This window comes from Poecile atricapillus, chromosome 1 (assembly GCF_030490865.1).
Source record: "Poecile atricapillus isolate bPoeAtr1 chromosome 1, bPoeAtr1.hap1, whole genome shotgun sequence".
NCBI lineage: Eukaryota > Metazoa > Chordata > Aves > Passeriformes > Paridae > Poecile > Poecile atricapillus.
In genome coordinates, this window is record NC_081249.1 from 73,914,679 (window position 1) to 74,044,442 (window position 129,764).

The 129,764-nt window shown below is 40.6% G+C and overlaps 2 protein-coding genes across 10 annotated transcripts; one reads left to right on the forward strand and one right to left on the reverse strand.

Annotated features, from left to right (window-relative positions):
* Nucleotides 1–16,149: 16,149 nt before the first annotated feature.
* ELMOD1 (ELMO domain containing 1) lies at nt 16,150–59,086 on the reverse strand. 5 transcript variants are annotated; one of them, XM_058846253.1, is made up of 13 exons: nt 58,954–58,972; nt 43,604–43,698; nt 43,197–43,409; nt 33,909–34,054; nt 33,731–33,759; nt 32,493–32,590; nt 26,841–26,970; nt 23,635–23,768; nt 22,357–22,425; nt 22,044–22,067; nt 19,988–20,038; nt 18,371–18,504; nt 16,150–17,515 (listed from the first exon to the last, which is right to left on the reverse strand). In XM_058846253.1, exons 3-13 carry the CDS (start codon nt 43,232–43,234, stop codon nt 17,343–17,345), a joined length of 1,026 nt encoding a protein of 341 aa, XP_058702236.1. In that variant the 5' UTR covers nt 43,235–43,409; nt 43,604–43,698; nt 58,954–58,972; the 3' UTR covers nt 16,150–17,342. The 5 variants fall into 5 exon arrangements, with proteins under 5 accessions (XP_058702236.1, XP_058702244.1, XP_058702253.1 ...); XM_058846261.1 differs by lacking the exon at nt 43,197–43,409 and having other exon boundaries at nt 58,954–59,086; XM_058846270.1 differs by lacking the exons at nt 43,197–43,409; nt 58,954–58,972 and adding an exon at nt 58,732–58,945.
* A 10,305-nt stretch (nt 59,087–69,391) lies between these two features.
* ALKBH8 (alkB homolog 8, tRNA methyltransferase) lies at nt 69,392–116,523 on the forward strand. 5 transcript variants are annotated; one of them, XM_058829325.1, is made up of 13 exons: nt 69,415–69,442; nt 73,256–73,414; nt 74,000–74,140; nt 76,010–76,250; nt 77,310–77,441; nt 78,670–78,765; nt 80,117–80,221; nt 83,200–83,270; nt 100,670–100,776; nt 105,423–105,577; nt 106,407–106,672; nt 114,476–114,625; nt 115,812–116,523. In XM_058829325.1, the coding sequence occupies exons 3-13, from the start codon at nt 74,009–74,011 to the stop codon at nt 116,376–116,378; spliced, it is 2,022 nt and encodes a 673-aa protein (XP_058685308.1). In that variant the 5' UTR covers nt 69,415–69,442; nt 73,256–73,414; nt 74,000–74,008; the 3' UTR covers nt 116,379–116,523. The 5 variants fall into 5 exon arrangements, with proteins under 5 accessions (XP_058685310.1, XP_058685308.1, XP_058685307.1 ...); XM_058829324.1 differs by lacking the exon at nt 69,415–69,442 and adding an exon at nt 70,185–70,333; XM_058829327.1 differs by lacking the exon at nt 73,256–73,414 and having other exon boundaries at nt 69,392–69,442.
* The last annotated feature ends 13,241 nt before the right edge of the window (nt 116,524–129,764 follow it).

Sequence of the window (129,764 nt, forward strand, 5' to 3'; positions counted from 1 at the left end):
ATTCCCTCTGCCATCCCACCTCCTCCATTAAAGGCACTCTGTGCAGCAGGAGCTACCCATGACAAGCTAAACAGTGGTTGCTCAGGACTGACCTGGCCCAAACAAGGTAATTTTCACTCTGACACCTAGGCACAGATGAATTAGCCCCACACAGAACCAGAAATCCAGCAGCAGTCTCTCTGTTCACTTTGCTGGGCTTTGGATCAGACCATAGCTGCCTGATTCTAGACATTCAGATTTCAGAAGCCTGACTCAAGGCCTGATAACTTGGAATTTCTAGTCCCTTAGCACCTCACTCCAGAGAAGCTAAAGACATAGGATGTTCAGCATGCTTTTGGGAAAAATCAGACTGCTAGTTTATGTGCCTAGATAGCAACCTAGAAAAAATTAAGGGACCCAAGACTTGAAACTTTGTCTAACCATTAGAAAATTTTTCAATGGGGTTTACCAGAATGCTCCTATCAATCCAGTGTGTTTTAAGTTGAAACCACTTTCTCTCTTTTTTTTTCAAGAAAATTGTTTTTATCAAGAAAAAATAAAATTTGCCAAAAGCATATGTCATGTATGAAAACCAGTTGTGTCCATTTTGCTTTTGAATGATGTGTCAAGGCTGCTGTAGGCTGTGTGACCCATGCCCCTTTCTCCTTTATTTCCCAGGCTCCAGGCCAGGCAGGTTCCCTATGCCATATGGCATTACCGACCATTCTCATGTGGTACCTCCAAGTCACAAGGTAGGAAACTGTCATACAGAGAGAGAGAGGTAAGTATGGGAAAAAGAAGTGGTTGACATCCAGGAACTGCACGTGCTGCATTCCTAAGTGGATTGATTACAAACATTTTCTTAGTGACATTTTTTAGTTTGCAAAGATTCACTCAAAATTCAATTTTCCATGGGAAAAAAAAAAGGCACACTGTGTAATCTCTGTGTTCAGCAGATGGAAATATATGAAATATGGATGGAAGTAACAGGAAACGTGTAAGTTCTGTGTATGTGTTCAGCAGATGACAAAGAAAAAGAAGAAGAAAACTCAAAACCCGGGATTCTCAGCCTTATCAAGGCAGCATTCCTGTGTATGCACAGAATCTTTCTCTGGGTCATGCAAAAAAAAAAAAAAAAAAAAGTGAAGCATAAATAACTTCCTCGCTATGTAGCAAGTCCAGCACAGTTCTATTTATACAACTGCATTTGGAAGCGTGCCAGAGGCAATAGATGCCCTTGCAATTCAAGAAGAACTTGGCACAATCATAATCTATATTTTGCTGGTGCAGTGAGCTAGAAGGGATCAAGCAGACTGACAGGTGCTGACTCCCTGGGTTGCCATTGCGGGGGCTCCTAAATCACTCTTCACCTGCACAGCTGAGCTGGTTTTCCCCTGTGTGCTGGGTTTACCCATGGATTGGAGTCTCATAGGTCTGAGCTGGAAAAGCCTTTGGCACGTTTCTCAGGGCCACATACAGCTGCTGCTCAAGCCAGCCAGCTCTGACCTCCCAGCTTAACAGTTCAGCTGTCAGCTTCTGCAGAGGGATGACAGCATTTTCAAGCAGGCTCTGCTATGCTTATCAGCTAATGCCGATCTCTGCTCACACTGGGCTGATCTGTGAGGGAGTGCAAAGAAGCATAAATTAGTATATGGAACAAACAGGGGTGTTCATCTTGTCCCACCCTTTGTGCTGTACTCCTCTTGTACTTGCCAGTTCTTGGCTGTAGTGGGTGGATGGGAGAGATGAGTAATAATTCGGTTTTGGCAGCAGTTATTAGGCAAATGTAGACTCATGCTTCCTTCTACTACAGCTTGTATGGCAGGGCCCAGGAAGGTTTTTACATGTGCCTGGATGTGCCTTAAACTTTTGGCTTTGCATTTATGCCTCTTGGTGTACCCAGAAGAGCAGCCAGAGCTGTCTCTCTTCCAAATGACTGCTTTCTTTGTGTTTCAGCTCTGCCCTCTTGGGAAGCAGGCAGTGGGTTTTGTCTCAGCCTCATGGCCAGAGATGTATGCAGTCTACCAGAATAATGTCATGCCCTGTTCATGTCTGCTCCAGCCTGCTGTCCCTGCCACATGTATGAAGGCCTTACTGGAGTAAGTGTGGCTCAGGTGACCTGAAGATCCAATTGATGGGGCCAGGATATTCATGGTGATCCAGGTGTCTGAGTTGCTTAGGAGGGACTTAATCCTTCATGGATATGTGCCTTGGGAGGAGGGCTCCTGGAGAAGATCCTACCTTGTGCTCATAGAAATTTGCATATTTCTACGTGCACACAGCGTGTATGTGGCTTGCACATCACTGTGACAGCCTGGCCCAGACACATCAGCCAAAATATCTGGTGGGAGTGACCCAATTCCTTAATCAAAACCATGGGACACATTGAGTAATAAATAATCTGGAATGGATTTTGCATGTACCTCTTCTCCCTGCTGTATTCAACCCTTTTGCTGTTCTGTTCAGCTTGTTGTTCACAGACATCTCTTGGCATAGCTAAAAGCAGGGACATAATTTTTTAATACTTGCAGCAGAGTTTCACTGGTGTCTGCCAGTTCCAGTAGGACTGACCTGAGTCTTGTTACCATGTTAGGCAGGATCTGCTTCTGCTTGCTGCAAGCCATTTCCCCAGTGTGCTCCAGTGGAGCTGGGCCTGGTTGTATCACGCAAGGATCCGCCCCTCTGTGTCTCCCTGGTTCTGGTCTGCCCTCCACAAAGTTCTGTTGTAGCATCATCTGGAAGAGATATGCCAGAAGTAGCTTTAGATCTTTCACTTCAACACACTTTTTGATAAAAGAATTTCACTATAAGCAATATTAATTAACACTTTAATGAAGCTATGATTTGGAAACAGTAAGCCTCATGCTTTAAATCTACACCTGTATTTCAAACTATGCTTTTGTTCTAAAATTCATTTGGCTTGGAACAAAATAAGTAATAACAATTAACTGAGTTTAATAGATTTCTTTTGCAACAAATTCATTTTTACAACCCCAGTAGAATTTTAAATCAAGTCTCTTTTTTTTAGTGATTTAAATCTAAGTGAAGACATAAAATAATAAACATTGAAAACACTAAGCCTTGCTTGTTCTTTTCTTTTTTCAGTCTAGGATACTTCCCTACTTAATGATACCTTTGGATACTTCAGGTGCATTTTCACTTGTGTATCAAGAAAACAGTTAAACTGAAACTGTGTCATCAGATACAGTCAATTCCATGCCATAATCAGACTAAATAGAATCTCCTGTAAGATTAATAAGTGGGAACTTACACCCATTGTCCCAGAGTCTCACTCACTTTGCAGACTTGGCTGTGAGTTTTGGCTCCTCCCTTCTGAGGCTGCACTCACCTGAGCACTGAAATTACTGAGAACTCCCTTTCAGGCTTGGGGAAAGCTCATCCGCATAAACAGCCAGCTACAAACGTGTAGTGCTCAGCTTCTAGATTTAAAATAATTCCATACTGCATCCCCTGATATAGAACAGAGTGAAAGTCAACAAAATTCAGATGGGAGGGAAAAAAACCCAGGAACTTCAACAAAAAAAGGCCCATTTAGCCAGAAACAGAAAAAGACCAAAGTTAGGCATATTGGTGGTGTTGTGAGTTTCGGTTTTTTTGTTTGCTTTTTATTTGTTTGTTTGGTGTGGTTGTGTTGTTGTTGTTGTTGTTGTTGTTGTTGTTTTCCTCTGGAAATATTACTAATTAAAAAATGAAGTTGGGTGATGTGGGAAATTTGTTTGCTAGCGAGAACTGGCCTATGAGAGAGGTGGGAACTGGGAGACAACCATAGGACGTGGTGTTAACTCAAATATCAGAGAGACAAAGATGACAACAGCAGTAAATAAGGTGCAGCACACATTAAAGAAATCTCTATCAAAATAAACTCTCTGTTAATAAAATACAATAACTTTCTATCCTGACATTTCAAAAATAGGAAAAGTGCAATTAGGACTAAAGTGTCAACCAGAATAAGACACCAGGGAGGCTGTAAGGCAGAAAGCATGGTGACCATAGGAAACTCCAGCTTCACACCGCCTCCACAAAGTGGGAAAATGTCAAACTGGACTATAATTCCTGCTACCTTTTTCAGCAACAGTCAGACATCATGGAAGGAGAAGCCATGCAGCCATTAACAGAACACAAGATCAGGATCAAATGTTACCTTTGTAAAATGATGATGTGACAGTGACCACCATGTGCATGAGGGAAACCTCCTTATGGGACTAGGAAGGCTGAAAGAAGAATCAGCAAAGTACAGGGAGGAGTTATGAATAAAATACTACTGCTCAAAACACAGAAAATGTATCTAAATTGACAAAACTGAAAAGAGCTCAGAAAAGTTAAATAAAAGGTTGTAAGGAGGGCAAGAAAACTGTTATGGCAGATGCATTAAAAGCTAAAAATAAAATACATCAGAAGCAGGCAACCTGCCAGGAGACTGCAGGGTTTGCAGATGATAGATACAGAGCAGGAGTGCTCAGAAAATGTTTGGTATAAGAAAGGTATATTAATTACCTGCAGCAGTGCTCCCTGTGGAAGGGATTAGGAGAGTTTCCATGCTAGAAATTTTATCTGCAGGCGATGAGTAATGGTCTCAACAGATGGGCCAGAAGCCAATAGCATGGACGGTGATATATCAGCAGGACCAGATGATGTTCACGTGGTGATTTTAAAGGAGCTTGGATATGTAATTTCTTGCCAAGTTACTGTGGAGTGTAACTTATTGCTCACATCAGACTGGTACCAGAGAAACGGGAGGTGGCAAATGAAATATAAGTTTTTAAAAGGACTGCAGAGGACAGCTGAGCAGTCACAGACCAGGAAGCTCCATTTCCATATTCAAAAAAACAACCCAGACCACAGAAAAGTTACAGACAGAATTCAAAGGCACATAATTGCCTTGGGTGCAAGCACTGGGTCAGGCTGCCCAGGCAAGTGGTGGAATCAACACCTCTGGAGGTATTTAAAGGACCTGTAGATGTGGCACCCAGGGACATGGCTTAGCGGTGGACTTGGCAGTGCTGGGTTAATGGCTGGTGCAGATGATTTTAAAGGCCTTTTCCAACCAAAACCATTCCGCAGTTCAATGAATCTAAGCGGAAAAGTCAGCAAAGCTTCTGCAAAGGGAAATCCTGCTCTTAGTATCTATTACAATTCTGAAACAGTGAAAGTGAACCAATCAATACGTTTTAAAAACCACAAACTGTGATGGGAGAGAAAGGGGAGTTCTCTCTTTAACTGTGTGAAAGATGGAAAGAGAGTGGCAGTGAACAGTGAAATTGCATAATAAAAGGAGGTCCACAAGAGACTGCATTGCTTAACATATTTACAGGAAAAACAGGATTGCAAAATTTTCTGGTGGTATAAATGTCATAGATGAGGGGTTGCAGAAAGTCATCTGAATGCCAAATCATAAGTGATAAAATGGTAGATAATGTTAAAAGTTGACAAATGTGAAGGAGGATACACAGGGAGAAAAAACATTCCAACACAAAAAATAATGAGCTCAGCAGACACTGGCATACAGCAAAAATCTAGGAATTACTGCAGATAGTTCCCTGAACACATCAGCTCCATGGTCAGTGTTGGAAAAATTGCAGAGGGCAATAAAATAATAAAAACCATTGTAACAGTTTCAACTTGAGAAGAAATTAAGTAGACATAGATCCCTTTACCTTGGGGGAAAAAAAAAGATAACTGAAGAAAAGACGTGAGTAATAGCAAATAAGGAAAAAAAGACTGGCTATTTGAAGTCTCTCAGTCCATCAAATAAATAGCCAACATAATAGCGACATATAAAATGAAGAAAGGCATTTCACAAAGCAGAACTGAAATGTAAAACTGAGATGTACAAGATGTTTTGAAAGAAAACAGAACAGATATGTTTAAAAATGTTTGGACAAATCTGCAGAAGGAGAAGAAAAAAGACATTGAGTCCTGATAAATATGAGGATAGACTTGCTGGTTCCATAGGAAGCTTACCTCACAGACTGCTAAATCTCAGCAGGTATTTTGAAGAATTATTGCACCTTGTTTCACCTATCATCAGGGCACCAATGTGACCGGCCCCAGCAGCAGACACCAGGCACCTCACTGGGAAAGAGGATGGGCCAAATAAGACAAAAGAAGATTGTTAACAGCCTTAAAATATATACAACATAACTGCAAAGAAGAAAGCAGAGAACTCTTTTCCTTGCACATGAAGTAACGGGTTTGGATGTTAGCAACAGAGATTTCAGAGCAGTTTTCTTAGTCTAACTAATGGGTGGTATAGTTGATTACTATGCTACGGTGTTCAGAGATGTGGGGCTACCAATGTCAAGAGATGCTGCCACTGGTTCCAGGGAATGGGTTCAAAAATCCATCAGAAATACCTTATAAAAAGTGTTCTAGCATGCAGAGAGCTACTACCTCTTGAGGAGTACTATGAAAGCAAATATCAAAAGCTTCTTTCAGGGTTTAAGAGACCTCAGCCTTCCCAGCCTGACTCAGTGAAGAGGAGGACATTTTAAAATGGAGAGAAATGCTAATAGAAAGTCGCCGTAATTTTCTTACAGGAACAAACAAGGAGCATGTGATTGGGCCTATCTGTGCTTGCCTTGATGGAATTTAGGAAGTGTTTAGGTGACTCAGAGCAGTATTTCACAGCATGGAAAATGCTTGCATCAGGGAAGACAAATGTTGTGCTGATTTTATTTCCTCCAGGCTACTCCTGTCTCCTTGGGATCTCTCAGGTCTGAAGTGCAGGATCCTTGGCAGACTATCTCCAAGGTGAGGCAATTCACAACAGCCAACTCCTATTCGGGAAACTCTTGATAGAATAGAATAATAAATTATCTCAAGTAGGAAGGCAACCCATCAGGATCATGGAGTCCAACACCCTGCTCCTCGCAGCAATATGTAAAACTAAACCACATGGCCAAGAGCATTGTCCAGCCACTCCATGAACTCTGACAGGCAAACTGAGCGAAAAATCACCCAGTACATATCCAAAGCCCTGAAGGGCATGGCCTCAACACAACTGCCAAGCTCTGAATTACGTCAGAAACTCAACTATAAATTATCTAATTTGATTAACAGGGCTTTCTTGAGATGGTTACCAGGCATCCCCACTGCTATTGTTCCAGCAGTCAGTGGCAGCCAAGGGCTGCAACACGGGAATTACCGGGAGCTGGAGGAGGGGGTTATTATTTTTGCCTCGGAGGCTCAGTGCACGGTCAGCAGCCCCGGGAGCTGTGCCGGCCCGGGCGCTGTCCAGGGTGCTGAAGCGGCGGCGCTTCACCCTCCGCGGCTGCCGGGGTTGGGAGGGACCCTGGCACAGGAGAAGGGGATTGCCCACAACCTCTGGCTGCTTTTTAGAGCAAGAAGAGAAATGTCGTGTTTTTACCCCAGAACGGTCCTTGGTTATAATGCAGAGGTGTCAACTGGAAGGCAATTAATAATAGAATCACCTGAGTTAGAAGGGATCCATCCACAAAGGTCACCAAAGTCCAACTTCTGGCCCTGCACAGGATGACCCCAAGAATCACACCATGCGCCTCAGAGCGTTTTACAAGTTCTTCTTAAACTTTGTCAGGCTTGGTGCAGTGACCTGGGGAGCTGTTCCAGTGCCCAAACACCCTCAGGAGAAGAAGTATTTTCCCAATACCCAACCTAAACCTCCCCTGACACAACCTGAGGCCATTCCCTCAGGTCCTGTCACCACAGAGAAGAGATCAGTGCCTGCCCCTCCTCTTCCCCTCACAAGGAAGCTGCAGACTGCAATGAGGTCTCTCCTGTCTCCTCCAGGCTGAACACATCAAGCGACCCCTATGGATCTTCATACAGCTTCCTCTTTAGAACTTTCATCATCACAATGGCCTTTCACTCATCATATTGTGAGGCTGTTCATAGAAATGTTGGTGCTTATGGCTTTGAAGTGGTCGTTTGTGGTTTCGTTTTTGTTTTTTCTCTTAGTATTTCAAATTCACTGTATAGTCAGACATCAGTGGTGAAGACTTAAGTTGTGGGGGCCTTGCAAGAAGAAAAGTTTTGAAGGGGGAGTGAGACTTTGGTTTTGAGGAGGTAAGAATGCAGGTGAAAAAGTAGGCAAGGAGGCAAAACCCAAAGGTGTCAATGGTATGATTGTTAACTAGTTAGAAAATAGAAAAAGTGCCAGGCATTAAGCAGAGGAAGCTTCCCCCTCTGCCAGGGTTATCTGACTTTCTACATTTAGGTGGTGGTGTGGTTTAGCCCCAGATGGCAACTCAGCTCCCCCAGCCACTCCTTCACTCCCCCCAACAGTGGGATGGAGGAGAGAATCAGAAAGGAAGCAAGAGAAGTCATGGGCTGAGATAAAGATAGTGTAATATGAAAAGCAAAAGTCTCTCATTCAAATTAAACAAAATAAGGAATTAATTCATCACTTTCCATGGACAAGTGGGTGTTGAGCCATCTCCAGGGAAGGGTTACATCAAATTTAATAGTTATTTGGGAAGTCAAACACCATTACTCTAAGTATCCCCATTTCCTTCTTCTCCCAGCTTTATATGCTGATTATTATTCCATATGATCTGGAATATCTTGTTGGTTCCAACTTTGTCCCCTTCCAACTTCTTGTGCATCCCCAGCCTACTCACTGCTGCCTTGGTGTAAGCTCTTCTCAGCAATAGCAAAAGTATCTCTGTATTATCAACACTGTTTCCATCACAGACCCAAAACACATCCCTGTAGAATCTACTATGAAGAAAATTAACTGTATCTCAGCCAAAATTGGCACAGACGTTGCTTAAATGCCAGATTTCAAATGTTGCAGGATGATAATAATGATGATGTGATAGCTTTAAGCAAGATGAGACACAGTGTTCCATGCTCAGTGTATATACATATAAGGAAAACCACAAAATTCAGGAATGTCAGAGAAGTGGCTGCTACAGCAGCTGAGAAAAAACAATGACGTCATACCCAAAATTTGTATTCACCAACTTTAAACCATGATATTTCATTCTCAGAGGGTTGTCTTGAAACCTACATTACTCTGCATTGCACCTCCTTTTATTCAAATGTGACAAGTAGGTGTTATTCATCCAGGTAATAGGGACTTTGTGAAACTGAATTCCTTATGATGGGTGAAGCATTACTTGCCCTTGTTGGAGCATGATTACTGGGACTCAATCACACAACAGCAGTTTGCTGAGACACACTGATATAATGTGGGCTTGTTAACAAAAAATGGTTTTCTCTAAACCAAAATACTTTCCCCATTGCAGTATTTGTTACAGACAATTTAATGTGAAGAAAATAAAAATATTGCAACTGCTTCAATCCCAAGAGCAGCAGTGAGCTAAGGTGTCCTGAAATTAAATCCTGGCACAGTGCAAGACTGATATAGAAGTCCCACTGCTAGTGCAGGTAATTAATTCATCACTCTGCAGTCCCCAGCTGCAAAGGGTATTTCAGGATTACATTTTTCCTAGATAGGTACATGGTCTTATGAATGTTTTCACTTGTGCTAATATCCCTCTCTGAATTTTAGGCACTTGCCATTAGGGTTATATTGATTAAATTTTCAGTAGCATCACAGTCGACCTAACCCAAATGACATAGGTAGCATTGCCTCCCATGGTGATCTACCCCAAAGGCAATTCTCTCTCTTTAGGGAAGAGAGTTACTAATTCTCATCACTCAGACGTCTAGGAGCTGTCATTGCTGTGCCTAAAAATAATGGAATAGAATGGTGACATAGAAGTTAATCAGTATTGCGTATAAGACTCATAGGAAGAGATTATAGACATCCATAACAAATCGAAGAGGATCACAAAAGGTACTGTTTCTAGACAATGATGTTTAATATTTCATGCTCTATTCTTAACTTGCACCTATACATGCAAAAGGAAGTGCTAGTATCTCTCTGATTTGCAGTTCACACAGCTCCAAAATGCAGGTTCCCACCATCTCTCTGTATCTTTAGGATCTCTACTGGAATTAGAAATTAGCTTAGCTCTCCAAAAGCACTGGTATTTCACACAAGGAGAAGGTCACTGGCAAGCTTTTTAAATAGTCTGTAAGGATATGAATGCCTAGTCTACCCATTAATACAAGGGCACTCACACCAGTGATCAAGGAAGGCTTTCTGACCCACTCTCTGTGTTGCCAGATGAAAAATCATCTACACCTGGAGAGCTAACACAATGCTTGTTTTTCAAAACCCACTGGCCTGTGGAACTGCACAGTGCCCATTGTGTAAGAAGGAGAACTGAAAACAATCAGCCCCAGCTCTGCCAACTTTTACTTATTCACAGATCATTCAGGTGTGACTTTGTGTGACCAGGGATCACCAAAGAGATCCCCCAGCACAGAAGAACACATGTTAAAGGGGAGGGAAAATATGTCAATGATTTTGGGGAAATGACTATCATGTATGTATGCTTATTCTAGGACAGTCAGTGAATATGTATGTAAAATACGGTATATAAACAGGAGCTTTCCTGTACTCAGCATGCACGGTATTTTGGAGGAGATATTCCCTCATACCTCCAGACAAATAAAGAAAGTTTGAGTCTTAGTATTACATTGGTGTTAAGGAGTTTATTTATTGTTATTGGTGCTTGGTTGCAGCTAGATAATTGAAGTCCACATCTCCCTCAGACTTGTCTTTTTATCCAGCAAATGAAGGAGAGTACTGTGCTGGGATTATAGCTTCTTGCCAGGGCTCAGGATCCCCTGTTCTTTGCTGTTGCTGGATTCATTTCTTCCAGTCAGATTTGGAACACGTGTAAATTTGCTGAGTTTCACAGCAGACAGGCATGACTTACATTAACTGAGGCCAGTCTCAGGCATGGACAAAAAAACCCCTCCTGAAAACCCTGGTTCTGTTCTGCAAGATGGAAGAAGCTGATTCTTCCAGGAGAGAGCCTGGTGGAAGGTTGAGGGTGCTTGAGGGGCAGAACAACCCCATGCACTGTCAGCAGCTGAGCTAGAGAAGCCCTGGGTTGTCCATGCAGCCACATGCTCACGTCCCTTTCCCACAGCTCTCAAGAAAGGCACAATGCAGTTGGAGACAGTAGCCTGGAGATAGCCAAGCTTGGAGCAGTTTCCTGACCCTGGTGTCACAGTGGCCTCCTGCAAGCTGGGCCAGGCCATGGCAGGATGAGGAGGTTCAGGTCAGGATATTTCAGAGCAGCCTGCTCAGACCTCTGCTCCCACTGTTCTTTTTCTGCTCTTTTTTGGCCACAGAGCTATGGAGAAATGACACTCACACCCTCTGCAAAATGGCTTGCTGACAAATGTGTGAGAAGGGCCAGTGGGGCAGAGGCATGGGAACTGGAGGTGAAGTGTGTGCCAGTTGGCTTGAATTCAAACCAACCAGCCAATGTGAATGGAAAACAGAGAGAGTGAAGAGGCAAATGATAGCTAATCATAACAGCTTAAAGGAGCACGTGAGACCATCGAGAGCCAAGTCAGCATTACAAATTCCCCTATCTAAGGGAGGTGGCAAACTGCATCCTTGGGTCCTCTGCATCCTGCCCTTTTGGTGTTCTCCCATCCAGCACATCAAGCAGTGGCAGATTCTCAGGGATAAGCAGGTAAATTTCATAGGCTGATATGCCAAGAAACACTTTCTAGCTTTGGAGAACAAGCCTATCTGGTCTCGGGACCGTGATCAAGAGCCCTGCTTTATATCTAGGCTATGTTTACATCTTATTGATACTTCTTGACTAGTCTCTTCTGAGAATCACAGACTTTCTTATCTGTGTGGTTGGCACTGGGGATCACAGAATAATAAAATGGCCTGGACTGGAAGGGACTCTAAATCTCATCCGGTGCTAATCACCTCCCATGGGCAGAGACACCTTTCGTTAGACCAGGTTGCTCAGAGCCGCATCCAACCTGTCGTTGGACACCTCCAGGGATGGGGTATCCACAACTTCTCTGGGCAACCTGCTCCAGTGCCTCATTATTCTCACAGTAAAGAATTTCTTCCTAATATTTAATCTAAACCTTCCCTCTTTTAGCTGGAAGCCATTCCCCCTTGTCCCGTCCCTACATGCTCTTTTCAATAGCCTCTCAGTCCTGTAGAGCCCTTCAGGTACTGAACATCTGTAATTAGGTCACCCCAAGGCTACACTTTTCCAGGCTGAACAATCCCAATTCTCTCAGCCTTTCTTCATAGGAGAGGAGCTCCATCCCTTTAATCAATCATCCTGGTGTCCCTCCTATGGACTCGCTCCAACAGGTCTGTATCCTCCCTGTGCTGAGCACCCCAGAGCTCGATGCAGTGCCCAAGCTGGGGTCTCCTATGTCTGTCCTCATTTCCAGTGTCACAGTGCCATGCTCTGCTGTCCATGGGTTAGGTTTTTCACACTCACCTGCACGTGTCTTCCTTGGTAATCTTTTCAATTGGGTGATACTGCCTGTAAACCTACAGCAGGCGACCTCATGTCTCTTTTCCAGCTCCTCTTGTGCTGCTCTGCTTTGCTGAGCTGCCAGATGTGCTGGTGTGTGTTGGCCTCGTGCTTCCCTATCCTGCTACCCTCCTTCATTCCAAGCTGTAAGCTCTTTGGGGAATACACCACTTACAGTTTTGACAGTCCTTCAGCACAGTGGAGCCCAGGCCCAGAAACCAGCCCTCTGCCCTTCCTCTGAGTTCCTTTGGAATTAAGTTGCTGTACCCAGTTCTTGCTTGGAGGTTTTAGAGCTAAATCTCTTTTCTAATTATAGTTCTATATAGAGTAGAACAGTTTCTTTTAGTGGAGTAAGTAATGACCTGATTTCTATGTGCACTGCTCACAGGGGAAAGCACAAATCCTGTCCTGCTATATTTCTATAGGATCTGGTAGAAAGAGTCCTGTCTAATCTTGGCAAGTCTTACAGAAAACCTGCACTGCTGCAAACTAAGGAAAACTATGAATAATTCATTTCCTTATCTGTTTCAGGATTTTTTCCTGCAAAACAGCTATTTTAATAATTTATGTGATTTTTAGCTGCACCATGCTGCAGATGCAAGAGTACAGAGAGGAACCCTACTGTTTGTCTCAGTGCTGCCTAGAGGATTCATTAGTGCAAAGTTTGAGCTCCCATTGGACCAGGTTCCAAGTGAGGAGTGAAAGGTGGAAATTAGGGTAGTTAACTAAATTCAGAGTAGAACAATTCTGTGAAAATCACAGTTCCAGAGGAGTCTTCCTGTGATGCTCAAATGGTCATATGTTGATGATGTCAAGCTCGTTAAGAGCCAGCTGGGGGACAGAAGGAAGTATAATCAGAGCTCTCATATTTCCCAGTGTGTATACAGAGTTTCTGTATTTCCCCAACAGCACTTGCCAAAGGCATGAACTTAGCAGTTATAGAATTGCACTCCAGTTACTATTTCAGGCTGTAACTGATTCCTTCCTCAGTCAGACCCATCCAAGTGGTGGAGCCGCAGGTTGAGGCTTCCTCTAGAACTCGGGCAGGAATGACTACAATCTGTAATACCCCACTAAGGGACAATGCTGGTCACTCCAGTGGAAGGGTCAAAAATCCCTGGTCACATTCCAGCAAAAAGGGACAGGTCAGCAAACGACACGTTAAAAGCTGACCGCAATCCATGAAGGGAAGGATTAGGAAAGAATTGGTGATCCCTCATAATGGAAGCCAATGTATTATGATGCTACCAGTGATTCTTTGGGCCAGAGGAGGATCTGTGTTCATTAACCTGAGCATCAGCACTCTATTCACATACATCCTGTTCCCCTAACAGCACTTAATTCAGCTGGGGACATGCTGAAAACGCCCTGCTTGCAGCAAAGTGCTTCAGCCTGCTAAGTCATCACCAGCTGTCTGTGCCCCACAGGGCACATAGTGGGCACAGGTGCTTTTAAAGATTGCTCTTTCATTAAAAAAGACAATAAATTAATCTCCTTTACCCTCTACATGACAGTAAATTTTTCAATCGAGCTTCAGTGCTGCTCCAGGAAACAGTCAGGAGATACAATTGTCTAAGACAAATCATATAGATAAGGTAGACCTTGTTTACTTTTAAGAATAGTACATAGAAATACCACCAGCATCAGCATTTGAAAAACTACCTTCCGAAAAAGCCAATTACAAGTGCAGCAAAAATATTTCTCCTTCCCTCAAAGGAAAAAAAAGCTACAAGCCAAAAAGTGTCAGGAAGCTAAAGCAGCACTTGCTCCCCTCCTCCTGGCTGTAATCAATCCCCCAGGCACAGATCCTGCTGGCCCTCACAGCCCCAGCTCCACAGATGCTGGCTGAGCACCAAGGTTACTGAAGACAAGTCAGCGTCCACCTGTGTTGTTGAAGGAGCCCTGGTAACAATTGAAATACACATTAGCTGGGATAAGAAAATGCTGTGCTATGGAAAGTGCCTGAATCTGTAACAGGAAGGAATACAGACACCATTATAAAAGGATGCATGCAGAATTAAAGAACTCCAATACTACACAGCCCCTTTTTCCCCACCCTGGCTTTAAACAGATCAAAGTAAATATTTCTGCATTGTAACACATTCAGTCTCCTAATATTATACATTAATCAGTTATATTTTCACCTGCCAACCCAAAGCAATACATATTCTAAGCAAGGCATATTCTGCATAGCTTCAGCACACTGTCTTGAATGTTATGTAATAAAGTAGAAGCTTAGACTTACAACAGGGCTGTGCCTTTTTAAAATTACACTTGCTGCATGGCATTGCCAATGTAAATTATTTGCCTGAGAAAAATTACCTGTTAAGAAAGAAGGTGATCATTTACAGCCTGGGCAGGAAGCACTTGCTGCCAGAGATGCACATGGCCAGGCATGAGCCTGAGAGAAAGATGACTGGTGAAATGCAACAATCATGAAGCTGCAGAAAGGTTCTGGAAGCATCCAACCTAAATCTTCTCTATACTTAATTAAACCAAATTCTATACCCTGCAGTGACTATAAATATTGATTCTTCTTTATTGAAACAACTTTTTACTACTTTTTTCCCCCCATTTCTTATGTTTTCTCCTCCCTAGGGAAAGCAGCACCCAGTTGCTCGCAGGTCAGTTTGGATCTGTGCTAGATAGCGTAAATTCTAATTAAAAAAAACCCCAAAAAACCCCCTTAGGTTTGCATCATGGTAAGAGGTCATTCCTGGGGAGGAAGGAAGACAGTGTCCAACAGGCATCCTCCCTCAGCAGTGCCCAGCCAGTTTTAGGCACCCACCAGGGATATTCTCTGCCCCAGGTTTGACACAGAGTTTGGGAACAAGCATGTCACAGGACAAAGCTGAAGCACAAATGGGCAGGATGATAAGGTTTGATGGCACCAGCATGCAAGCGCTCCACAGGAGAAGGGATTTCACACTTAGCTTCATTAAATCTATCTTCCTGCAAGATAGGAAAAGTAATCACCCAAACCAGTTAGATTATAGTGATACAATCTGACACAGAGCCAGATGACATCTTCTGATTTTGTTTGAAGTTGACACCTTGAGACAAGGCATAACTGAGAGGATCAGAGCAGTAAGAAGGTAGCAGGAACCTTCCCTCCTGCCCCCACAACTCCATGAAATCCATTGCAGAGTATTAAAAATAAACCAGTGTAACCTAATAAATTGAAGAAGATATTTAAGTCAGAGTGGGACAAGGAAAGAAAGAGAGAGCCTAAAATGTGAAACAATAAAAACTGTTACTAGAAATCTATTTCAAGAGTCACACAAAAAGTCCTTGAGACCTAATGGCTAAAAATAACCACTTTCCAAAATCAATGGTATTAAGTTAAACATGCACAGTTTTTATTCCTTGTATTCTCATGCAAAATATCCAAATGTTAATATTTCTGTACTTCCAAATTCATTGGAGAAGACTAATTATTGCAACACCCATAAAATTCTGCTGATTAACTCCATGAGTGCAAGTTTCCAGCCATGTAGAGAAGTCCTGACCCCCAGCTTACATTTTAGCAAAGAAATGAGATGGCTTAAACCCAAGGGGTTTCTTAGGAAGTTGAAGTACTCCCATTGCTTTATTTTTATTTTTGTTAAATAAAGTGATGGCCCAAGCAGTAACTAAAATGATATAAAGCACCTTATCTGAAGAAGCTGCAATTACACTTCAGCCTCGGGAATACCACAGAGCTGCTACAACCCATTTTACCTGATCCATTAATTAAAACATTTTTCCTCTGTATTACTGCATATCTCAACAATAAAACCCACAGTGCTTCAGTTTAGAATGATGTATAATTTATTCATATAATTCACAAGTAGTTGGACACTACTCAATTTAATCTCCATATGCAAGTGATTTACACAAACATATAATACTAAAACTGATTGCTTAGAAGGTAAAAAATACCATGGGTATGAAATGCCATGGTAGATGCTGTTCAGTATACTACACAATCTTAGTGTCAAACACTTCTATTTATTTATGGTTTTAGAAAAAAAGGCAGTTTGCCATTTTAAATTTTTTTATAAGTAGTCTGGGAAACATAAGCAGTTTTGTTCTAAACTTTCTAATAAATTATTTCTCCCAGCTATTAGGAATTGAATTAACAACCAAAGCAACATTTTCAGTAGTTCAAAGAAAAGACACATATTTTTGTTCCTCCCCTGAATTCACCAAGCACCACGTGACCAAATCATGTTGCCTTCCAACATGACACAAAACACTAGCCTCTGTATATCCAAAGGAATGTGCAGGAATCTAGACCATACTTTAGCATGGTGGTGTTGGTGACAACAGCCTGATGTTATAACTTTTGGCCCCTGCCAGTATCTGTTAGCTGTGAATGTGTTCACAGTTCACGTGTTAGCATTACCAGACCATTTGGTATTCATGCATTTGATTGCAATTCTGCATAAACTCTTCTCACTGAAACTTGTATCTCATAAGCCTCATTAATTTTGCATTAAGCATATAATGGTTGCATGGAGAAAACTGGACTTTAATGTGTTTGTCTGCATTAGATTAAATTACATTATCTTCTAGATGAGGTCCAAACATATATTTTGCTTGAAATGCCAGTAGTTATCTTAAAACATACCAAGAAGTTAAAAAGCTTTCACAATACAAGATCCAGCTACTTATTCCACATATACAAAAACACCGCTAGAGAAATACAATTCAATTGTCAATGCTGAATTATGAGGAAAAGTCTAAAAAAATAGAAAAACTCTGATATCTGGACATCAATTCAGAAGGTAACACTGCATAATGAGGCAATATGAGCACCCATTTAAAATGAAAAATCCCCAACAAGAGAAGTATGAGGGGATCATGTGACAAAAATAGATGAACACTGCGCCAAAAACATGCACACGATTGCCATGGTCATTCAGTATGCTAGTGATGGTCTAACAGTGATCTAAATCAAGAGTGAGACAGTGCTTCCAAATAAAATCAACTGAGTAACTACATATTGATTAAACTTTCTGTTGCAGCAAAATGAGGACACAGAGCCATCTCTGGGTTCTGGAGCTGTCTCAAGATGCGCTTGTAAAATTTCTCTCTGACGCGATTGAATTCCATTATGTCCAGTGGATCCTCATCAATCCAGAATTTGTGGAATTCATGCATTAAGTAGCCTACAAAATAATAAGAAGGAAGAAGAGATAAATACAGAATGTAAAGATGACATACAAAATTAGAAAGTAGCCTGGAATTAATAGTTATGATCTGCACAGAGAATCCTGGTCACTGAGATCTGACACCTCATGACACTGGGCAGGAACAAGACTAAACCTATTCTGGACAATGCCAAAATTGGATAGATGTTACACACACTGGCAGAATTACTCACAATAAACACAAAAAGTCACTAGTCATCTTGATATATGGATCTACAAACTGAAACATAAAACCAGGGAGTATAAAAGCAGGGAAAGATGATGCAGGTGCTCATTATCAGTTCTTTGACTATGCATTGAAAAATATTAGAAGTGTTACTCCCACTAAGCAAAGATGAACAGCAGGCCTCTGCTGTAGAAGGGATGCTTAAATGCAGGGGAAAGAGCTGTCAAAGCACTATTTTGGTGGTGGAGCTGCAACTCTGCTGAAGAGTGGGCAGTAACACTAGAATATAGATGCAAGTATCATCTGACAGCTGCATTTAAGGGGAAGCAATATTCAGACACTCCTTAAATCACATTTTCTTTCTTCTCATTATTTAAAAAACAGGAAGGTCACTTCTTAAGGAACTTAGTGCATTTTTTTGTTTATGGGTGTTTGTTTTACACCTTGGTTTGGTAGTGGCCTCTGTGAGAGCTAAGAGATGAATCCAAGCATCCTAAAAACAGGAGAGCAAGACTAGCATTACAGTCTCTGTGCTGTGTCAGCAGAGTTTATTTCTTTTTTTTAAACTATGGGCAGAACAAGAAGTGTTAGCAGAGTACCAATTATACATTTCCAACCCTTGTCCTGTGCTCTCACCCAGTACTTACAGAACGTCTGCTGAAAGTGAGTGAGTGTTGGTGCTTCTGGAGCAACATTGTAGAAATGGGTCTTCAGAGCCCCACTCACCAGCAGGTTGTACGCAAGGTCTGTTATGTTAATGCCCACGATAGCAAAAGAGTAGCTGTAAGGAAAAGCAGCAACCTTTGTTGAGAGTTCACCTTCTTTCAGCACATTTTATGAAACACTGATGACCCTGACATTGCAGATTTTGTGCGCTACTGGGATGTATTAATTCTCTCCTTTGTGAGTTTCCAAGGTGTGTGTGGGGTGGAAAGCAAGAAAAACATTTATCCTGTATGTTTTGTACAGCATTTCATTTGGGAAATACATGGTCACTGTAAAACCAGGAGTTTCATCACTGCGCCAGCCTTTTCAGTGGAACAGTACTGATTAATTCCTACAAAATGAGAACAAGCACAGACGTCCCCATGCTCCTGCATTCACCTCTGAAACAGGGCAAGGACTCCACATGGTGGCTACGGCTGCAGGGTGACCCATCATTTGTTATTTTTAACTTCCCGAGTTCCCATTGGAACTCATTACCCATAGTTAGAAACATCAGGTTTCAACAACCTGTCCTATAAAGACATTCATATGGCTAAAAAGCTTGTGAAAAAGATCCAGTCAAGTCACCACTAATTTCTTCCTAAAAGACAACTAGAGACAAAGGCCAGAAAATGGGCAAAAGCCTAAATCAGAGCATGCTGGAAACTGAAACAAGAAAATGAGACTCATTAAGCAAACTCTGTCCTGCTAAGAGATATCTACAGGTGAAGTATATTTAAACACAACAAAACTCAGAAACTGGAAGTTAATTGTGAGGCTGCTGCATAAAGAACTTGATGCTTCCAGCAGTGACTATTTCCCAAGAAAGCACATAAAGACTCACATGGTGATAAAAGCAAACGTGTTTGGATATTCAGTGATTGGATTTTTTTCTCAGCTAAAGACAGCTGTCTTCTCTAGACTATCTTGGGTATTTTTTCAACTACCTCTATCAAGCAAACGGAAATATTTTCTTTTCCTTTAACCTTTCTTTTGCGTTTCAGGAGGAAAAAAACCAAACCAGAAGTCCAGAAGTAAACTTCAGCATGAGGCCTAATGTCTAATGCAAGTTTCACAGAAAAATTAAATATGGACAGTAAAATCTTGTATTACAGATTTTTAGATACATTCAGAAGGAACATCCTGTTCCATACTCATGAATAATGCAGTTATACCAAACCCACTGTTAAAGAAGAAAAAACCCTCAGTACTATTTCTTCTCTGTTATGTTTTCCTAAATGCAGTTCTGAATCTGGCTTTGATGAAACTTGATCATGTCATCTGCTAAAAAGAATTAAACAGGTATTAATCACCACACCATATATAGCACACAGAGAAAGTTTCTCCTTGCTACAAAATTTTATTTTTTTTCTGAACGTAACTTGAACTGTTTCTCCTGTCACCTTTGATCAAAACCAAGGTATGGTCAAGACAGCAGATGTACATATGCTCACAGGTACTTAAAAAAGTACCCAGGAAACACCTTTTCTCCCCCAAATACACAGCATCATTGTTACCTGCTCTGTTTGTAGCAAATTTAAAAAGGTCTTTAAACTTACCCAATTGCCTTATCAAACTTTTTCTTCTCCCATTCAGCTTTGCTCAGTTGGCTGCGGAGGAAAAAATAATTAAAATCCAGTTATTGCCAAGCATAACTAACAGACAACTATTTTCTTTCAACCTCTCTGATGTTATAACATTGACTGAACATGGTTATTTTACCTTCTTTTACATGGCTAATCCCATTTAACACTGCTTGTGAATGATTGGATTGATATAAACAGACTTGCAATGGGTAACTGGTTCAGAGCATTGCCAACAAACTCATCTCACCACTACAAAGTGCACCTATGTCAATGCTCTCAGCAAAAGCCCATTGTTTTCTAAATTGACCACAAAGGCGATCCACTTCAGTTAAGCTTGAGCTGTACAAGAAGATGAAATTATATTTAACTAACCAAAAGTGGTTTTAGCTTCTTTCTGTTTTCAGAGATGTATGTGATACTCAGCACTGGAGGCATGATTCACCTGAGGCAGCAAACATGAAAATACTCTGACAGTAAGTTTTTATGGCCAGCCAAATTAGAAATTACTCAACAGCTGAATATAAGGAACAGTGTTTCCTATTATTTGGCACAATAATGCAGTGCTTTTCAAGGACACAGAAGACGCCTCCCTTAAAATAAAATTAGTTAGGGAACAGATTGATTTTAAACTAAGTTTCAGCTCTTCAATGATTTAAAAGAGCTGTGTGATCCAACCAGTCATTCCACTAACCAGGTTTGAGTCTACTGAAATGAGCAAGTTTAGCAGAAATCATTGCCTGCATTTATAACCAGATAAAACAGGGGCCTACAACGTTGACATGGCTGTGGGAGTTTTGCCTTAGTAAGGCAAATCAGTTTGCAAGCTTTAGGTCCCAAATTATAGACAGCTACATGTGAAAGCATTGTTCTTAGACTACCCTTGAACTTCAGTAAGTATATATGACATTAAAAACAATTCCCTGAGCTTCATGTAAATATAGTATATTAAAATTGTTGTCATTAAGTACTTAAGATTCTAATAGAATCATACCCATTGTGACCTGAGGGTTACTGGGCGGCATGCATGAGGACAAAACTTCAGCTCCTAAATAGCTTTGCATACAGGAATACACCATTCTTTGCTCATCCTCTAAAATCTGAACCATCTTTGTAGGCTGCAGCATAACACCAGTTAGAATAACCCAGGTAAAGACTGGATAATAAAAGTGGCACACATAGGATGTGGGAAAGTGAAACAGTTCAACTGAGACAGAAAATCCAGTGATCATGATCCCATCAGAAAACAGCACAGCTGCTAAGCAACTGCATCAGGAAGATCACCGTGGGCACCACCTGCAGCATCTGTCTTCTACTGAATGCACTGCAAAGGCGTGGAAATTGCACATGCTCACACAGCACTCCAAGACTTGGTAATCAAGCATGCAAATGAAGAACACTAACATATTCCAAGAGCTTTTTGTCACACAATTACCATTAGGAACTCAACAACCAAAAAAAAATCCCAAAAAAATCCCTGAGATCAAAAGCTCCAGGATTTAGGTGTGAACCAGCTTTATGGGTACTTAACATTGATGGCAGAAGAAAAATATCTTTTAAGGCAACTGATTTCTATGTAACTGGCTAGAAGGCCTCTACCCCCCAATAATTATGGAGTCTCTTACTGACAAATTACCTACAACACAGCTTGTGACACTTGAAGGTACCTGATCTCTCAGCAGTCAGGACAATGGAGTAACCAGATTGGAACCATCATTAGTCAAAGTAGACAGAGTATGTGACTATAAATAAAGGGGCTCTTCAGCTCTGCTAACAAATATTTGGCCTACACTACTTATGATTGTCAGTCACTTTAACCACATCAAGCAAGGTGGATTAATTTTTGATATGTAAGCATGTTCATATATACCTAGTGTTCCACCCCCGAGTTTGGGTCAACTCTAAAGAAAAGAATATGGATCTCTTGGTGTTGCAACAAAGGCTATAAGTTTATAACACACCAAATTATAGAGTGATCTTTATTTACATAGACGTAGTGTCTTAGAAAACTTAGGAAAAAAAAAAAAAGTACCTTAGTTCCTTCTTAGTGACTTCCCTTTATTATGAAAAAACACAAAACAAATTAAAAGAAAGGTAAATAAAAATACAAAAATCACTTGAAATCAGAAGTGAAAACATTTAACACTAAATTTAACTATTTCCCGGTTTCAGAATACAAATTTGCCTCTTGCACCTGATTAACTTTCAGGATCAGTATTTTAAAACAGACAGCATGTGGAAAAACCCAAGGATATGCCCAACAAAGAGAAAAAGCCCAGCCCTCTTCCTCAAAGAGAGCCAGCAGAGTGCCCTTTCAAGTTACTGTTTCTGGTCTCAAGCATTACCTGTATTTAGGGTGAAGAGAATCAGTGAGAACTTGCTGAGCTATCTCAGTGTCCCATTCAGCAAAATACCTGCAGACATACATGTTTAGGATGAATTGTTAAAAAAGAAACAACAAAGAAAACATCTGAAGTCATACTAAGCTGTCTATACACACCTTTTTAAAGGTCAGGGCATCTGTTACACAGTATGAGTAACATCTGATGTGTTAAACTGATTAAACTGCCACTCAGACCCCCAGACTGAAAGATTAAAGCAGCCTCCAACTACAAGTGCACTCCCATATGAGTTTAGTGAATGTGCATTACCAGAGTCTCCTTTCTAGCCACCCTACAGAAAATCAGTTGTTTATGACTAGAGCATGTTGGGTGCTGAGCTGAAGAGAAAGCAGTTCAGGCTTCTTGATCTGGCAGATTCATTAAGCAAGATAAGAGTCAGCACAGACGACTAAGAAATTAAATACATGGTAGGGATTAATTTCAAATGGAAGTTCAAAGCCAGAGCCAAGAGTCCAGATCCTCGACTGAGATTTACTAGGGAACAACAGAAGGACAGAGGATGATTTATGTCCTTCAATCTGTAAAAGCAGAAAATACTTATTTTTTTCCTCATAAGGAGAAGTTATTTTACCAAATGTTTCTAAGTTATGTAACTGCATGCAGAAAATACAAGAGCTGGAGAAAATAACCGGCATTAGTCAATTCCCAAATTAAAAAGCACAGCTATGGCATTAACACCTGGTGTGCATGAGTTGGAAGGAAAAAGTGATGTGAACTCACTGCTTAATTTTGAGTATTGACAGAAATTTTAGTAATACTCAATCTACCTAAGTCTGCCATTGGCAACTGTGTATCAAGTGTTTTGCTTAAGAATTCAGCATGAAATTCCCAAAGAAAGCAGCTGAGCAGCAACACAGCCTTCCCACCTACATACTTCCAGGGCATTTTGTTTAAGGAGATCTAGAGACTGGTGAAAATATACTTGTACATTTTCTTTCTGGAGGAAAGAGAGTGCTAATTTACTGTGCCACAGAGAAACTAAAAAAAGGGCTTAGCAGGTGGTATTACAAGGTTGAATTAGGAATACTGAAAGAAAGAAAACTCCTTTGAGAAGAGAAACACTCCAAAAATTAGGCTAGCAAATAAATTATTTCATTTGCTTAATATGAAGTCCCTAGAACTTTTATAAATTATTCCCACAGATTTGCTAAAATCTGCAAGCAATGCTGCTTTTAATGACTTCAGACACACGTAAATCTATCTGTAGAGGGACATACTTACACCAAGTTATATAAGCCCAGGAGACCCATTCCTCTAAAGTCTGTTTTAGGATCGTCACCTTGGAAACCAATTTCACACCATTGCTTCGAAATCCGAGCTTTCAGTGGTGAATTCGGCTTCAAGCATTTCCACAACTAGGAGGATTACAGGTAAAACATAATGAAGTTTCCACATAGTACAGTTTTTCTTTTTTTTTTTTTCTCTTTTTAAACCAAGCTGAGTTCTGATCACTGAACAGATGACTGCAGTAACATCACTGCATTGCTATCCCAGCAACCCAAACACAAAAGCAAATGAAGTTCCTCTGGATGTGTGTCTGTGGGGGCAAATCCCAAACCGCTCTGAAGTACTGCAGACATTTCAGTCCTAAAAGACCCTTCTGACCTTATCACAGCTGCTCTAACATATCACACAAAGACTTGTTTTGCTCATGCTTTGTACATCGAGGTGGTGTCTGCCTCCATAAGCACAGAGACAGGAATGGGCTGGAATTTGGTTGTAAATCACTGACAGAGCAGCAGAGTAGCTTTGAGTCCCTGAGGGTCTGCAGCAATCTTTTCTCTGGCATCTTTTGCAAGTCTCTGGAAAGGTTATAAATCAAGAGAGCTAACTTGGCTACCATAGTGTTGAAAAGCAAATTGGAGAACATTAAAAAAAAAGAAAAAAAAAATCCATACAAGGACAGCATGTGCACCATCATAATTAACTAAGGGAAGAATCATTCATTTATCTCATATAAAGAAATGTCCAAAGTGATTTAACAAGCCAGGTCATCAGCTGGAATAAATCCATTTAACTGCACTGGTCCAGCAACTTTAGTGCCTAAATATCATATTGCTATGCATCTGAAAGCAGCCTAAATTGACATGAAAAATACATACCTTTATGCACACCTTGTGTGCCACATGACAAACCTGCCTTTTCTGAAGTGTACTGAGAAATCAGAATTTAGAATTAAGGAAGTGTGTTAATCACCAACAATGAGTTGGTGATTACACCCTCAAGGAAATCACTTAGACAAAGCCTACTCAAGGGAAAGAGCTGTATGCATGCATACAGCATGTTACATTTCCCAAATAAAAACAGAAATTGCTTTAATTTTAGCAATTCTTACTGTATTTAAAATTAAGTGCCCTGGGAAGGTTAAAACTTTAATGATTTGAATTTATAATGACTGCATAAAGCATCATTGTTTAAACCAATGTTATCCATCAACAATAAATACAGTATTAATCATTAGTCCAATCACATTAAGTTGATCTTTCGTTCATAAAGTGCTCTCCTGGTAAACATGAATAAATGATAGCCATTAGGAATCTGAATTACCCATTGCAAAGATCACTTAGCAGAGTATCTAGAAGGAATGAAAACCAACCAGCCTATTCTTCCACAGTAAGGACTGGAAAATGAATTAAAGCCTTGGACATATTTCCATTTAACATTTGCAAAAGTAGAACATCTGCTGTAAACAAGTGCTAATACTTAGGTGAACCTGATACTTTTTTCAACATTATGAGTTTGGATAATGTTGCATAAACTGCACTGTTTATTCTCTCCGCAGACAAATTATCGGTTTCATTCTGCATTTATGCTCATGCAATTATGTTTTTAAAGCACTTACATGACTACAAATCATTGCTGACATGATTCTCAGGACCTTGCCCTCACAGGCTGGATGGCAGGGAGAGACTACAGCCAGCTCCTTGATCCTTCTCACCTATGATCCCATCCCCAGACCCTACTTGCTCTCTGGGCAATGTAGATGCCCAGGGTATTTAGGGACACTTTCCTGGAGTCAAGGGCCCTCTTTAATTTGCAATGACGTGCCTGGTATTTTCAGGGACCAACACGGTTGGTTGCCACCTGGATTTCTCACCTGCAAGACACAGGCTTCCTCAATGGGTAAATCTGCGTTCCTTTAGCTAAAACTCACTCTACTCCTATAAATTTGTGCATTTGGCTGCACAGGGACAAGATTTGAACAGGAGAAGTCCATCTGCCCAAGTCTACCTGATGGTTAGATCATTCCTTCAGGGAACCTCTGGATTTGGACCATTCCTTGGTGAGACTCCCACCTCCCAGCAGCAGGCAAACCTTAAAGGCAGCTTTCCAGACACCAACAGCGACCCAGACCATCTAAGGCATTTTTAGAAGTAGTTACTTGCATCTTACAGTGCTTGTATAATATGCCTACTGGGATTTTTGGAAGACCAAGTAACTGTGGTAAAATTTCCAGAAGCTCTCACTGTAAATTGTGTAAAGCCTTGCACTGCAAGCTACATCATCATCATCTGTTAAAGTTTTCTGTATTGTTGTCTTAAATTGAAAAAGAAAAACCCCCACAACCAAACAGGTAGTATGTTTTTATAGAAAAATTTTCTAAGAAGACATTTTGCTTTTAGCCAATAAACTCACTATTACTTATTTTAACACTCTATGTTTATTGGCATTCTCTGAAGCATCTTGCAATACCTATGGTTACAACCAGGATCAGGGCCAGAGCTTGCTATTAGACTGTTTTCCAGGATCTTTATTCTTTCCTCAATTTCTTTCTAATATAATAATTCTCTAGCTCTTCCTCTGCTTATGGCTTCAAGATAGAAAAAATGCTTTTATTATCTACTCCAAGGCTTTCTTGAAAGCATGAAGGAAGTAAAACCCAACTGGTACAGTTATCATGACTCTGCATGTATTATCTAAAGAATAGTTTCATTTGGTTTTCACTTGAAAATATATTTGGTAACTATGAAATCATCAGCTCCCACTCTTCCATTCCACACAATTAAAAATAGATGTTTTCTATTGGTATACATAGACATTGCCCTCAAAAATATAAGAAATTGTAGAAATGAATTTGGTTAATAGAGAAAAATACCCTTCTCGTGTTGGAGAAAGATGCACTGAAGTAGGACATAAAGTTATGTTATGTTATTTTCCAGAGCTCACTGCAGATAACAGTTCTGTGCTCTAAGACCTGCATCATCCAGTGTCTAGATATAGTCCAGCCAAGGAAAATGCATTTATCAACCAGGGACTGAGCTGCTTGCTTGGCAGGTGTTACACCCAGACCAGATAATAATGCTGTGTCGTCTTATCTTAAAAGAGGTACATGATGGAGGAAGGTGATGTTTCAAAGAGGTTTATGAAGCAGGCTTGGGAGCTGACATGAATAAAGGATGCCCTCTAAGTACCTCTTCAGCCCCTACCTTCAGCAGCATTTCCTCGTGTTGCGGATTCTCTGAATCGTACGGCTCTCGGCGCAGCTTCTCGACCTCTGCAATGAGATTCCTGTACCCCACAATCTGCAGCAGGCATGCCTGAAGAGATACTCCCAACCTGAGGGTGGGGGGAGCAACATACTCCAGCTCAATCATGTATCGCCATGAAACAGCACTACCACGTACACACACAACTAATACACACGACTAGTGTTACATCCATGAATTGATAGTCTAACACTTCAGTTGCAACAGGATCATTTCCAAGAGATCAATATTACATTAAACAAGGCATTGTGAAAGGCATAATCTCATTTAGTGCCTTCCTTAGATGATAATATTTGGGATTTTTTAAAAACCGTGAACAGTGATTTTTCACATTGAAATCCCATTATAACTATACACAGCAGCATTGAATGCCTATAACAAGCACATTACTGAATCTTTTTCCTTGTTCCAATGACAGCTTCTCAAACAATTCCCTGGGATCAGAGATGTAAACTTGAAAAAGGCTGAGGGGAGGGGGAAGAAAACTCAGCAAAAGCTAAAAATAATCGTTTTGCTTCTGTGCCGCAAAAGCTAGCATAAAGAAGCCAAAACCCTGAAGTAATATAGATTCAAAGATCTGCCTCCAGGCAGATTTGGCTTTTGTCTCATGTTAAGAATAATCATAATGGTTCTTTTTTCATTATAATTCAGATTTTTGTGTTTCCTTTTCACATTTTCTGATGCATCATGAAAAAACCCAAACCAAACACATATGAAATAACTACCCTCAAAAAACCCTAAACCAAACTTAAAAAAAAACCACCAGAAAACTCTGTACCAAACAATAGCTTTACATTAAGATTTTATAATACAAAATGCAAGTCATGCAGTATGCAACTGCCATGCTCATAGAAATATTTGCTTATATACAGGAATAAGCCCTTTAATATTTAACAGTGTCTAAAATGATTTGAACACCTGGTATGAATTCAGAGGGCAAGCTAAGTGTGCACCCTTATTCCTCTATAGAACACAGGCTGCACTGATATTAAGCTGCACAGTTTCTGTGTCTGTGTGTTTGGTACACAGAAACATTTTGTTTATTCTGTAGTACTCTTAATTTTTCTGAACAGAAGGATTGTCACTGCTTATCTTTTGAGGCAGGTCCTGCTTGTCTAAAATGATCTCCCCTCTATGGCAAGGTGACCTGCCCAGGATGAGGAAAAGGATGTAGATGTTTTCTACTCAAACTTTAGTAAAGCCTTTGAAACTGTTTCCATCAACATTCTAGAGAATCTGGCTGCTCATGGCTTACATGGGTGCACTGTTCACTGGGTAAAAAACTGTCTGGATGGCCAAACTCAGAGAGTGGTAGGGAATGGAGTTACATCCAGCTGGGGACTGGTCACTAGTGATGTTCACCAGGGATCAGTTCAGGACCAGTTCTGTTTAATATCTTTATAGATGATCTGGATGAGGAGACCAAGAGCCCCCTCAGTCAGTTTGCAGCTGATACCAGGCTGAATGAGAGTATTCATCTGCTGGAGGGCAGGAAGGCTCTACAGAGGAATCTGGGCTGGCTGGATCCATGGACCAAGGCCAATTGCATGAGATTCAGCAAGGCAAAGCACTGGGCCCCTCAGTGCAAGAAAGACATTGAGGGGCTGGAGTGTGTCCAGAGAAGGGCAGCGGAGCTGGGGAAGGGTCTGGGGCACAAGTGCTGTGAGGAGCAGCTGAGGGAGCTGGGGGTGTTTAGCCTGGAGAAAAGGAGCCTCAGGGGGGACCTCATCACTCTCTGGAACCGCCTGAAAGGAGGGTGCAGCCAGGTGGGTCAGGCTCTTCTCCCAGGGAACAAGTGATAGGACAAGAGAAAATGGCCCCAAGTTGCCCCAGAAAAAGTTTAAATTGGGTATTAGGGAGAATTTCCTTCACCAAAAGTGTTGTCAAGACCTGAAACAGGCTGCAGGAAAGTAGTAGCGTCACCATCCCTGGAGGTATCTAAAAGACATACAGATGTGGCACTTAGGGAAATGGATTAATGGTAGATTTGGCAATGCTGGGTTAACTGCTGGAGTTCAGAATTTTCAACCTTTTCTAATCTAAATGATTCCATGGTTAATCTACAGAATCAGAGATGTCAGTTGTAGTTTTATCCCATTTGAGGCTATAACCCTTTCAGACAGAAAAACTTCCACAGTATTCTCCATTCTTTGCTGGTTTTTTTATTACTATTACTTTTATTTTTTTTAACATGCTTCACTAGCTATAGCTTTCAATTTTACAGAAAGGCTACATTTCAAAGAAAGCTGAAAAGCCTGGCAGACTGTGAATTGCTGTAGAGTATCACTAAATCACAGCCACAATGTTTTTAACTTCTTTATAGCCTCAGAATAGTTTAGAGCAGCAGAACACAGGCTGTGGCAAAGCAGAGCAATTTTATATTAAAAAAATACATGTGTTTAAGATCCAAGGTGCACAACATATTCAAAGTAAACCATTTTTGCACTTTATATAAAAGCAGTCAAAAGCTCCATGCAATGTTATTTGGGTGAGGGGACGGGGGTCAAAATAGATTCCCCCCCTTCCTCTTCATTAATGCTTTGTTTTCTTGCCAAACACAAGATGTTGGGTGCACAGGGTGAGGTGCTGATGTTCCACACTTCCTCCTTGTCACCCTGGTGTTGGCTGTGACTGTTCTGAGAGCACAGGAGCAATGTACCTGGGCTTGGACTCCCACTGTATTCAGCTCCAGGTGCTCTACCAGATGGAGGCAAGTCCAAAACTGGAGCAGGGGAACTAGATTGTTAAGTTCCCTCCCAACCCAAGCCTTTCTTGATCTATGTCTGCTTCCATAGTTACTGTAGCCTGCACATGTCACCACCAGGTTATTCAACCTACTTGCTCCTACTGCTAAATACACAGACTTATCTGAGAGACATTGATAAAGGAAAACTACCATGGGATGCCCTCTCCTCTTTAGATCATAGCAGCCCACAGCCCTCAAGAACAGCCAGTGCAAGCACCCCTGGGATGCTCGTTCAGCTCTGCAAAGATGCCACATTAACAAAAATGACTGCATACAGATTTGCAGAAACACATACAGTATGACACATGTCCCCTTGTCCTTACCCCAGGAGATTTCAAGTCTCTGCTACTTAACACAAGGCCAGAGCTTCTAAACAAGACAGTTTGGATACAGGTTTTATGTTCCAGAGAAGGCAAGGCATTAGTTTTTCCTTAATCGTGTCCAAAGAAAGAGATGACCTGCTTTCGCTCAAATTTCTCCTGAAAATGTCAGTATAAAATAAATGGCTACATGTAAAACTTCAGTGCAGATGTCTAAAGTTCAGCAGAAATATGATTAATTTAATATAAGGACAAATTTAGTGCCAGACCATGTATCTACGTATGTGACATCATCTTGCACAATTCAGGCCCCCATTCCTCACTGTTTTAAGAAGATATTTTACCAAATGGGAGGGAAGTGTCATGGTGAAAGGGGATGAGAGACACAACTGCAGTAAAATATTGAATGCAAGCGTTCTAGTCTGAAAACAATTAAGCATTTGTCCTGTGCTAAGCATATGAACACCAATTGGATCAAAACAAGATAGATAATTCAGGTGATTTTTTGTTTGGGTTGTTTGGGCTCTTTTTTTTCCCCTTTGTGTGGTATTTTTTAAAAAATATTATCATAGAATCACAGAATGGTTTGGGTTGGAAGGGACCTTAAAGTTTTTCTAGTCCTAATCCCACTGCCATGAACAGGGACACGTTCCACTAGATCAGATTGTTCAGAGCCCCACTTAACCTGGCCCTGAACACTTCCAAGGAGGGGTCATCCACAACTTCTCTGGGCCACCTGTTCCAGTGCCTCACCACCCTCACTGTAAACATAAACCTAACATACCTCACTGTAAACTAACATCTAATCTAAACCTACTCTCTTTCAGTTTGAATCCATCCCCTCTTGTCCTGTCACTACATGCTCTCCAGCTCTCTTGTAGGGTCTTTTCATGTGCTAGAAAGACCAGATCACCAAAAATGTAACCAAATGTTCAGGGTCCTGATTGCAAGCCAGGGGAAGTCATTTGCACGTCTGCTCTCTATCTCTTCTGAAGGACAACATTTCTTCAGAGGCCAAAGACATGCCATGAGGGGAATCAGAGGGTGATCTCTGGTGTTAAACAGAAGAAAAATTCATTTCTTGTTTTCTCCTGAAATCATTCCATCCAGTTACCCAAGGGTCCAACACTGAGAAGGAAAGTACTTGGATCACCCTGACTGCTAAACATTGCAGTTACTGATGTCTACAGACCAGGCTCTGAGCTGTGCACATTTACATCTTGCAGTTTTTCCTCATGTGTCACCTTCACTAATTTTGCCATTGCTGGGGGCTTTTTTCCTGAGTTTCAGCAATCAGCACCCTGCGCAACACGAGAGTACCAGTGCTGTGATGCCCTCCTCAGATGGCAGCCTCTCAGAAAGGCCTCACTTTCACTTGAAGCAGTCGGTCTTTCATCACTCTCCCTTTGAAGAGCATGTGGGTAGGGCCAAGAGACACACCTGGAAAAGCTCTGTGCTCATTTCCAGAAAAAAAATCGCAGGACTTCTCAGCTATGAGAATGAGGGGTTCTCTTTATTTTGTTTCTCTTATTTTCTTCCTTTCTTTAACAGTTGGGTCACCAATTTTTCAATTCAAAACAATCACAAGAGTTGTCTCTCAAGTTAGAGAGATGCAGTGTATTCTATTTCCTTCATGATCAGTGAAGCCTCATTTTAAGACTACCCAGTTATTGGCCTTTTTACTGGGGGGTGGGCTGGGAGGGAGATTCCTGTAATGAGAAAAAAAATATATAATTTTCCAACTTAGCTTTTGGGTTTTGTTGTTGCAGCAAGACCTTGGGACAACCTTACCTGTTGATGCTGCTGACCAATCAAAGAAAAACAGCGATCAATTTATGGATGCCCATTTTTAATTAAGTGTACCAACTTCAAGCTTGGGAAGAAGAGTGAACCTCAGACTGATCACCTGGATAATATAGCTCTCAACTTTCTTCCTACTTATTCCTGATCTAGACATCTTGTGCCTTAAAATAGGAACTGAAAGATACAGCAACCACAAAAGTGTTATCATCACCCATTCTTAAAATACACATTTGTAAATCTAATGTTTGGTTGTCAATCTCTTCTTACAATAATAAATATCAGTTATATCATTAAAACTTGTGTTTGGATAATTAAAGGCAGTTTTAAAATGCAAACCAGTATATGTCTGTATCAGGTAATCTGGGATGATTTCTTCCCTATTCAAAAGGCCACATACAGCCTTTCTAAAAAGCCATCCCTGTCCCTGCCAGGACCCCTGGTTTGGGGGTATTTTATCCCTGGGAAAGTGACCCCCATAAATCCATGCATCGACGATATACTAAGACAGATAAAAGACTCAGGATTTACCTCTTAAATCACCATAAAAGATCATTCATTTTCACATCAGTTTTTTGACAGCCAAGTTAAAATTAGAATTTTGTGTTGAAAGACAGAAAATCTTCAAATAAGCCAAAATGACTATGGAGAAGCAGTTCTCCATGGACCCAGGAACTGAGGAAATCAGTAATTCCCACTTGTTCTTTAAGGAAAATGTGAACTTACTGTGGATTTCTATCTGGATTAATCCTTTTCAGCTCCATGATGTCATCTATCGTTTTTTCAATAGCATCAGGGTGAACATTTACTGATGTTTGCAGCCGCTACAAAGAGGTTTCAAACACAGATTAATTCCTATAGAAGCTATTACTCAACAGAAGTTAACAGTGATAAATTTTATATCCCAAAGCTTCTGCATTAAGAGCCCAGAAGACCCAACTCAACACATGTACATATCTTTCCAAACTTCAGCCTTACTGACTCATTTCAGAGCACTTGCCCTGTAAGAACTCGAGTCCCTTGGCCCTTGTAGTCAGTTTATTGCATTTCTGTGGCAGCTGTCAGTGAAGATGATCAAAGGCCTCAGTGCAGATCAAGAAGCAGCTTCAGACCATCCACCTAATTACACGTTATTTCTAGCCTTCATTTGACATTCCCTCACACAACATGTTGCACTAACACAGCAAAATAGTCTTTCCTTTCTTTCGCACATAATTGCTATTTGTAGAAATGCCCCTGACAGTTCAGTACTCAAAAACCAACATGCCATCTGAAAACTTAAGAGGCTGAAATTTCTTGTGCTTTGTCTGAAGACTGCACAAATATGCAAGCTTTTAAATAAGATGGTGACTTTCTGTTTGTGCTAGAAATACATTTGGAAGTACTATGCTGAACTAAGAGCTACATGACATCGCTTTAGCTAATGCTGAGGGGCAAGGTTTTCAACATCACTGACTCTTGTGACAGAAAATTTAAAGGCTGAAGGATGTTATTTAACATACCCACAACCACTGGTACAGTAAAAGGATGAAGTGAAAGAGGCATTTCTCAATCAATGTATTTAAAAGTAGAAGTGGGAACAAAGTTGGGAAAGTTGCTTTCGAGACAAAACCCTGACTTTTCTAAATTTGCAAGCAACTGACTTCAGATTACAGATATTCTAAGACAGTATGAGGAATCAAGCCAAGAACTCCCAAATTACAACACTTCACTCTCAGGAACTCCACCATAGCAAATTGTTCCTTTGATTCCATCACTGCCACCGTGGGCCTGTCCTTGGAACCCAGGACGCTGCCCAACTTCGCAAGATCAATGGCAATTGCAGACATAAGACCCTCTTCAGTGGAAAATGTAAAGTCATATCAAACCTTAAAGTGATTTTTTGGGGTGAGCAAACAGCAGACTGAACAAACCAACAACACAGGACATAAGAGAAAAGGTGAATAATGACATCTTTCACTCACCTTACTTTTTGAACCTTTCAGGGATGCCTCTGTAAGGGAAGTGTTTGAAAGTATCATGTCAGACAAGCATGTTAACATTGGATCAATTTAATAACTTATTTCTAATAACAATATCATACTATTTTTAACACATGCAGAAAGTTACAAAGGCATGCAGAACTAAGTATTTTGCAGTTACCTATTTTCATAGTTCTGGCAGCTCCAGGTTTGGTATTGTAACAGATCCTTTGCAATTCACATTGACCTGTTAGTTTCCTGACCACGAATTTCAGGCAGCGCCACAAACATTTGCAGTAGAAGTATAGGCATACCTGGACAAACATCCTGGCAAAAGAAGAAGTCTGCAAATAAGAGTCTGGAACAGAGTTTGTTTCAATATGTTCACCACCCAAACAGACAGTACTTCCTCACCCCAAATTCCCATTGCCTAAGGGCACCTTCAGTGCAAAAGCAGCAATCACACTACAAACATTTATGCCAGTAAATGTTAAATCACGCTTTTTAGTATTAGCCAAAAAAACAACCCACACACAAAGCACCACAACTAGAAGCACAGAATAAGTAAACTCCAGAGTTTTAAAAGAGTACTTGTGGAAAACTCTTTGTCCTCTTAAGAGAAAAGGCTGTATAGTTCCTACCAATGCTTTGGGGAAACAGGACTACATGAGAAGGGAGTACAGCCCACCCTGATACAGTGGATGCTGAGAATCCAGGATGTTACATCCTGGCTTAGTTTTGTCTCAGCAACCATCTGCTCCAAGCAGAGTGCTTGGTTATCCTGACAAACTTAACATCCTGACAGCATTCATGTCATGTCCCTAAGAAGGAAAATTAAGGTGATCAAAGCTTCTTGCCTTTCAGAAGAAAAGGTGTCCAAGAACCTGTCCTGAGGATTGCCAGTTCTTCCCAAGAGTAGCTGTTACACAGCACTGATGCTGCACAAATTCTCAAAGTACAGAACTGACAGTAAGCCAAAAAAGCCCTTATGTAGCTACTGAAAATAGTTTTGAGCCCCAGCAACAGAAGACAGACTTTGACAAACTGGATGTATTTCAGTGAAGATGGTAGGGTTGGACCACAAGCCCTGTGAAGAGAGGCTGGGAGACCTGGGCTTGTTCCCCTGAAGTAAAGATTCAGGGGGATCTAACAGCAGCACTCAGTGCTTGTGGGAAGATCTTGAAGGAAACAGAGCTGGGCTCTTCATGGTCCTGCAGACTGTGCCAGTAGACTAGGGACAACGGCCCTAAGCTGAAACACAAGACAGTCAGTCTTGCAAGGAGAAGCTTTTTCCCCTCGAGGACAGTCAGGTAGTGGCACAGGTTGTGCAGAGGCTGTGCAGTCTCCTTCCTCAGTTTTTGAATCCTTGACTGGAAGAAGCCCTGAGCAGCCCAGTCTGGCCTTGGTACCAACCCTGCTGTGAGAGGGCAGTTGAACTGGAGACCTGCTATAGTCCCTCCCAGGCTCAGCTGGGATCCTACAAAAGCCTGAAAAAGGCTGCATACATGAGAAGCACTCTATTTTAAATTTGGTTCACATTACGGTAAGAAACAACTTATTTGGAAATAATTTATCTTTCTTGCTTCTATGGCTATGGTGGCACAGATCCTGCCACACTATCCAATTATCTGTCAACCTCTTGGGGTACAGATGGATCCATACACAGTCCCTGGGTTCAGAAACACATCTCATAAAAGACAAATTGCAAAGGACTAGCAGTAAGAACTTTGCAATTTGGCCATGGTCCTAAGCTACAGGTGGTTCTGCTAGAACAGGGGGATAGACTAGATGATGTCTACAATCTTCCAATCTCAACCTCTCTGTGATGATATTCTGTGATTATATTATTTGAAAACATCAATACAACTTTGACATGCTAGTTTGCCAGTAACTATTCACAAATAATTTGGTCCATTATGTTCTGCGTGTATGCATATTCACCATTGGCCCATTATTTTCTGCTTTTGATGCTTACAAAGGACAGCTATTTCTTAGGAGACTCTATTATCCTTTTCAATAGACTGCAGTGATTATTTCAAAACACTGAATTCCAGATACTCAAATCAGTTATAAATATGCATATGTATGTATGTTAAGTGTGAAGAGCTCCATCACTTAGTAAAAACTTCCTGAAGGGCATGGTGTAGAAGGATGTTCAAGGAAGGGAAGATGAATTAACGCATGTTAATGTCCACACAGGAGTTTAATCTGCTTTATGTTGGCTTCAGCTTAATCATCTTTGAAGGGGGATTAAGCTATGGGAACTAAAGACATTTTATGTCTAAATGGAAAGCATCCCCACAAGTATTTAAAATGCTTTAAAAGCATACACTTTATCTTCAGACTTTTAGTTAATTCACTTAGTACTCCCAAATGCCTGCATGCAGGCAAACCTCCTTAGTTTTATTCAACAGGAAGCCTCTATTTTAGCTACAAATTGACACCTAAAGAATGAGGAATTAGTCCCATGACAGAACTAAGTTTTAGACAAGAAAGAAGTTTCTGGTGTGACGTCAAAATTTTTGGGTACTCCCTTATCCCTGCCCCAAGACATGCCAGAACACACTACTGTGAGGAGTTCATTTGCTCCTGCCCCAAGACATGCCAGAACACACTACTGTGAGGAGTTCATTTGCTCCTCACAGCAGGGTATCACCTTCAGTATTAAGAACAACACCAGGTATCAGGGGGCAAGACCATCATCAGGCAAGCAGCCATTCTTTCAGTTTCCAACTGTTAGAAGTAGAATAATAGAATCAACACAGAATGATTTGGGCTGGAAGGGGCTTTAAAGATCATGTTCCAAACCTCCCTGTCATAGGCAGGGACACTTTCCACTAGAGCAAGAAGAATTAAAATATAACCTATGGCTATCCCTTAGTTTCATCAGCATGACTCAGCTCTGTAGTCAGGCTAAAAGCATAGGAAAACATCAAACTGGAAGGTGGAGTATGGTAAAACAAGTCCTGAATTTTCATCGTATATTTGTAGTAGAAATTAAGAGTTGCTTTCTTTTGGTGTGCTTTGTTTCCAACCGTTAGGTTTCTTTTAAAGCAAAAAAATACCAAGATATGGAAGATGAAAGACTCCCTTAACTTCATGTTAACAGTCCATGTAAGATTTCCTTCTAATGGGCAATATAGCTCCTGTAAAAATCACATGTCCTTTAAGAAAGTTCATGCCTATAGTTAGTTGCCTCCAATGCTGAAACATGACAATCCATTTCATTAAAAAACGTTTTGTACTGTATTGTGGGTAATTGAATACTGTGTTGTAGATAAGCTTGGGGGACTTAGAGGAGGGAAGGTATCAGCTGCATTTGAATTACATATTTTTGCCTTAGGCTCAACGACAGATCTGCAAATTGAAGGAAAAACTCCAAATGGGATGGAGCTGTCACCACATAATTGCAACCACTTTCTCCAATAAAGTTTTGCTTAGGCTGTGTAATCTTTGCACAAAGATTAATAAAAATGCACCTACTGAAAACAGGACACTACAGCACACAAACACTACCTCTGTGATTCACTAAAATATGCTTAGCAGCTATTACTAATAAAACAAACACACGCTAATTTTGACTAGGTAGCTTATAGAAGAAAGTTAGCCTTTGTGGGTACCTTCAGTTTTCTACCACTCATCCATCTCAAGCTTACAATAGTTGAAACCTTCCATTTGTAACATGAAAAACAGAAAAAGTATCACAAGCTGTTAACAAAAGGGAATTCTTGCTTGCAGAAATCCTGTAATAAAAGCACACTGGTGATTATGCAAGGCAAGTTTTATGTTAGCTCCTATGCACTGTAGAACAAAACAGAGTGTATCATGAACAGGAAACCCCCAAAAGCACAGCCAAATGCTTTGACTGTAGTACAGTGGCATTAATTTCTGGCTTGTTTTGGAGTTAAACTCTAAACCTCCTCTCCACTCAATGTCTTCTGTGGGTTTTATTATTTTTCTTCGGTTTGTTATTCTTCTTTGTTTGTTTTGCACGGTTTTTCCCCACCTGCTTGCCCTTGCAGGTTTCTCAGCACAAAAAATAGTTTATATGGTCATGTACAGCATTATTTCAGATCCTGAGGTGAGATCTAAGAACAGAAGTGTTACAGAAACAAAGGTGTTCCTCACACTCTACTCTTTTCTATTTCAATCCAAGTTTCCCCTCCTGTATTCCAAACAGCTGTATGGACCTGTATATTTGAGTTTATATATGCATTAACACAGTTCATATGAACATTTATTCAAGTAAAACAAAGAAAAAAACCTGCATAATAAGACGTCAAATCAACATTCAGTTCCCTTGCCAAGGATGCTGCATGACAAAATCAATCAAGCAAACAATCTCTATCAGCAATAATGGGGCTCAGAAGAGATTATGGAGAGCTCTCTTCCATGACAAAGAAGACAAAGAAAGAGGTTTCTACAATTGCTCAGATCCTTGCAAGACAAGGAGAAATTTAGAGCCAAAGCCAGAACAAAGTTAGAGTACTGCTGCAGCAGAGACAGTGCTTCTATTTTCCACAGCATGTGCTGCTCTGCCTGGGGAAAGAAGGCACATGGCAGCAACCAGCAGAGAGTATGGAGCATGTTGTTTCGTACCCCAACACTGAAAAGGGAAGGATGTAAGTGATTTTTCAACAAGGAGTTTCCAGGTTTGCCCTGGACTAGCCCAGCTGGGACAGTGTGATTAAAATGGCAAATGCAATGGCTATTAGAATTTATATCTCTCTCCAACAGCAGTTTGACATCACATTTTCATGAAATCTGGCTTTTTATTTAAAGGTGACTGGCTCTAGGAGATAAGCACAGCCTTCTCCATGATAAACTATCAGACGCAAAATTATGTGAAACTTTCCGAAGTTGCCTCATATTTCTGTGAAGCTCCTTCCTGTGTAGTCTGTTCACCTAGATAGCAAGATGTGTGTCTAATGCAACATGAAGTGCTTCCTGAAGGGAAGTAGAAATTAATTACTGTGGAATATTTCTGAAACGAATAAAATAAAAGGTGCTTATTCCTTCCCTCAGTAATTTCAGAACCTTAGTATTTTCAGAGCTAGTAACAAACATAGGTACTCTGGGTAAAATGAAAAGTTCATCTAGATACTCAATGCTAGTTATTGGACTTAAAACTGGGGGGAAAGCAAGCAAACCCCAGAAAAAAAAAACCAAAAACAAACCAATGAAAAACAAGCCAAAATGCCCAGTCCTACCAGAAAAACCCCAACACAAAGCAAACACAAAAACCCAAACCTAAACAAAAACAAAAAACCTCACCCCCTGTCAACACCCCCCCACAAGCCCACTAGTTTAAAAGAATGAAATAGAAGTCACTGAACATACTTACACATAATTTTCTTTCCTGTGTGTCCTCTTTTAGGTCCTATGGATACTGAAGATATTTACACAACTATTTTTCCTGAAGAACATATCTCAGAAAAGAGTGCATTACACATCACTATTTCCTTTCTGAGAATTCTAATTACGGCTTGAGAAATCAAGGACACACTAGTCATGGCTGATAAGCTGTTCAAATGGATGAGTAAGCAAGTGATACAACCCTGTCAGGAGCTCAATAACTTGACTATCTTTGTTTTATGTGCATAATTTACAGTGCATATACAAGGTCAACCAAGAAGTCAGATACCAATCACCATTTCTGCCATAGGCAGACCTGCTACTATCTCCTTTAAAACACAAGAAATTGCTTAATTCTGTGCCTTTGCAGACTTGACAACTGAAATACACCTTATCTCCCCATTTAGACATGGGAGCAACTCACTGTGGCAACTAGGGAAGACATGAGAATAGCTTTTAACAGCAGCTTTCTACACATTCACTGCTCTTGCTGTTTGCTGATTTGATTTTCATTTTATCTGGTGACTCCAGAACACTTAAAATCTGCTAGAGCTTACAGATTGCTTTGCAGTAGAGCAAGAGAAGATGTCAGATTTCTAGGATTTACTGAAAAAAATGTGTCTACTACAGCTGGTTCTCCAAGCTGTTATTATTTCAGATGTTTAAGATAACTTACAGTCTAAGTAGAAGTGCTGCTGACTGACTTCTCAGAACCCCTTTATAACAAAAAGAGAAAGCCCTGAAAGATTAAGTATTTAACCAAGAAACAGTTTTATTTTTTCATTAGTAATATTTCAGATGTCAGAAATAATTCATATCAGAGCAAGCTGAAAAAGAAAAGACCAACTATTTTCATTTGGACATCGCCTTGAATTGGAAATATGAGCATGAGTCTAAATTTAGGGATTTAGGGTTACTCCAGCTACTGGACTTTTTAATAGACAGACTATTTCTCCAACCTAGTTGTGTGGGAGTGATGATCTACCAGAGGTGGGAAAGCCCTGCAGAGGGATCTGGACATGCTGGATCAAAGGACCAGGGCCAATTGTATGAGGTTCAACAAGGCCAAGTGCTGGGTTCTGCTCTTCGGTACAACAGCTCCAGACAGCACCACAGACCAGGGGCAGTGACTGGAAAGCTGCCTGGTGGAAAAGGACCTGGGGGTGCTGGTGACAGCAGCTGAACATGATCCAGCAGTGCCCAGGTGGCCAAGAAGGCCGATGGCATCCTGGCCTGGATCAGCAGTGGTGTGGCCAGCAGGAGCAGGGCAGGGACCGTCCCCCTGGACTCGGCACTGCTGAGGCCACACCTCAAATGCTGTGCTCAGTTCTGGGCCCCTCAGTGCAAGAAAGACATTGAGGGGCTGGAGCGTGTCCAGAGAAGGGCAGCGGAGCTGGTGATGGGTCTGGGGCACAAGTGCTGTGAGGAGCAGCTGAGGGAGCTGGGGGTGTTTAGCCTGGAGAAAAGGAGCCTCAGGGGGAAATCCATCACTCCCTACAGCTGCCTGAAAGGAGGATGCAGCAAGGTTGGGATCATTGTCTTCTCCCAGCACAAGAGAAAACAGCTTCATTTTGTGCCAGGAAAGGTTTAGATTGGAAATAATTAAAAATTTCTTCATGAAAATAATTTTCAAGCATTGGAACGGGCTGCCCAGGGAGGTGGTGAAGTCGCTTTCCCTGGAGATATTCAAAGGAAACACAGGTATGGCATTCAGGTGACATGGTTTAGTGGTACACTTGGCTATGCTGAATTCTGTGATTCTCAAGAAATGGAATAGGTTTGTCAGGGAGGCTGCAGAATCTCCATCCTTAGAGGTGCCCAAAATGTGTCTGGATGCAGCCCTGAGCAACCTGCTATAGCTGACCTTGCTCTGAGCAGTGTGATAGGACTTGATTTCCAGAGCTGTCTTTCAACCTGACAACACTTACAACAAGCTGGATTTGAAATTCACTCTTCAAAGTCCTCCTTGGGTCTCCATCTGCTGCATGAAGTTGTTACAGCTAAAGTACTGTCCCTACTTAGAAAGTAAAGTCAAGGTTATCATAGCTTCAGAGATGAAAGCCCTCTTCCTCTCAGTCTGTTTTATGGCCTTTTCCACGTTGCAATCAACAAAATGCCTTGCAGTTTGTGCAGACTTAAGCCATTGGTTTTAAACATAGAGATAATCTACACCATCAGCATCCGCTATTCTGGTGTCTGTTCTATGTTGTGCAGCAAGAAAAACACTGTGCCACTGAATCACTGTCATATTTCAGCCCTGCTTTTGATCTTGACAAACAGTTAAGGTGCTGCAATTGGTGACAGACAAACATGGGGACATTATAAATTAACTTATTTTCCAACTGATTTCCAGGATGGAAGGCTTAATATCCTTGTCTTGCACATATATGTCCCTGCAGTTCCACACTTCACTGCCTTATTCCCCATCACACAAACCTGCAACTTGCAGGTTGCAACACATCGAGCAGAACTCATTATCCCCAGTAAGTGCTTCTCGTGAAGGATTTTTGCTTCTTAATCTCTCTGGTTTTCTTCTATATTAACAAAATATGGGGAGGATAGTACTCTTACCAGTTCATGTTGAGGGATTAACATAAGAAAATCCAGATGCTTGTAAGTAAATAGAAACAGCTTTCCTATTTCAACAAAAATATGTGTTCATATTTTTGGTGTTCTGTACTCTCCTTCCCCCCATCCCCCCATCCAACTTTCTGTTCAGCATTTGGAATACCAGACTTTCCATAACAAAGTCCTAGGCTGTCCTGTTTAGATAGGCAACTGTTTTTCAGAAGATCTACCATGACCATTTAAGAGCATCTAGCACCTCTGAGACATTTCAAATATTTTAGAATTCACTGACTTCAAGAATAACATGAAGAGAAGTAAAAGGTAGTTTCTCCATGATAGCCTCAGGAACCCACATATTCAAAACACCCCTCTTTCTGCAGCATGGAAAAATCATCAAGGGGCCAGGAGAGCAAGGGTGAGCAAAATAGGTAGTTTAACAGGAAGAGAGCTGGCAGCTTTAAAAGTTGTCAACAGCTCAGCTTCTCCATCAGGAGGGAGCAAAACTACTTTATGTTCAGAAAATATCAGACCATAACAGGGGCAAATGTAACACCCTCTGCAATCCCAGTCAGAGGCTCCCACCCTCTCACAGGATGGTAGAGTCCACTTTATGAAGGACTCATGAACCAAATCCCATATGGCATCAATTTGTGACCTCGGGTCAGGCTGTTGAACATAGAGAAAAAACGTAAAAATTACGAAGGCGGGACTGTTGAGAAGGAAATATTTAGCAGGATTCCAGAACAAAGCTCTGACATGAGATGTTACGAAACGGTAAAGGGAAAAAGCAGTGCAGGGATGTTAGTCAGGCTAGTTCTGAACTTTCAGGTCAGTGGACCAGTACAAATGGAATTGGTGGAAGACTTGGGACCACCCAAGACCTGGGCCACAGAGCTGCAAGGGTCAATTCTTTCCCTCCTGGCTGGTGCCTATCAGGTGGCGAGCACACTAGTGTTTAAATTAAGGCTCAATTCAGTCTTGGTTGTGTTTTGTGGATGTTAGCAAACAAATAGCTGCTTTATACTTTTGATCTGCCTATGTCCTGCTTACATAGCCCTTTTACAGCTGGTTCAAGATACATGAGGAAGTTTGCCCAAACATTCCACAGAAATGCTCAAGCTATGTCTGTCTTGGCAGCAAAATCATTACAGATGATCAGCCTAGAGGTAATGATGCTGATATCCATAGTGTGTAAGATTCCTTGCTATAAACAGACTAAAAAGGGAGAAAAATACAGTGACAGATGCTCTATACAGAAGCATATGTTTTAGTCCTCTTGAAAAGGTTCCTCCCATACAGACAGAATACAATTTCTTTGGTTTATACACAAATTGAGCTCTTGATCTGTATTAGTTTTGAGAAGTGCTCAACTCCCTCCACCAACTACAGAACAAATACAACATGGGCTTTCTGCACCTACATCTGTTGTCTGCAAGTCCCTCATTCTATATTTGGTTTATAGAGGAACAACTGCAAGTCATATGTAGGAGCAAGTAACTGATATTTCTCCTACAAACTGAGCATGATCAGCTTCAAAAACACTCACACATCTTCAGCAAGCATCTCTGCTTTCACAAACAACATGCCAAAACTCCAGGCAGTGGACAAGAGCAGGAAGGAAAAAACACGATGTTTTTCAAGCACCGTTCTACATTACTGTTTCTTCTCTTTTCCCCTGACATATCAGGCACCACTGATTTGATACATCACTGCTCCAATCCCACAAGACAGTTCCCACATTCTTTGCTTCTATAAAGGACTGCAAAAGAAAATTTAAATTAAAATAGCTTTAATTAGATAGTGAAATCTAGGTGAACAGAAAGCAGTCTAGTATGAACTAGTAGAGAAGATTACACCTTCTGTAATACTTGTAACAGCTAAACCAGTTAGCTTACTGCAGCATAAAAGTAGTTAGAATAATTCAACCCTTTTGAGAAAATACAGAACAATTACCTCAGGAAGTGTTTCATGGTGATGATTTGGTTTGTGCTGCTAGAGCCGTAATATATTGATCACTGATGACCTCTTCTTCACAGGTGGTATTAGTGCTGTAGAAATAGAATTGAGACTTTTTTACATATAGAAAAAAAAGGGATACTTAAGTTTTTTCAAATTGCTCTTGAAACAAACATCTGTAGAAATATAAGTGAAATATATTATGAAAAAAATCTCATGTCAATAAAAACAAAACGAAAAAATCATAATGTGTTCACAATTCAGCCTGAGCACATACTTTGACCAGACTATGCAACCCATGTCCTTTTTCAGAGAAGTAAAAATCTTGAATGAGAATACAGAAATAAGTGAGAAAGCTTGAAGAAGTATCTAGACATTTTCAAATGCTTCTTGTGTTCTTCAAACACCTGTCTGGTTCACAGCAACTCCCAAGCAGCAGCTTCAAGAGACACTCAGTTCACTCTGCTGTTAGAAGTCCTCTCTTCACCACAATTTGCATAATACATATCATAGAATAATAAAATATGCTGAGCTGAAAGGGACTAGGAAGGATAGTAGGGTTCAACTCCTGGTCCTGTGCAGGACACCTCAAGAGTCATACCACGTGCCTGAGAGCATTGCCCAAACACTTCCTAAATTCAGAGTTCCTAAAATACAGTTGACCAGGCCTCTTGGTTCTGTGATCTTATGTCCTATAGTGAATGTTCATTGATTGCCAGATAGTTCCAGCAGAGGAGAACAGGAAGAATTAATGAAGAAACTTCATAAATATAACCCTGCCTGTGTACTGCAGGCTCTCCCCAGTCACCACCTCTTTACTTTAAGTTTCTAAAATTAAGTATTCATATACAAGTGATACGTGACTAAAAGATACAGAATTCTCAAATTACTGTATTTCATGTCTTGCAAAAGGCAGTAAAACATTTTTACTTGCTGTCAGAAAATGGGACATTGCTACACAGGTCTGCTATTGGGACAACTTAATCCAACACTTAAAGGGAACAAGATCATAGTTTCAAGCTCTGTACTGATACAAACCCCATACAAATGCCTGAATGGAAGTTCTGTTGGTAAGAAATAATTTAAGAGCCTATTTTTCCTTAGCACTGCATGCTGAAAAGTACTGAAGGCCTTAAGAAATCTTACCTTTTTTTTTTTAAAATAAATTTAGAAATCTAGAGAACTTCAAACCCATTTTCTTCTGCAGGACATATCAGCAATGATGGGATAAAAATCTCCTCGCCCTACCATATTCTTATATTCTTTCATCTTTGTAACTTGCAAGTTTTATATTGTGCTATAGCCTGCTGACAGGAACAGAACAAACATTTAAGTTCAGAAAAATACAGCTATCTTGTTGGATTATATCACATACAGCTTGCTAAAAATATATAATCCCTGAACTGTGAAAGCTTCCTTCATTTATATTGTTTTTGACTGGCTGAATCATGTTCCTGTCCCCTGAATACAGCTGTAATTTGTGCTGGCTGCAGTGACACCTGCTTGCAAGGGCAGAAAGATGCTAACTCTGGTTCATTAATGAACACAAGAGGCAGGCTCCAAACACTTCTTGCTACAGCTTTTGATAGGTCTACTATGGCAGCGAGCACAGGAGGTAGGTAAAAACTGGAGGGGATGTAACCTGCTCCCCTTCTCCAGTCTAATAATTTTCTGTTTAAAAGATATAGTTTGTGAAAGATTCTCACAGCTGAGTCTCAGCATTTTAACATCAACTTGAACAAAGAAAGCTCCACCACAAAATTTGACCCATAAGGGCATCAGTGTAAGGAACACACCAGAAGTGCCAGAAGCTGTCAAATCAACCCCCTCTAAAAGTATATGCTAGTCTCAGCCTCTGAAGTCAGCTCCTTCTTGATTCTGACTGAGGTCTTTGCTGAAAATTATACTGCTTTGTTATTACTGCTTTAAAGTGAAGTGAAATTCCACTTGCCTCAACTCCAGAAATGGTTCACACAACATGGCATGGTAAGAGCTTCAAGATACTATCTCTTCAAGAATAGTTTACATCTCCAGCCAGTTATAAATTATAAATCTATAAATCTGTTTTCAATGCTCACTAAAAATCAGATCATCACTGCGGCTGTTCAGAGACCCTTGTCTTCTACGCAGAAAACTAAACTGAAAGGAAGACAGTTGATTGGAAAAATAGAATGAAAAAAGAAAAGCTAAGTGACACAGCAAGCATGACAGGTGGTTAAAAGTGCCTATTTTGGATCTCTTTAAAAACCCACACTTGAAATTACAAGAATAAATTTTCCTTGCTCGCTCCCTTTTAATTAAAATGTGTGTGGGGAAATCTACAGAAAGAAATTTTCCAGCTGAAGACCTGATGCCATAGAAGTCAATATGAAAGCCCTGCAGCGTGGAGAGAAAGAGTTCACCCTGCAAGATCAACAGCCAGTTCCCTACAGAACAGGCCCAGCTAATAACTGGGTCCATAAGAAGGCCATGGCCTCAAAAGCAGTTTCCTCCACAGGGGCACAGAGCAACCAAATCCCACCTGACTATTAACAAGAGGGCTTTAAGATCTAGAGGCAAGACTTCCAGCTCAAACAAAAGTACAGGGAATCTATGCTGCTTGGTTCATAAGGTAAAAAGTTTAATTTCTGTGTATTGAAGACAGTCTTTCTAAATGCTGTCATCTGCGAAGTACAGGGATAGAAATCAACACTATGCTCTGTGGTTCTTGCAACAATTCCCTTCTGTGAACACACACATACAGATGGCATTAATCTGTTTACATCCAGGATAAACTGAGAAGCTGAATCAGGTAAGAATTTACAGTCATGTCTAAGCAAGTAGGACTGTAGGACTCTGTTGTCATATACCTCAATAAGCGATCCTCTAGAGGAGTTCAGTAAAGATTTTCTATGAAGAAAACAGTATTTAAACTCTTAAAAGATATTATTACCACAATTTACAGCTAAATTCAACTATTCATAAACCTGTAGAGCCAGAAGACCTAATTTCTGCCAATCTCTTTTTATCTCAAAATGTAACAGATTTCTCATAAGTGAAACTTTATTTCCAGTGAAGTTGTTACAGCATCTCAGTGAACCGGAAGAACAGCCCTAGCATAGCATGATATGTTCTATTTACAATTCAGAATTTACAAAAAAAACTCGTTTGCCATTAGGTGTGCTTAGAAAAAAAACCCAAACCAAACAAAGAAGACACATATTCATTTTTATTTAGGGAGAAGAACTTGACTTCCAGACCCCTGTTTTCTTTAGGAAAGACCTTCCTCGGCAAGATGAATGTCTACAGATTGGGAAGGTTTTCAAAGTCCACTTGCAGGAAAGAAAGACACTTGAGAAAAAGATTCTCATCTACAAGTGATAATCTTATTAATAAAAGTTTATGAGTTTGCTGAAAGGGCACAACAATTATACAATTCAGTTGAGAAGTTGACAGCAGTTATGGATTTGGAGAGACTGAAATACAAAATTCTGAAGACTTGACAGCAGAACACCCAGAGCCAGCAGGTGCTGAGGAGCAGCCAGTTGGCCACAGTATCCACCCCACTGCTCAGAGCCTGAGTTTGTGCTTTTACATGGTTTCACTCATGTGAGCTTGTAGCTGTGGGGTTTTTTGCAGCTTAAGAAAATGTTCCAGCTTCATGCTATACACACATTTTCTCACTAAGGAACCCTCACGATACTTCTCTTCTTCTGTAGTCAGTTTTTCAGCTTTTCCTGATTTTAAGTCATGCAGCTGATATAAGTCTAAAGACAAATGGATTTGACTTCGTTAGCAATCTTCCATTAACTCCCTAGAAGTAGCTTGAACCTACAACTACAGAAGGTTTCTAGACTCAATGTTTGAAGTTTGCTCTTTGACATGAGGAGTCCCATTCATGTTCTAAGGCTCTACATGGAGAATGATGGGATGCCGATGAAGTTTGGGTTTCCCACGCGCTCACATTCTCAGCTTGCAGGATTTTATCTGATGCCACATCACTTCCACAGAGCAGCTTCCTACTCCCTCCAACAACACACCCACGTACCCATTCATTGCCAATTGTTTCACCCAGTTTATTTTAAACTAGACAGCAGCTTCGCCTCCTAAACTAACCACAGCTTTTCTTGGAAGAGAAGCAATACTACTATAATCACATACAACAGCAAAACTATTGCAAGATCTGTCTCAAAATATAAATGAAGCTTTCCTTAAATAAACATCAACTATTTGAATTTCTTGTGAGTCTATGATCTTTTTAGTCATATAGCAAAACATGCATCAATCTGAAAGGTTAACAGTTGCTGGAGGCTTAAAGAAATCAAGAGTAAGCCTTAAACGTCACCTCTTTATCTAAAGCTCAGGGTTTGCTTTATTTGTCTTCAATAAAGCTGCAGATACAGCTTCAGGGAAAAGTTGTGTTATTTAATATAAATCACACTACTTCTAGAATAAAGTATAAACCCAAGATAGTTCCCTTCACAATCTTTGTTTTGCAAACTAATGGGTATTTGCAACCTGGTATACTGCAAACACTTTTAAATGTATATTCCAATTATAAAGAAAGAATAGGTGTGCTGAAGAAAAAAAAAATCAGAAACATTAATGTGAACAGGCTGGATATAATACTTTGTTTATATGGGTCGTTAGATTACCCAAAAAAACCACAACAAATCCAAACCAAGTAATTTATTTATAAGTTGAGTTGTTGCAGTTTAAAGTACATTTTAAAGTATGTTCTTCTGAATGCCACCACCATGATGTTGATTTCAGGTTGCTACTTTTCTTTCCAGTGGTATCCTCGGTTGGCATCTACTCCTCATTCACCTCAAAAGCCTACATTATTTGTGAAAGACAATATTATTTATTTGTGAAAGACAATATTATTTATTTGTGAAAGACAATAGTCTTATGTCACCAAAAGTGTTTTGCTACTGTATATTCCTTCTCCTTTTACTGATGGGAATGTTAGTGCTTCTGTATCTCGAACACCAATCTGAGATAACTAGAATTGGAACGGGGAAGAATAGCTGATATACATTATGAAATGTCCCTTGAGGTCCTGGAGGATAGCAAGCTGGCTGAAAGCCAGCAGGAGGCACAGACAGCAGCACTCTGGGCTGCATGAACACAAGCAGAGCCAGTAAGTAGATTGAGGGAAGAGATTATCTTCCTCTACTCAGCACTCAGGGCCATATTTAGACACTGCCTAGTTTGAGGCCCCAACAATACACAAAAGACACCAATAAATTTAGGAGAGTTAAACAGAGGCCACTGGCATGATGGGGGTGAGGCTGGGGGAGATGAGCTTGTTCAGCTCCAGGCAGGGACAGCTTTCAAGTGACATAACAGCACCTCCAGTGCCTATGGGGATATCATTGAAAAGTCAAGAGATGGAGTCTTTACAGCAGTGCAGGACAGGAAGGGGAAAAACAATAGGCAAAAATTTAAACAGGAGAGGTTCAGCCTGGATACAAGGTAAAAATTTTTTCCAAGAGGACAGTCAGGCAGTGGCACAGGTTGCTCAGAGATACTTTGAGGTTTTAAGCCCCAATGAAATGAAGCCCTGAGAAGCCTGATCTCAAAGCTGACCATGTTGTGGGCAGAAGGTTGGGCTTCGGATAGCCCTTCAAGGGCTGAGGTCCCTTCCAGCCTTTGATTCTCTGCTTCCCCCACAGCCACCCTCACAGGGTGATCTCAAATATCCTGTGTTATACTCAAATACTCTTAGCACTATAGTGCTATAGAGATACAACTGACAGGGTGCCCAAGTACATGCTATTTTATCAGTTTAAGAGCTACCCACTTCTCAATATACTTTGCAATGTTTCCCAAGAAACAAGCTTAGCTTTAGGATGGAACAAAATTATTCCCTCTCTCATTCCACCAAAAGCCTCCACCATGAAATTTGACCATAAACAAGCCGTATTACAGTCCTAAAATTCAAGAATTAGAGTCGACAAGAATCATGCCAATGACAAACACTCAACACACAAAAACCCCAAATACAAATAAAGCCCCAACAACTCTAGGACTCCAGTTTGGTAATTCTAAACAAGTACTATTTATCCAGCTATCCCATGGAATAGATACATACCTACTTGCATCTTCCATCTTGCATTCATGCCCAAAGGTGGCATAAAAATCACTTCCAGTGTATTAAACAAACTAGTAAAAACAGAGGATCTTCATCTCATTTACAGCATAATCATTTATAGGTCTTTGAATGTTAAAGCAATGAGACTGCTCAAACCTCTCCAACTCAGAGGACATCCTGGGAAATGACTCTAACGCCAGAAAAGCTCTCAAGAACAGGTCACCTGTTCCATGCAGTTCAAAAGTTTTGTGTTGACTCAGAAGTGGCCTTGACTGACTCCAATGGATGCATCCACTGCCAGAATTCACCTTAGGGATCAAAAAGTGGATGCCTGTTTTGTGTGAGCTCAGTTTCCCACTTCAATACAGAAGGGTATTTTCATTTCCATGTGCCCAAGATGAGTCTGTATTCAATGTCAAGCATTCTTTAGAGGAAAAGCTTGGAAGAAAATGTCACACTTGATTGATGATCATAATAAGCAAGACTTGACTTCAGTCACACTGTCACAGGTAATAAGATTTCTTCCACTTCTAATCTCCATCACACATTGACATTTTACATTTCTGTATTTCACTAGAAGAGTGAGGGCAAGGCTAGATATGAAGTAAAATTTAACTGAATTTTAGTCCTGTGAGCATAAGCACATACCACACAATTAAGCAAAAATAAAAAGAAAGAAGGCCCTGAATGAAAGGTTAAAATCACAGCAGAGCTGGGGAATCAGAGGGCACAAAACCCCCAGCTTTTCTCAAGCTACAGGAGAGTTGTTTGAAAGCCTCTAATTTTGTAGTTCTAACTTAGCATTTCAGTCCATTACTGCTTCTTCAAAGCATTACAAATATAAGGAAGGATCAAGAAGGTCTTACAATTCTTATAAGAAAGAGACAGTCATGTAGGATTGTATTTGGGTTCAAGAGAACTTACTTGTCAAATCTCACATGGCAAGTTACCTCTAACACCACTCAATTCAGCCTACATGCTATAATTCCTCTGCAGATTTTGGCTCAGTGACAATGCACAGTTTGATGACAGTAACATCAAACCAAAACTCAGCAATGGAGAAGCATCTCCACCTTTCATTGTAGATCTCTGCCCTTTAAAAGAAAAAGGCTGGGGATCTCTCCCTGACTGTTCAAAGCAAACTAAATCCCAGAAATACAGCAAAGGAAATGTTCATGCATACAGATGCACTTTGCATGCAGAACTGTGACAATAATCTACTTTTTCCAATTTCCATTAGCTCTTCTCTATTACAGTGTTGAAAGACGGAAAGAAAGGACAAAACTATATGAAGTCACTTCAGGTCACTGGTGAAGACTTTGCTGGATACTAATAATTCTATTTCTGATAATAAGTCTATTTTTAATAATAAATACAAAGGTAAAAAATAGAGGAAGCTCTCCACAACTAAGAATACCATAAACTTCTGGAAATGTAATCAGATGCCCAAATTCAACCGGAATTAAAGTATCCAAGTCTTGTCTCTGTCTATAGTGTGTCCATCCACAACAAGCTCACCACATATTGAGGAAAGGGTATTTTATCCAGAAGGGCACTGAGTAAATCACACATTAGCTAAAAATGGAGTTCTCATGCTTGAAAACAGTCTTCAAAGTACAGCAACTTCCTTCAACCCCCTCCTTCATACATTATAAAAAGGCATCATTTCTAGTCACTTCTCATGAACTTTCACTTGACGACTAATGAGTTCACTGAGGAGAACAGCAGCTTCATATGGGTGGCTCACATGTGTCTACATGGTTTGCAGTGGAATGTTTCTGGCACACTTGCTCTGTTGCCAGACACCACTGTGCGACAGTTTGTATTGCAAGGAAGTGTGTTCTAAATAAAACATCACAGTTGAAGCAAAAATCCTTCAAGTTTAGAATAAATTTTACCAGGCTAGATGCATAAAATCCAAAGAGGCTGCCTGCCTGCCTCCCAGGCTAATTACTGCAGAAGTATTGCCGAAAAAACCCCAAAAATTACTGTTTCTAAAAGTGGATGACTGATGTGCTTTTGCTCTCCCTCCCTTCTTGGTTTCCACTCCATTGCCTAAAGATGAGTGGAGGGTACAAGTTAAAATACAAAGATGAAGTATTCCCTTGTCACCAAAATTAACTGAAGTCTAGATTTGCTTTAGAGCCCAATCAATTCCTAACAAACAGTAGTTTGTGGAGAAGAAACATCATCTTGGTTACATACGGATCTGCAATGTCAATAGATTTACACCAGACATTCCTGTTCTATCCATTCCCCTACCTTTTCAACATCTGTTATATTTTCTTGTACCAAGCAGAGTTAACTCAGCCATCAGATTACTACAACCTCACACCAAGTATCATCCTGAAAGCATGTAAAACTGAGAACTGAGATTTAGTTTGTTAACTGACCCTTCACCCACAAAAAAGTTAAAACAAGGACACAAGAGGTGTCAGAACAAAAGCCAAACTCAGCTTTCAAGCTAGAGGAGCATAAATCAATTTATTTACCCAGGAATCTGATGAAGAACAGACACCATTCATACTGATCTAACAGAAAATGGTTCCATGTGGTGTCATTTTCTCGTAATTTCACCAGATTACTTTGGCATGGAAGTAGCAACTTTTCCACAGAGCTCTGAGAGACAGACATGAAAGAGTAGAGCAAGTAGAATCCATGAGAGTTTCTGCATGTCCTTCTGCAGTTTTACTAAGACAGGATTCAAGAATGATGACCTCCCATGCAGTCAGCCAGTTAAATGATGTCATGAAGCACCACACTCATGAAACCATAAGTATCCCACAGTAAGTGTTATGCACTAGCTGTTTGCTGCCTGTGGTCCTGCAGCCTGCTGAGGGACCACAGTGAAAGAGGAACAAACTTATTCAGCAGACAGGAGGACCTAAAACCCCACTGCAGTTATTTTGCAAACTTTATGGCCTACAATTTAATCTCCCAGTTGCTGCTCAGTGAGATGGTCTGCATCCCAGGAGGTAGGAAATCAGGACATCCAAGTACATGACCTTGTTGGAAGCTCTGGTTATGCATTTGCTGCCCAGAAGGACACGTGCAGGCTGGATTGCTCTCGTTTTACCAATGTCTGAAGTGAGGAGAAGTGGAAGAAATCAGTTTTATCACAGAAATTAGAAACTTTTCCGAAGTTTCTCTAATATGTATTGCAAACTCCATGCTCCGGTCAAAGCAGGTTTAAGCCCTTCTCTAGGGAAAAATTTTGAATGGCAACACAGAAGAGGAAAAAAGAAAAAAAATTAATAAAAAAAAACCCACTCCAGGGAATGTAACCAAATCTGTTGTCCAGTCAGGCCTATGTACCGTCCAGTATCAGCTCAACTTGGAAGAGTCATAAGTATCTTACCAAATTTTTATTTCTATTAACAAGAGCTGTGAACAATTGTAAAAGTGACTGTGCTAAGACTCCCTTCACCTTTCTGTAGCTTAAGATACCTCCAAGTAGCATCAAAGTCAAACACTGCTTCTATAAGCAGTGGAGAAAGAAAGCTATGATGGAGTTTGGAGCCAGGGACATTCATAAAAATGCAGGATAAATCAACAGAAACACCACACTGACACAACAAAATAAGAGGAAAAGGCAATGAAGATCTGCAAAAGGTAAAGATGGAAAGAATGGTTTGAAGGTCAATGAACTTACACCAGCTGTTAAGCAAGACTTATGAAACACACTTTCAAGCATGGCACAGGGACCATTCTTATGTGGTAATTGCACAAAATGTATTTTCTCAACCAAGTAGGAAAAAAAAGGGAGTAACAAGTGAAGTGCAAAGTGCTGTGGTGCACTTCTTCCGTCTGCCACTTCCTGCTTGGTTCAACCAGACCTTTACCTTCTTTTGGGTGCCCACTCTTAGACAGAAAAGGGTGCTGGCAAAGGTTTGATAGGAGAAAACTGGAAAGAAGGGAGAAGTCCACGTGGGAAGAAAAGAGAAAGAAGAAACATTAAGACCATTGAAAACTGTTCCTGCAACAACATTACTGAGGGGGAAGAGGAGCAAAGTGGAGCCAAGAGAAATACAGACAGGATGATTGACAGGATCGTCATTAAGCATTTATTCTTAACACATTGCAACACTGAAAATCTTCTTCCTTCAGTGTCTCTTTCTACTTAGAAAAGTGGGCATACTTTTATTATAGTCTTAACCTCAAAAATGTTGTGATCACAAAAGTGATAGAAAAACTTCCAAAAGGAAATACATTATACAAGTTTCCAGAACCCTTGGAGCAGATATATCCATGATAATTCAGTAGCATGAACTGATCTTATCCTTGAGATAGTAACCTGTATAATATAGCACATGTTGGACAAATGAGGTTCAAAGAACATGACTATCTCAGACCATTGGAAATACTGTTGCAGTCCTACTTGAAAAAGTGGGGAGTAGGTAGCGTGGCCTTTTCCTAATTTATGTTTATGGTATATCCTGTTTTGCATGTCATCTGCTGGGAGCACCACCATTTCTTTCCCTTCCTCTCTCAGTTCAGCAAGAGCTCCATTTTTCCTCCTTCAACCCATCTGTTCTCCTCAGGCTGCTTTAAAGTTGACAGCGTCAGGGCCTAGCAAGCCCAAAATTAACAAACCCCACATTGATTTTAGTGTTTCAGAGGAACAACCTGTTTGATGGCACACATCCAAGCCAATGTTGATATGGATATGGCATTGTGAGAGCAGAGTGGGAGAAGGAATAAGAGACTTGCTCTTATAACTGCCTACCAGAAGAGGACTACAGTTTCCATGACCACAGGACAGCTTTGTACTAAGAGGCCCAATTTTTATCACCTACACACACATGACTGTGCAAATATTATCAGTGTGGCAACAAATTGCTGCTATGCCATGGACAAGTCTCAACATCCAAGTCATTCTGGAAGATAATAAAAGGTAGGAATGTAATTCTATTTTTCAAATATATGAGTAAGATTACTAAGAAAGAAATAAAAATAATTAGAAAACTTGTTTTCATTACTAGTGAAATCTGTAACTAGACACAGAAGCTCTTGCTCAGTTGAGCAAGCATAATAGTATCAGTTTGGGGGTCCTAGGAAACTTACTGATTCACATTTGGCAGACAGAGGCATGGGCACAGGCAAACAATAGGGGCTTAAATACCATCTGCTTAAATGGCAGATGGTATATATATATATGTATTTTGATACATATACATATGTATATACTAAAGAATAACTCGTGTCTGTGAAATTGATAGCCAGCTGTACACAGTCTTAAACAAGCCTTCTGAGCAGAAACTGCCTTTCCTTCTTAAGCACCATCAGAAAACATTGGTTAACCATGGCCAAGTTAGAAGGATGATAGAGAGCTGTGGAAACAGGACTTTGTACAACTAATTCTTTTGGGTTTGGTCTTGTCCCTTAATTTACATGAGTATCCTTCCCTGGAAAAGCAAAATACACAGCTACAGACAGAAGCTACAGCTACATCAGTGCAGAGCACAGACCAACAGAAATGCTGCCGTCAAGCAGTTGAAATTGAAACTGTATAGGATAGGGAAAGGCAGTTTGTTTTCTAAAAAAAAAAACCCAACACCCTATACAGATGCTGGAGTAGCTCCAACCAGGTCCCTGAGGCTGAATACCAGGCTGCAATTTGTGTGCTCCCAAAAATTTTTCACCTATTTATTCTCAGGTGCTCCAAGACTAGTTCACAAAGAAAGGTGAAGAACAAAAGCCAGGAGATTTGCTCAAAAAACATTAGTGTCGACATCTATATTTAGACTAAAAATGCCTGTGAAGTTAATTCCTACCAGAGAGGGAAAAACTCACAGATACACAGTTTCTTATAGACACAGTCCTGAGGACCACTACTGCACCTCCTAACTTTGCTCTAACAAGTTGCAATGTCACCTGCTTATATTGTCAATTGTTTTCAATTCCAGTCTTTGTAGTTCCTGTATTACTCCTGTTCCCCAGACTCCTTTTGATGTCTGTAGCTGTATCTGAATTAGAATAGAGTGCTCAGCCTGCAGATATGCAGACAGATTAGGATGAGGTAAAAACACTATGCCAAATTGTTTCATTTCACTCATGTACTTTAACTACTGGGAGGGCTAGAAACGATCTTCTTGAAGGGCCTCTTAGCTGTAACAGAAAGTTGAGAAGTCCTTGCTCACATTTTGCAGAAGAGTGGGATACTGAGCTCCAGAACAAACAGCCAGAAACACTTGAAGCTGATGAAGCTGTTGTGGGGCTCTTCATTGGTTTTATGCTAAAGTGGATGAGAACTGCTCACTAGACTACAGCTGGGAGGTACTTTAAAGAAACCAATATCTTTCATGAAAGGCTCAGTAATTGAATGGGAACACTCCAAAGCAAAAGTCCTGGTGTAGTTCCAATGGGAGTGTTCAGGTCTCTTGCAGCTGGACTGCTCTGAGACCTGAACCGCTGCAAGGCAACCGGAGATCTTTGGAGGATGTGTCAGATACTTAAGCTGAATGCAATCCAAATCACTAGTGTAAACATATCCATAATGTGTCTCAAGGCAAAGTCAGACAGGTCAGTTTGTCACCAAAAATGCTTGCTTTGCCTTGAAAAGGAGTGCTCACGCAGTCCTACGTACCACTAAGTAGCAACTTGGGAAGCTGCTCCCACAGCTTCTGCTGTCATGCTTCCCTTTCCACTGCCTGGCAGGAACAAGCAGAATTTCCACCTCCAGCTCAGGCTTGGCAAATCCTGTGGTACAGCACAGCTCAGCTGTTAGGTGGCTGAGCCCGTATCATCTTAGATGGATGCTGAGAATACTAAGCCTGAACCATAGCCAGAGTCCTGCACAACCACAAACATTCTCCACATCTCTCTACATCAGTCTCACCTTTTATTTTTCCTTACTTTATCCTCCATATTCCTTTGGAATCTCACCACCTGGTTTCCCTCTCAGTATTCCAGTAAGCTCTGCTCTAGAGTTTACTTTTCAGGCCTCTTTCCCAAAGCTTGTATTCAAAGAGTAACATATTTCATGCAGTCCTTTGCCCTGTATTACCAAGCAAAGGATTTAAAAGGAATGTCAAATGAAAGAAGCTTTCCAAGCAAGAAAGCTGAGCAGATGTTCATAAAAAAAAATTAAAATATAGTCTTATGAGCCAGAGGGCATTAAATGAAACAAGATTTGATCTCCAGGCAACCCAAGCCTGTTCTTCTTGCAATTTTCTGCTAACACTTCAAATGACCCCTTGGGAAAAATAAAGCTTGCCTGGCTCTGTATAGTTACAATGCCCTGACTGTACAACTGAACATAATTTTTGTTTAAATTGGTTTATAGCTGATAACAGCTTAACTTTAAAATACAAGATTATTTAAATACTAGCAGCAGTCTGGAGCACTACATATGCCAGCATTTGTGCAACAGCACTTTCCTTGTAACCAGCAGCAAGTCTGTTTGTGCAGGGAAGATGATAGATAACAAAATAATCACTTAATGCAACATAGCCCTGAAGTTTACCACTTAAGTATAGCTTAGCTCAGGGGGCTGCAATTCTCTGTCAAGAGTGACAGGAAGATGTTTGATCACAGGAAATTCTTGGGTTCACAGATGTCACTAAAGCTAATGTGATGCTGTCCCATGGTTAATAAAGCCCTGTCTCAAAACTTGAGCTGGCTAAGGATTCATGGACACTTTGGTTATGTGCTCAGCCACAGCAGGTTTTTACACTAGCAGAATATGCTTCACTGTGTATCAGTGAGCTAGTAGGAAAGTTAACAAATGCATTTCGTCGCATGATTTTTCCATTGTTTGCTCCTTTCCTGGAATAATTTTCTGCCCATTTTCTGTTTAGGGTGATACATACAGCATCTGATGCTGTCACATGATTTCACTCTTGAAAATCATAGGCTTCCTGTCTCTGAGCTTCTATTAGCCTTGATGATAAGTCATTTGCTACAGCCATGTAGTTTTGCCTTAGTTTTAGTAGAAATATTTCTTAAAATGATAGGCAGATTATGAGAACTGAACAGGTAAAATGATATTTCTAGATGTAACTCCACCTGTTCAGTATGGCCTACAGTGGCACACGTTTTTTAAGACAATGATAAAAAAGCAGGCTCTCCTAAGAATCAGTAAGTCTCATCTGAACCTGCACTCTGCTAAATAGATACAAGTATGCAACACCTACCAAATTACTACACATAATGAGGCTTTTGCTGTTCTGTTCCTGGGGAGATGAGATGTTCTTATCAGACTCAAGTGATTCAACTATTAATCGGTCTATGAGTACAAAATAACATTCTTTAAAAATGTGCAATGAAACGTTTGGAACAGAAGGCAATCAGTAAGCTTATCGTAGAGCGCAGGGATGATGCAGGATTTTAGAGATGCTATTTTTCCTATTCTATTTAATTTTAGAATAAATTAGAATTACAGGGAGTGGAGGAGGGGGGCAGGGGAGAAAAGAATGAAAACCTGGATTTACTAAAGCATGCAAGCTACAAAATAAATTTCTTTCATTTTCTAAAATGGCTTCTTTGTTTCAAATGCCTTTGTTACAAAAAACAGCTTGTTGTGATCTGACTGTTGAGTTGACTGAATCGGGACAAAGGTGTTGTTCTTCCCTCTCCCCCTCCACCCCCATTCTGATATACACTTTCGCTGTCCTCTTTTAGCCATTTTAAAGGAAATTGTAAGAAAAGCAGAAACTGTGAGGACAAAGGGAAACATCAAAGACATAAATCCTGGAATAAACTCGGAGCAAGTGTAACTTCAATACACAATGACCATGTGGGGGGATGAAGGGGAGGCGGGGAAGAAGAGAGTGCCATGGAAAAAAGAAGTCATCATCATGATGCGCACACGTTGGTGTAACTGAGGTGCACAGAGCCCGGGGCAGGTGCGGCGGGGCAAGCCAGGCCAGCGGCCCCGCTCAGGGCGAGCTGCGGGGCAGGGCAGGGCGCGGAGCCCACTGCGGAGCCGCAGAGCCGTGCGCCTGGCGGCCGCCCACTGCCGGCCTCCTCCTGTACAATTATAAAGGTTGGGGCTGTTAGAAAAAAAATTAAAATGAAATTAAAAATTTAAAAAATCAACTACAAATACCCCAAATGCGCAAACAGCTCAGCGCCTCCAAATTTCCTTACGCAGCAAGGTCTTTCCATAAAGCGTCCCTCATTCAGAGGGGCAAAACTTCTCTCCCACCGCCGGGCGGTGAACGGGGGAGGGAAGCGGTGCAGGGAGCTGCGATGCGATGCCCGGAGCCGCCTCCCGTCGCTAAGCGACCCTCGGGGCCGCCGCCGGGGCCCGCCGCCGCCGCGCACTCACCGCTCCGCGCCGCTCCATGCCCGCGGCGCAGCGCAGCCGCCGTCCCGAGCCGTCCTTCCTCGCCGGGAGGGACGCGGAGATGCCGCCGCCGCCGCGATCTGGGTCACCCGGCGCGGCGCCCGGCGAAGGTGAGGAGGAGGAGGAGGCGGAGGAAGGCGGGCGGCGGTGCCGCCTACCGGCGAGCGCGGAGGGAGGCTGCGGCGGGGCCCGAACCCGCCCCGCAGGGAGGGGAAGGGGCCGGGGACCGAAGGGAGCCAAGGCGCGCTCCGAGCGCGCCGCCCGCCATCGGTGCCCGGCCCGCAGGCAGGATGCACCTCTCATCCCTGGGCTTCGAGACCTTTCCTCTCGTTCTGCCCGCGCTTGCCGAGGAAAGGCGATTACCTGTCTGCGCTTCAGGGGAGTCCAGCCACAGTGGTACGGTTAAGGTCCTACAGGAAAGCGGGGAACATCTCCGAGGTGTTAAGGTCCCGGCTTGCTGGGGTACTACTCAGCGAGCCAATATCCTTCCTCCATATCCCATCCCACCGACCTGTCAAGCAGTTCGGTGTCCTTTCTCCCCCAGCAGTATATCCTGAAGGCTTTTGACCTTCAAAGTTTAAAGTCAGCTAATCGGGATCATAGGCATGTCGTTCTATTTATATAGCTCTCCCCTCTAGGAGAATAACAACTGTTGTTCTGCAGCATCCACAGAATCATTTAAAGTTGCCCAGTGCAGTATCTACCGCCAGTAGGCAAGTAGTGTGTGTTTCATTCATCCTTACTGCTGCATGCATCTGTCCAGATGTTCCTCTGAAGCTGTAAGCAGCCTGTCAGGCCACATTGGCGTTCCAACATTAGCCAATAGTCTCATGTTTTCAGAAGTCCTTTGAAAATGCTAATTAACCTATTTTTCTAAGTGTTCTCTGTGCCTAAGTTGAAAATAGCTTTCTGCATGCCTGTTTCAGAAACATGGTCTAATTTCTTCTGAATCTCCTTTTTCAGTCATTTTGATCCCATAATCAACTGTCACATTCAAGAAGTATGGTGAAAACACTTGGGTCGTTGTGTTAAACATTTAACGACTAGGAAACACTGTTCATGTCTTAGGGCAAAGCAGACTGGTAATTAATTCTCCTTCTAGCTAGAGCTATGTAGTCTCTGTGCCACCTGCCACCTGCATGCCCGATGCACCTGGCTGGCAGGTGCTGTGTCCTGCGGAGCTGATCGAGTGGCAGGGACAGAGGAGGTCCCAGCAGCCTCCACTGCAGCTGTGTGGTTCATCAGCAAATGAGGTCCGACGCTCAATGAAACAACTGAATGGTCAGTATCACACTACAGATTTACCACCTCATCTCTTATTTGCATCATGCTTTGCACATTGAAGTAATCTTTCAAGGTTAATTCCCTGCATTGATGCAACTAGAAAAGACTCCTGTCTCCTGCTTTACAGCAGTGTTTCTAATTATTATGTCACAACGATGTTCACCCCCAACACATCAGATCCTTGCTCTTAGGTCCTGTGTCTGTCAGAAACTTCACTAGAACTAGGCCAGATAATTCACTGCAGGTCTGTAGATGTCTGAACAGAATAAACCCTAAACTGGGGGACTTTTCAGAGGCTTCAGGAGCAGAGTTTGGTTACGCTTCCGAAAATAAACCTAGGAACAGAGATTTGTAAGACAATTCATTCATAATTATGCAAGATGAATCATGAGCATGAAAAGCCGGATCCTTGCTACAGAAGTAGCCTTACTTTCCCAGATGACATGCTCTTCATAAATATTAAGGAATTCAGAATGTGAGATAGAAAGCTGTATTGACTTGTTCCCTTACTGTTGTGGCAAATTTAGGGGTTCAGACCAATATGTTTGGAGATGGCCTTCTGCCCATTCTCTGGAATCATGCAGTGATACATAGCTGTACTGTAGTCATGTAGTGCCATTTCAGATACGCCTGAATTTTTTTGAGACCCTTGTAGTTAAATTTCGGTTTGATGTACCCATTCATTCAATATGTTTGTATGGAAGCTACTCAGGTTACCATGACTCCTATCTTCAGCATCATTGTTTCATGGGAAGTTGAGGCAACCTAGCATTTTAAAAAAGCTCTTTTGTTTATAAGCAGTTGCAGAATATTTTATTATGCTGTACTTCCCTTTTAACAGCATCATTATTTTTAATTTATGGTAAATGAAAAAAACTGTGTGTGACAGCAGAAATATAGCCTGTATAGTGTCAGTGAAACCGTATTAGGAAAAAATAGATGTAGGACCCCACTAGTTGAGCAATGTCACACTTTTCCAGCAATAGCTCATACAGCCTGCTGTGCTTAATAAAAACCAGCAAGGTCACCTGCATGATTAATTTAGCATTGGAAAGAAGGTGACAGAAGCAGCAGAAAAACCAGATAGCAACATACCTCACTCAGATATTGGTGAAAAATCAGAAGCTCAAGTCCCTTATTATTTTGGATAGAAGCTCTCGCTGTTACAGAAATTACTGATAAAGACAAAATTGATAACAAGGATGTGTGCTGTGTCCTTGTGAAGAACCTAACCATTGACATCACCCAGCACTTTTCTCAGACAGTGTGCCACCCAAGCATTATTAAATGCACCATAAGGAGTTATATTTTAGTTAATGGTTTTATGGTATCTTTTTTCCTTTTTAACAAGTAACATTTTTCATTTTGTGACAATACAGAGGTGGCACAAATACTTTAGTTACACTTGTATGCTTTGACTTAAAATCGACAAGAGAAAGACTGTATTTTACCTAACAATCCTAGTACTGCTGAAATAGTCTTAAAAGTTTTAGTAAGAAAGGAGAAGGAAGGAATAGGAAAACCCTCCTTATTTACATAAGGAACTTTCTTACTTAAATTTTCAAGATCTATGGTTCAGATTATCAATCCCTCTAGTTTTCACTCAGCATGAGACTACTCTCTCCGTAAATGACAAGCTTCTCAAGCTGTTTTCAAATTTCCTCATTTGCTCCTTTTGAGGGGATTCTTGTCATCTGGCAATTCTTTGTGCGTGGCTTAGGACAAGCATCAAATAGAGATTGTCCTGCGGTGGTGAATTATATGGCTCTCACTCACTGATATTATAGCAACACAGGCTGTGTGCACACAAGCTTCAGGATAATTTTTTTAACCAATCTCATAGTTACTTTGTTCATTTCCAGTCCCAAACTTTGCCTTACTTGTATTTCTTTGACTGAAGACGCCATAAAGTTTAACATGGGAGACACTAACAGAAGCAAGTAGATGATGGTAATGTGAGAGATGAAGTGTGTCAGGCTTACTCACAGAGCCTTTAGAGAGATGACAGCTAAGTGAAGCAGCCAGTATGCTCATTTAGTTTACCCATTTCTTGAAGCAAAGAATTTCGCCAGAAAAGACTTTATCTACATATGAGTTAAGAGCATTTAATGTTATATTTTAATATAAATCATTCTGGTGGAAATTTCTACATAGAAAGAGTAAAATAAAGTGATGTAGACATGAATTTCAAATACTATATGCCAGAAATACCTGCTTTTTTCTCTTAATAAAACTCAACAAACTTGAATATGCTGAAACTGTGTCCTAATCATCACCAAGGTGTGTATGTACCAACCATATTATGTCTGTGTGAAAAAGAAAGATTTGCATTTATAAGAGAAAAAATTTAAATCAATTTCGAAGAAGGAAAAAAAAAAGGTGATGTGTTTGGGTTTTTTTTTTATCTATTCCTTTCATTCATCTTCTGCCATGAATTAGATACATATTCTGAATGCATATGCCACCCTTCATGGAAGCATTACAAAGTGTTTCAGCAACAGTGATTCATGAAGAATCACAACCCCTGGTGATATGGGTAAATATTTATGTAAATGTCATACAGATGAGCAAACTGAGTTACAGACAAGTGGTGTTTGTGAAAAAAAAATAAAAATAATCACTACGTTTGGATGTATCTTCTTTTTTTTTTTTTTTTTCTTTTGCCTATTCAGTTTAAAAGCTTTTAATTACTGTTTTCCAGATATGTCAAATGTGCACATAGATCCAGGGAAATAATGAAACTAGATTACAAGAGCAGCAAATGGTGTGACCCAAGCATCTGACCATGTTTTTGTTTAGAAAATTTTAACTTATGGCTGAAAAGCAATTCTTCTTATAAAGTAAATGTGATGCATGAGCAGCAGCTAACGATTTCTCCTGAGATGATACCTGAAAGGAGATGAAAGAATGGAATCCCAGTCAAAGGAATACATTGCAATATTCTCTCCAGGCAGTGGGAGCACCAAGGATCTCACATACAATGGAAATGTAACATTTAGTTCTCTTATGCAAACAGTACTATGTCTTTAAAAATTAACTTCACAGATTGTGTCTGAACTGCAAGCACTGCATCTTTAAAAATGTATTGATTGCTCAAGTAGAATCAGAGACTGATGTTTCATGATTGTCCTTATGGTACATTTATGCCCTGAAGTTACAACTGTGAGAAACGATGGTTCCCAAGGATATGCAGGAAAGCAGACTGCCTGCCTAGTGTAGATATCAGGGAGGATCCCTGCACAAGGTCGCATTGCTTCCTGAATGCCTACCAAATCCTAACTGGTTGTGACAGAACTGCGTTTTCCCAGGTTACTGTAAGATTTTGACTGCAGCGCCAGAAGAGTATAATACAGTTCAAACAGTATTTTAAAAAAATAATATATATTTCCTATTTGTTTAATGTAAAACAGGTCTAAAGAGACAGAAGAGAATACAAAGTACATGCAAACTTTGAAGTGATCACAATTTTCAGTCTGTGTCAGAGATAACAAGTATTTTGTGAGACTCTTTCTAACAACATTGCATTCAAGGCTAAACTACACCATGTGTTGATGGGTTTAGTGATTTAGAGGGAAATCAATATTTTGTATGGTTCTTTCAGTACTCCATATTACTTTTCTGACAGCCCAGAAAGTGTACTAGACTGGCAAAAGATCTCACCCAAGCCTTACCTGAACTGCAGAGAAAGAGTCACAGCAGCAGTGAAAGCAACAATTCCTGTTCAACAGAGAATTATCATCTTTTCTTTACAGCTTCCATGGCATTGGAAAGATTTAAAGCCTTAAGTCGCCAAGATTGTTTTTGCCAAGAGAAAATTAAAACTGAGGACAAAACAATTTCATGCAATGTATGGTTTGCTTAGTATTGCTGCATGTGGGACTTTGAAGGCTGAGGACTATTCACTGAGAGGTTTTATTTGAGCAGAAAAAGCTGGCAGGAGCTTCACTTGGAATTTTTGAATTAACTTCATGGATATTATACTTTCCAGTAGTTGTGTCTAGGGAATTTACATCTCTTGGGGTCTTCCTTAATGAAATCAAGAAATTATCTGTTTTTTGACATCTGTGTCCACATGTTGCAGGAACCTCTCAAGAGCTGATTCTTTGCGCTGGCAGTACGTGTAATGAAATATCTTCAGATTTGTAGCATGCACACCGTAATTACAGTAATTTCTTTCTTATGTCTAAAAGTTCACAGGAGTTTTCTGAAGAGTCACCAGAAAAGGATGAAAGATTTTCTGTTTATTGGGACTTACAGATTGTGCTCCCAGTTCAAGTGCAATATTAATGGTCACCCAGCAGTGTAGGCATGCTTTTGCAGTGTGTCTGATAACAGAAGCTAAAGCTGTTTCTCCCTGCCTCTAATAAACAGTCTTCATTAGTGCAATCAGAACTTCATTAGTGCAATCTCATGGCATAGCAGAAGTGCTCAGTTTAGCTAACCCCTGTCCAATCCTAAACATTCCAGTTTGGTGTGGTAGATGACAAGATCTGCTGCTGTCCCGGTAGAGAACTACAATCTCCCTGCTCAGAAAAAGCTGTGTCATGCTGTTAAAGAAGCTTGCTCCACAAGAGGATCACACCAGGTAACAGTGGAAGTGAACCTGCCAATAATCATGTATTTGTGCCAAAAATGCAGTGTTGCCAAATATTACAGTTTTACTGTGAGATTTATGCTATTTAGTGTTATTTCTTAAAGTTCCAGTACACTGAGTCTTGAGATTTCAGGAAAAGAGCAGCTTTTTATTAAAGGAAAGGGGAAAAAAAGTACTCTAAAAATCTTATGTCTGTGAAGAAAAGCTTGAAAAAGTTTGGCGGTATGAATAGAATGTAGGCTAAAGCTTAGAAATCAGAAAGCATACTGATACTACTTGACATTTTAAGTCTCTTGAGAATACAAACATTTTGATCACTAGCATTTGAAAGTCCCACTGATTTTAACAGGACTCAGACTTCTCATGTCTGTTTCAGTCTTATGCAATTGCTAAAAGTTGGGCTTTTTTCTGTCTGTTTTTCTTTTTTAGAAAGAAATATGAAACCTAGCATTGAACAGCAGAAGCGCAGAATAAAAATGACATACAGCTCAGAGCCAGCCTTGCCTTCTTCCTGAAAAATATAAGCCCTTGGCATTGCAGGGGTTTGTTACAGAGAGTTTTATTATCGCAAGCAGCAGCAGTTGCACATTTTGAATTTAGGTCAACACATATTTGTCCAAGTGCTGAACTATTACATGAATGCTTTCCTAAAACAATTAATCTTGTGTCTCATCCTTTATTACAGTACTTCTCTACAGGAGTAGTCACGGGTGATTTTTAGCTGGATTTTGTGCTAAGAGGTTTCTTATTTCTGTAACAAACTGCTATCCTGAAATATATCCTATTTGTCATGATTCTTAAACTGCAGTTTCTTATACCAAGAGATTTGATATAGCAAATCCCATCTTCTTGCGATTCCCTTTTAATTGGGTTTGAAATTCATGGAAATCCAGTGTGATCACATTAGGCTAAAGCATGGCTTGGCTTGCTTTGCTGTAAGAGGGAATAACATTGTCTTTCCACCTGCAGACCAGTAACCTCGTGTTTGTTGAAGGAAATAGATGTGTTTACTCGCTATCCTATGAAGTTGATTCCCAGGGACTGACAAATGCCTTGGTTCTCCCTGGGAATGTGGCCAAGATAAAATAGCTAATAGCATAGCAAATAATATAAATTGTTCCTGAGAAAAACCAGCAGGATTTTATTTTTCACCTATGACTAAATGGGAGCATGATATTCTGCTTTAGAAGACATCTTTTCTCATTATTAATTAAAAAAGAGCCAGAGCCAAGATTTTCTGATATAAACCTTTTTTCTCAAGAAAACTACTAAGACTTAATATCAAACTAGAATATTTGCTTATACTTAAAACCAAAATCTTAAAATTATAAAGAAGGGATTTTTAAAAATACATAGTGAGTTTTCGGCTAAAGTACTTTAAATCAGAGATAATATTAACATCAAAGGTAAATGTATTTGAATCCCCACTTCTGTGAACTCTTTTAGTCAGTCATAATATTGTTAATGGAGATGTATTTTTACTTGTCAATAAGCACTGTGGTATCTGTAGGAGGAGCCTGTACCTATCTTATCTAGCATGGGAGGAGAATGCACAGTGCTTCTGGGCTTAAATCATGAAGGGCATAACAGTTCGGCTTTGAAATAAGATTGTATTAAACCCCTAACCAGACCTGAACTGTTTTCCTTTAAATGGTTGAAATTTCCTATGTGAGAATGTTGTTTATAGAAGAAAAAATATTGATGCATTATCAGAGGAAATATTATTGCAATATGCATGAACAATTCTTGACCAATACTAATCATACAGAGATACTTAAAAAAAGCAAGTGCACAGTGAGTTTGTTCTCCCCCAGAGAACATACATGGACATGCACGTAGAATGGAGAGTGCACAGAATCTGGAATGTGGACACTTAAGAGAAACAACCTTTGGGTAGGTATTTTCCACTTGTCAGAACAAATTGGTAATGAATTACAAACTGGTATCATTAGAATCATCCTTTCAGTAGCTTTCAGGGTTGGGTGGTTTCCAGGGCTAATAGCCTCAGAGAATATTTTAACAGGACAGCAGCTGTTGATGTGGCCTCGTTGCTCTTTCTCCATTCATTCTGGCTCACAAGAAGAGCAGATGAGGCTGAGGCTTAGTGTTCACAAAGGTTAACAAGCTATATGCTATACTCTTACTACGTAGGTAGCAAATATTCATACTTTAATTGTAAGAAAACTTAGGCAGAAGATCTGTGCTGTCACAACACTTAGCTATCTACTGTGTGGGTCAAGGACAGAGGATGACTTAACAGCACAGACTGCAGTGAAGGAAAAGTGGAACCACCCTTCTGACCAAGTACTTCCTACTTTCCAAATATTACAGGCTGGTGGATATGCCCAGTCAGCCTCACATGCATAGTGCACTTGTACCTTCTGTACATGGAAAAGCCACGTCCCTGGCATAGGGCATGGTTTACATTCCACAGGAAAGAGAAAGGATTTTTTTGTTGCTGTTGTTTCTTGAATTTTTTGGGTTTTTTTTTCTTCTATGTAAGCACAGCCATGGGTAGGTAGATTTCTTCAGAGTGAGCATCTGAGAAAAACTTGAGGAGCTGGCTTCAGTCTGCAGGTTTACACAGGAATCCCACACATCATTGATGCTGAGAAAGGTTACATACCCACAGGAGGCTGAGGGAGGAAAAATAAAAATCATCTTGGTACTTAAATACAGAGAGAGAAAAAAAAGTGCTATGCTTTAGTAATAAGATGCAGTGAGAAGCAGAATATTTTTCAGGTAAACAGAAAGTAGGCAATCCCAAATTCCAGCATTTTGGATAAAGAAGGGAGAAAGGTTATGTCTAGAGGCATAGTATGAAGCTTGGTTAGCCTATGAAGAAGAAAAATGAAGGAAAGGCTTACACTGCATCTCTGATTTAAGGGACCACTTTCTCCACAGGGAGTCAGTGAGATGTCGAGATGCTTCCTTTCAGTGAGGGAGGCCTCTCACTCGTGTGGGCTCACTCCACAGCCTTAGTGGGGTTGCTGGCCAGGTCAAGAGTTGAGCAGCAGAATATTTACATACAACCAGAGGCTCAGTCTTCACATGATGTTGTCTGGACTGGCATGGCATCTTCTTAGTGCCACAATGTGCCAAAGGTGATGTGATCAGTGCTGGCTGTGATGGTGGATTGTCCTGGGGATGGTTCTTCTGGTGAGCGCCTGAGCCTGGGGGAAGCCATGACGCTGTCTTTAATCCATTGTGGCCTGCTAGAAGGTGTCTTTAACTTGCAGTTAAAGACTTCCTCCATCTGGTTTTGGATCCCCTGTGCTGGAGGAGGCTCCAATATAGGCATGGAGGCAGGTGTGGGGCTGAGGGACGGTGTCTCACTACACACAGGATTAAAGCATTGCACTTGTTTGTGAGGACTCAGGGAGACTGTGGAGGGAGAGGAGGATGGCAAAGAGCTGAATCTACTTGGAGAAAAGGTGGCATAGGGAGGGCCTGCTGGCACATGAAAGCATGGAGTGAGCAGGAACAGGAGGTGGCACAGTGACAGTAAGTGTGTGTCCATGGAAGGTGGCTATAGGGGGCCGCTCACCCCTTTCCCCTTGCCACACTGACTGCCCTGGATCCACCCAGCATGGATGTCCCTCTCTACAGGACACGGCTGTGTGCTGCAGGAGAACCCTGGCCTGGTCACTGGGAAATCCTGGCACATAGAACTGTATGATGCCAGAGAACCAGAGAGACAGTCAGGTTGGAAAAGACCTTTGGAGATCATCAATCCAACCTTTAACCTGACACCACCATGTCAAATAGGCCATGGTATTAAGTGCCATGTCCAGTCTTTTCCTAAACATCTCCAGGGACAGTGACTCTACCACCTCCCTGGGAAGTCTATTCCAAGGTCTAATCACCCTTTCCATGAAGAAATGCCTCCTAATGTGCAACCTGAACCTCCTGCAGCTTAAGACTATGTGCTCTTGTCCTGTCACTTGTAGCCTGGGAGAAGAGGCCGACCCCCACCTGGCTGCACCCTCCTTCCAGGCAGTTCCAGAGAGTGATGAGGTCCCCCCTGAGGCTCCTTTTCTCCAGGCTAAACACCCCCAGCTCCCTCAGCTGCTCCTCACAGCACTTGTGCCCCAGACCCTTCCCCAGCTCCGCTGCCCTTCTCTGGACACGCTCCAGCCCCTCAATGTCTTTCTTGCACTGAGGGGCCCAGAACTGAGCACAGCATTTGAGGTGTGGCCTCAGCAGTGCCGAGTCCAGGGGGACGGTCACTGCCCTGCTCCTGCTGGCCACACCACTGCTGATCCAGGCCAGGATGCCATCGGCCTTCTTGGCCACCTGGGCACACCCTGGATCATGTTCAGCTGCTGTCACCAGCACCCCCAGGGCCTTCAAACAACTCTTCCCCCAGCCTGTGGCGCTGCCTGGGGTTGCTGTGGCCCAAGAGCAGGAACCCGGCTCTTGGTCTTATTGAACCTCAAAGCTTGGCCTCCCTGACCGACAGTAAAGCCACAGACGTTTGTACCTATGAAATCCTTCCTGGCTCGGCGGGCAGCGGGGCGGGCGGTGCCATGACGGCGCGGCGGGGGCGGTGCCGGTGCCGGGTGCCCGCCCCGACATGGCCGCTTCCTGCAGGTAACGCGCCCGCCGGGCCGGGGCTGCAGCGCCCGGGCCTCGCCTGGCTCTGGCTGGGGACGGGGAGCCGCGGGGCCGGCGGGAGCGCAGGCGGCCTCTGCCGCTGGTTCCTCTCTCCTCCCACCCCCGTCGTGCCGCCCTGCGCGGGGAGCAGAGCTCGCGGCGGCCTGGCCGCGGCTCCGGCTCTATCTCTGTCCCTCTCAGGACGAGGTGGTTGGTGTAAGGGTGAGAAGGCCAAGTCAGTCCCTATGTCTGCCTCGCAGCTTTTATTGCCTGCCCTGTGAGTGCTTAGGGCAGAGAAGAAGGGACACTTCTGTGAGGGTAGTGAGGCCCTGGAACAAGTTGCCCAGAGAGGTTGTGGGTGCCCCAATGCAGTCAGTGTTCAAGGCTTTGAGAAACCTGTTCTGGTAGGACGTGCCCCTGCCCATGGCACGGGGTTTGGGACTGGTTGATATTTAAGGTCTGCTCAAACCCTTAACATTGTGTGAATCTAAGGCGCGCTCCTGTGGTTATTCCTATTATCGTTGCTGTTTGCAGCGAGTGCCCAGAGCCCGGGGTTTGCGGGGTGTCGCTGGGTGGGAGGTTTGGTGCTGACTGTCCCTAGCCGAGGTGGGATGGGACAGGCGCGGGGACGTGCTGGTACCTGGATGTGCTGGCGCCTTCAGGCGCGTTTGGCCAATGCTGGAACTCTTAAATCTCACCTTCGGGCCTCCTGAATGTATTTTCCTCCCCTCCCCATATTTCTATGTGAATACTGTGTCCTTACGCGTTTGTTGTGGCATGTCTGCGGCAAAAAACCAAGCCAAAACTGAGTAACAAAGAGCCCAATTTATCCCTGATCGTGGCGCTCCCTCTGCCGACAGTCGCCGCTCAGCTCTGCTCGGCTGCCTGGTACTTTCGTTTTCGGAAGCGGCTTCTACAGTAAATACGCTTCGTGCATTGCATTAAAGCTTTACATTTACCTTTGTAGCAACTTCAGGCCAATTTTGTGACCTTAGCTCGTACTGCAAGGGGAAACTGTTTTCAATGTGTATTTTCAGGAGCTACTTTTTAACAATACTTGTTGTAAAACTAGGTGGTAACAGTAATGAATGCAGCAGTGGATTAACCCTTTTTCTTTTGCAGTCGTATTGGCCTTTCTAAAGGAGGTGTGAGATCCTAGGGAATGAAGTTTCCTACTTCTATGCAGTTGAGTGTGATTCCTTTATTCAATAATCAGGGCAGACTTGGTTTCTGTGTCTGCTGAACTGAGCCACTGGTAATGGTGCAACAGACAAGACAGAGAGTTTAGACCTGGTTCAGACAGAGACAAAAGAAGTATTCTGCTGTCTCAGCTGTGCAGATAGTAGTGTTTAAGATGCCTTCAGGAGCTGGTGATTCTGGCAAGCATGACACAGCACATCAGGAGGGTCTTCAGCTTCTTGAGCAGCAGGTGAAGGGCTGAGTATTGTGGGATAAGTCTTCTCTGCCAGTGTTACATGCTATTTAGACAGCTGAATCACACCTCAGTTGTCCCTTGTTCAGGGGTTATGAAAAGATAAAAAGTAGTCTTTCGGCTTCAGTTTCTGTGCTATTTTGACAAAGATTATGGCATGACTTCTTTGCTTTGGCCTGTGTGTGGACATTTGTGAGGACCTAACTAAAGGCTGGACTGAACTCAGAACTGCTTTCCCCAGAGATCAGATGAAGTCTTCCATAATGCAGAGGTGTAGATGTTACGGGAGAGGCCTGATGCTTTCAGTTTGAAATCCTTTGTTCTGCAGGCTGTATGACAGTGGTCTGACTGGTATGGGTGATGTGCATAGCCTCCATGAGTTTCCATCTGAATCCAATTTGCTTGGTTTCAAAGTATTACCGGTTCTGTATTTTTGCTCTCTTTCTGTAAACTCACCAAGTCACTTTCCTGTGAAGTAGTTTGGGTCTACCTGAAACCCTCTGCAGAGGAACCTGCACATGTGTAGGCTGTAAAGACGTGGGCCTTTGTTCACATCTGTGTGGCAAATAAAGTGGGAGAAGCCAAGCCTTTTGCACCCAGTTGTGTAGACGGTGATGCTTAGGGACATAGTGTTTAGGGTGGACTTGGCAGTTCTGGATTAACAGTTGAACTCAATCTTAAAGGTATTTTTAAACCTAAATGATTTTGTGATTCTATGAAATTCTGTAATTGCAGAGCTTGGTCATAGTAGGCTTGCTGAAGGAGCCTGCAAATCAGCTGAACCTTGGTAAGGGTAACCCATTAGATGCACTTAGGAGAATTTACTTAATAAAAACTTTTTGTCCTTCTTTTCATGAGGCTTTTATTTTCCCCCTCTCAATTACCTTGTCTTCTAATTATCTTATGCTTTTGGGTGTTGGTTTTTTAGTTTTATTTTTTGTGTGTATGTCTCTTGCTGTGATTTTTTTGTTTTTGTTTAAGCAAGTTTGAGATTTTATGATCATTATTTAACTAATGAAGGTTAAGAGGACCACTGCTCTCTGTGTGTTTAACACTGTTGATTAAGTGAAGAATCTTATTTTGAACGGTTTTGAGCTATTTGCCTTTATAGGGAAGACTGTTGTTTTCAAGAATTAGCTGTGGCCTGTTTAGAAGTGTGACATCAGGATGGGAAAATGATTATTTAAGAACATTCCAAGAGTTTGAAGAAGGGAAGGAAAAAAATCAGAGTAATATAATAGACAAAAATCCCTTAATGAGCACTGTTGCTTTAAAGGGAAGTGGTAGACAGTTCCTAATAAATCTGTAATAAAATTAATTTTGCAGAGATCAAGATTGATTCTATAACCCATTGATCTTTTCAGCCTCTACACTTAATTTCTGAAGCCATGTGAAATAATTATTTTAGTTGTCTTCTCCTTTTTCTGACACTCTGCCTTGCTTCAGTTTTGTTACTTGTGAGATTTTTGTCTCATGCATTTTGCCTCCACTGCATGTGAGCATGGTTGTGCTTGAATTCTAAGAGATCCAAGGAAATGTCAAGAGTCTAATCATGGTAGGATGGATTTTGGTGCTGAGTAATTTATTAAGTGTTTTTTGGTTTTTGGGCTGTTTTTTGTCAGGCTCAGATATAAATGTGATCTTTATGTGGTCAGATGTGTAAAAGCTTGAATAATGCCAGGAAGTCAGGGTTCAAACTGTTGTGGCCTTGCGTGTGCCACCTCACACTTGATAGCAGGCATCTGAAACCACATCAGGAGAGAATTGTTGATGCCCACCATGCCAGCAACTTGCTATGTTTGCTTAAAATTGTTGTTGACAAGGGTTTCAATTCATTTAAGACCTCTGTAAAATTGTGTTTGAGAATGGAAGAGGAATGGTAGGAGGATGAACTAGTAAGTGGAAGGGATCCTGCTCCTTTTTGGAGGATTAGAATCTTTTATTTCCATAGAGTGCTTTTGTCATTCTGATTCTCTTTAAAGATTTTTCTTGTGCAGTGCAGTTAAAAGTTGTGCAGGTTGATTATGGTAACACTGCAGCAATCACAGGGAATACATACTTAGAGCTCCTGTGCAACACTTCAATATTTTATAACAATTTTACTAGCATGTCAGTGCTTGTTTAAAACAAAATTTCTGCTAAGTCATTCAACACGAAGTTACAGTGAATACAAATATGAGGGGGTTTTTTTGCCTTTACCATTTTTTGTGGTGCAATGTCATATTACCATGATTGTGTCTGCAGTTTAGGTATTTGGAAACAGCTCTGCAGTCATGCAAGCTAGAAGGCTTGAGTGACTGTTGGGGCAGTTGAGAGAGTTAAATAATTACATATAGGGATCATTGACCTAGTTTTGTTTTGGTTTTTTTCCTTAAAAGTAACTGAAACAAAACCATTTTTTGACAAGAAAAGAAGACGGAAGGATTGTTGTCAGGTCTATGATGATAAAATAATGGAATAAGACAGACTGTTGGATTGTCCAGCTATACTGCTAGGAGGATTTTTGGCAAAGAAGAGAAGATACCTCTAAAATACAGGTAAGGGGTTATATTACAGGAAGAGATAAAGTCAAAGTCAAGCTGCATCAATGTCTGGGAGTTTTGTCATAATCTTACGTGAGATCTGTACTCCTCCCTTGGATTTGAAAGAAGTAGAAAAAAGAAAGGAAAAGAATGTAGGCTCAGAGAAATGTGGGAAGGTACTATATGATCTTAATATGGTGTTAGACCAAAAGTGGCAAAAGATGCAGCAGAACCTGGAGAATGCCAGTGACCTTTAAGTACTCACTGGTTGGTAAATGCTGTGTTGCCACAAAATTCAGTAGTTTATATATATGTGTGTGTGTGTGTATACACAGTTTTCTGTTTCTTCTCACCACAGAAAAGTGATTTGCATTAAGTTTGGGAGATGTGGTAAATGATGTGGAGCATCCTAGTTGCTTCCTCTAGGACATCTCAGTATTACACACATTTTTCTACCCTCAAGAAAGGCACGTTTGTCCAAATGTCACACTTAGTTGCAATTAGGTAAAAGGAACCAAACATTTCATCAATCATTTCATTTTTGGGAGAGATCCTTTTCAAGCAGGACACTCACTGTGTGTTGTTATTTCTGCTTTCCAGAACACCAGTATGGAAATTAAAAGCAGTGAAGATCATTTGAAAGTCCAGAAAATGAAGAAGAAGGTATTGAGGAAGCAGGTCAGAGCTCAACATACATTGATGAGACATGAGGGCATAAAGTGCGTCTCCCATGCCACACAGGTGACTGGTAGTTGTGATTTTGATGGTAGCGTTAAAATGCTGCTTTTCTGTGTTCTCTTCTCACATGTGTCTTGTGTAAAATGTAGTTCTTAAAAATGCACTTCCTGAGATTGAGGGTTTTCTGTACTTCTTTGATTTCAAAGCAGAACTGTACTTCAGCAGTTCAGTGTCTATGGAGAGACTTTGATGGCCTTTGGATAAGGTTTTTTTAACCTGAAACAGTAGTTACTTGGGTTAAGGAGGAGGAAGCATTGGAAATGCTATGAAGTACATAAACTTCTTTTTGTTTGTTGTTTCTCTTTTTTTTCTCAGGCTTCTAACTTCTGTACCTTTATATCCTCCATAGTTTTCTGTCAAGTGTAATTTGTCTCATCTAAGCTTCCCATTAAAAACATGTCTGTCTTGGAAATCTTTTCCATTTTGGTTTTTTCCTCTAAACAAATTATGGCTGTGGTTCTGTGGGAATTGAACTGGTGGGCTGATTTGCAGCTGTTTAAATGGGGACAGCTTTCTCTTTCCTTGCAGAAAAGAGACTTAGCAGAAAGCTAAATAGATTTTTGATTTGTAGTGTTCTGCCACAGTAGAGTTACAGCAGATCGTAGAATGATCTCACAGAATCTGATGTAGCAGAAAGTGACAGGAACTTGCAGACAGAAAGGGAAGTTAAGAGTTTCTAATTTCCCTCTCTCATTTATGAAGAAAAACAAATGGCTTGAAACACTGTAGAGCAGTATCATTTACCCTGTACTTGTTCATCCTGATTCTGCAAATTCTTTCCATTCATATATGGAAACATTAGTTAAATCTTTATACATTTTGTAATAAAATCTGGTTTAATTTTCTGTTCAGATTTCACACCACACAGAGAGATGTTAATGACTCAGTCCTCTTGTTTATATTGTAAACTCTTTAGAACAAAGACTGTTTTTCAAGTGTTGCTTGGAAATGGGTCTGTGATTTGGGACTTGTTCCACTTGAAACTGTCCCACGTACCAAATTACCCATCTAATCTATCCAAAGAGTAATTTTGGGGTCCAGCAAGGTTCTTATTGGTGACAGAACATTGGAATAAGTGATATATGAAACAAAATCATAGTGCTAGTTGTAAACTTGTGTCAGGAATATAGAAAATACTTCCAGGCTTTGTGCAAGAGTCTGACTATCCCTAAATTACATCATCTGTTGCTGCATGTGCTGCAGCAGTTGTGTACTGGGGTCTTTGTAGATCAAGTGAAAGGAGTGGTTTGGACCTCTGCATGTCCTTCACACACATGGGTCTCTCCATCAATAACATTACATAGAATAACATTACTAGAAAACTGCAGTAATTAATAATGAGGTAAACTTTGAAAAATATGATCTGTTTCATAGAGCAAATGTTAACAGAGCCTTCACAATAGGCATAATCACAGCAGTGCTCATATAATTATTTTTTTTAATGACCCTCGTCTTTGGTTCCAAACCTCATTTTCTGTGTTTTTTTTTACGGAAGTGTGATGCTGTCATTTGAAAGAATTGAACACTTTTCCCAGCTGTTCCAGAAACCTCCAAAATTACGTGTGCCAGTGCCACTGTTTGCTTGCAGTACACTTGATGCAGACATGCTGCTTCAAAGCATGCATTAACTGAGGAGGTGTTTCTGATAGAGGTTGCAAGGCTTCCAGCCAGACTTATGTGCTGGACAATCAAAGGTTGCATTAGCCTTGTATAACAAGCTCATGGAAATGTAAATATCTTGTTCAGAATACATAGAAGAGTGTTAATGGGTTTAATTGTTCTTTATAATGCTGTTCTCTTGCTAAAATGTTAGTTTTAAATGAACCAACAATAATCACTAATTCTTTTGTTTTTTAATTCTTTTTCAATTAGAGCCTGGTTATTGCCAATGCTGGTCTTGGTAATGGGATGAGTAGACAGCAATTGCTCAGGATACTAGAAGAATATGGAGCAATGGAAATACTCTTAATGCCACCAAATAAACCATATTCATTTGTGAAATATAGGACAACAGAAGAAGCCATGAAAGCCTTTAATGCCCTTAATGGAAAGGAAGTAACACTGGAAGACTGTGGCCAGAATATTGTTCTGTATATTAATTTTGTGGAAAAAGGTATAGTTTTTCTGCTCTCCTATATATCCAGCTTCCTGCATACTGCTCCCTTTTGCTTTTACTTGCTGGGTTGTAAATGTAGGTAAAAGCACAGTAGTTTTTGTAAGTAGGTACAGAGAATGAAAGCTAGAATCTGAGATTCAGGACATAAAATAATCTCTGCTCCTTGTATTCCAGGTTAGAATACTCTAATTTCAACTCTATTACTTGGAAACAAAAGGGGAAAAGAGATTTGAGTAATTTCCTGGCCATTCAATACTTCACATGAAGATTTTGTGATTAAGGAATCTGGAGAATGAACTCTGGACAGTTCATTAGATTTCTGTGTGACCCTAGTCTTGCAGTCTCTATCTCAGCTCCAAGAAGACAAAAAGTCCCAATGAAATTTCTGTCTTTTTTTTTTTTTTCTCCCCAATTTTTTTTTTATTTTGTTTTTTCTTTTGTTTTTGGCTGATTATAAGCTATTTACTGCAAAAACTGTTGCTCTTTCTGTGAGCTTTCATGGTGTCTAGCAAAAAGGGTTCCTGGTGTTGGTCTGGCAGGTTTTTTTTTCTCTCTTAGGATAGCAAACTGAATGTCCCAACATCAGTGATGTTTTATGTTCACCTATCTATTGTTCTGTACTCCGTGTTTGTACATATTTGATTACAGAGTGTTCTCTGTATATGGAAGAAATCTGCTGATATGGTAAATCACTAAAATTCTACAAAATTAAAATGCAATTCAGGTAGAACCTTTAAGTGGTTTGGAAATTCTGTTTACCATTATTTTACAGGAAAACCACAAGTGGTTTTGTGTTTGGATAGTGTAAAGTCTTGTTTGTCTTATGCAGTAAAATTTTTAGAAAATGCTCAAATGATGCAAGACTTGGGCCTTACCCTGTTTTGTCATGACAAAAAGGGATCATTTTTTCTCCAAAAAAAGACCACAACGAGGGCTCCATTAAACATTTCTACAGCTGTACTATATTCTCATACAAAGTAATTATATCCCCTTAGGGATGACAGATTTTATTTTCTCTAAAGACTGACAACATTCTCTTCTTTTCATATACCTCAGTTTCTTTGCAAACTGCTGTTCCTACAAGCTTGCCTCCAGGCTTAATGGTAATTGAAAAGATTATTTCTCCAGAGGAAGAAAGGAGGATGTTGGAAAGTATTGACTGGAAAGGAGATGAAGATACTCAGAATGGTGGGTCTAACTATAGGAATCTAGACATTCTATACTTTTACACTGTTTTTTTTCCTGCAGTTTCAGGTTACGGGAAGTCTACATCTTGGTAAATGTATTATCAGAAATTATTCTGTGTTTTTTCTTAGCATTTTAGAAATTGGGTCTTATACTGCAAGTGATCAGCTCCTTGGGGCAAGTGATTTGAATTGATATTCTAGAATGGATTTACTTGAGTAACAAACCTGCATCCAGAGACAATTAAAGTCTTTTTTATGTGTCTTGTGCCAAGCACAGGACTGTTTGTAATTTGATGTCCAGCTGAAGAGCTGTGTCTTCTTTTATGTAACAAAAATAACTTAGTTATTTTAATGCATTCTGGATGCTTTCATGCTTTGACTTCAGTGGAGGCTAGCTTTAGAGCAAGCTGCAGGCCCCATGGCCTGCCAGACCTGCCTGAGAAGCTAGCCTGGGAATTTCATGGGAGGATTCAAAACAATCCTCAAAGACACAAAACAGCCTGCAGGTGCTGTTTGTCTGTCCCCGTGTTTTCCTTGCAGGAGAAAGTCAGGGGGTGGTGAACCCCACTGACCAATGGTGGTAATGTAGCACTTTACTAACCAATAAGAGTTTCCTTTCTGTACTTTCCACGAACTAGTCTATATAACATGGCTGTAGCAATAAACTAGAGATTCTCTCCTGTTCTGACTCCCTTGAGAGTCCGTGTCGTTCTTCCTGCCGTTCCCAATTAGAACGACATACTTTAGCTTGTGGAGTTAAATCCTTCAATAAATGAGTTCTTGGAAATCGCTTCAGAGTTCCTGTGTACATTTGTTCTGTGGAGCAATGCAAAAGGTTATGTTGACCTTAGCTAATGTGTAACTTAGTGATTAATGAGAATGATGGATCTTGATGAATCTGTAGGGTATTCATCAGGTATAAATTCAGAGATCAGGGCAAGAAAAAGATGCATTAAACATGACTCAAAAAAATTGGTATTCCCTGCTTCTTGCATATACAAAACCACCATCTCTTTGACTCAAAACAGCAGTGAATGTGATGCCTGATGAATTACAAAAGATAATAAGCAGAAGTGTGTGCATGAAGAATGAGGGTCACACACTGTTTTAACTGCTAATTAAAGAATGGTTAGGCTTAACAGGTAGGATGGAATAGGGAAACATAAATTGCCTCAATGTTTCATGTTTTATGTAGTCTAATCTTACTGTAAAGTTATGTGTTCTTACAGCCCAGAAGACTTTAAAGCATAGAAGAGTAAAGCATTTTGGATATGAGTTTCGCTATGATAACAATAATGTTGATAAAGACAAACCATTACCTGGAGGTGAGAACTTCCCTATTAAACTGTGCTTATTTTGAACTGATGTTTGAACCATTATGTAAAGCCTTTAAGTGTTGGTGAGTTATGGCTGTGAGAGTGGTTAAAGGAGACCTTTTGCTGTATATTAACCATACACAAAAGTGTTTTTGAATTTTGAGATTCATTCCAGATGTTTGTTAGTGCTTTAAGCTTGTTGTCCAGCCACTTGGAGCCAGAAGTTGTTGCCCTTTGTTGAGGTCTGGTAAAATAAGGCTTTTAGGATTGTAATTGTTCTTCCATTTTAGCTTTTTGTCCCATAAAACAATTATGTCTTACAAATTGCATATTCATTTATTTGGGGGATGTGACGTATATTGCTGTATATATTTATCTCAACCAGCTTGAAGCTTTCTGGATGCATGGTGAAATAAAATTTCCTTTGCTCTGAAAGCAATTTTGTAAAGGTTTCAATAACTCATATTTGGAGTTGAAAGCTGTGAGTCAGAGCAAAGCAAGTGAGTCATCTTACAGACGTAGATTTAAAAATAGTAAAATAGGAGAGTTAAATTCCTGTAAAACTTGAAGGTGTTTAAGGTGATGCATGTGTGCTGGGGTGGATGTAGCATGCAACAGAAGGATTCTGGTTATATTAAGATTTTAACTGTGAAGCTATATCATTGTAAGAGGATTGATCTGTGAATTGTTTTCTAGTCTCACAGACTATTTTATGTGTGAGAAAAGCATAAACACTTCTTGTGAGAAAACAAGAATAAAGATCAGTAGATTCATGGAAGGGATAGTAGTCACATGTTTGTTGGTGTTATCTTCAGCAGAATTTTTCAATCAAATCCTCAGGTGAAATATCAAACGAAAGCTTCAGTAGAGGACTATATCTTCCATTCCTGTTTCAAGACAAGCTTAACTTCAGCAGATTTTTTGGTGATATTTTAATCTAATTCAGTAACAGATTTCCAGGGAATAAATTTTTTAGAGAGCTCTCTGCACAACTGACTTTCTGCATAATAATTTGGCTTCTTGACTGCAACTTTTTTATTGTAATTGGTGCAAACTTTGTCTCTGATTTGATGTGGTTTTATTTATGTATAGAGATACTACAGTTTGCATTTGTAAGGAGTAATCTGCTTCTGAATGCAGAGGCTTTGGAAAAGTGGCCTTTCTAATTCTGAGATCTTAAAAATGTATCAGACTTGACGATTAGGCCCCCAGTTCTGATGTGTGTGTTAGCAGCAGATGAAGAGTAATCGTCTTTAATGATGGACTTGCATGTATATGAAGCTACTTCTATTCATTTTCCTAATTATATTTATTGTAAAAAGCTGTCCTGTCTTGTTTACAGTTCTGTTTCTATAACTAGGTCTTCCTGAAATTTGCAACCCATTCTTGGAGAAGTGCTTAAAGCAGGGATATATCAAACATAAACCTGATCAACTGACTGTAAATCAGTATGAGCCTGGACAAGGTAAGTTTATTTGTCCCTCAAAAATTCTGAGCTCTTTGTTTTACATAGTGGTTTAACCCTGGTATGTAACTAAGCACCATGCAGTTGCTTGCTCACTCCCCTCGCTGAGGTAGAGGAGAGAATTGGAAGATAAAAATGAGAATACTCATGGGTTGAGATCAAGACAGTTTAGTAAGTAAAAAAAAAAAAAAAAAAGGCAAAACAAAGGAAGACAAGGAAGACAAATGATGCAAAAAAAAAGTATAAAATCCTTGGACACTGGCCAATCAGTATTCAGCCAGTCCCTGCTTAATGACATCCCTGGTAAACTTCATCCTTAGTGTCATTACTGAGCATGATGTCATATAATCATATGGAATATTCTTTTGGTCAGTTGGGATCAGTTGTCCCAGCTGTGTCCCCAGCTTCTTGTGCACCCCCAGCTGACTTGCTGGCAGGGAAACATGAGAACCATGAAAGACCTTGATGCTCTGTAAACACTGCTCAGAAAGAGGTAAAACATCCATCCGCGTTTTATCTACACTGCTTTCATCACAAATCCAAAGCATAGCACCGTACAGACAACTGTGGAGCAAATTAACTACATCCCAGCCAAACCAGTAAAACTTCACTAAGAAGCAGGAGAGTGTAGCATCTAACTGTGGAATGGTGTAGGGACAGGATTTAAGCACCGGCTTAGTGTATTTCCTCTATGACCAGAGATGCTTTGAATCAAATCTAAAGTCTTAATACTGATTTCTGCACATAAGAACTTAGGTTCAGAAGTGCAGTTTTTTATACCAGTATTATGGAAACTGATGGTGTTTGAGTCCAAGGCCATGATTTGAAAACTAACTATAAAAAGATATAGGAATATATAGTCATATTTGGTTTTCTAGTTAAGTGCATTTTTTTACTCCAAACTTGTATTGCTTCCTGTAATTTGCATACAGTCTCCAGGAAATGGCTCCTGCTATTAGTACATATGATATAATGTTAGTGCATGTGATACATGGAGTCTTAAGTATGATGCAAGCAGTGTTCCTCTATTTTAGAAATAAAGAATTACTGTATTTTTGTAATTTCTCCCAAACTGAAGGCTTCTGAAGAAAAATAAACCTCTAATCACACTTCTAGGGAATAAATCACATGCCATACTTTTTGCTAAGCTTAGTCATCAAGGTTAAGTATCTGGCTTGCTTTCCAGGGTGAGTATCTCATTTGTCCTTAGGAAGAAAGAACAATGGCTTCACTCTCAGAATTAATGTCTGACAGCTATTACAGTGTCTGCTGAACAAGGGTCTGAAAAGCTGATCCTATTTGTTTATGTATCTGACAATCTGTTAAATTGATACAGTTGGGTACTTCTGGCTGGGACATCTGAGGAGATTAGTTAGAACTATAGATTTCTATCCAGAATGGAAGCAGGATTTTTTTAAAAATCAAACGAAAACTCAAGCCCAAAGCAAAATACCCTTTCTTAAGTGCAAATCAATAGGATATGAATGAGCACAGAGCACAGTCAGATTAATACTGTCTGCACCTTGGTTCTGAGCTATTTTTTCACTGGAAATTACACTTGAAATTTTAGAAAGTGAGTTATGGCTGTCAGTATCTAAGCTGGAGGGGCCACACATGAGATACATTAAACGAGGTGGGTAGATCAGTGTGGTCGTGGTTGAATTATTGGTGACAGTGTGGAGAGCTGTCAATATTCTCCTGTTGCACAGTGAATTGCACAGCCTTCAGTGTGCCTCTTAAAGCAGAGCCTCAGTGCTTTGTATCGAGGCAAGCTGTAACAAACAGGTTGTCTGTCCTTTGTTATCAAGTGATTTTCTCACTGATTTTCTGTCAGATTAAATGTTGGTCTCATAAAACACTTGTATTTTTTCACTGAAACTAATGGAATTCAGAATATTTACGTCTGGATGTAAAATCTGTATAATAAGGGGGCTTTATAGAGCTGACTGAAACTTCAGAAAATTTGTTTTCATCTCAGGAATTCTGTACTGAACCCAAAATGAACTTGGGTATAATTTTTACTAAACAAATAAAACTGTTCCAGTTTGGATGGTATAGGAATGACTGCCTTGGCTGGCAGTGGATCAGAGGAAGGTGCAGTTGCAGTTCTCTACAGCTGTCTGCTGCTCTCACTTGCTCCACTGCTGACTGCCGTTCCCCACCACGTGGTGAGATCTTGTTGTGGCATGCATACTGCTGCTAGCACTTGGTATTAAAATGTGTGACACAAGCAGGGATTAGCAGTTTCTTTCCAATTAGCAGATATGAAAGAGAAATCTAAACAGACCCTAAAAATGACTGTCCTTTTGGCAATTCTGTTACATACTTGTACTCATACACTCACTGACAGATGTATTAGTCAGGAGTTAGCCTAGCAGTGATGTGTGGTTGTCTAGGAAGTGCAAAGCAGAGGCAGGACTTGATCCTAACAGTGCCTTTGAGGTAGTAGGTCCTAATGCTGAAGCTGAAACCCTTAATGCAGTTATTTGCTTAGGAAATAGAGGGATTTGAGAGTACTCCTTTGTGAAGGGAGTGAGGAAGAAATATATGATTGTGGGTGAATTAAAGCCCAAAATTGCCATGTGTACCATAACTGTTGGTGCTAAGGGTTACACTGTCTACAAAGAGTCCAAAGTGTTTGAGCTGCTGTCTGCAGCAGGGAGAGTAATTTGGAGTCATCCAGGAGTGAGTGAGGCCTTGGAGTAACCAACCTGAACTATATTCTAGGTATTTCTATTGATTATATAAGACACTTAGGTTAAATGTGTCCATCTAACCTGGATGTGTAAATAATACAATTGCCCTGAATTCTTACAGAAGGCAATTCCCTTGTTTATGATGGGTTTTGTTTGTTCAGCCATACATCCCAGTTTTCCATATGGACATCTGTAGAAATAGAGCTTGTTAATGGAGATAGCACTCTATTGTTGTTGTTATTATTATATTGACTTTTTTGTTGTTTGTTTTTTTTAAAACAGGAATTCCCCCTCATACTGATACACATTCTGCTTTTGAAGATGAAATAATCTCTCTCAGTTTGGGAGCTGAGGTAACCTTAATGTTTGCATGTGGTCTGATGCTTTACTGAGAAGTTCCATTTTTATATTGTTAATTTGTTAATTTGATTTTCCATGGTGTCTGTCTACATTCATCCTAACTTAATATAAAGTATGAAAGGTGGTGTGATATGCTAATTAAATAAGTAATATGCAATATGATATTTTCATTGGAAGATTTGCCAGTGATATCAAGGATTTTTAAATCTTGGCACCCAGGTCTCCCTTGGCCTTCCTTCATCTTTATTTCATGCTTTAATTTCACATATTCTGCCTCAGTACTGCAGCCCTGGGCTTTCTTATCCTTTCAATTTCAATGAAAAGGCTGACTCTGGTACAGATGCTCTGTTACTTCATTGATGTAACCATAAGAAGTGAATTTCTAGGTTATTGTCTTACAGCATATCTTCGTGATGGTCTCAGAGATGGCCAAAAGCAGTGATTTTAATCATGTGAAAAATACATGTCTTTCTGGGAAGTGGACTGCCTGGAGCATTTTGAAGCTGTAAAAGGTTGGAATGCATACATTTTAACCAGGGACACAGCCAGACTTGGACCATTTCTAGATATTTCAGGTGTAGGTGTTGGATTACAGCCCGTTGGGTATCTCACAGATTTCAGTGCCTTTTCCTAATGGGTCATAAATACGGTCTTCAAGTGCAGGCAATCAAAGCACAGATGTAGTAAAACAAGCCAGTGGCCCATGAAATGCTGCTTTATTTATGACTTTTCTTTCTAGTATTCTTACAACTTTTTATGATTTCTTTGTGGTTTTGTGCACTTAGCTCTTTATCTGATTTTAAAATGAAAATATCAGTTGCAGTAATACATGAGTTACCTATTTTAGGAGTGGAATCCCCTTCTTTATTCCCATAAAATCTTACCACGGGCAAAATTTACACACTCTGTTAATAAATAATTGGATTTACACATACAGCATCAGCCTTTGGTGTCTTTCTCTTCTCTTTATTTTTCTGTCTGTAGGATGATGTTTTTCCTACCTGAATACATTAGACTCAGTGTGGTGGAAAACATGCATAAAGCCATATTTCTTGTCCTTTCTTTATTCTCCTCAACAGTAAATTGACACACATTTACATAAAAGGTACCATAAAGAAATAACCTTGCAACCCAGCTGGTTCTGTATTCTATTTTGGAAATTGGCAGACACTTCAGAGGAAAAAAAGGAAGCAGAATGCCTCATTACTGAGTAATGGAAAGAGCATTTCTTTCAATTGCTGATATGCTCGTCCCTCTAGTATCTGAGTTATGCAGATTGTGATAATTAACAACTACAAGAAATGCTTTGGCTTATGAAAAAGAAGTCTGACAGAACAGAGGACTAAACACAAACACCATCCTAGCCTGGTGACTTAGTTATCACCGCAGATTCTCAAACTTCTTATATAATCTTCACAGGCCCACAGAACTGTATAGCTTGAAGGGAATCTCTTAAGATCATGTAGCCCAAGCTCCTGCTTAAGTAGGGTCAGCAAATGTAGGTTGTCCAAGACTGTGTCCAGTTGTGTTTTGAATATTTTTGCAGATGGAGACTCCAGGACCCATGTAGGAAATCTTTTGCAGTATTTAACTTATGTCACAGTAAAAATCCAAACTGTTTCTTTGTGTTCTGATGGAATGGCATGGTTTAATGGTTTAAATTGTGCCTATTGTTTCTTGTCCTGTTGATGGACATTGTTAGGAAGAATCTGGCTTCTTCATCTTCATTCCTTCCCATCGTTTATTTATGCACACTAATAGGAGCCATCTTACCTGACTCTGAGCCATCCCTTGTTCAGGCTGATCAGTCTCAACTCTCTCAGCATCCCCTTATGTAAAGATATTCCTTAGAAATCTTTATGGCCCTGTCCTGGATTTGGTCCAATAAGTCCATGGCATTCTTGCAGTGGGAAGCCCAGTCCTGTACCAGAACTGGATAGAGTACAAGAGATACCCCCTCACCAGGGCTGATAAGTGAGGAAGGATCACCTCTCTTTACCAGCTGAGTGCTCTTCCTAATGTAAACCAAGACACTATTGGCCTTTTTTATTTCAAGAGTGCATTGGTGGTTCATGTTCAGCTTCTTGTCACCAGGAACTCAAGGTCGTTTTGGGCAAAGCTGCTTTCTAGCTTGTCAGCTGCCAGTGTGTAGAGATACATGAGATTATTCCTGACCACGTGTAGGACTTTGCACTGCTGTTTGTAGAACTTCATGAGGTTCCTGTTGGCACCAGTTGTTCAGCCTGCCCAGATCCTTCTGGATGGTGGCACAACCATCTGGTATCAGCCACTTCTCTTAGTTTTATTGTATCTGCAAATGTGCTGAATGTGTGCTCTGCCCCATCCTCCAGGTCACTAATGAAGTTGCTAAAACAGTGCTAGCCCCAGTATCAATGCCAAGAGCAGCCCACCAGTGATGTCCCCAACTGCGCTCTGTGCCACTGCCATTTTCAGTGGTACCTTGCAATCTAACTCACATTACAGAGGGTCAGTCTGTTCCTCAGTGGGGAAGGAGTTTATCCAGTAACAAAGCACTCAGTACTGTTTCATTAGAGTAATCATTGTAACTTCAATTCATTCCTGCAAACCTGATTTGTGTTGAAAAAGGAATAGTTACTGGCATGCATGTTCATTTGAGGTATAAACAAATAATTTTGAGAAATAAAGGCTCGATTTTTCACAACACTGCATTTGTCTTGCATCAGATAATCTACAGTGATCCAGGTTCTTATGCCTGTACAAAATGAGGTGGAAATGTAGGTGTGAGATCCTTTTTCCTATCTCAGTCTCATGAAACAGCTTTATCAAGAGGCACAGAGAGGCCAAGTGGTTGCCCTGGTTGGTGCAGTCCATTGTGTTTTGCAGAGTTTACAAGACAGATTAAACTTGTTTTGAAGGAGGAAAATATCATTATTGCTTTGCACTTCTGCCTAGCTTATAAAAAGTGCTGAATAGTTAGAGGGCAAAGCAGTGAGAGGTGATTTGTCTTGTCCTATAATACTTTAGTAGGAAAAGGGGGGTCTCAGGCTAATTATTCCTGTTTGTAACCCATTTCTTTGCCATCTCCTGGGAAACTGCAGACTAGAATGAGACTTCTAGAATGTCCTGTGGGCTTGTAATTGCCTTTTATAAATCACCACATGTACCCTGTCTTTATAGAAGCCTATACACTGAAAGTATTAATGAATATCAGTCTCAATGCTCCGTTACTGAATGTAACTTTATTTTATTCAGAAATTGTCATACTAGTAAGACAAGGCAATGTGGTAAATTTAGGTGAGCAATCTTTTATTAAACTTGATGGCAAATCATGTTCTGTGTCCATGATTTTGAACAAAGTACTGCAAAACAATCCTTTCTGTTGAGAATTGGTTTTATTTCAGTTAGGTGTTATTTTCAGTGCCTCCATTTGGTGTCTCTAAAGATAAGCAGTTTTACAGTATTTCGTCTTCGAAGCCTGGCCAAGTTTGCAGCTGTCTCAAAAGAATCCTAATTTTAAAGCCTGTGTTGAATTTCTCTTTGCAGGTTTGCACCAGGAGCTTGATCAATATTGAGATTTTTGTTTTTCCACTTTTCCTAATTTGCCATTTTATATGCTGCTGTGTAAGCCTTGATTCATTAAAAGTTTAGAAATACAGAAGTATAGTTTCTATTATAAGCTAAGTAGTGCTATGAATGTATTCAACCCATAGAAGAGTTTTCCCTTCCTGGGTGCAGATCTTACTACCAGTCTCAAGTTAACCAACACCCTGCAGTCCTTCCTCCTCATCTCTGCCCTGCCATGTCTGAGACTGCAGTGATAGAGAGCAAAGCACAGTCATATTTTGCTCAAAAGGGGTGTTGTGTTGGCACAATATCCTGATTTATGTTGCTGTGTCCCATTTTCCTAAGATGCAGCCTCAGGCTTGTCATTCTCTTCTCCTTAGCTCTGATTTTCCTTGCCTTACTCTGCTTCTTATGCCTTGGGCTGGCAAAAGGCTGGTACAAACACTGAGAACTGTGGTCATGCTCTGTCTAGGCCCTGACCTAATGTCTGAGGAAGGAAAGCTTTAGGGATGTCAGCCAGATTTGTGGCTCAGAGTTAAAGGGGGAGGGGCGTGAACAGATCATCCTTGATGTCTACCTAGCTTCTGTTCATCTGAACACCTTCATCATCTCTTAGCCTGTGGATCTTAAGTGCTTTGATCTGTAAAGAAAACCTGTGACTCTCTTAAGCCTCTGAAGCAGAGCAATGTTTCAAATAAAAGCTCCACCAGACGTTTTGAACAACCACTGAGTATGGTCATTTTAGAGCTGATAGAATGAGGTATGCCGCTTCTAGTCATCTCTCAGTCTGATATTTGACCCTTTTTGTGGCACTTTTGCTTCTTATCTGTTGATCTATTTCCAATCTGTTTTGGCTAGCAAACAGAAACATGTAGCTAATACTGCAGCAGCTGTTTCTGTAATAGCTGAGAGATTTTATGAGAAGCCTTTGGAAGGTCTAGACTGTATCCAGCCTTTGACAGTTAGCAGCTGTTTTGTGCTGTGCATGAGGTTTAATAAAATAGGCAGGCACTGGATATTGCTGTGTGGTCCAGCTCTTACTCTGCTTATCTTGGTTAGTTGCTAATTCAGTTTAATTTGCTGTTTACTTATATATTGCTTTATTCTTCTTGTAAGGGAAGGCAGAAAGCATCTTAAATATTTAAAGAATTACTATAGCAGTGGCTACGCAAAAGTTTTTTTCACTGTCTATGCTGGCATAAACTGCTGAGTTTAGAAGCTTGTTTGGATGAGGTAGGATTCCTAAACCTCAATAGTTTGCTTTTCCAATCCGTAAGACAAATGCAACTCAAGAAGTGCATCTTACAGTCATGGATTTTATTGGTTCTTGAAGAATAGCAACTTGCAGCAACTTTTTAGCTGGAAATCCAAATAGATGTTATTTATAACCGTATGCCAAGTTTTGTTGGTTTGTACCATTTAAAGTGGTATTTAATTTTTGAAAACTAATGAAGAGCTGCTCCATGTGAAAGGTATCCTGAGCACTGCAAGTTAAATGCATCAGGCTTTAGAAATCTGTCTCTCCCATTTGCATTTATTCTTTATAGGTATGTCCTGTGTGTTTCTTTCTGTCCATGTCATACTGTGATGGGCTTGGGTGAAATACAAGAACCACCAAAATCAAGGGAGAACTTCCTATTGATGTAATTGAACATTGAAATATGCCCTCTGAGATAAGCAACAAAGCTTGCAGCCCCTTCATGGGAATACTTACAGCAGTCTAACTGCCTCTTTTGGGAAAAGTGAAACATTCTGTTCTGGGTTTTTATTTCTGTGCTGGGTGTCTCTTCCCCATATGCATACAGGATTCTGTTCACAGATACCAACACATCCTGCTGATGTTTCCACCTGATGAGTTTTTTTAACCCTTGGAAGGATCCTGAAAGCGTGGCTTTCATGTAAAGTGTTTGGTGGGAATCTGTCCTGCAATTAAAAAATTGGTTGTTGATAGGCTGTTTTAACCAAGGGTAACAAGAGCAAGCCACTGTGTGATCAATGCAGACAAGCATTTGTTTCCCAAGCACTGTGGAATCTGCTAATCTATTTCAATTTGTGTTGAGATAGTACAAGAAGAACATTTGGTCAGAATTGCCCCCAGAACAATGATTTGATAGCATTATTTCTCTAGGAGCTTTCTGTGATATCTTCTCAGCTACTTGGGAAGAACAAAATCAAAGCTAAGGTATGACAGAGCCATATTTTAAAGTTTCGTATGTAAAAATACGAAAAAATATGAAACTTTTTTGCTCCCCTTTCATATTGGTGAGACATTACAGTTTCCAGCTGCCTCTTTGTCTGAGGTTGGGCATTTACTACCAGCGGGCCAATACCAAGTAAATAGCTCTGCAAAGGCTGGGCTCCTGTCTCCCTCTGTTGGATTTATACCAGCCTGCCTTCCTCTCCACAGAAGGAAGAAACTTATCATCCCCCACATCTTTCCATAAAGCTGTTCCCCATTATGCAAAGTCTAGTAGCTCCTACTTCAGTGCTGGAGGAGCCAGGCATCCTGTGGTTTGACTGGTGTGGGTTCTCTGATCTGCAGAATGTGCTGTGATGTGCTGTGACTTGCTGAGCTGTTTCTCCTGGGTCTGCTAGAGGGGGAAGTTGCCGTCCTCTGTCCTCTGTAGTGATTTTGTTTCCTGTTCATGGTCCATGATTTTGGCTACTGAGGATGCAGGCAGAGCTGCGGCTCCTCCTGATTCTTACCAGTTTGCTTTCTTCACAGTCAGTTGGTTGTTCTTTTTTGTTGGTTGGTTGTTCTTCATTTGTTTTGATTTGTTCTTTTTTGTTTTGTTTGGGTTGTGTTTTGTTTGAGCTGTTTAGTGTTGAGAAAGGGTTGTGGGAAGAATGTTCTCTTTGTCTCTTGAACTCCTCTGGGCAGTGTATCCAAAGTGAATGTGGAAAGAGATAAAAGAAACTGGAATTAGGAAGAGTTTGAAAATGAAATCCACTCGATATCACACATAAAAATATATTGAGATGCTATAAAAAAAGTCATATGGTTCCAGTTACTTTTGTGTGATTGTGAGAAAATTCCTACTGTGACTGAAATATTTTCTAAAATGTTTACAGTCTGCGGTAGGGCTTACAATTTTCTGATTGGGGTCATAACTGTTTAAAAATGAAGGAAAACTTCCGCTTAATTCCTTTATCGACTTGATTCTGTTTTAACAGAGCCTTTTGTCTCTAGGCTATTTGCTGTTTCTGTGGTGTGCTTATTTTGTATGCTGAGGCAGCACCATTTCATTTTCAATTCTCAGACGTCTGGCTGTTAAGGTGCTACCGTGACACACAAATAGATACTGAATTTTTCAGTGGAAGCAAATGTACTCTCTAAAAAGTGTTTTGCTATTCCATAGCTATTGCTACATATTGGTTTTCATGTGGTCGGAAAAATGTAGATAGGTAACAGTCTCCGAAAAACATTGTATTATGGTATACAGTAGCACTAATTTTAAATTAAAACAGTTTTTTTTTTCTCTTTTGCACTTCATGCCTCCCATGTATCCTTCACTGATACATGAACCATTCTTCTGTGGTGGTAAAATGAATTAACTGTTTAAAGATGAAGTTTCTATTAATTCCACTGGAAAGAATATACTTATTGTAATAAAAGAAAAGAAGCATCAGCTAGGAGACCTGTTGCTGCTGGAGATGAAATAGGTCACACGGACACAGCTCGAGGTGTGGTGAAAGGAAGAGAGAACTTTATTTCCTCTCTCAGAATTCACAGGTTTCTGACCATGGCCAGGGATTGGATGGTCAGGATAACACCTTCCCAACCGCACTGGCCACATGAAAACCAATATGTAGTGATAGCTATGGAATAGCAAAACACTTTTTAGAGAGTACATTTGCTTCCACTGAGAGATGTCCATCACAACACGTGTATCAGAAAGAATGTACACATATCTATGTTTACTGTTACTGTCCTGGGAAAGTCTTTAGGAAACTATATCAGCAAGCTCAGAAGCTGAGTTTTCAGGGTGACATAGACTATCAAAAGCAGTGCAGTCACCAGGTTGAGGGAGGGGATTCTTGCCCTCTGCTCTCATGAGACCCTTCCTGGAGTGCTGCCACAGATGTTGGCAACTCTGGGGCTGCCAACATAAGAAGTACAAAGACCTTTTGAAGAGAGTCTAGAAGAGGGTTCTGAAGTTGGTAAGAGCTGGAGCTTCTGCTGTGAAAACAGGGTGAGAAAGTTGGGATTGCTCAACCTAAAGAAGAGAGCACTCTAGAGAGTTTTCCAGTACTTAAAAGGGGCCTACAGACAGGTATTCCTTATCAGGGAGTATAGTGACAAAATGTGGAGTAATGGTTTGATACTGAAAGAGGGTAGATTTACATTAGACATGAGGAAGAAATTTTTTATCATGAGGGTGGTGAGACACTGGAAGTTGTGAATGCCCCATTGGAAGACCATGTTGGATGGTGCTTTGAGCTGGTGTAGTGGGATGTGTCGCTGCCCCTGGCAGGGGGTTTAGAATTAGATGTCTTGAAGGTCACTTCCAAACCAAGCCATTCTATGAAAACTAACAGGGCATTTGAGTTTACATTTCCGCTGGTATTTTTACAGCTGAAATAATTTTTGAGTTAGGATTTGAGCTGTCATTCTTGAAATATACTTCAATTTTTTAATAGAAACCTCTGTGTTGTTTTTTTAATAGTTAGTATTTTATTAATTTTTTTAAAGGATTTTTTATTTTGTCCAGAGGTTCATCAACGGAAGTTACTTAAACTCCCCATGTTATTTTTAGAAGGTCAGTACTTGCTGCGTGAAATGGAATCCTGTTGTCTGTTACCACTTAATAGCAAACAGGCTGAACTGGAGCATTAAAAAGTTGTTATCTCTAGCTGTTGCATTTCAACTGTACTTCAGTTTTGGAATTTAAGAAGGAAATCTAATTTCATTAGATGTTGTCGTCATCTCTATTGTCATAGGAGCCTGTTTTAAGACTGTGGCAAATTTCATGTAGAAATGCCTAGTCAGTCAATAATGGTAATCACAAGAAGCCTATAAGCAGAGAAACAAGCTTAACTTGTTAAGCTCCTGCTGTGGTGTATTGTCTCTCTTGGCTTTGGACAGGACTTTGTAATAGCAGTAAGTGTAGCATGCAGGGTTTGAAATCTGTCTACATTTATTCTATCTTTACAAATCTGAGTATTTCATATGCTGTAATGTTCTGTTTTTCTTACCAGCTATGTTTTGGGAGGAGTTTCTCCACAGAGCTCTTGTTGCAGTAGAGTTGAACTTTTGCTGAGGAAGTGGCAATTTTGAGCAGTTAAAGTGTGCTGGAGCTGTCAGACCTGTGATGCTGATACACTTGACAGAAAGATTGTCAGTGGATGTCCTGGTTTAGGACAGTCAACCCAGGACAGTGGAAGAGTTGTGCCCTTTGCAGAGAAGGAAGTAGGCAGGCAATCTGTTGGTGCTGCCCAGGGACACTTCAGGGAAAACCCTGGTATGTTTGCTGGGGCAGCAGAGGAATGGATGGAGGAAACCAAGGTTGATGGTGCAGCAGAAAGCAGTGGAAGCTGGACACTTCAGAGTTCCTTGGGAGGTGTTCTTGTTCCTTCTGCCCTTCCTGTTACTACCTGCAAGTCTGCCGTGTGTGTTCACACATTTGTAAATCCAGGGCCAGATGTTGAGGCCCTGGTTACAACGCTTTTGTGTAATTTTGGCAACATTATGAGAAGATAGTCATTGTGCTAATGAAGCAGATGGAGGGAATGACAGCAGAAAGAGATTACATTGTTTATGATGAAAATCAGCAGTGTTGGAGTACTGCCTGTCCAAATTTCAGAATGTGTTTTTCCTTTATGGTTATTTTCCCTGCTTTGAAATAACATGTACATGTCAGATGTGTGGGACCTCTGTGGGGTGAAACAGCAATTGAGTAATTGATAAAACAGTTTTCTTCAAATTGTTTTAAGGAAGTGTCTTTATGTCATGCAGTGTTTTGAATTGTACTTTATGGCCACAGGAGACATCATTAACTAAGAAGATGTCTTTCATTTGCTTTCATTAGTTATTTGGGTTTTTTGGTTTTTCTTTTTTTCTTTGTTTTCTTTTTTGGTGGGGGGGGAGGGTTTGAGGGTTGTATGTTTTTGACTGCTAAGGAATGAAGTTTCTTAATGTACATAAGCAATTTCTTTAAATTCATGCCCAGATCTTTGTTCCTCAGTAGATTTCCCTTTTATAGTGAAGATGTAGAGGATTAAGAAACAGGTCATATAGTAGTTTCTGTAGCAATAGATTAAAAAACATGTTTTGTCAGCCCTTATGAGATGTGACGCAAGAATTAGTTTTGGAAGGCAGAGTTTGCATGTCTCGTGTCCTGGCAGTTTAATTGTAATGATCTCTGGGACAGCTGTTAGATGCAGGTATGAGAGGGACTAGCTGACCTTTGTTTCAAATGGTGAGTGCATAAATTCATCATTTCATCCCTTTGAATTACAGGTATTCAACACCACACTGTTTCCATACTACTTTCTCAGTACATAGGGGCCAAGATTTTAGTGATGATAATAGTGCAGGAAGAGGTTTTAATTAAAGCAGAACTGTTTTAAACAGAGTTGAATCATCTGCTGAGTCCATACTTGGATGCCTTATTTAATAATTAGTTGTCAACGGTATTTGGTCTAGGATTAAGACACTGAAATGTTGGTGTTTATAAGTAGGTGTGTACCTGTGCTCTGCATGCCTGAGCTCCTCTGTAACCAATGGGATTGTGTCAGTCCAGCCTATGGGGTAATTCAGCTCATGCTGAGTTAGACATCTATTGCTTCATTTCATATGCTTCAGTTCCCTAAAAGGTTGTTGAAAAATATAAGGCCAAATGTAGATCTTAGTCTTGAACTGATTTTCCTGTTTCTACTCTAGACTTAAAGTTAGCCTGAATTTCTGTACTAGAGCACTGCAAGCAGAAATCTAAGACCTGCAGAGGAGAATAAGGTTTGATGAACAATCCTAGTGTTTGTAGAGAGTGAGGGAAGATGGTTTTCCATAATGTAGGCTAATGAATATGCAACATGTTTTACCCATGCTTTGAAATACACTGAACCTGCAAGGACTTAAGCTATTTCACAACAGCTGGTGGATCTGTGCCACACCAGTACTTGGTATGAGTCTACGCTTCAAATGGAAATATCTCAGGTCCTCTTTCCTGCAAATTACCTGTTTTATTCCATGTTTGGCAATATTACTCAACCAAAGTCTGTTTTTTCCTGTATCAATTATTGTTTATGTTGTATGGAGGCTTTATTCACTGTTCCTCACACTGCTTCTGCTGTAGAAAACTTGCAATTAAAGCCTGTAATGGTTGATGACAGAATGATAAATGTACAGGTAGTGTGGAATGGACATAAATTTACAGTTGAAGGGAGTCCTGCTTACGTGTATCTGCAACCTCAGTAACATGAGAATTGTGTGTGTTTCCACAGGTATTGGTAAACAATCAATGGTTTAGAAAGGTGAGATGTGCTTTTTGAATACTGCAGTCTTTCCCTTTCTACTTAGATATTGAAAATCTCTTGAGAACTTCTCTAAATGTGTGGAAGAATTACAGATATGCCACAGCATCACGTAGACCATGTGCTACCACATTTAGGATCCTCCAAAAATCATACTTGCAAATAAATTTGTGCTTATTACAGAACAGCTGTGTCTGTGTTGTAAGGACTTGTTCAGTGGTTTCTTGGTGGATATTTGGTACAGTATTAGACATATAAATAAGGATTATTTGCTTTCAGGACATAGAATAATACATTAAATGCGAGTCTGGGGAGATGTAACTGAGGACACAAAACTGCTTTTGTATGATGTCTGGGCTTACATTTTAACAGATTGAGCCCTCTGGAGGCCATCAGGGTCAGGATGTGTAGCAGTCCTCCTGTGCTCTTCCATTGAACTATACTCCACTAGAAAGCAAGTGATGCAAAATCTTAGAAATTGTCTCTTCTTTGGAAAGGAAGATGAATGAATTTAGTTAATTTTTGGTGCATTCTGCCCTGGTATAGTTGTGTGCAATTCCCTTTATGTCAATGTAGCAGGATACGTAGATGTGAGGAAAGATGTATGACTGAAAGAATGGAAAATATGATAGAGAAGGCTAAGTGAGTAAAATAAATTAAATGAAGACTTACAGCATTAGCCTCTTGCTTTCTGTGTACTAAAAGAGTTGGAGCTAAGAGCTAGGGAGGCAATTTATTAAAGGATGAAGATAAAATGTTAGTGAGAATGAATAAATTGTTTCTTGTTGAGAACTTGACAGAGTCTTCATCTCTGGATTCATAAAAGGACATGAAGGTCTTATGCTTTAACCAAAGATGGCATTTTCCAGAAAGGAGAGATCTATACCTGTTAGTGGAGAGAGAGAGGGAAGCAGTGGTAATGCAGCTGTTGCCTTTTACTGTAGGGGTTGAAAGCATTTTATCTAATATTCAACATTGAGTTTTAACACAGGTAATGATTTGGGAAGGTGCAAAGACTACAGGTAATGTCCTGACATACAAAAGAAACTTGGTGACTTTTAGAGGCGATAGGAACTGACATATTTAAAGGCTTTTGAAACGAGTCAGCTTGAGAAGACACATGAGTGAGGCACAAAAATTATAGCAACTATAAGTGATTTTAGATTGAGAACAGCAGCAGTCAGAAGTTGGTGGGATGGTACCAGAAGTACCACCAGTGTCTCAACCTCTGCCAAGGCTGGGCAGAGATGTCACTGGACATCACGAGGAGCTGGCATCTAGCTTAGTGAGGTGACTGATAATTTCTAATAGCTTAGAGTTGGTGAACCTCCAGAGATGAATCACTGTGTACAGAAGGAGAGTGGTGTATATTCCAGCTAGCTGGGACAAGGCTTGCAGAGAATTAGTTCCTCCATCCAACTATGGTTAGCTTGAAAATTACAGTAGTTCTCTTCTTGTGCACTACCTGAATCTTTTAGACAGAGGCCAGACAATAAGGGAATTTGTATCGTGTAGTTGATGGCATACAGAATAACTAGGAGTGATAATGGTGTACTAATCAGTGGGTGGACTCAACTCCATGGACTTATCAAGAAAATCATAACAAGGTGAGACCTCAGATATAAAAGAATGAAGTGCTGTCCATATATTGAAATATTTTTTAAACACTCATATGCTAGACTTTAAGAAGAAGAAATGCATAGATACTTAAAATGACACAGAGAATTCAGGAAGATAGTGACATGTTGCATGGATGGAAAATTGAATACAGTTTTTGAAGAAAGAAAGCTTAGTAAGTATATTAAGAATCCGAGTAACATCACCATAGTGCCTAAGTGGACAAACAGGCTTAGCAAGAGATGGTATGCTTTGGTATAGATCTGATATGGGGGAGGCCTGCACATGTGTTGAGAGATTTTTGAGAAAGGCAGTACTGAAGTAGTTCATTATCATGGTTGTCAATGCTGCACTCATTTTCTGAAGTATGGCCAGAGAACATGATACACGATGTAAATATTTGCGTATATTATGTAAGGTAAATTTGCGATGATGTGGATTATTCAAGAAAGATAATCCTAATTGCCTTCCTTTTAAAATTCATCATTTTCTGAATCCCAGATTTTGGAATTTAGCATTATTTTTGCAGTGAAAAGTGCTGTATGTTACCAATTAATTGACATGGTCCTGTGTGAGCCAGCAGACTCTTGTCTCTTCATAGAGCCCCACTGTGTTGTTCAAGCTCCATGTGTGGGCTTTAAACCTCTTGGCTGTCTTATAAGTAGACATTCTTTTTCATCTGTTTTACATGTGGGAAACTGTTATGTAGGCTGATAATCTGTCTTTGCTCTCTGAAAATTCAGTAAATAATGTCAGAGACTTCAGAAGCATTCCACATTGTACTTTTTTTAGCTTTAGAGTATGTTTCGTCTAAGGTCGTCTATTAATATCAAATACAAATTGCATTAGAGACAAAGCTTAGAAAAATAATTGTCAATCCCCACTGTAGCTGTGAATATCTTATGACATTGTCCTTATAGCTCAGTTGCGTTATTTCTCTTTTGCCTTTGAGTCTTGTCTTGTTGACAGACCAGTCATTCACCTTCATCCTCCTGCTCCTTCATGAAGTACAGTACCACTGCACTGAAAGGTGGTGCAGACTTTTTCACCCTGAGGTGTTAAGAAAAAGATACTTTATTCCCTTTTTATGTTGGATTATTTTCTGATTTTTGGACTTTGCCATATTTTATGACACAGGAACAGTGTTTGCGATGTGGGTGTCTCTTTGCTTTGATGTTTAGTCGTCTTTGAAAGCTGTTTACTGCTTCATGTGCATCCTTGTCATGAACACGCTCTTAAATAACTTGGCATCTTGACAAGTTATTTAAAACCACAAGTTGATATTAGCTGTTTGCTTCTTTTAAGTTTTTTTGCTATATTCGGAGACACACTTTTTCTATAGTAGAAGTAAAAATGGTAAAACTTTTATAGCACCCACTGTTTTTATTTTTTGATTGTAATCCTTGGATGATGCACCATGAGCTAGCTGGAAATTTGATATTTATTGACTTTACCATCTAAGAAAAAAAAAAAGAAAATAGGTAAAAACAAAAATAGTAATTGGAAATAGCTCCTGTGGAGCAAAGCTGTCATGAAGCAGATTGATTCAGCAGTGGCAAAGTTGCTTTATTGATTGTAAGTCCTTAGTAAATTAAAAAGAGGAGCAAATGCGTTAATCTTCTGTGTGCATGTGTGTTTGACAGTGACAATTGAGAATGCTTTGCCAGAATGAAGACACAGAGGAGTGTGGGAATGTTATCTACTTCAGTCAGTAACAGGCTTGCCAGAGATAAAAAGAGAGTTCTTCAGAAATCCTTCTGGGTTAAATGTTCTTTACTGTGCTGTAAACAAAGCATAGAAGAAGTACTCCTGCTTGGTGTTTTAAGCATTCAGGTACAATTAATCTAGGTAAAGGAATGAAGCATAGGAATTATATTAATTTTTTTCAGATGTTCCTTAAATTTTATTCTCTGTCTCAATTGCAATGTCAAATTTGTTGTTAATAGATCAGTGCAAAACCTTAATATATTCTAGCTGAGGCCTCAGTCTCCTTCATAAGCAAAAGTCAGTTTTGGATTTGGATTTTTGTCTCTTTTAATTACTGCTAATTACTTGATGTTGTTGCCTGTTTACAAGTAAAGTAAACCTTTATTTATATTTTCCTTCCCAAATCATCCCAGCTTCTCATAAGGATGAAATTCAGTTAGATTGGGGAGCAGCTACACAAAGTGAGATTATAATATAGAAGCTTTCCCTTCCTAGAAAAGTAGAAAGCAAGAACAGAGCTGGGTTTCTGTTCTGGTGAGAACTAGATGTTACCAAGATAAATTCTTGCTTTTCAACCTCAAATTCTTTATCATCAGCAATTTTGTTTCATGTATTTCTTGTTGGATTAGAGCAGCTGAAATTCAGTCAGGAGAACATGCTCTTCTCTATTTTCCTCCCACTGCTGTCTGAAAATCCAGTTGGCAGGCATAGTTTTATGGTCTCTCACTCCCAACATGTCACCTGCCTATAGAACACTCTGAACCTCTGCACATTTGTTTAGAAGCCAGGGTTTGAGGAGCATCTCCTGTGAAGCGACTCTGGGGCCACACAGATGGTCGGCAAAAAGGAATTGGAGATGAATGTGGTAAAACATCAGAGAAGGCAGGGATCTGGATATACTGTTGTTTCCCACTACTTCATATGGAGTCACCAGCCTGGCATGCAGAAGTGAAAGGGAACAAGGTCCTCTTTTGGGCCCTGGAGAGAGATGGGAAATGGAACTGCAGGGGACCCATTAGAGGTCTCCTCATTTATTCATGGATAAAGTGCAGTTCTTTAATATCCTCTGGAAGAACAGAGCTTTGTAGTTACTACTAACTCAGAAAGAGGACCAGTGGGGTAATGTGATTCCTTCTAGGAAGGAATCTGGACATTCTTGTGTTCAGTTTATCATGCCATAATGCTGAAGAACCCGGACTCTGTCTTGCCCCCTCACACCTGTCCTCAGCAGCAGTGAGCCAGAGAAGCAAAAGACAGACTGAGGCATCGTCTCACCTATTTCATCCTACCGCTTTACTGCCCATTTATTTTCTTTTCATGCTTTTTCTTTCCTTACTTGCTGGTCCTGATTAGTTAACATGTGATTTATTTGCCTTGCCAGATAGCTGCATCTTTTTACAGAGACTTGCTGCTTCTTGTGCTTTACAGAATAGCATCCCCATCACATTTGTAAAGCCCACTATATTTTCTCCTTCCTCAACCCGTGCTTCTTTGAGGTTTCCTAGAAGAAGCAGTGAAGTCCAAGGGAAGGAGTACAGTATAGCCAGTGGCTGCCATTCATCTATTTGTGTAACTATTGAAACGTTCCATGATCATTAACCAGAGCTTTTAGTTATGCTTTTTTACTCTTCCCCAATATCCCTCTACCCCTTTCACCTCCTCTGTTTGTCAGCCTTGTCAGTTCTTGCTGTGAATACAGATAGCCCAACAGGAGAAGCTGTGTCACTATCTGAGTGGTAGTACAGCATAAATAATTTTTTTCCTAAAAATGTAAACGCCATTGTGCTTTGCTTCAGTGTGCACAACATTAAACACTAATTGTTGTTAGTGGCAATTTGTAGTGTTTAAGAGTCTTGCTTACTCAGTCTCTGTCATGCTGAGTTTTTGTGCTGAATTACTGATTGTTGCACCACTTTTTTCTTTGTTAAATGCATCTGTACGCAGAAGGAGAACTGCCTAATTTGTTTCAATCTGGCATACTGGAGTAAGTCTGCTTTTAAATTGCATACTTAGTAGGTTACAAATCAGATGGCAACATTTTCATGGTGCTAATTCTCCGGTGTACCAGGAACTGCTGACTTGAATAGGTTTTGACCACTTTTCTTTTTCAGTAAGTCTTCTGTAACTCATTTGGCTTGCTTAAATGACCTGCTCCTTATTTTCCACAGCAAGAGTTTCTCTCATTTGGGAAATGTAAAAGGATAACATTCCTAGCCCAAGCAGAAGCAAAATGTACCACTGCCATCTGGGCTGTGAAAATGGAATAAAGCTGAAAGCGTTACCTCAGTATATTGCTGTGGCTGGAAGCCAGATGGCAGATAATAAAAAGATGGTCTGGTAGTTGGCATGTTAGTCAGGATCTTGGGATGTACTTGTTGTGCTTCAAATCTCCAAGAAAGTCGGCAGTTTGGAAATTATTTCTCTCACCTAATACTTCTTATGTGAATGTTATGTATCTACTGAGCTAATTGTCTCAGCTCCACTGTGAATGGATAAGCAATTCCAGAGGGCATAGGGTCATTCCACATCACTTAGCTATACATTTTACACTAGGATGAGTAACCCTCTGGAGAAACTTGTTTCTCTGCCTAGACATCACAAAAAGACAGTAGCTGATGGCCTTAGTCCAGGTACATAACTTTCAGATGCTTGAGATCCAGCAAATGAGCCCTCTCTTCCTCTCATGCAGCTGCCTTTAGTTGAGGGATGGCAGTCCTTTCCTTCCTCACAGCTACACACAAGATTGAACAGTGCTACTGTTCTTACGAAGTATTTATTGTAAAAAGGAATTGATAAGTAGTTTTAATTATCTCTATATACATATATTTGTGGCTGCTTGAGATTTGAACATAGTGCTGAAAGGGAGAGAGCATTAGGACATTAGGAGACCTGGAGACTTTTGCATCCCTAGGAAATATGTAGCTGCTTCGTAGCAGTATTCAGTTGAACACATTAGAGAGACAATGCTAGGACTTGAGAATACCTGGCTTGCATATGAAGCTCTGTAAAGTCATGCTCATTCATGGTGACTGGTTTTGTTTCTTTTTAGATTGTGATGGATTTCAAACACCCCGATGGCCATACAGTAGCAATTATGCTGCCCCGATGCAGTTTATTGGTGATGACTGGAGAATCCAGATACCTGTGGACACATGGGTATGTGTAAGAGTCCCTTCATTGCTGATAATAGAGGAATAATAAATGTTGTTTGTTTGCTGCTTTAATGACATTCTGTGTTTAAAATCACCTAAAATAAATAAAGTTGAGTTTTATAATTTTAAAAATTATTAATTCAAATTTATATTTTTATAAATATAAAATATAAATATAAATTCAGAGAAAATTCACACTGCTGCTCAGATGCTGCTTAGGTTAAATTGAAAAACTTAGAGATTTAGGAAGCTAATTGCCAGTCCCTGAGGTGTAGTTTCCTGCTGCTGTCACAAGTGAAGTTTCAGTCAGAAATCGCTCTCACATCTGCAGTGTGGAAGTTCTCAATGACTGAGCTGGCAAAGAATTGATTGTAGTGCAATTAGTGTCACCATTCCCTTTCTCTCTTTTCAACCCACATCTTTTCCCATTGGATCACATATGCCAAAGGCTTGAGGGAAAGGCTAGTTTAAGAGATTGACTTCCCCTGCACTGAGAGCCCGAGGGTGGCAGAGGGGAGTCTTCCTGAGCTGTTCCCAGCTGCTTTGGGGACACTTTAGCTGCTGGTAAGACTGCATTGAGCAGTTTTGGGATGCTGCAAAGAGATTTCTTTAAATATGTCTTGGGGCTTTGCTTATTGTAGAATTTAAATACATGCTTTTTAAATTGTGCACCACTGGGAGATGCTTACAATTAGAGTGCTGAAATTGGCAAAAAGGCTAAAACCTTGGTGAGCGCTGAGTGTGACAGTAATACATTTCAGGAACATATGGCAACCCTGTGTTGGACAGAATTGCCCATAGTAAGCATTTCTTCCTTTGACCCAAGCCATCACTGGTTCAGCAGTCAGTTGGAGACACTAATTGCATTCTGTGTAAATTAAAAACCAAATCCTTTATTGGCAGAAAATTTTCTGCCTTTTAATTTTGCTGGTTAATATGTATTATGAAAACAGGGTGACTATAAACTCCCTGACAACCTTTACATTGTTAATTTTATAGAGTTCTTATGCCATCTGTATATTCCCTTGTGTCGTGGTTTTGAACCAGTAATTAACAAAAAGGGGAAAAAATAATTATTTATTTCTTGCTGTGAGATATGGATTAAAACAAGAGCAAACCAGGCATAAAACTTAAAAGAAATAAAGAAAGTTTATTGACAAACTACAAGAATAAGAACACCAGAATAAACATTTAGAAAAACCTTTTCATTTCTCACTGCCCACCATTCTTTTGTTGACATGACAACAGAGACAAAAACTTTAGAACTTTGATGGTTTAAACAGTCCCAATTCCTTCTATAGTCTTTTCCTCAGTTTCTGTAGAGAAACAGAAGTTCCTTTCTGTTAATTTATGGAGTTTCTCACAAGAAAACTATTTTTGTTATAGTTCTCCGTTTCTTTGATATCAGCTGCCCAGAGCTGCTGTTATCAAAGACCACCCCTCCCATTCCACATCACTCTGAAATGTGTTATGGGTCATGATGTTTAGGGATAGTATTTTTAAGGATAAGTTAGTCAAAGGCAAACAGTATTCTTCATCTGTTTCTGTGAGCTTCACTAGAAAACAGTTTTCTCATTGCCTCTCAAGGCTTCAAATCTCTCAGCACTTCACTATACCATAATTACTCTACTTTTTCTCAAATTTACACTTTGAACACTTTATTCCTCCCCATACTCCATCATGAATTAAAGGAGTTTTTTTCAGGACTTCATTGTCCATCTCCATAGTTTTAACAGAAAGATATTTCAGCTTAATTAAAGCATCTTCTTAATTCTCTACCTTTCTTGAAGTTTCTTTTCTTTCTTGCCACTAGTAGTTTATAAAGTCTCTTTTCATGTTGATCACTCTCCTTTTCTCTCTCTGGATAAAAAGATTAATCCGCAAGTCTCATCTGGATAAGAAAGAGTTAAAATCCTGCCCAAGCTTTTGTAGATGGTTCGGTGATCTCTGCTGAACAGGAGCTGGAGCTGTCTGCGATGAAAAGTTCCTCATAGCTGCTCTGGAGAGCATGGTCACCGTCTCTGTTTGCAGCAGGCCCAGAGCCCCTCTCTTTCTTCACTCAGCAGTTTTTTAGTGAATGTAGTTACAGCAAAACCTGCAGCCGAGCCAGAGATTGGGCCGGGCCCGGCCCAGCCTGACCTGGCCCGGAGCAAGCCCCCCCGCAGGCCCCATCTCCCGGCCGGGAGATGGGGCAGGCCCAGAGCCCCTCTCCTTCTTTACTCAGCAGTTTTCTGGTAAATTCCATCACGGCAAAACCTGCAGCCAAGCCAGGAACCGGCCTGGCCTAGCTTGGCTCGGAGCAAGCTCCCGCAGGCCCCATCTCCCGGCCGGGAGACGGGAGACGCGGCAGGCCCGGCCTGGCCCCTGCCCCGGCCGCGTGGCCTGGGCAGGGAACCGGAGGCCAGCCGGAGGTCTGCTACCTTTCACAGCCAAGCAACAAAGAGAACAACAGAGTTCTGGTTTTTTTTACTTCAAGGTGAGGTTCACAAGTTGATCTCACTTTTCAATAGCTAAAACTGCTGTCAATTCTCAGCAATGACCGATGATTGGTCATGAGAAAGACTTCAGGTAGTCCCCAGCAACTCTAACTTTCCTTAAAGGTAAAGTAACTCCATGACACCTTGTTAAATTAAATAGTTGTAAAAAGCACTTGGTACTTCTGCTGTGCATCAATTATAGAAACCCAGGGCAGCGAACTCCCTTGTTGTTTGATATACAGGACTCAATACAGATACCAGCATTGTAAGCTTCTTATGCTGTTCTGTCAAATACCATCAGTTGTCTTTTGGAAAGGTCCTGTACAGCTCTGAGAACACAGTGCAGTTTTCATGTCAGTGACATTGCTGGGAAGCTGGTGAGCAGTCCTCAACCCCAGGCATCAGGCAGCTCCATGGGCTGTGCTGAAGCCAGGTTGGAACAAGAGTCAAGGTGGGGGCTATACACAGAGAGAGCTGGGGATACATCTGACGCTGTAGCTGGAACAAAGGCCACCGGGACAGCCTCCATTTAAAATTAGCTCCAAGGGGAACAAGGGCTTCCCCTTTCTGAGGTCTCAGCTTTCCCCAGGGCTACCAGTTCTGCTCCTTCCAAGCCAGCCCTGGGCAGCCACACTCCCAGGAGGCAGTAGGATGCATGCTGGGCACTTGCAGTACTGGCCAGCAGGCATTGAAGGTGGAATAGTGTACCTGTCTGTTAAAATGTGGAATGAGATTATTACTTAACTCCTTTGTACCTTCCAGTGATGGTTATCTTTTGAGAACCGATGAATAAACTATATTGAAAATGAGGATCTTAGACCTTTCTACTAATGTACAAATGGTTCCTGTGCTGCTTCTTGTCCTCCTTTCCTAAATACAGTTTTTCTATATGTTTTAAAAGCTGTAGTGGGTCAAGACAGTCAACTGGAGTAAGCTTTGCATCATGCCACTGGAATGTCATATTGTAATCAAAATTAAAATCATCCAGCAAGAAGTTGTAACTAATTCACTTGCATACATAATGTCAAAATGTATTTAATAATATCTGTGGTGCCTTTTATCTACACCTCAGAAGTCAAAATATAAAAGCACTAGAGTCAGTTTTGAAATTAATCTGGAGATGTTTTCAGTGTGTATGCTTGGATGCCAAGGAATTAGACTTTGTTTTGACCCCATTAACAAAGTGCACAGGAAAACCATTTTTGTTCAGTTCTCTGGGAAAGAGAAACACATGGTTTAGAAATAAGCTATGCAATGTCATTGAGGAGGATGAAAGATGTATTCTCTTTTTGACTTGTCGGTGCAAGTAAAATTCTGACTTTTCTGATGAAGTTTATTAGTGATGTATTTCATATTTTGTTGGATAACCTGGCAAAACTCCATTTTTTCCACTGCAATACTAAAACCACTCTGTGCCAAGCAAGAGGGTGTGCAGCATTTTTGACATTGGGAATTCAAATAGTAATAGTAATGAAAGGAAGTGTGAGAGAGGAGCAAAACCCAAGAGAAAGAGAGACAAGTGATGTACAGTGCAGTTGTTCACCACCCACTGACTGATGCCCTGCCCATCCCCCAGTTCCTACACTGGGCAGGATGCTCTGTGGTATGGAGTATCCCTCTGGTCAGTTTGGGTCAGCTGTCCTGGCCATCCTACCTCCCAGTTTCTTTTGCCCTCCTCACTGGCAGAGCATGGGAAACTGAAAAGTCCTCACTTAGAGTAAGCACTACTGAGAAACAACTGCAACATCAGTGTGTTACCAATATTATTCTTGTACTAAATCCAAATCACAGCACTGCTGCTGTTAGCACAGATGCTTAGAAGAGAAGTAACTCTATCCCAGCCAAAACCAGGACAAAAATAAATATATTAAAAATAAATATATAAAAAAGTACTAGGCAAAATAAACAAACTTCATGGAAGAAAATGGAGGGAGGGAAGGGAAATGTAATTACATGCAATTAAACAACACTTTAATTCATGTCATTAGTTTATGTGTCATCTCTTTTCTCTCTGAAATTGAATAACTTGAAATCTGAGATTCAGAAGTATGTTAAATAGAATGCTGTAATCACAGTTCTCTCAGAGTGTAAGGATTGCCTTCTTACAAAGACTGATTGGGTTTTTTCTGATGCAAATTGAATTATTCCTTTATTTTGTGTTGCTTTATTTTAGAATCACACCCAGAAAATATGATGTTATTCAAGCATCAGAACTTGGGCACAAAGTTAGAACAATCACTGCTGATGTTGGAGATTTAACATTAAATCGAAGGGAAACAAGGACGTCATTTACATTCAGGAAAGTGAGGAGAAGCCCTTGCAATTGCAGTAAGTGCCTTGAGGCAACCTTCAAGTCAAAATTGTCATTTATCACCAATAGGTAGCTTTTTTTTATTTTGAACAAATAATTAGATTCCATTGGGTAGTTTTGGCAGTCATAGCTATTCCTGGATGGTTCATAGCATACTGTATGGCTTGAATTGGTTGCATTCATGTGGTTGCTGGAGTTTCTCTATACAGGAGGGCATCTGGCTTGTTCTAGAGCCAGGCAAGTAATCTGGAGTCTTGTGTTTCATTGGCATTTAAAGTGCTTAATAATGCAACAAAACAGAAATAACCACTATTCTTCAAGTTTTTTCCTTAGTTTTGATCGTTTGTTTTCTGGTTTTTTTTTGAGGGGGCCTGTAATTTTGGGAAAGTAGGTACATTAGAGAAGGAGAAGCAGTCATATCTGCTGTGACAGAGCCATGAAAAGTGCCTTAGGGCAGTAGAGATAATAATAGACAGGTGGCTCTATAATTACATGGAACTGAAGTCCATTTATGCCCTTAGAATAGAATTTCAGAGGCTGAATTGTAATGGTGTTGTGCTCTTTGGCATTGGGGGCACTATCTCAGTTTTGAGAACATAAACATCATTAACATGGCAGATTAATGATCACTACAAACAGCCTCTGGTACATGTGGGCTGGTTACTTATTTTCAGGTCATCAAACACTTCTGTAGTTTGACCTGCATTTCAGTTTTTAAAAGATAAAAGAGGAATGAAGCATTTTTTGCATTTTAATATTTCACTTATAATTTAATTTTACTAAGTAAGCTTAATCAATGAGGAATTGCTTAAAAAATTAATATTTTGTTTGTGTTGCTGTATCTAGTTTACCCATCTGTCTGTGACAGCCAGAAAGGACAGCAAAAACCAACGCAACCTTCATTTCCACAGGATGAGAGGGAGGCCTCAAAGCTGGAACAAGAATATGTACACAAGGTGTATGAAGAGATTGCCACACACTTCAGCAGTACCAGGCATAGCCCATGGCCCCGAATCGTAGAGTTTCTCAGGTCCCTGCCAACAGGTTCAATAGTGGCTGATATTGGTTGTGGTAACGGGAAGTACCTTGGCATCAATGAGGATTTGTACATGGTAAGTAGTAGCTACTGTCATTTGGTTTTGCTGGTTCTGGTGTTTATTCTGTTGTGCACTTGTAGCATGCTGGAGGTTCAGGTTGGCATTGGAAGAATTAGAACAGAAAGCTATTTCCTGATCCAAGATCAATTACCAGTTGTCTTAAGTTTCCACATGTATTCATTATGTGCATTACCTTTTTCTTTTTTTCAAAGCCACTTCTGCTTTGTAATTCAAAATACATTAATAAAAATAGTAATAGGTGAAACAGATTGAAAAATAGTAACAAATGGTTTTGTCTTTTTTGTCATTGTTGTTGAATAAATTTATTAAATGGTTCAGCAATTAGAAAGCCTACAAAAAAATTTTCATTTGTTTGGTGGGTGGGTGAAATCTCCATGGGAAACACTATTTTTTGTGACTTCTTCAGTTCCCAGTGGCCTGGTGACACATCTCATTTGTGAATGATGTCATGTTTGGCTGTTCCACCTCTGGCCCTGTGCAGAGGCTCAGTAAATATGGCAACATAAAATTCACAGGGAGATGTCAACTTTGGTACAGATTTCTGGCCTTTCACTCCCTTTTCTTCACTTTTAGACAGTTTTGATGTAATTCCTGATCATTTTCTCTCTTTTCACTGTCACACAGTCTGTACTTAGTCTGGTTTTTTACTTCTCTCTCTTTTTATCAGGGAGAGATGAAGTGTAGGTGTATACATATATATATATATATATATATAGTGTGTATATATATAGATGAAATATTAACCAAGAGATAGCTTTCATTGCAAATTTTTAAAAGACCTTTTTTGGGGAAATAAAAAAGAGTCAAATGTGCCTTTGTTTTAACCCAAAAGAAATCTTAGAGAAGTGTGTGTTATGGTATCTGCTCTCTCCTGTTCCAGGATTGTCTGATTCTTTCACATGTTTGTCCTGTGAAACACTCTGAAATGCATCAGACTTGAAAACTTCTATGTAGGGCAAAGCGTTCATTATTGATAATAAAATTTGGAGTTGTTTGTCTGTTTCAGGAGTTTCTGTCCTGTTACTTAAATTCAGCTAAAAATGATAAGTTGTTATTTACAATGCTGTTTGTGTTAGTAAATTATCTCCCTTATTGTTGTTATAGAGTAGATCAACATCAACCAATTAATAAGTAGGCATCTTTATGCCTGACTGCTGTTGCCTAATTATTAATTTCAGTATATTTCAGTCCTTTAGTCTTTCAGTCCTGACTCCTACAAGAAAAATCAAACCTAACTAGAGAGGAGAAACATTTATCAGGGTATCATGAAGGTCAGCTAGTCCTAGAATGGATATAGTAAATTGCAGTTGTGGAAGTTTGTGGTAGACTTTCAGAGTGAAATTAACGCAAGATACTGTATTCAGAAATTGCCAGCACTAGTCTGTTTTCTGGAGCCCACAGTTAACCAGCTAAGGAAAGGAATGGTCTTATATTGGCTGGCAGTCAAAGGAAAGCCAACTCCTCTCCTCTGTTGCTTTAGGGGTTACCTAATTTCATATATATCTGCAAGAGAAATAAAAAACATGAAAAATAACAGTGAAAGGGAGGAAACTATTAAAGAAGCAGTTGAAACAGTTGAAAAACAAAATCTGGGAATTGCTTCATTCAGTTGGCCTCCCTTGACATTTTATTTTCCACTCGTGACAACTAGTGGTTCTTAGATGGAGATAGACTCTAGACTTTGCATTTGGCTGTTTTCATCTACAAGTCAACACAGAGCCTCAGGAGGATGGATTTGACTCATTTTTTCTACCAGATTTATTTTTCTGTAGCAGCCAAAGTGTGGTTAAAGAAAACCCTGTGTATATTGTGTTTACAGGTGGTTTTAAACTTTTGACAAGGTAAAAGTGCTGTTAATTCCATCTGCCATGGTGGAACTGAGGGTGAGGAATTACAGAATGTTTTATGTATCAGGTGCATTGTTGGGCTAAAGGGAGTGCTCTCTAGATGCAGGACATCACTTTTCTCTCTCATTTATTCCTCTTTAGTTGGAGGCATAAAATCCAGGCATAAACTTAGTAAATTCTACGTCTCTTTTTTCTCTCCAGTGTAATGGAGCCCTTAACCCACGTTCTGTTGGGAAAGTAGCAGTAAAGCAGTGCTGTGAAATTAGGAGTTGTGTAGGGATTGGGTAAAGCACTGTTGGCACAGCTCTGTAGCTTGGGGTGTTTTGACTCAGAAGTACTGAAAACCTGAGGCAAGCATTTCCTGAAGGTAAGCAATATGCTTTACAGGTTGCTGTGCACTTCTATGCTTTAAGTAGCAGTGCTAATGGTAGATGACTGGTAAGGTAGCTCTCTTGATGGTTTTAATCTTCAGGTACTGTCTGAAAATGTCTCCGCTGTGGTCTGTGCTATTGTAGTTGCTTCAGTTTCTCTGGACAATTACATGCGGCCTCAGCTACTTGAGTATCCTGTGTGACAATGAAATGCATGAGTCCATCTGTGCTCAGCAGTGCTGTCATGGCTGCATTATTCTGACAGAGTGAGAGAGCAGCAATTCCATGACAAACAAATTCAGATTAAGGAGATGGAATCCACATCTGATACAGCTAGCACAAAGGCTGGAGAAAGGTTGATTTTAACAGTTTCAGATCACATTTTCTGTCTTTCCCACCTTGTTACTGTTTAAATGAATGCAAAAGAGAGACACTGTTTTAGTGTGGTTTTTCACAATTCTCTCCCCACCCAATCTCATTTGGGGGAAGTATTTTAACAGATTTTATTTAGGTGCTTTCAAGCTTAATATTCATATCTGTAAGCAGAGCTTTTATTTTTATGGAACGATGTGTTTCAGCCTTAGCCATTCCCCCAATTACCACAAGGGTTTCATTGATGTTATTGCCATGATCTCATTGACTTCTATGCACTTCTGCTTTGTCTCCTTGTTTCCAGCGTTCAGGTAGGTGTGGTGATCTATAAGTCTCTGCAGGAATGTTCAGAATCCTCACAGGGCTACAGTGTGAATGAAAAGTCATTGACATCTTTAAAATTTGTTGTTTACATTTTTAATTGAACTGATAAGTTGGTGGGAAATTCAGTGGCAAATAACTGAAACTGCCATAGGATAGATATGTTTTCTTTTTGTATAAAGAAATTACTCTACTTGGCAGAGCACTGATGATAGCAAAAAATATGTGGCAACAGAGGAGCCAAAATGATTTGCTTTAATACAGACATTTGTATTCCTCTTGTGTGTGTCATTCAGAGGTAACTGGTAACACAGTTTATATTTCACAAGACTTTGTAAGACCCGCTTTTGCTCTGAGATTTGCACCTCTGTTTTCTGCATTACTGCCCCAAACCGTGATCTACTAGAATTATATAAAATATTGATTTTTCCAGGGTGTGGGGAGGAGAGAGAGTGAATGTTTACTGCGGTATGGTTGCATAAATTTGTGTGGGTTTTAGTTGCACTGGGTTTGTATTGATTTGGAATAGATTCCCTTCCCAAGGACTTTTTAGTAGTGGGTAAAAGCAGGAGGGACAAAACCAATTAGTAAAGGTATACCTGGAATGAGTTCACCCTGTCTTAGCAACTGAAGGGTGAGACAGATGAACCTTTCCTGCCCTTTTCTCTCTCTTATTCCTAGTGAGTAGAAGTCATTAAATGGGTGAGAGATCTGCAAAGAGAGCTCAAAAGGAGCTGGGCAAGAGTAGCACATAACTAGAATGAAAGCTGAATTGCTCAACTTGGTCCTCTTTCTTTGTCACTGAGAAATAAACTCCAGGTCTTAGGCATAGCACTTTGCTTTCACAGATACCCTGACTATATGCAATGCAAACCAAAACACTACATGAAAGGAATGCTGAAAGCCTGACTCGGATGAATTGTTTGCTGGAATGTAATTTGGTTTCTTGAGCTTCTCATGCTGTTAGTTATAGCGGAGGCGTTTCTCTGGAGAGCGACATAATTCCATTCAGTGGCTGGATTTCAGAATTAGATGTGGTTTTGTTCATCACTTCATAATGTGCTGAATAAATCAGGTTCCCAGATACTTAAATGAAATAAGTCTACCAGGCTGAGTTAATTATAATGAGATAATGTAGAAAGAAAACACATAGTCGTGGGTAACCTAAACCTGTCTTTACCTATCTTTTTTTCTGTGTGCAAGAGGGTTTATCTTTTGTAGATTTGCAGCATTATTACAAAACAAGCTATTTATTAGTGTCTTTTGCCCCCTAATGATCTATACCAAACCACTGCATTAAATAGATTTTATAAAATCTACTTTAGCTACTCCTTGATGTAAAGGTGGAAGTGAAGGTGCATGGGAACATGAAGGAGCAGAATAACTGCCTATATTATCCATTTCCAGGAAGCCAGTATAGAGCTGCTGCAAACTGACAAGTCACAGGTGCTATATTTGTTTCTCCCTCCCTTCTCCTCTTTTATCTTGGTCTTTTTTTTTTTTTTTTTTGAGACGTTGATTTTCTAAAGGTTTGCATTATCCAGTGTGGTATGCCAGAATGATGACATACCTTTTCCCCTTTCCTGAGTTTTGTGTTTCTTGGGGTTCTAGTTAGAGTTACAGGCCTCCATACTAATACAGAATTCCTGTCTTAAAGTAAAAGCTGGATGCAGTTAATATTTATCCTTATACATTGAAAATCAGTGCCTGAAATCCAAGTGGATTTCAGTCACAGTACCTGTCAGTGGCCACTCTTGAGCTCCTGTGAGCCATTGTTTACATCACAAAAGGTAGTGAAGAGAGACAGGTGGAGGTACTTTCCAGAAAGGCAGGGATGTGGGAAAGGATGTCTGGAGCAAAATCTGAGAAGCCTGAGAACCTAGCCTCCTTTATGGGAAAAGTGTGGAGCAACTTGCTGAGAGGTGGACTTGCTGGGGTAGACTCAGGTGAATTATCAGCCACGCTATTTGAGATATATATGAGAAATTGTGGAGTCTGAGCAAGGAATTTTATTCGGAAAGCTAAGGTATAAGAAATGGTTGAGAAGAATCATAGATAATAAGAAATAGCCTAAAAACATACACATACAGCTTGACTCACCAAGAGATGTACTAGATTCTTTTGGGTTTAGACGCCAGACTAAAAGTATTTATCTGCCTTTCTCCACTCTTCTAGAAGAGATGCCAGCAAAGACAATAAATATCCTGTCCTGAGCATCGAAAATAGAGATATGAACTCGCAAAAATGAAAGCTTTTCAGCTATATTTTGAGATTTGTTTTAAATGTTTTGATTATGTATTTAATTACAGAGAGAGAAACCTGTTCTCAATTAAAACAGTCCTTTCATCACATCAAAACTCTTCTGCATGCTTTAGAATTTAAAAATCAGTTAGTAATGGAATTGGGAAAAGTTGAGTTTGGGATCTCTGCCCCTTACTGTAAATGTTTTCTGTACTCATAAAAACCACAGATAGGCTAATTTTCCAGCTGTAAGCTGGTATTGCACCGTTAAACTTACCTGCTTTTTGCTATCTTATTGTTTTCTAAGTGACTGAAATGAATGTATTTTGGTTTTCAATGAATGCATGTCTCTTGTAAGTTAGAAAATGCAGGAATGTGGTGATTATAATTATTTTGAAATATCACCTAGAGATAATTCTAGTAAGGATGCTAAAGTTGCCTAGCTTCAGCACCAGGCTTCTGGGGTGACTCCCTGTGTTGACAATTTATGCATATTATGCATAGCACCTATTGTCATGTTTACATTTAAAACCACATAAAGTTTTAGCCTAATACACCTATTTTAGAGCAGCTGTGTGTTTGAAGTGTTCTGTTTAAAGATCTCCATTTTCACTGTGAAACTCTTTTTGCTTTGGATGTACATTTGCTTTAGAAAGTATGTCAATACAGGTAAACCTGACTTCATAATATTTGATATAATTTAGATGCAGATGAGGACTTTGCAATCTGGCAGTCATGCCTTTGTTCTCATTCCCAGTTCACCGGATTTCATCAATGTACGTTGTAGTCTTTTCCAAGGTCATTCTGGGAACAGGGGATTGTGTTCCATTATCCAGCCCATCTTCACTCTAGATGTGGAGGGCCAAAGTAATTCTTTCTGGGAAAGCATACCATCAGTGGAAGCTGCAAGTGTTCTTCTTCCTACTTCTGCCAGCAGTGAATTTGGTCCTTTGAGTTCTGTTATTAAGTACTGCAAGCCAATGTCTCAATTGCAGAAGTAGTTAAAGATACTGGTAATGAGGTGTGCAATCACTAACATGCAGGTTGTCAGAGTAATTTAAAGACACTTCAGTTGGCTGCCAGTGTAAAATGATGGGGATTTGTTTGCATTCAAGTGAGCAAGTGTTTCCTTTTTTTATTCATAAACAACACAATTCACTCAGTGCTTTAGTAAATGTGAGAGACCAAGGAATGAATGTGAAGAAAGCAATTAACCAAGTTAGGGGGATTGATCTTTTCAGGTCTGTTTATTGCTAATTGGCAGGATAACATGTACAGATTCATAGTTTTTGTGGAGGATTATCCTGTATTGTGGGGTTGGCATTTTCACAACTGTGTCATTTACTTTCGATCAAAAGTCAGGGACCTGAGCAGAAGGCAGCTCACTGGTAAGCTTTCAGGAAATAAGACAGGAACAGAATTATGGTTCTCTTCAAAACTGTGGTGGTAGGCTGAAATATAAAAAGGATTTAAACAGCTAAAATGAAAAAATATGATGGAAAAGAAATATATTTTCATTAATCATTGCAAAAGAGATTTTTAATTTTAGTGGTACCGTTGTGTCTTCTCAGTTGATTAAGCAGGGCCAGTTATTTGCTATTCTTCTTGCATCAAAGATGGTTTAGCATTCTTTCTGTGTCCAATTCAATAAACACTGTCAACAGTAATTATTTAGGATTCTGAACCTGTTCTCTGCTATTTACTTGTTGCTGGTCATTGAAAACAAATAAATTTATTGTTCTCCTACATGCCAGGTTTGATATACAACCTGGTAGCAGGGTGGTGCATGCCTCACTATTTATTTCAGAAGGTGTCTTGATCAATTTAGATTTATTGTTTTTATGCAAGCATGTAAAAAACACTTCTAGATGCTGATTTTTCAAAGATGGTAGGTTTTGTTTTACTGCCTTTGATGTGGACTGGGCAGGTGTAGCAGGCTGACCACTGGGTTTAAAAGGGGGAAAAATATGAATGTTTTATGAGATATTCTGAAATGATCCTAGAGGTCACTTCACTCAACTGTACACATCCTTGGAAAATTATGTTGAGCCTAAATTTTTTGTGGATTGTGATACTGAGGGGTAAGAGAAAAGCATCTGAGCACTTCCTCACACCGAAATGACAAAACCTGGGTGATGAGTGAAGCTGTATGACATACTTTAGTGATGCCACCAAAGTCACTGGATAATTGTTTACACTTGTAGATCAGCTTTTGTGAGTTCAGTGTTTGGGTACTTCAAATGTTGTCAAGTTACAAATGGCAGTTGAAATGAAAATACTGAGGTCAGGTCACCTGTCATTTTGCTCATTTCAAGACACCTTGAAAGAATTTTGAAGAAAAGTTAGGTTGAAACATGGTCTGTCTTAAGCTGGTTCAAAATCAGGGTGCTATAATGATCTGTCTAATATCCAGTCTTTTATCTTTGTTTTAAGTCAGCATCAGGCTTGTTTTCTTTTTGTCTGTACCTGGGAACTATATACTCTTAAGGCTATTTTCTCACACTTGTTCTTGTTTTAATTTTAAACTGTGTTCCCTCAGTAGGAGATTGTGATGACTCTATTACTGTAAGCATCAAATGAAAGTCATATTCCAGTCTTGTGATTATCCTCTCATGAAAACCTTAATGAAACATTTTCTCTTCTAGGTTGGCTGTGATCGCAGCAAAAACCTGGTGGATATTTGTGGAGAAAAACATTTCCAGGCATTTGTCTGTGATGCCTTGTCAGTGCCAATCCGCAGTGGTTCTTGTGATGCCTGCATCTCTATTGCTGTAATCCACCACTTCTCAACAGCAGTAAGTCCAGCTCTCTCTCTGCTCCACTGTACTGTTGGGTTGCTGTGCAGAGCTGCTAATACTACAATACAAGCAAAGGCAAAAACAAAATGGGAAGAAATCCAAGGTTTGCATTTGGTGTAAGCAGTTGTCAGAGCGGAGTTAAGCTGTCGTGCTACTGCTGCTTCTTAAGACTTTCTCTTCAGATTCTCCTGCTTCTCAGATGCCCTTGGTCCCCCTGAAGCTTTGGTCCTATGTTTAGGTTTCATTTTTGTGTGCTTGTAATTATTGACACTGGAGAAGGGGGCGCTGATTTGGGAGTCAAGAGATATATTGTTTCCCAGCTCAGATCTTAAACTCTTGGGCAGATCTTGTGATTTTGGAATTTTTAATCTGTGCATTGGTTGTCCATCTCCAAGCAAAAGGGAGACTACTCACCAGTTTGCTGTATCTCTGGGCTGGGCAAGGTTCTCCTGGCAGAAACTGTGCCATGGTAACAAGTTTCTAGATCATCTTAGAGAGGCCCCACAGATTTTTCCATACCAGAAATGCAGTGAATGTTTCCGAATCCAGTAAAAAAAGTAGAAGGAACTCTGTTTTAGAGAAGGCTGACATATCTTCACTTTGTGCAGTCAGAGGACCTGTGTTTAAGCTCTGACCCTTTCAATGGCAAACTTAGCCTGTGCATCATCAGGTGTGGTAGATTTTATCTGGGATTTTAAATACTGAATCACCTTCTTGAAAAGGTGTCTGTCTTTTCCAGGGGGGCTGATATGTCCAAGAAATCCTGCTCAGCACAAAACTATTTTCAAATGGAAAGAGAATAGTAGAATCATTGAGGCTGGAAAAGACCTTTAAGACCATTAAGTCTCTCTGTTAACCCAGCACTGCCAAGTTCACCACTAAACAATGTCCCTGAGTGCCACATCTACAGGTCCTTTAAATACCTCCAGGAATGGTGAATCCACTACTGCCCTGGACAGCCTGTTCCAGTGCTTGACATGAAGGATGTCTCAATGAAGAAACTGTGTTTAGGAAAGTGTCTTGGCTTGTACACACTGATGGGCTGTACTATGAATGAAAATAAATAGTGGGGAAAAACACCTTCAAGTTTTGTTATATCTTGGGTAAGGAGAGATTGCTGCCATTCCATTTTCCTGACTTCTTGTTTATGTACTAGCTTCACACTTTCGTTTTTCCTTTCTAGGAGCGGAGACTGGCTACTATCCGGGAATTAGCTCGGCTTCTAAGACCTGGTGGAACAGCACTCATTTATGTCTGGGCAATGGAACAAGAATACAAAAACCAGAAGTCTAAATACCTTAAGGATAAGAATGGTAGTAAAAACAAAAACAAGGAAATGAATACTGGAACAGCCCAGAGACCACTTAGTGGTCAAGCGCCTGATAACAGCAGCCAAGACTCAGCATGGTCTGACCAACACCTTAATGACTTGACGGATGAAAGCTGTGGTGCCAAGCCAGTAACAGACTTCAGACTGCCTGTTCACACTAACAGAACCTCCTTTCACTCTCAAGATTTGCTGGTTCCCTGGCACCTGAAAGGTGGTACTAAAAAGGAGGAAAGTGTTGCTACAGAGTTGGTTTCAGGTGGCTCCAAAGAATCGCAAGAACTCAGCCCTGTTTTCCACCGCTATTACCATGTGTTCTGTGAAGGGGAATTGGAAGCCGTGTGCAGATCCCTGGATTGTGTAAAGGTGCAGAACAGTTACTATGATCAGGGAAACTGGTGTGTGATTCTAGAGAAATTGTAGCCTGTGATGCTTCCTCTACTATCTGTAGATAATATTTTCTTTGTTTTTTATAGTGAAAGGTATTTTTGAAAGGTATTTTAATGCAGACTGTAGCTGTTTCCTCTTTAAAATAACAGACTAAAGATAGTGTATTGAGTTAATAGAAGTGGCTAGCACTGTGTGCATATGTTAACAGAATAAAGGCCAAACTCAGCTACTACCTCTGCAGTGTTTGCTTTACTTCTCTGAATTACAGTGAAGAGGATTAAGTGGGGAAATAGTGCCCATGCAACTCACTAAGGCCAGTGTTAAGCTTTTAAAGACAAAGGGCCTGGTTCTCCCTTCTCTTATACCATTTAATATTGATGTAGCTGCAGTGCTTTCCCTGCAGTCCACAGCTAATTGGAATGGAGCTCTGGGCAGAAAAGGCAGAGCTGCATGTTGTGCAAAACTGTGGATCAGGGAAGAGGGAGTGAATGGCATATGAAGCAGTTAAGCTGAAGAGTCAGACTGTTGCTTCGGCTTTCGTCTTGCCTAGTTTGGTGTCCATGAGGGGTGACAGATCTCTTTCAGTTTGGAATTTACTCTCTTTGTTGTGGTAATAATGATTTCCTCAAAGGGAACTGGAAAGTTAGTGGGGATACCACAGATGTTTTTCTCGTCCTTAACTCTCAAATACCCACAATTCATGCCTTCCATCCCCAGATTTCTGTAGCTCTTCATTGTAGTGTTGTGTGAAAGCTCCTGTAAGGTGTGAGTTCCAGCCCAGCTGGAACAGCCAGACCAGCTCTGCTACACACCCGCATTCCTATGAGTGTGCGTCTCTGTAGCACCAGGACTTGTGGGGGTGGGGGGACCCTGAGATCCCCCAGGGGGAAAAAAGGGAAAAACATTAAAGGGAAGGCAATATTGATGCAGATTTTCTGCTGGGCACTTTCAACCCCTAAATGTTAGCAGGGGAGCAAGTTTTATTTAATGCACTTGAGAAGAGCAAAGGACTGGAGTAGAGGGGAAGTGATGCTGGTCTGGCTTACTCAGCCAGCTGTTTGGCTGTGGCCTACAAGGACTAGTACAATTTATTTGATACAACTCTTATGCTACCAAAGAAGTGTGACACCTGCAATGCATTTCTGGAACTAAAATAATGGGCTGACTTTCGTAGGGTGAATGGCTATTGGTGCCTCTGGAAACGAGTGCTGCTAAGCTATGCTGTCATTACCTGTTATATTGATTGATCACCTGTAGTTGTAGCAAGATCTATGGTATTGGCAGGTTGTGCTGCTGTAAATAATAGCATATAAACTGAGGTGCCCATAAATTGTGGGGGTCTTGAGGACAGCTTGGCCTACTCCTGCCTGCTTCCCATGTGCAGGTTAAAGGCTGCTGTGCTGGCAGCCTGCTCACAGTCACCATTTCTACTAGGCTCCCATCTTGTAATGGAGAAAATCTGAGGGGAACGAGAGCAGTAAGAGAGGAGCTTGCTGCCACCACAATTTACCTGGCCTGTGCTCTGCTTGCTGTCTGCTTGCTCTTTTTGTCTTCCAAAGAGCCCTTGGGAAAGACATTCTCATTCCTCAACTACACATGCTGTCCATGTAGCAGCAGCCTTGTCATGACTGATTTCTTTCCTTTGGACAACAAAGGAAGCATGTCTGTAGCAGTGAGCCCTCTTGGGCATGTTCAGGGGCTGATTTGCACACAATTAATATTACATAGCTGGAAACATGTCTTGCATCAAGGCTGAGCTGGCTGCAGTAGTGGGACGCAGCGTTTGGGTGCAGGAACTCACCCCTTTCCTGGCTGGACTGTGGGACCAGAGCTAGCATGAACAGCTCCAGGGTGCAGTGCTACACAAAGTCGGGGTGTCGCTGGTGAGAAAGGGCAGGGACAGCCTCTGCTGGGTGTCTGTGCAGTGACTTAACTCACTAAACTGGGCTCCCTATTATTTCTGATTATGTGGATTGCATTCATGTAGAATAAAGCAGGAGGACACATCTCTGAAGCTCTGTGTCTGCATGGCCCTGTGTTTGCTGAGCAGCCTGAGCAGCTGCTGTTGGGTTTGTGCATTTTCTGTAGCTGCATTTTCTTTAAGAATATATGGTTTTCTGGCAAGGAACAATTACTGCTTGAATGTCTTTCTGAAGTGCTGCCATATCATGACCTTGTGTGACAAATTAGGAATCAGGTCTGCAATTGTGCTCGATTATTCAGTGTACTCTTGTTCTGACTGAGGATAGCTCAGAGGTGCTGCCTCCAAATTCACTGCTGTCTCTGACACAGGGTTAAGCAGTGTTCTAACCTGGGGCTCAAATGCATCAAGCCTGAATAATTTAATGTGGACTTTATGCAACACAGATCTGTTTTTTGCAGGCCCTGTGGCTCCTGTAGAGCTTTCCTGCTTTCCCTCTGTTTCCCTGGCAGAGGCAGCATTAGGCAGTGTCCGGCGTCACATTTAGCATTTCTTGCCTTCCAGGCTGATTAACATCATGTTTTGACTACCATATGTATGAATAGGTCAGACTCCCTCTCACCAGGTCTGCAATGAAGCACCTGGGATGTCTGAGAGAAGAGTCAGATTTTATTGTCAGTCTTTTGGATGCCATCAGTCTTCCTGCAAGGTATTCCTTTCAGCTGAGTCACAGCAGCTTTTTCAATCCATTTCATGCTTGCTCAGAGCAGAAAGCATCACTCTCCCTGTCCTAGGCAGCCCGATGGTGGTGAGTTCCAGTGGGTCCTGGTTCTGGAAGGAGGTTCTGGCATGGGGAACACCAGCTTGGGCAACACTGCTTGGACAGGCACTCTGGGTTGAACATGCGATACATAATTCCTTACCAAAGGGGCTTCTCCTGGCACTTCTGAGGGCTGTGAGCCAGAGGACGGTCCCAACAGCACACCATCTCTTCAAAGACAGTAGAAAAGTTTAAAGTACTCTGACATCCTCTGAGGCCTGGAAATGTTATTAAATATTTCTTTAGCTAAAGTCAGAGTGTCTTCAGATGCTCAAAGAGGAGTCAAGTGATGGAGAAAATGACAAGGGAGGAGGGTAGATGTTAACAAAATGTATTGCAGAGTTCTGTAACACAGAATTACATGCCACCACAGCTGTCCTCTGCAGTACTCACTTGCCCCTTTTTACCTCCTGGAAGTGGTTATGAGATGGAACTCTTTAAGGTCAACAGTCAGGTTTAAATGTTACAGTATTCTTGGTGCACTGATTTTCATAGTAATTATGTTCCTTTTTTGGCCTTATTGAAATAACAAATGGGCTTAAATGGTTATTCATTTGCAGTCTAGAGGAGAAAGGGAATGCAAAGCTCCATGTGACTATGACCTGTGCTGTGAATGCCAGTGCCTCTCCTATGGCAGTCTCCTGGTGTCCCAGTCATCATCAAAGTGCCTCAATGCACCCAGGACTAGGGAGGTGGGAATTTCTACTCTGGCCCAGATATGACCCTTGGTTTAGCTCTGGGCACATACTGGCAAACATCTGGTGGTGTGACCAGAAGTGGTGGTGTTGGGGGTCACTGTCCCCCTTGTTCCCAGCCTCCCATTCCAGAGACCACCAAGCCACCCCAGGTCAGGTGCCCCGACCCTGCACTGAGCAGATCTGTACCATGTATTGCACTGTCCTGCCCTGACAAAACAAGGGCTTCAGAGCATCCCTGGGCTTAAAAGCAAAGGACATGCTGAGATGATTTCTTGTTTCGGGGAAAAAAATGAAACCTGCAAAACATGGAGGACTTCTGTTAACTTCATAGGGGTTCTTCACACTGATGTCCCGGTGCAGCCAAGCCCATGCTAAAATCTCCTCCAGACTTTGGAGAAGCTGGATTTCCCTGGAAGTGCTCAATTTACCAGGGAGAGGTGTAGGACAGCAGATGGAAAGGAACAATATGCTGATTGCATTGCTTTGCTGAATGAGAGCCACAAAAAGCTGAATGGGGATCACAGCTGCTCTTAAGAGAGCTTGAAGGACTGGCCTTGGCACAGTGAGGAAAAGATGAACTTTTACTCTCTAGTGCCCACCAAAGTCACTCCTCAGCTGGACAGGGGAGAGGAACTTTAATGAAAGGCTCATGGATTGGGATATCGTCAGGGAAAGATCACTTTCCAATTTCCATCATGGGCCAGAGTAGAAAAAGAATAAGTAAAACGACATCTTAAAAACACCTTCCCCCCATCCAACCCTTCTTCCCAGTCTTAATTTTATTTCTGATCCTCTAACTCCTCCTTGCAGTGACACAGAGGGATGGGGAATGGGGATTAGGGTCACTTCATCACACGGTGTTTCTGCAGCTCCTTCTTGTTCTCATACCAAGATTAGGAATCTTTTTCCTCTCACAGAAGCATTATGAATATGAAACTTCTAATTCATGTAAGTACAAATATGGGTGTTGGATATTCTCTGTATAAAGTGAACATGAGTGAGCACTTTTGGGGGAACCGTGTGCCAAAAATAAATGTCATGAAGCTGTCACTGCATACTGCAAATGTTCTGAGTTTTGCAGACTATTCCCCTGACAGTACTAGGTGGATAGGGAGCCTTCCCAAACACTTAAATTATGAGAGATTTAGAGTGATAACATTTTCCATACATTCCAAAATTTTCATGTTTACCAGAATTTAAAAAAAAACATTTTAGTTTCAGAATTCCAGTTCTGTTACACCTGTAAACATCACAGAAACACTTTGCAATTGCAAAGCAAAAATTACAAAGATTTGGCTAGGAATACTAAAGAAGATTAATAGCCACTGGCTCCAGTGTGCTCTGTTTTGTGTATTCTCCTTGCTGCCACAATTAAGGATTTTTTGTCATTATCACTTTCTGTGTGTCACTATGATTTTCTATAATTTATTGTGGAGAAAAGAGGAAAAGACATTTCATTCATTATTACAAATCTGTTTTAGGTGTGTTAATGTGCTTTATATGAAATGGTTATATTGACAACATCAGCATTTGGACTCTAATTTATAATGCAGATAACTTGCTCTGCCTTAACTAGTATATGCTCTCTTGGGGCAGAATCAGAATTGCATTGCTTTGTCTAAACTTTCTGAAAGACCATGTCTGCCACCTCAAATGGCTGCAAATGAAACATTTTCTTTCTCTCACCTGCCTCCTTAACAGACATTTGCTCCGGAGATGCTTGTTGAATGCAGACAGATTGTTCCTGTACCTGATGGTGCTCTCATCCACAAATTTCTCAGCCAAGCTACCTCATTGAACTGTAAAAGACACTGGTGTTGAAGTCTGCAACTCAGGTCAACAGCAGGTCCCTGGATTGTTTTTATCTGGATGACATAATTGTGTAGAGTATTCTTGTCGTATTTCTGCACTTGCAGCAAACCACCACTGGTGTGCAAATACTGTAAAATTCTCAGAAATGACCAGTATTTTAAGCTATTTTAAAGATATTCTTGTTTAAATTGGATCAGGGACATGGAGAAAGTGCTCTGACATGAAACTCTTCTCTACCCTAAGCAGGTTATATCCTAGGTCATAACCTAAGCAGGTTATGCTTATGCTTTACCATTACAAAACAGCAACTCCAATGACAGTAGTACTTTTTCCTTTGATTTTACAAAAGCAGTGACAGGAAGTTTCCAATTCAAAAGCAAATAAGGTGGAGAGATATGTCAGTGCAATATCAGTAATTAATTTTCTCCCTGCAATGCAGCAATGCTCTGTGTTATTACTTGAACATGATGACAAACTTACTTTTGTTAAAAAATTAATGCTCTTTATCTGAAAAAAGCTAAAAAGAAAACCAATCTTTGATCACAACAATCAACTATATATCCATATATTAGCTGTGTCTTTGTCTTATATTCCTACTGAAATTTAATTAAGAGGAAAACTATTGAACCAAAGCACGAGACAGTAGAATAAATTAATGTGAAATATATATTTTTATAAATGATTTTGTGCTTCTTCATGTGATGCCTTATTTTGACTCTAGATCAAAACTGAAACTGTGATTCCAAGGCCTAGAGAGTTTAGAAATTACTAACAATAAAAGTAGTTCATACTGTGTTGCTAAGTCATCCTGTGTCCTCAGATAGTTCATCTTTGATGCCTTGTGCAGAGCAGAAGATGAAGCACCACGTTTCTTATCACATTCAGCTGCTCAAACACATATCAGTCCTTAATATTAGGCTTCTCTTACACTTGGATGAATTCAAAGCATAAAATTGCAACTAGGAAACTGCTAAAGCACCCATCTCAGGGAGGCAGAGTTCTTTACCGTATGCTGCAGCTCCCTCTGGTAAAAATTCAAGTTACAATCAGGCAATATCTGAAGCTCTGTTAGAACAATTACAGTGAATCCCACGTTCCTGCTATTAGAAGGCAAATCCTGCCTTCAGTTCCAATTTCAAAGCACCTCAGCTTTTCACACTGCCTTATTCTTCTAGTTAAAGATGGCAAGGATAAGAAACAGAGAAGAGGTTGTTCATTCCTTTTTTTTCTGTTTGCCTCTTGCTTAGTTTCCAAAAGTGATTTGCACAGTACATAATCTTTACACATTCTCCTGTCATCTCCATTAACACAAATCTGCTGTTTTTTCCCCTTTCTTCCTGTGTAAATCACTTTTTTGTGCACAGCATCCCTTTCTGAGGACTTGTTTGTATGTGCCATCCATCTTTTCACCTTTCTTTATGTACTTATTTCCTCTCTGGTTCATGGCCCCTGAATTCTCACTCACATTAGATTTCGTAATTTGCCAATACAGAAATAATTCCTTGACTCATAAGTAATGACATGCTTGCGAGGCCTTGAAAATACCAATACTTTATATTTCCCATTCAAATCCTCTCCTCAGTTTATTTATCTCTGGGCCTGTTACAGGCATCTCAGGCTGGAAAATTTTGACATAAAGCCCTTTAGTAAGTAGCCCATCTGGTAACTAGCCTGATGCTGGTTTTAATTTATCATAAGAACCAGTCCCTAGCAGTTTCCACATGACCCTTTTGTTAAGGGGTTATGCCCTCCAAGAGAACTTGGTTTCTTCGAGGAATGCTTCCTATCTTTTTTTTTTTTTTTTTTTTAAATGCCATTGTAATGATTTCTGCTGCCTGTACTCACTTCACATCTCACTTTCCTCACTCTTCATCCCATATTCTGAGGAAGGTTCAGAGGGTGTTTTATTTAGAATTCATCAATGGCTCTCACCAACCTACCACAATGAGAGGATATATTTCCTCTGGCCCAACAGCTGAGTATCGAGAATACACTAAAAAAGAAAAAAAAAAAAAAGTTTATTTATTGTGAATTCTTCTTGAGTCTCAGGCTTTCTTGGGTATCAGGCTGTATGTGACAAGGATGTAAATCAGAAGGTGTTCCCAAGTAAAAACAATTTCCACCAATTCCTTTTAATGAAGAAATTCTGATTGTGGAGATGTAGTTTACCTGCATGCTTTAAATTAGAGCAATCACTGAGATTAATCTCTTTCTGTTGATATCTTGCAGATTAAATAAACACAATTGTGCAATCTGGTGCTGTTCTCATTCTCTCTCATTTCTTTTACAAAACCTGAAAGACATGGAACCCGCTTGCAGGCCACAGCTAGATTTATCACTCCAAGATCCCTGGAAGGAGGTTTGTTAGGATGGCAAGAGTTCTTGCCTCACCTTTGTTCTTTCCAGATAATCCTCTCAATTGAGTCAATCCACTTGTTCAGATTGACATGTCAAGTAGTCTCCTGGGAGAACAGGCAGGAAGAAACATAGAGTCATAAATCACTTCTTTCCCATCTTCCCTGTATAAAAAGTGCTTGGCTTTACAAGGTATAAAGACTTCATAATAGCACATTATTCCTGTGTGACCAATCCCTTGCTGAATCCACCATATTGGCAGGACACCCTGCAGGGATGTGTTTATATCTTGCCTGTGTCTGCAGCTCCCCAAAATGCTTCTGAGCAGAGGCAGGGTGAGGGCTTGAAATCATGGGGAAATATTAAATGGAACTTGACTATGGGACTCCTATTCTGAAACTTCTAGGACAGAAGAGCCCAAAAAGCACACTAAAAGAAATCCAGTGACCTCCCACTTATGGTCTCTTTTCCAGCTCAGTGCTATCCAGCATGGTGGCATATGCTTGCTTAGTGTAGCTTGTGTGTTAGCATCAACAGGGGCCTGGAGGACCTTTGTGCTTCAAAATGAGGTGAGTGGCAAGACAAGCTGGTAGTGTCACAGTTGTCAGAGGGTTTCCTGTCAAGAACAGTGACTTGGGATGTCAGGCATATTACTCAGTATTTACAGCTATTTCTGGGTCAAGGGCTAAGACAAGAATTGGATATGAAATTGCCCTTTCCTCTGAACACAGTAGTATAACACAAAGGAAAATGAAAAGCAATTTCAGGAATTGTGGGGTGAAAATTGGAGAGGAGTAAATTGTTCAAGTTGCTGCTGAAAGAGACAATTATGAACACTCTCTGTGGCAGTCAAATTCTCTGTATAATTATTGTCACAGTGCTGTAGTGCCTTGGAGCCCTTTCCATGGAGCAAAACCTCACTGGTCTTCAACAATTTTTTTCCCATGAGTGTTCAGCTTTTCATAAGAAAAAGACATGCTCCCAACTTTTTTATTCTCTGCATTGCAGTGAAAAGGAGGAGACTCTCCTGCAATAATCCATGTCTACAGTCCAGCTGGAATGGAGCTCCCTTCAGTTTGCTGCGTGCTGCCCATGTGAGCGTGCATTGGACTGGGCTACAGCACTGCAGGAGAAGAGGATAAGGACAGCCCCAAGGTCTCAGAACCAGGCAAAGGCTGTGGTTACTCTCTACAGTGTCTCCAATATCAGTTTAAGGTATTGATGCTCTTGCAACAAATGGGCTGATACAACTGTGTGGGACTATGCTAGAACATGGCCTCTGGAGCTGACCTGCCTATAAGAATCAAAAATATGCTTTAATCTCACTTAAAACCCAAACCAACCCATTGCACTGCATTGAAACTCTGTCTAAGAGTATTTTAGTTACTATTACACTGCTCTGATGATAGGGACTGACAAATCCAAGCCCCAGGGCTTTAATCCCTTGCCCCAGCCAGGTGATCTTGAGTCAGTATTTGTGTCTCACTTTCGAAGCAGCTGATCTGAAGCTTCCTGACGTGCAGCTCTGGAGCTCTCCAAGATGAGCAGGCACCAGAAGATGTAGTCATTTCTCCCCTAAAGGTGTGTTACCAGTGTCAGCAAATCATGGACAGGATGAGTGTTACCCCTGTTGTGAGTTTCCTGTCTGATAAAAATGTTTTCAACTTCCCAAAGGAAATAAAGCCAAACAAATAAAGCATGTAAAAACTTCCCAATAAATTAACTGGATGAGCTATTTCACATGTGTAACAGCTGCCACACAAAACATTTATTAGTAGAATAATAGAATCTTTTAGGTTGGACAAGACCTATAATCTAAGACCATCAAGTCCAAACACTAGCCCAGAACTGCTAAGTTGTCACTAGAGAATTTCCCAGATGAAGGATTCACTTCATTACAGTCATGAAACTTGGGTGAGGAGAGGGAAAATAAATGGATGTTTCTAAACCTCATCCCCCTGGTGTGCTGAACTATGGCTGAAATTATCATCTCTTTCCTAAGAAGCTGAGGAAATTAACAAAATAACTATTGCTCAGGGGCAGACAACTCGCAATTTGCTGTTGAATATGGAACAATGAGTGAATCATTGTTCGATCCGCCACAGCCTCCTCATTTGTTCTCATTGCAACCTGAACTCTCCTTTCCAAGCGAGGCTGTCAAGAGCCTCAGTGTCACTGGGGCTCTTTTGTTGCTGCCAGGAGCATTTTTCTTGATGGACAGTAGAAAATCGTCTGGTTTTTCACTTCAGGTGCTCACTGCACAATTGAGGCACTCACAGCACAATTCAGGCAAGAGCAACTAATAACACAGGCATTGCTGCTGCATTGATTTTTGGGTGAGGTATTCCATCATTTTATGGCACTGAATTTAGACACAGTTGCTTTAATTTTCTCCTGAGTAAACATAATGAAATTTCTATGAAAGAAGCACGCTTTTCCCTGTAATTGCATCATTCTTTGTTTGTCTGGGGTTTTTTCTGCTGCAATTTCTCCAAGGAATGACATTTTAATTTCTGAGACAAGACAATGAAAATTCCCATCTGAGTCTAAGTAATCCCTCAGAAATGAATGTAAAGGACTGCTCGATAGTACCAATGGCAACTGAAAACTAGGTGGTTTTAAAAATGAACAGAATGAGAATTAACTGAAACTAAGTACATTTTGACTGGGGTGTGTCCCCTTTCTGTCCTCTTACCTGCATCTTACTGGGTATTGTTTTTCTTTAGTATGGGGACTTCATAATGTGTTGTTGAGGTAAGAAGTTCTGTCCAGCATAATGGTGGAAAAAGATTTTGTATTCTCAGGAAAAAAATAACCTTTTTTCCCTTAGTGAAACCTTGCCTCTTGTTTAAAGAAAACTGCACAGGATCACACTGAGTGGAGAAGATTTTTTTTTTTCCGAACCTTTTTGAAATAAAAATAAAACATCAAGCTGAGAGTTGAAGGCAAGTAGTGAAAGAAGCATGGAGGTTTATAACACAGGTCAGTTGAAGAGTCACCAGTTTCTTTCAGAGAAATTGTAAAATGGGTCATTAAATGAAAAATAATACTTCACTAGGAAAGGTCAGTTCCTCCCTGAAGGGATTAATCAAAAATCAGTATCTCCAAGGCATTACTGTTTTATTAGCCTGTTTAATTTTGGCACAGAGAATGAGACAACTGAACAGAGGTGCCCAGCCAACCATTAAAAGTGGTATACGAAGAAGTAGTTCTCTAGGCTCACTGAAGATTTCTGAGCATGTGAGGAGATCTCAGACATACTAATACCTTGAAAGAAATAAGGCTGAACTTTAATATTTACCTGCTTCCTTTAAGAAAATACTTTTCTTGAACAAGAAGAGAAAATGAAACTAAATTATGTCACCATTTCCCCAATGGTTGAATTCAAAATTAAAGGCAGCTCTCAGAAATAACTTTCTAGGTTTTACTGTTCTTCAGTTTTTGAGATTCTAAAGTGTATTTGCATCATAGTTTCTTTCCTAAAACCAGGAATATTAGAAAATGGTTTTAAATTAAAATTTAATTTAAATTCAAATTTAATTTAATTTAATGACATGACATGGAGGGTTACAGGTATTAAGAATAGCACCTAACACTGCAAGAGCTCACCTCGTGCTTTGAATCCTCTTCTTCGTTTTTAACTTTCTGCTGTAGAAAATACATTCCCTGTTCTCACTCCCAAATTGTCCACATCTGTCACTATTCACGCTATGCCACAGGTTCCAGACTTTCTGTTCTCATTTTCAAATGCTTCCTAAACTGATTCAGTCACAAATAGTTGGCTCAGCTCATGGACTATCAATTTTCTGTTTAGATTTAATACAAATCTATTAAGTCCATATGCCTGGCTGCGTGCTGAGCGAGTTAAGAGAGCACCCACTTGAGATACTCCACTGGCTGCCTGGAACAAGTGGTAGCACTGGGATGGAAAGAAACCAATTTTTTGGTGAGAAGAGCACATCACAATCAGAGAAGAGGCTTTTCTTAATGGGGTAAACATGCTCTTTTCTTGCTTCTCCTCTCTCAAGCAGTGTACTTTGTTGCATACAGCCAAGAACTGAAAGTAGCATTAGTCAATCCTGCTGGAACATCTTCTGTATCCATCTGTTTGCTCTGTAAATGGCTCCCTGAAGAGGTTCACATGCTGCTTTTCCAAATGGTGCCTATGAAAGTCTATCAGTTACCATTCTACACCTAGTGGTGATCTACAACAGGTTTTTCTTGAGATGCTGTTAACTGTCAGCATAAATTGAACAAATATGCAAATTCAATTTACACATTTAATACCACCATGGAGATGATGATTAAATTACTGTTATCACTTTGAAAGCATACTGTCCCATGCAAATAGCTAACAAATTACCCAAGCTCTTCACTCAGACCCTGGCCTAAAGAACATTGTTTCTTGGCTGCTGTGGACACTTTTGGTGTCAGGCACATTACTAATGCTCTGATCTCATCCCAAAGAAATTAGGTCCCAGATAAACATTTGCTTCACCAGAGGCATAGAAGCCCTGTCAAATACTCTTGGCCAGCTGCAACTTTCAAGTGCTTGAACACACCTATTTTTGAATTTCCCTCTGCTCACCCAGGTACATTCTGAGCAGCTGGCACCCTGACATTGCAGAGGTCACAGTCTAGCATGGATGCACTGAACTGGCTGCTAACGGGCAAGAAAGTGTCTGGAAGATCACCTGGAGGTGTTCACAGCAATGGGGAGCACTGGGCACTGCATGGCACTGGAACCTGTGAGCATCTTGGGCCACGTTCCCTTGTTTGCTCTCATTAGTGCCAGTCTGGACAAGCAGGCCAGAGCCTGCGCAAGGGAATTCAGCCCGGCCGGAGGGATGAGCCTGGATGTCAGTATCCCATTGCTGAGGATTACATTTAGGGCTCTGTGTGCAGCTGCAGGCTGAGCACTAGAGAGAAGCCTCAGCCTGAAGCAAGAGATCGTGAAACTGCCTAAGGGCACAGGGACATGTGGTGCCAGCCAGGTGCCCAGGCACTCAGGGACATGGAAGGAGCCAAGGGTTCCAGACATGACTCTGCTTGGACTGTGCTTCTGAGGGTATAAGAGCACTGAGGTTTGGGGTCACTCCTTGAAGGCACCCAGCTCAAACTGTTATTTTGTTGTGGTACCATGATTAAACGATTTTAAGGACTGAGACATCTGAGACTTTGCTATAGGAAACCTGAGGTCGAGGTGGTATGGAAACCTTGTCTGACTATGGGGTGTGTAGTTGCCAGGGACAGCTCAGGTGGTGTGAGTGTGAGTGCTGGAGAGTCTTCTGGATGATTGGGCAGGTAAATTTTCTTAATGCCCATTGCAGGACTGCGTGGTCCTGTCGGTCAAGCAGCACACGGTTCCAATAAGCTGCTGGGCCATGACATGGCATTTGCTGTGACCTCCACTTGTGAGGCTGGTTAGCTCTGAGCAAGGTGTGGGGAACCCACCTGGGTGTGTGGGATGGAGCAGCCCTGGATATATGGACAGAGTGGGGGATGAGATGCAGGAGAGCAGCGCTGCACAAAGGGACCTGGGGGTCCTGGCTGGCAGAAGGTTGAACATGAGCCAGCAGTGCCCTGGCAGCCAGGAGGGCCAACCCTGTCCTGGGGGGCATCAGGCACAGCATCACAGCCGGGCAAGGGAGGGGATTGTCCTGCTCTGCTCTGAGCTGGGGCAGCCTCACCTCAGTGCTGGGGGCAGTTCTGGGTGCCACAGTATAAAAAAGACATTAAACTATTGGAGAGTATCCAAAGGAGGGCAACAAAGATGATGAAGGGCTTGAGGGGAAGCCGTAGGAGGAGCAGCT

What these genes read in the sequence shown, in the direction of transcription:
- ELMOD1 (XM_058846253.1), bottom strand. Translation starts at nt 43,234, where the DNA reads ATGTTGTTTGTGAAAGCAGAGATGCTTGCTGAAGATGT. An exon ending in GAGATGCTTGCTGAAGATGT is followed by an intron (nt 34,055 to 43,196) that starts GTGAGTGTTTTT and finishes TTCTTTTGCCAG; the next exon opens with GATGTTTGTCCAGGTATGCC. An exon ending in TGCCAGAACTATGAAAATAG is followed by an intron (nt 33,760 to 33,908) that starts GTAACTGCAAAA and finishes CTTCCCTTACAG; the next exon opens with AGGCATCCCTGAAAGGTTCA.
- ALKBH8 (XM_058829327.1), top strand. Translation starts at nt 74,009, where the DNA reads ATGGAAATTAAAAGCAGTGAAGATCATTTGAAAGTCCAGAAAATGAAG. An exon ending in TATTAATTTTGTGGAAAAAG is followed by an intron (nt 76,251 to 77,309) that starts GTATAGTTTTTC and finishes CATATACCTCAG; the next exon opens with TTTCTTTGCAAACTGCTGTT. An exon ending in GAGAAGCCCTTGCAATTGCA is followed by an intron (nt 105,578 to 106,406) that starts GTAAGTGCCTTG and finishes TGCTGTATCTAG; the next exon opens with TTTACCCATCTGTCTGTGAC.